Raw genomic sequence first — 144179 nt, 5'->3', positions numbered from 1 at the left:
AAGGCGGTCTGGCGGAAGCTAGATATTTTACTTCATAAATTGTTAAATATGGAATTTTTTTTTTTTTTTTTTTGCACGAACACATCGGTTCGCTTCAGAAGGCCTTTATTAACACCCCGGAGCCGTGTAGAGTACGTTTATGATGGGTGGATGGAGACACTTTCTTCAGCTCATACTCGTGACCCCTATTCACTGCCATTATAAAACTCGGATGCGTCAGGATATTTATTAAAATATCTCCGATTGTGTTCATCAGAAAGAAGAAAGTCATATAAACCTAGGATGGCTTGAGGGTGAGTAAAATCCTTAATCCATTAATCCTTTAATGACACTTTAAAAGTATATATGTCTGAATAATTTTAAGTTTTACTATATATATATATATATATAGATAAGAATTATATCAAAAGTCATTTATACATTATGTAAAAGTTTAGTCCGGGGGACTTCTTGCCCCAGGTTTTTTTTTTTTTTTTTTTTTTGTTTTTTTTTTTAAATATGAATCATTTTTGTAATTGAGGATGTTCCCAAAAGGAATTTTAACAAAATTGTCCCCAAATTATAGCCAACTAAACCCACACATGCACATTTACACACAGATAAATATTTACAAAAAAGCACATCAACATGAGAACAGTTCCATTTTATTTCTACAATATTTTCAACATCCACATCCTTCATCCACAACAGGCAGTTTGTGTGTGTCTGTGTGTTTATGGGTGTGTGCCAAGCAGAAGCCGATAAAGCGACAGCTGTCAGAATGATGGAGTGTCTGTCAGACAGGATGTGAGTAGCGAATGAGTTCAGTGCTGCTGCCTGCATCATTGACTCACATCTTTCAAGTCATTCAGAGACACATGCAGTCAAATGGAGATCCTCATAGAGCTCTCAGAATCTGTGTCTCTCATTTGCATAGAACACGTGTCATGTTTATAGCTACTGAGCCATGTCTTGTCATTTTCACTATTCGTTTTGTTTAAATTTAATTATTTACAAAAACAGTAACTGTCTTAAGCCCGCCAGCCTAGGGGAGAGGAGGCCTAATAAAAATACAAATTGTCCCTGCAGGTCCCCTGAATTGTTAGCAATAGCCCTGATGCAAAGACTAATTGTTTTCAAATAGTGTAGCTTCAGTAGCTATTGAGAATTACAGAATTGATATTCATGTAGTTTCACAGAAAGCCACACAATCTATTCTGTTTAATAGTATTTGTTACACTAAAAGACCAAATTCAGACCTAAGTAGATTAACTTTGAACATAAATTTAATTTGGCCATGGAATAAGTATTAATGTTTTGTTGTTTATCTTACCCACCTAAAGGCAAAAACATGGTTAAACCTGTTTCTAGTGAATTAGTCTCTAGCTCCTGATATAGTCCTCATCTTAATGCTGACAAATCTTCATAGTCCAATATAAGATCTCTAGTGCCACCTAATGGAAAATTGACAAAGGGCTGTGCACGTCAAAATCCAATCAACAAGAGTGCTTTTTTTGTCTACCCCGTTCGTATTCTGTTTCTATTGTATCTGGAATGTCATATATATATAGTAGTATCAAAACAGTATTAGCCTAGTTTTAATAAAGATATTTACATTTTAAAAAAGAATAGATTGAATAGAACTACCAAATATTAGTTTAAAAAAAAAAAAAAAAAAAAAACAATTACGGAGAGGGGGGTTGAAAAAAGAAAGAAAACATATTTTGAGAGAGAGAAAGAAAACATATTACATATTTTATAAAAAACATATTACATATTTTATAAATCACTTGATAAATATATAATAGAGTGCGCGCGAGAGAGATGTATGAAAATGATATAGACCAACCTCCAGAGAACTAAACAGACCTGCAAACAACACAAATGTCTGCAAAAAATATCATTATGATACTCAATAATAGATTTATCTTAAAAATTTATATCAAATTACTGTTGCAAACTATAGCGAAGAAATTCGTAACACTAATTCAAACGCATTCACTTTTCACCATGCATGATTTTCTTCCCTTTAACCACAAGGTGTCACACTACAACATTTAACGCAGACTATCTACGGGAAGGAAAAGGCTGGGGGCGCGCTGCTCGCTGCCAGGTGAAGAGTTCAGTGCGCGCCTCCGAGTGTGATGATGCGCGACCTCACATCAAACTATAATTCAATTTGCCACGAGGTAGTAAATGCATCGCTCTCGACATGTAGTATTGCGATCGTCTAAATAAGGTCCTTAAACTGAGGCATGCCAATAAACAAATGCTCCGGACTATTACGAACACTTAACCTTATGGACGGAATATGTTTTCCCCCATTAATTTCAGTGTTTCACAGCGCTTGCAGCCACGAAATGTCTAATGAGAATGTGCCGTTTATATTGGAGTAGCCTACTATAATTTTAAGATGATGCCATGATTGAAAAAAATGACAGGCTGTGTTCGACTCACTCCAGTGCCATGGAGAAATGATAACTCTCACACGGAGTGTGAAAACACCCTGGTGATGTTTTAAGATTATTATATAGATATGATCTTGAATGCTCCCTTTTTTCCTTTCTATATTTGTATAGTCTATATATGACATTATATACACACAGCCATAAATCAAACTTAGTTATTAATCACGTGTCATATTCCATAATAAAGGTATCCCACTGTATTTTGTAATGTTTTTTTTGTTGTTGTTGTTTTTTTAAAATTGGCTAATGTGCTATCAAAGTGAATGCCAATTTTTGATTAGCTAATCTTGGCGGTCAATTGCAGAGAGAGGGACATTCTCATTTGATTGGACCAGCCCATTTTCCTGGAATGGAAAGAATGTACATTTTAAATCCATAAATCTGCTAATAGACAATTTTGCACACTTTTAAGTATCATAAAGATGGCTTCAACGCTAATACCCAGGTAAAAAAAAGTACACTTCCATAATGTACTTAAAGTGCTCTATTTTCGCACACTAATTTTGTACATAATATACTAAAAATTCTTCTTTAGTACTTCTTAAGATAATCTTAAGAACATCTAAGTGTACTCAACTGCACTATTTTGAGACACCATGAATATGAACTAAACTGTGCTTTTCTGTGCCATCTTTCATACAGAGATGGGTTCAAGTGTACTACAAGTGGTAACTAAATACGTTTTTTAATACAGAGATAATATGTTAAAAGCACATTTTAGTTCATATTCATGGTATCTCAAAATAGTACAGTTGAGTACACTTAGATGTCCTAAAGATTATCTTAAGAAGTACTAAAGAAGAACTTTTAGTACATTAAGTACAAAATTAGTGCGTGAAAATAGAGCACTTTAAGTACATTATGGAAGTGTACTTTTTTCCACCTGGGTAGATATAAACCACCAAAATCTGATTTTTTTTTCTTTAACATAGATCAAAGTCAAAGTTCAACCCAGATATTTCCATGTGGGACAACAAAGCATGAAACCGTTTCCGTTTTTTAGGAATTCAATTTCTTATGCACACCACATAAAACACACACATCTGTGTTTTATATGTATTTGGAATTGCCAATCTGCACATTGTTTGATACTCAAGCCTTATGAAAATAGACCTACAAGTACATAAGTCCTGTTAATTGCCATAACTATGAAGTGACGACACTCTGATTAAATTATAGCAGCACCAGCTGCTCTGAACCAGTCACGTGAGATGTTCTGGGCATGTGTGTTTGTGTGTGTTCAATGCCATGACTGTAACCTTGACCTGCTATCATGAAGTTCATGATGTCATTTCCCCAAGACATAATTTATATGTATACAGAAAACCAAGAAACTAGGATGTATGTTCACACAGGCACATGCACGTCAACACTCCTGCTAAATTCTTCCTTTCATGCTGATAACAGAAGTTGACTGAAAATAATGCACACATGACTTTCGTCAGACTGACAGTAAGGGTCATACACCTTTGCCCTGCATGGAACATAAAGAGAAACGGTTTATCAGCCAGCTTTTCAAAATTATACACAGACACACATACACTGACAAAGGCAAAGGTGTGAGGACTGATAAAAGCAGAGTGGTGGTCTAGCTTCTTCCGTTGAACGCACAGGCTTCCTGTCAAAATAACCTCCTCCTTCTGCTGTCCACAAATTCTCCCCTTACACACTTAAAATGAACATATGGAGAGCACTAATCAGGAGAATAAACCGTGTTATCTTGAGATAACTTCTAGTTGAAATACCGTCTGTCTCAATCAGGACGTCTTTATTAGTTTCTGACCATCTGGTTATTCAGGTTTACACATGGAAATGGATCAATTAATCAGATTAATTTTCTTTTTTATGCTTAATTCTTCCTACTCCTTATTTCTCAGTTCTTTGTCATATCCATAAAGTACGTAACTGTTTCTTAATGATATGCACCGTGAAGATATTTGAGCTGGGCCAACATTTGTGCTGTGTATCTGAGGATCGATGAGTGGTCTTAAGTTTATCTGATTTTCCACTGGCCGGACGGGGGACAGGTCGATGAGAAGCTGCCTGTGTCAAGTTGACCTTTTCAGGGCATCGGCGACCGGCCGTCCCCTGGGCACCCCTCCCGTTCCTGTGTCACACTCTGAGTGACACCGGTCCGTTCAGCTCAAACACAAAGTCCGGCTGGACGTCTATATTGCACTGTTGCGGCAGTGACAGAGATTGGCTGCAGTATTTGTGAGCTGTCCTTTGCTACTGACACTTTGCCGATGAATGCAGGCTAATTTATGCGGCCAAATCTCCTCTGTGCAAAAATGAAAGCTAATTGAGTCATTACCTGCTAATTCAAGGCAGGATTGCTTGTGTAAATTGGCTTACTTTGTAAAGCCATGTCCCAATAATCTCTCTATCTTGTCTCTCTCTCTCTTTGTACCTAAACCTACAGGTTTTTAGACTCACTGGTATATAACTTTTCTCCATTTTGTGTTCAAACATTTTGTTTTCTTACTGTAGCTCATGACTATAACTCATCAGAATATTGCATTTCTTATAAGTGTATGTCAAAGTTCGTCTATAACTGTTTAAACAGTAAAATACCTTTTCATTTCCTTTACTACATTAAATGTGGTTGGATTATTGTGTCAGTTGCGATTATGATGTTAAATGTTCATTTTAGTTCACTTTAGTTCTGTTGCTGGAGGCTTTTCCTATCCATACTGAACAGAACTGATGACTGCATGATCTTACTGATGAATCAGTATGCCTCTGATACAGAAAGAGAAATCATAAAAAATAATGTAAGGAAACTTAGTTTAAAGTGATATCTAAGAAAATAAACATACTTTTAGGACGGAGAACATCATCTTATTTCACAATCTTACAAAATAATTAATTAATTATTCACAGTCTAATGTCTGCAGCACTGCATCATTCATTATGAAGCTCAATGGTTTGTTTATGAATCGATGTGGACTTTTCCGGAAGGACAGTCACACTGTCATCATCAAGATTAATTAAGATGTTTCTTGCATAGCTAATGCATCCTAAGCCATCACCATGACAACTGTTGAGCACCTCAAACTCGATGTGCGTGTGTGTGTGTGTGGATAGTAATGTTGGCAATAAACAGCTCTAACTGCATTTTTCAGACGGTTGTGGTTTCCAGTGGAATTGAATGTAATGATCTTTCCTCCTCCGTGAGCCTTGCAGAAATAAAACTGTCCATTTCTCTTCCTCTGTGGTTTCTTATGGGAATAAACACAGTAATTTGTCTTTCTTTTGTGGTTTTAGTGGAGTAAATGTGAAACTAACATCTGACACCCACCCCGACCCCACTGCCGCATAGGTAGTAAAAGGCCCCTACACTATACACTTTTGTTTGCCATTAATCAGTGATTGGATTTTAAAGCTCTCTCTCTCTCAAAAAAAAAAAAAAAATTCTGGCTTTCATACGATGTCCAAATGTAGTATAGTATATTTGAACATAGTTTGTATTTAATATTGTATCCCTAAAGAACAGTAAGCAACAAAATGATTAGTTTTGGTTTTGAATACATCATTTATTGGGGCATATAAATGTATTAGGGCATATTTTTAATATAATAAAAGGAGATTTGAAAGAAAAAAAAAACTGCAGAAAGAGACAATACAAAAGAGCTCAAAAGAATATAACTGGAATGAAGGGTTATGACTGGGCAAGATCTTTAGGACCCACGTTAATATTAGAAAAGCTTTCCAACGCTGGAGAGAGATAAGCGGGAAGGCCTGAAAACAGACACGGAGGCTGCTTTGATTCCGCTTCACATATGAGTAAAAATGGGTTTGTGTGTCATTGATTGTCTGGAGATGCTGTGCTGTTTGTATTTACTCTTGAGTACTGTACGTTCATTTTTTGTGCTTCCTTGTCATTCGTTCATCATCTGCGCTTTATTTTTCGTGAAGCATTTTGTTGCACGTCAGCTGTGATAAACAGACACCCACTCGCATTGTGTGTGTAACAGTGGCCAGATAGTGAGAGTTGTGCAGGTGAACCACTACGCACTTACGACCGCTAGAGAATGCAGTGTTTAGCGTCATTGTTAGTGCACTCGCCTCGCATGCCAGCAGCAATCGGGCTGGGTTTCGAGACCAACTCGGAGCAGGCCAGGGTGGTTAAGATTGGAGGGTTTTTTTTTTTTTGAGGTGGAGCAAAGAAGAGAGGGGTGGGTTTGTTTGGGTTGATTTCAAATATCAACAATGTCCAACAGTGTTTTTCAAAATCTACTTATCCCACCTTTAAATGGCAAATGCTTAAGTCTTGAGTCTGACTGGATCATTATTGCGGTGATTATCATTGCAACAGTTCTTCTAACATTTCTAACAAGATCTTGACCAAAAAATGATGCATCTCTTGATGGAAATAAATGTTGTGATGTTATTTGTATTGACATGTATTGACAATGCAAGAGTCGAGCACTCTGTAAAGTCTACTCCAGCACATCCAAAGACTTTCAATGAATTTAAGTTGTGGACGCAGAGGTGCCAATTCATGTTTGAATATATGTAACATGTTTATACAGTGGCAAGAAAAAGTATGTGAACCACTTGCAGAATCTGTGAAAATGTTAATAATTTTAACAAAATAAGGGAAATAATACAAAATGCATGTTATTTTTTATTTAGTGCTGTCCTGAGTAAGATATTTTACATAAAAGATGTTTACATATAGTCCACAAGACAAAAAAAAATAGCTGAATTTATTCAAATAACCCCATTCATAAGTATGTGAACCATTGATTCTTAATACTGTGTGTGGTTACCTGGATGATCAATGACTGTTTTTTTGTTTTGTGATGGTTGTTCATGAGTCTCTTGTTTGTTCTGAGCAGTTAAACTGAGCTCTGTTCTTCAGAAAAATCTCCAGGTCCTGCAGATTCGTCAGTTTTCCAGCATTTTTTGCATATTTGAACCCTTTACAGCAGTGACTGAATGATTTTGAGATCCGTCTTTTCACACTGAGGACAACTGAGGGACTCAAACACAACTTTTAAAAAAGGTTCAAACATTCACTGATGCTCCAGAAAAAAACATGATGCATTAATAGATGGGGGGTGAAAACATTTGGAATTTGAAGATCAAGGTAAATTGTATTTAATTTGTCTTCCGGGAAACATGCAAGTATTTTCTGTTGCTTCCGAAGGGCAGTACTAAATGAAAAAAAAAATGATATTCAAGCGAAATAAGAAAAATTTGGACCTCTTCATCCTGTTCAAAAGTTTTCACCCCCCGACTCTTAATGCATCGTGTTTCCTTCTGAAGCATCAGTGAATGTTTGAACCTTTTTTAATAGTTGTGTTTGAGTCCCTCAGTTGTCCTCCATGCGAAAAGACGGATCTCAAAATCATTCAGTCACTGTTGTAAAGGGTTCAAATATGCAAAAGATGGTGGAAAACTGAAGAATCTGCAGGACCTGGAGGATTTTTCTAAAGAACAGAGCTCAGTTTAACTGCTCAGAACAAACAAGGGACTCATGAACAACCATCACAAAACAAAAAAACAGCCGTAGATCATCCAGGTAACCACACACAGTATTAAGAATCAATGGTTCACAAACTTTTGAACTGGGTCATTTTAATAAATTCAGCTATTTTTTTGTCTTATGGATTACATGTAAACATCTTTTATGTAAAATATCTTACTCAGGACAGTACTAAATAAAATATAACATGCATTTTGTATTATCTCCCTTATTTTGTTAAAATTTTGCACATTTTCACAGATTCTGCAAGTGGTTCACATACTTTTTCTTGCCACTGTATATAACTGTGGTATTCTTCACTTGTGGGTCTTTAAATGTAGCCTAAACACTGAAAGAAACTGTTCTAGTGTTGAATTATACACATTATCATGAAACATATTGATTTGTATACATGTATACAAAATGGTTTATCATAAGAATAGGAGTGCATTAAATTGATCAAAAGTGACAGTAAGACATTTACAATGTTACAATGTTACACGATTCTTTTGAACTTTTTTATTCATTTTCATTTTTTATTCATCATGAAAAAAATACCTCGGTTTCCACAAAACTAAGCAGCAAAACTGATAATAATCAGAAATGTTTTTTGAGCATCAAATCAGCATATTAGAATGATTTCTGAAGGATCATGTGACACTGAAGACTAGAGTAACAATGGCTGCTTGAAATTCAGCTTTGCCATCACAGAAATAAATTACATTTTAAAGTATATTAAAATATACATTGAATGATAATGATTTTTTTGGTAACACTTTATTTTACAGTGCCGTAGTCACATGTTACTACATGTACTTACTATAGTAAAAACAGTAAATTATGCATAATTACAAGTAACTAACCCTAAACCAAACCCTAACTCTAACTGTAACTCTATAGTAAGTACATGTAGTTAATTAATACTCAGTACTTATTTGAGTAATTACAATGTAATTACAGCACTGTAAAATAAAGTAACCATTTTTTAAATTGTAATACTTTTTCACAGTATTGCTGTTTTCACTGTATTTTCGATCAAATAAATGCAGACTTGTACGGTATTGTAGGTATTTGCATCTATGGAAATAAGTTTGACCTTTTCTTTAATATTTTGACATTATAGTCTTAACATTTATATATGAAAAAGCAGAGAAATTGTTGGTTTAGAGAAAAAGACATTTCAAGCACTGATTGTCACTTTAAATCATTGTTATCGGAAAGCTTCTGTGTCCTGTGTGAACCCTGATCACCTGCTTCTGCTGGTAATGAACGGGTATGGCTGTGACCTGGTTTGCCTGGCTGCATCCTGATGAATTATTTTAAACCATGCTTAAAAATGGCCCAATAACGCCACTGAGATATTGGGTCATGTTCCATAGGGACAAAATGAGAAAGTTGAGGAGACAGAAAGAAAAAAATATCTCTTGTACATTCCAAAATGTGTTCACACATCTGACCTTGCTGAATATTCAATGTCAGATAAAAAAAAAGGTACAAAAGCTGTCACTGGGATGGTACCCTTTAAAAAAGTTCTAATATGTACCATTTAGGTAGTAATATGTACATGTTTGGTACAAATATGTACCTCTAAAGTACTAATATGCACTCTTTAGGTACAAAGGTGTACCTTTTGAAACAGTACCGTTCCAGTGACAGCTTTTGTACCCTTTTTCTTTCTGAGAGTGTATGATTAATTGTAGTGATAAAATTGTCAAATGTATTAGAATGATTTAAGATACTCTTCCAGTTTATAAGTAAACAGTTGATAATGATTCAGTATGAGAGGAAGTATTAGCTACTAAAGTACTGGACTAGATACAGTTGGTTGCATGTAATTTGCAGCTAGCCTCATAAGTTGTCCTTGCACTCTAGCATAATATTACATTAGTTAAGTACTTTAAAATTTTCAGAAGCTTATGTATAATATATCATATTAAGTTGAAGAATTTAACATTCACATATTGATGCATTAATGAAATCTTTCAATCATTGCTTGGCTAATATGACTATTGTGACATGTGCAATATGATGATTGTAATTTGAGATACCCTCTTGGCCTTGGTACCATCTAATGTCAAATAAATCCCTGGTTAAGTAGTTGGAGTGTCCTTTGTCCAAGATAAATGGGCTTATTGAACGTACATTGTATGAAATATAAGAGACCAAACTGGAAGAGAGAGGAAGACAGTGGCAGATTGATAGTGATCAACTCAGTAGCTCAATGAAGGTGGCAAAAGCTCATTGATCTCACACTATTTAAATTGACAGCATTTCTCTTTCCGGTACTTTTTGGACAAAAAAGATGAGGAAAAGAATTTGAATCAGGGACCATGCAGGAACTCTTTCTGTTTTTAATGTCAAGCTGTGAAACTGTCAAATTACCTTAGTGTATGATTCCATCTGTGCTGCTGACAAGTCTGCCAGAGATGGGATTTAATCTCTTAATAACTGTGCTAATGTTTTTCTGCATCCCTGACCACATCTGTCTATGCTCACTATAGTTAAACACACTTCAGAAGAAGAGAGAGAGAGGAGGAGAGACAAAAGTAAAAGTTTCACTCTTGCAGTACTGAGAAATGTGACTGATAAATAAGCAGCAATAAAAGCAAACTTTCCATTATGAACATAGAACAGAATTGTATTCATATAACAGTGCATTTTCTGATAATCTCTTAATCTTGCACCAGACTTTATATTATTGGTCACAAACAATCACAAAATTACCTTATAGTTGTTTGATGTTTGATTTGTTTTACATAAAGACATACTTGTGTCCTGAGTCATGCTGAGGTTCCTAGGTTCAAGGGCTCCAGCCTTTGAAATGTTTAGTCACTACAACCAAAAGACATTTTGTGTGTGTTTTCTCTGCGTAATATTTCCTGTTGAACAAGATGGTTGTTAGCTAATCAGCTAATTAGAACCCCTGGGTTTAATTAGGGCAATAGAACACATATACACTCACACGCACACATTTAGACCATCAACATCTCGCTGCTCTGTCAGAGTGCTTGTTAATTACCTCGGTGTTCATTAGTGACAGAGCCCCAGGCCTTAATTAGGGAACTGGATACAAAAGGCATAAACAAGAAGTATGGTTGTGATTACACACACACACGTGCACGCACATGCACACACTTTCACAGTCCCACCCTCCCACTATTCCGGCTTTGACCATGCATGTTGTATGTGTCACTAAAGTTCCTCAAACATGCTGGTTGAGATTTTCCTGTGCTTTGGTTCCTCACACCTTCTTTAGTATATTGACAAACAGATCAGGTGAATGACTGACCAGATGACCAAATGATCCATTGATTTGCAGTTGCCCTTGAATAGAAATGCAGTTCCAGGCATACAAATCATTGGGGGTAAAATGTATACCTTTGCTTTAGATAATGATTAAAATTTAAATAAAATATATAACAATTATAATAACTAAAAATAAATTGTGTTTTTAACTGATTTTATTTTTTAATTGTAAATCATTTCCTGCTTCTGCATAAATGTACATTTCTGCATTTGGCAGATACTTTAATCCAAAGCGACTTACATTGCATTGAAAGTATATATTTTATCAGTTTATGCATTCCCTGGGAATCGAATTAATGACCTTGGCATTGCTAGTGCCATTCTCTATTGTTTGAGCTTTAAATGCTGTAAATCCACAAATCCAGGCACAAGCTCAAAACATAATAGACCATAAAGGAAAGATGGGTTTTACAAATAAGGATAAATTAAAATAGTCCTTATATTGTTTTTCTCCTGGTTTATTCCTTTTCTAGTTGTGTTATTCACAGCTGTGAATGTGCTCATATGGACATGTATGCAAGCAAGCATCTGTGCTCAAACGCAACGAGGCCTTAATGTGAAAGATGGTCCACAGAGAAGCTGGACAGGTGGGTTCTGTATGTGGGAGGTTGGCTGAGTTAGAGTTTGGAGTCCTGGTCTGTGTGTGTGTGTGTGTCTGGAGCTTAGAATTCAAAGCCCAGTGATAAATCATTCAGAACCTCCCTCTGTAATCACACACACTCAAGAGTTGTGATGTATGAGCCATGTCAGAATCAGAGGCCCCATGACACACACACTTCACAAAGAACACAGGCGAACACACACACTCGCACATGGTATAAGAAGCAAGTGAATCCGCATTGGTGTTTGGGTCTCAACAGGCTTCAAGCTCATCCTCTGTCTCTCTCTCTCTCATCTGTGCCATTTTACGGTCTATGTCTCATTCTTTCTCCCCTTCCATAACTTTCCTCTCCTATCAAACAAATAAAAAAGCACCACAATCAGTCTATCTTTCTGATACATATGCAAGACAGATATAACTGCTTTTGCAAGCTATAAAAACTGGCATACTAACATACAGAAACTAAAAATGTATTTTAAATGAAGAATCATGGTTGACAAAATTATTTAGTCTAATAGTTTTAAGTTTAGTCTCAGATGAAGCTCCGTTTGCTTCCCCAAAACAAAGTAACTTTTTAAAATGGGTATAGGTATTGTAAAGGTAAGCTGCTGAAAAGAAAAAACAAACAAAACTGGTTTGCTCATTTTATCTGGTCTCTTGGCTGGTTTTAGGCACTTTTCACCTGCTCAGGCTTGGAAACCTGGTGACTGTCCAGATAAACCAGCTAAACAACAGCTTGACCAGACTGGGAAGCCAGTTTAAGATCAACAAACCAGCTTAGGCTGATTTAAGCAGGTTTTTATTTTCAACACTGAAGTATGATTTATGTTAAAAAGCAACAAGAGCTGATTCCAAATCGTCAGTTCTCATTCTGCTAGATCTATCTGCAGCTTTCAACACTGTTCACCATCAGATCCTTCTGTCCATCATTGGTCATCACTGGAGCTCCACTCTGCTAGTTTGAATCTTACCTCACAGGTAGGTCGTTCAAGGTTGACTTGGGAGGGGAAGTATCCAAAACACAGTATCTGGTTACCGGGGTACCCCAGGGATCAGTTCTTGGACCTCTTCTCCATATACATCCCTGTGACCCATTTTACAGGCACATGGTTTCTCCTACTATTGATATGCTGTTGATACACAGTTCTAATTTTCATTTCAACCAGACAATCCCACAGTAGCTGCACAGATCAGACTGCATGGCGGACATCTCAGTATGGATGAAAGAACATCACCTACAACTCAACCTGTCAAAGACAGAGCTTCTTGTCTTCTCAGTCAGAACAGCACAATTTTACCATTCAGCTAGGTTCATCAACAAAAATCCCATCAAGTTCAAGGCTAGGTATCTTGGGGTAATCTTTGATGACCAGCTGACCTCTAAAGACCGCATTGCTACTACAGCACGATCATGCAGGTTTGCAATGTACAGCATCAAGGCCTTTCCCAACTGCCTTGTTGAAAAAAACAGCATATGCTGGTTAGGTATGTTTTGAAGAATGGCAGCTGGTTTGAGCTGGTTTATGCTGGTCCTTAGTTGGTCATGAGCTGGTCCAAAACAACTAGCTCCAGCTCAGGACCAGCTTAAACCAGCTCCTGGCCAACTAAGAACCAGCATAAACCAGCTCAAACCAGCTGCCATGCTTCAAAATATCCCTGACCAGCATATGCTGGTTTTTTTAACAGGGTGAGCATGCAACACAACTTCTCTTCCAGGCCCTTGTTATTTCTAGGCTGGACTACTGCAATGCTCTTATTGCTGGACTTCTAACATTGGCAATCAAACCCATACAAATGATCCAAAATACAGCGACTTGACTGCATTCAACAAACCCAAGAGAGCCCATGCCACACCGCTGTTTATCTCTCTGCACTGGCTTCCGGGTGCAGTTCACATCAATTTCAAGACATTGGTGCTTGTCTGCAGGATGGCCACGGGCTCCGCACCCTTCTCCATGAGTTTACGTGCCCTCAGGAGCCTCCAGACTATAAGTGAGTGGTGACTGTGTATTAATAGCACTTCTTGTGTTTATTGCTTCTTTAGATTAATCATTTGATGTATTCATAGTGGATATAAGCAACTGCTAAATGCTCAATTTACGTTGAGCATATGTTATGGCACAGAACAACCTAAAACTCTACATTGGGTTTAATGTAAATGTAAATTAATAGTGTTGAATAAGAAAAAAAGAATATGTTCTTAATTCATGAACATCCAGCCACAAAAAAATCACAAATATGTGGAAATGTATAAAGGTTAGTGTGTCATAGGAACATAAGGCAGACGTGTTGACTCATCAGAGGAAGGGAGAAGGTATCCATGGGGACAGGTGAAAGTTCTTGGTCAGCAGTTTCCATAGTGATGCCTGGGAGAGGAGGAGAGTCTGACAGGATGAATAATTTAAGATTCATGCTGAATGCTGGACATCCACACAAACACACACACACACACACACACACACACACACACACACACACTAAAGGACAGGAGTGTATACTTGCTGACAACCAGAAAAACTATAGTGCACTCTGGGAGTGCACTCTAGCTACTTTCACACTAGCTATCTTCTGTTCACAGGCATTTCATGTGACTTATATCCTTATAAATTGTTTTAATATAAGATGTGGCTGGAGTATGAGGGAGTCTAAAATGTAAAAATGTCTGAATCAAATATAGGCATAAAATCTTTTTTACTGAGAAACCATCATATGGTCGATTTTTGCAAGCAGAGTAGATGTGTAGTTGGCTATCAATAATACTTACAATCCAGTGCATGTGGTTTAGTGGTTGATTAAAAGAATAAACAACATGCAATTTGACAAAATGGTTCATTTATAAATGTAACTTGCTTTATTATTAGGGACCAAGCACCGAAGGTGCATAGGCACCTATTGTAATTCTTTAGTGTTCTTCTTCGTCTTCTTCTTCTTTTTCTTCTTCCATTTGGGAAGTCTATAGCAGCCTATAAAACCACTTGCGGGATAGTTATGAAATTTGGTACACAGATGGAGGACAGTCTGAACATTAACCACAGTGATTTTGGAGCCTCTAACTCAATCCTTCTAGCACCACCAACTATCCAAATTTGCACTCACGTTAATAACTTTTGACCTTTTCCAAAAAACCTCCTAGGCCGTTGCTCTGATTTTCACAAAAATTTAACCCGATAATTTTCAGACCATGGGATAAAAAATTATGGAATTCATTTGTCAAACCATTTTCAAATAACGCATGAATGAATTTGACAAAGAGCATGCCAAAATTGATGTGAGGCTATATCTCCAAAATGTTTTACCATATTCAGACCAAACTTGGTGTGTGTTATGACAACCATGCCTTGATGGTACCTGCACAGTTTTGGCACAGTGCCACCTAATGGTCAGGAAATCTGAAAAAATGGCTATTTTTGCTTATAACTTCGGAACAGTTTGGCCAAAAATGGCCTCTTCAGATTCTGTGCAGCATGCCGAGTCAAATGATACCCAATTTATCATTAACAAGTCGAAAGATACCCCATATCGGCCATTTAGAATTTTGTTGTAAAATGCTATATTTTATGAACATCGTATCCTTATGAAACTGGGTTTGTGCCATAGTCACCATGCCCTGAAGGTACTCAAAAAGTTTCAAGACAGAGCTACTTTGTGTTCAAAAGTGATAATGACATTTTTAAAAAATGCTATAGCTTTTGATTGATTTTGCCTATTGTAATGAAATTCCTTGGGTTATGCCGAGAACATAGATACCAATTTTGCCATAGTTGTCTGAACTTCATGTCCGCCATTTTGATTTTCTTTAAAAACCTTTCGAACTCCACCTAGACCGTTTTTTTTATTTTCACCAAATTCGAGTCAGATCATCTCATGACTCTGAGGCTGTATATTTGGTCACAGTGCCACCTATTGGTCAAAAGTGATAAACCATTAAATAATATTACTATTGTGTATATGTCTTTAAAGGGGTCATGACTTGAATTTTTTTTTACAATTATATTATAATGTTTCCTGAGGTGCACTTATAATGTTAATATGATTTTTACATCAAAAAATGTCACCATTTAGATGGCTATTTTCTACCCTGATTATAGTCCTCTGATTTGAACGCTCTGTTTGAAGGGGAATGTCTACTGTGAGACTTCAGTGTAAACACCAACTGCTGTGATTGGCTGACATCTTTGCATATGAAATAAGTATTACACGTGGAACCCTCTCAAATCATGAAAAGTGTTGATTATTGCATTATATTTAGATCTATTCCCATCACATGGATGGTTGCAGTGATAAGCATTGAGCAGATGACAGACAGTCTGTTGATCGTGTGAATGCACTGATCTCATCATTCCAACGCAATTTCTGCACTCTCACGAAATGCGCTTTCACCATAACTAACAATACAAACACAATGTAAATACAGTATAAGAAATTCATTAGTGTAAGAGCACCACTGATTATAACTACAGATAAACTCACGCTACGTGATCGACAGCTTTAGCCATTATAAAGAGAGCGTTCTTGAAGTAAAAATACTAGGATTATTCATTATGAATATAACTGTCGTTACTGGTTTAAAAATGAAATACATTACATACAGTTTGCGGGGTCCTTGCTGATTCCAGAACAGTTGGCACAGCCTGATTTTTGAGCAAATGTTTTTGGGCAAAGCCAGTATCGTATTGCGACTTGTTCTTAAAACAGTCGCTGGTAAAATGTATGGTACAAACTGTCAAGTCAACACTGATGTGACTAGGACATTCGTTAAATATATATGAAGCATAAAGTTCTGATGCTTCATTTACAAAGCACACACTCAAGCACATTTAAAGGATCTTTGCTATTATGATGTATTGTCAACACAAGGGGCAGTATTGTTTTCTTTTTGTACTCTTTTCCATCCTGTAGTATTTTAGAATAAAATATGTGATGTTTTAGCAAATTTAGTATGTTCTGGTGGTACCATGCTATCATAGCCTAATTATTATCTGAGTTTCATAATAATCCTATTTTGCAACTTAAAGCCTACAGTTATTATGGCATGCTGTTAATGTTACAATATAGCAAAGACAACCAGTAATCTACAGCCCCTGAAAACATTTACACAAATTTGTATAGTTGGAATAATGTAGTGGAATAATGTAGTGGAATAATGTAGGGGTGAATTCACGTTGTTATACAATCTTGTTATTATCACAATTTTTTCATAAACAACTACTTTAGATCCACTCATTGCTCATCGACTGAACACAAGTGGGCAGGGACAACGATGAGATGATGTAAAAGTAGGAGTTGTTGTCTTGCTCCAGAGGCAGTCATATGCAAATGATTGTGCCCCTGTGACATCACATGCCAAACAAAGCATTTTGACGAGGACGTTTAAGTTATGGATTTTGCAGGATGCATTAATAATACAAAGACCTCTTACATACCAAAGATCAAGGAAAATTTTATTTCTCATGTCATGCTTTAATTGCTCATTGTTGCAGTTGGTCTGATGCTCCCAGCCATGCTGGAATGACTTATCGTGCCTTCTTTGTGCTTGGCACCTAAAATTGGTGCTTGCATCTATATTTATTATTGTTATTATTATTTTTATTATTATCAACTAGTCATCCAATGAATAGTCTTAGCCAGTGGTTCCCAACCACATTCCCGGAGACCCCCCAACACTGCACATTTTGCATGTCTCCTTTGTCTGACACACCCATTTCAGGTCTTGGAGTCTCTACTAATAAGCTGATGACTTGAATCAGGTGTGTTTGATTAGGGAGACATGCAAAACCACTGGTCTAAGCACTGAAATAAACATTGTAAGATAAAGGCAATAATTGTAAATTTAAACAGTGTAAGAGTATTCAGTGTTTCTCAAACTGGGTATATAATCACATTTTAGTTCATTCTTTTCAAACAGTTATTCATTTAGTTGACCATTGAATCATTCATGTAGCTACTACAAATGCCTATAGGGGTCAGCACTAGCAGCAATTTGCTTTACTTTCTGAAAAAGGTTTTGGAACCATTATTTCCCTCTGTCTAGTTGTGAAAAAGGCAAATTTGGCAAAGTTTAAAGTATAGTGTCCTGCCCTTTCTTTCCATTATGTATCCACAGAGCTGTATAATAGAGGTGAAACGGTTCAAATTAAAGCACCATCTGTTCTAATTCCAGCACAAATGAAAAAATAGACTTGTCAAAAATTGGTTGTCAAGGTAACGTGCAATCTGGTGGGACAGGTGTAAATGGGGCATTTTGACAGAGTGTTTTGGGTTTGTGTAACTGAGGCAGGTTGTTTTGTATCAGTGGCAATGTGAAGCCATTTTAAGTTGCTTTTACAGAATATACATTTACAGAGGTGATTTGTTATTTGCTTTGAGTTGAAAGAAATGATTAATGTTTTAAAGAGGTGTCTAGTGAAACATTGTGTTACATTGTTACACAATTTCAAGGTTATAGTCGTTAAAAAAATCAAACACATGCAAAAATACACACAGATACCAAATATACCAAACAGACTATATTTATAATGTTTTTTGTTTGCATGTTCTTATGTTTGTCTATTTGTGCAGAAGTGGCAGGTTGCCATAGCAATGCCCTGGTACCATTCCATCACAGCTGGGATGAGAGTGAAGACTGGGGCCTGACCCCTGTGTGAACCTGGTGGGGTGTGATGCCTTCAAAACACAAGCTGGTCACTTCACAGTGTGAGACAACATATGTGTTCCACAGACAAGCCCTTATACATGTGGGGGAGAGCTGGAATATAAACAGAGACCTTCATACTGGTCCTTTACAACCTCTCTATGTCCTTGGACTTAAGACATAGTTTTGTTATGTAGATGGTGTATATTTAAAACGTTTTTCAGTTTATTTTGTGGCTTTTTGACTTCAGTGTCACATTCTGGTTTTCATATATTATATATTACATTATATATACAAGATGTGTTATATTTTATTTCACATTATCATCTCTTAGGCACTTTCATTCCCTCTCTTACACACACATACACACCTTGAACTTACCTCTATTTACACACACACACACACACACACACACACACACACACACACACACACACACACACACACACACACACACACACACACACACACACACACACACACACAAAAGACAACATCATATTCATAAGATCAAGGTGTCTACCTCTATGAAGCCAATATCAATATGGCTTACAGAAACAACAAATAATATTATGGGTGAGAGGATGTGTTTGTTGATGAGATTGAACATGTAGACACATTTGACCAAAAAGTCTGTTACCATTTGCATCACTTCACCTGTGCAGTGTTTATATGAAGCATAAAGTACTTACAAAGCACACTCTTAGGCAAATTCAAAGGATCTTTGCTATTAATGATGTATTGTCAACACAAGGGGCAGTATTGCTCTCTTTCTGTACTCTCTTCCATTCTGTAGTATTTTAGATTAGTATTTGTGATGTTTTAGCAAATTTAGGATGTTCTGATGGTGTATTGATGGTATCATAATTATCTTAGGTTCATAATAATCCTACTTTGCAGTTATTATAACATGCTGTTAATGTTGGATATACAATATAGCAGAGTAATACCATAATAAAAACTCCAGAGTTCCCAGTAATACAGCCCATGATAACATTTACACAAAATTGTTTTTTATTTTTTTATTTTTATTTTTTTTATAGCAATTTGTTTGTATATCTGGAGCAGGCTGGAATAATATAGGGGTGAATTCAGACACTTTTTCCCAGTCATCTCAATGGCAAAAAAGTATCCCAATCAACCTCAGTTCACCCTAATATATGGAATAATATTTCTCTATATATTTAACATGATGTGATGTGTTATCTCTATCAACTGGAATTGTTAGAGGAAAGGAAATACAGAAAATATTTGTTCAGGTCATGACCCACTGGAGTGATGACCTCTCATGGTTCACTGAACGCAATGGATATCATCCTTACAAAACAATACCCTCATGGATACATGCACACACAAAAAACATCCTGGCAAAGCACAACAAAACATTTACATACACTCTGATCAAAAAAGGAAGTGGAAGAGCAACTGTAGCTCCGGGCTGGTTGGCAATAATTGATTTGCAGTCTCTCCATTTCAATTCATAAATAACTGTACTCACGAACTATAATGTGTCATACAAGCCTGTAGAACAAGAGAGAGTATGAGAGACTGACAGGTGATGGAATGTTCCAACAGATTACTGTTACATGTATACAGTGTATTAGTCTTAACGCTGAATACTGATATTAGTAAATGAAAATTAGTAGTATACAAAAATACTAGAAATGAAAATATTTGAAATACTGGACAATCCACCATCATGATGGTCGAGACAAGGGTCTGCAAAGTAAAGTACAGTAAAAAGATATTTTCTGCATGAAAACCACATCAGCGAATAATCATTCAAAAGACAAAGAGGGGTTGAAATGAGGCATTTCCCTAAGGCATCAGACATCACAGCTGCAAACTTCAACAAGAGTCACTGTGGGTCACCAAAATGTATGAAACGTATTACCTCCATCTCTGCATTACATGTGGCTGCAGGGCTTTGAAGAAATTCCCATTTGAAACTGTTTCAGAGGTGTGGTGTTGGTTGTACAGTGCATAGTTTAGGAGCATTCAATCATTAAGATGGTTCCTAGGAGAAAAAAAATGTAATTTAACTCTGTCTCGTGTTGGCCTGTCACACAATATCAGTCTTGAGAGCATGAGCTATTATGTCTTCCACTAGTATACATTAACAATGAAAACTGTGGAGCCAGCAGTAAAAACACCCAAAGCTAATTTAAGAATAAACAGATGTATACTTTTTGTTTTGTTCCTTTTTCCTTTATAACCCATGTGAGGACCTGTTTTCCCAACACAGACAATTGCCTTCAGCATCTTCTTAAATAGGGAAGGTTTTGGTTGTTTGAATGTGTTTTGTACATTAATGTTTATTAATGTGTATTTTACTTTTTTAAATGACTGATTTAGGTATATTATTGATAAGATTTGAATCCAGGATGTTGTAACTGTGGAGTGTGTGGGGAATATCACTGCCTAAACCCTCGTTTAACTACAAATTGATTGCTTTTCCAAAATAGCCCCTCTCAATCGTGATGTGAACCAGTGACCTAAGGATGATAAAAAATATCCTAACCTAATGAGATGTTGGTCATCTTGGTCAGCCCCCTGAGACATTGGGAAAAGATTAAACCGCTGTTTACGTCGCTAAGCTAACAGGCTAACACCATGCTAATCCCACTAAGCGGCTGTTTATGTAAAAGCTCGAGCCAAGGAATCCCTGATGAGGGTTTTATTGACCTAAGGCTCAGACATGTGCGCGCACACCTCCACGCATTTAGATCACTTCACAGTTCCATGGACGTGGGATGGACAGAAGGTCCCAAAGGTACTGAAATGGACACACACACCCTGTCCGTTTCTCCGACCCTTATCACCATACTAAAACAGAGAAAAAGAGACTAAGTTAAGCTAAGTTGATTTCTGAAAATGTGGGACATTTGTAGTTCAGGGGTCAGTATAACTTTCAATGTCATTGTGTATATATTAAAAAACAGAAAGAAAGGCAATTTAGGTTTTGTGTATTTTGACCATAGTAAATGCACTGTGATGAAGTATCATACATGTAAAACTGCAATTAGCCATCAATGCACACTGCTTCAAGAATGTTAGTTATGTATGATTATATTCCCTCTGTGTTCTTCTACCTATTTAGGCAGAAATCTAATCTCTTAAGTGATCTAAACTCTAGTGATTAATAGATTTATTAAACAAAAATAGTCTATTTTGAGCAATATGTATTTTTGTTTGAACTGACTTTTTTTTTTTTTTTTGACCTCCTTCACATAATTTGACTCTGAGCAGCCAGCTGCCATTTGGCTATTGGCGATTGTGTCTTCAGCCTCTCCCTGTCCTGTCTTAGTATTGCCGTGACTGCGTTAAGTTCCTGTCAGGATATTGGCTGACAGAGTGTTTAGCATGCAAGCTGGGGTCTGGTGTCTAAACGACCAAAATGCCAGTCTATAGATCATGAGGGGACTAAAGATCACATCACCGGCCACACAGACACATGGGTGACACGTCACGCTCCGATGGAATGATCCCTGCCAACGCCCGGCAGTGATGGTCAGGGTAAAGACAGCTCTGTCATTAAATGCTCGCTTGTACCGGGAATCACTTAGCCACTGTTGCACAAATTATAATGTGGGGAGATAATAGTGCACAGGTGTGAGCCTAAAAGCCCAAAGAGGTCAGGATCTGCAAATAGACATAGGCTGTCTATGCAAAGTATTTAAAAACGAGGAGCCTACTGAGGCTTTCTGGTCCAACACTAAACAAAACAGCAGAAGAGCATTTCTAGCTTGCTCATCTTCATGATGAGCTATTTGTCTGTAAGATTAAATGCCACTAGAATTTAGCTTATAACTAAGTGGCAAGAAAAGGGAAGGAATTGCCAGAAGGTTTCTATTAATCGCAAACCTCTCAACAGTTAATAACTTATAACATATTGTCATTAGGAATATATTCTGAGGATCATGGCGGTCAATGGCCAAAAATATCACAAGCTATATTTACTACACAAATACAGAGATTTTGAAAGACTTAAAAGGATAGTTCACCCAAAATTGAAATTTGTCATCATTTACTCATGCACCCTCATGTTGTCCCAAACCCATATGACTTTATTTCTTCTATCGAATGCAAGTAAGATTTTTAAAAATATCTTAGTGTTATTTTTCCATACAGTGAAAGTCATTGAGGTCCACTGATGTGTATAGACAAAACAGTTGAAACATTCATCAGAATATCTTCTTGTGTGTTATACAGAAAAACAAAAATCATACAGGTTTGGAATGACATGAGGGTCAGTAAATTATGAAAGAATTATAATTTATGGGGTGAACTATCCTTTTAAGAGTCCATCTATTAATCTTATCCACTTGTCTATCATAGCTGAACTTGTAAGATTTAACCAGTTTAATGTCTCTATGTCCTGTCTTTCAAATCTATATCAGCACCTGGTGATGATTCAGCTTAGTATCCTGTCCATCATATCCAAGCCATCCAGTCAGCTATGAACACCTATTGCCTTGTGGGAGATGTAGTTTGCATTTCATTCCGGTCTCATGCAGGTGTGTGTCATGTACGACTTGGCTTTGCCTAGAGGGGACAGACAATAATTACCCTTGCATAGCTTCACTGTAGATGTCTGACAGCTTGTCTATCTTTGCCTTTCTCTTTTTTGTAAATGACATTTAGTGTGAGAGTGAGTAGGCGTGTGAAAAGACATGATATTTCAGTTCATAAACATAGTTGAGTGTCATAGCCGCCCCGGGCTGCATTTCCATTCTTCTGAGTACAAGAATATCATTATAACTCAGACACTATCAGTGTGACTATTGTTGGCATTAACAGGGAGCAGAGAAACAGTTGTTGAAAACCATGATGTACAAATGATAACACTAACGTAGCTCGAGCCCTACAGTCATTCTTGTCATTGAAGACCATACCTTAAAATGAGCATAACTGACCATCATTTTACTGGTCTTCATATTTTTTTATATCACTTTATGGAACAAATGCATTTCCTGAAGCTTATCTAAGCCTATATACGGTATATATTTATTCATTAGTCCTTAATATATAAGGACTCTTGAAAAAGCATATGCTTGTAAATGGATTGATTACATTTATTCTTCTGATAGCTGAAATCTCCACATCCCTATACATGACAGCAAAAAAAGAAAAAGAAACCATCAATTTGTCACACAGAGGACAAATTGCACCCAATCCGCATAGACAATGTTTAAATGGTTGGCCTGTCAAAAGGCATGTGAGCGTCATTTTTCATTTTGATCTTGTGTATGCCTTGCGTATGTGTGTGAATGCTTTGCAAGGCAGGAAGACTGTTTCCTCAGGGCTAATTGGTGCAGGTGAGCTGAACTTGAAACAGAATCAGTATTATCTGATGAACCTCGGTTTTGCTTGTAGGGAAAAACTGACTATGGAAATTTTCCCCACATTTCATCACCTATCCTTTTTGTTTCCCTCTTTCTTGCACTGAAGTGCATTTTCACATGATGAGCATTAATAGAGCAATATATTATATTATATTATATTACATTATATCATATTATATTTTTTAAAGTTGTTTATCCATATGTGACAAACATGAACTCGCAGAAGCTCCTTCAAACACATTTCAAAGCTCTGTGGAATTTTGACTTCAAAAGTTGTATATAGTTTTGAAAATCAGGAGGCTGTAATTCAGATAATTGTGATAATTTTCAATTCACGATTACTCCTTTCAGCAACAGCCTCAGGCATATGACTCAAACTTTTGCCCTACAAATATTCTTGCCATACATAAAAAAATCATCAAACAAGTTTATTCCTAAAGTTATGATCAGTTTGAGCATAAACCTTTCAGATAAGAAATATTCTAAACTGAATATATATTAGTTTGCGCGTGAATGTGCGCATGCTTTTTTTCCTTATATGAATGGTTGTGTCCTTATATGGATATAATCTAAGATGCTTTGTGTATTTAAGTTATTGTGGATCCAGTCAATCAAGTAGTGGCACTCACATCAGTTAAGTTGTAGTGAGACGTTCTGGGAGGTGTTGACAGATCGCACAAAAAGAGCATGCTAAAACGTTCAGTCCATCTCCACGGTTACCCGATCTCCTGCACAGACGAGAGGTGCCTCATTGGCTGCCAGGCTGGGGTCACTCTGAGGTTAAGACAGTGTGATGGATGGACCTCTCTCTTTCTGTCCTTTTTACTCTGTCTGCCTCTCTCTACCCCCCATTTCTTCCTCTTTTTCTATCTGATTCTCGCTTGAACACCCCTCTGTAATGTTCTTCTGATATCAGCTTTGCTCTCATCAATTTTAGGCAAAATTATAGGCTACATGTATGACAATGAGAGTGAAATTTGATGTATATTCTGTTTGTGTTATCATTACAGTACAGTTTGTTTTACTGAAAGGACGGTTAACTACATAATCACAAGAACACAAAGAAAGACTGTGGATAAGTGAGCGTCTTTTTATAACCTGAGACAACATGTCTTGTACATTGCTTTCTACATGTGCGGTCCAGTTCCATTATCAGCTGGACATTTGGAGATGTTTTCGTATGCTTTTGAACTTTAAAAATATTTGAGAGATTTTTATATTTTTTTTAATATTTTATTTCAATTCCTTCCTTATCATGCCTGTTTTGGAAAAAGATGTCATTCTTTGTTAACATAATGAAAAGAACAGAGGGGCAAGAATATTCTTTTCATACATTGCAGTCCCAGTATTTCTTAGCTTTGTGTGAATAAAATAACAGTAACAGTAAGTGCATTTTAGCTATATGTGTGTGTTGCTAAGCATGTATTTTTTTGGAGTGTGTGTTATGCTTAATACGCTACCATTTAAATTAGGTTAGGATTAGGTTGTTTTGCTGGCTTGGGTATTTCTGACTCTTAAGGCTAAGTATGTTGCCTTAAGAGTCAGAAAGAGTCAGTCTAACCTCAGGAAAATGAAAGATTTCAGTCTTGATTATTCAATTTTGCCTTGTTTACACCAGTAACAGTCAAACAGTATAACAACTAAATGATTTAGAAATTTTGGCTTTCTCCATATGCAGGGGGTGTAAATTATTTCATATATATTTTACATTAAAAAAGAGAGAAAATAATAGAACTAAGTGAAGAAGTAACTTTTAATAAAACAAACATGCAAACAAAAACTATAGCACATTTTTGGTGTTTAGAACAATAGTTTTTAAATGAATGAATGAATTTTAGGATTAGTCCACTAGGATAAAATTAATTTATGTTAGACATTAGTTTTTACCGTCAAAACCGCAACAGCGTCCGACAATGCTAATTTGTTTCTCTTGCACTGTCTCTCTCACATGTATAATCAAAGTGACCAACAGGTGTTCCACCTTACTTCAGCAACATGCCCAAAGACAGACAAAGACTGTAACGTGTCATGATTTTTTGGAAAATTTGAGTTCCTTATATACCTACAAAGATATAAATCACGGCATCTAGAATATGAATATAATATGATATGGTATGATAGCACCCACTCAATGTGAAGTTATTATTAATTTTATCTCTCACTAAACAAAATATGTTAAATGACCCCCGGGGTTTTCTTTCGAGGGTCAGGTCATCATTTAATGCAACGCCGCAGAAAATATATAAATAAATAAAGAATACATTTTTACCACAATAATATATTTTTTACAAAACATAAGCATTATTATTATTGTTATTATTATTATTACAATTATTATGGGATAATGAATAGAGGTGAGTTCTAGTTTTATTTTTCATTTGTATTCTATTTTCACGACCGATCTGTTTCGTTTATTCGCTCTTGTTAGTTTTTTTTTTTTTTTTTTTTTTTTGTAGTTGTTGTTTGTTTAATAACGGAATGTATGCTAATTTAAAAGTTTCATTAGATCTTTAATTCCCTTATCATTCTTGCCGTAAATAACTCAATGAATAAATAAATATATCACTTTAATAATAATAATAATCGTCTCACTGTAATAAACATTTCATTAACGTATTTCAGTTTTTAATCCTTTGTTAATCCTTTATTTAAAAAAAAAAAAAAAAAATAACGTTTACATATCACAAAATATGAAGATATATATATAGGCTACGAAGACGTTTCTTACTTTTTTGGATCCCGTTTTTGTTATTTGCGTGGCTAAACGGCAAAGAATATAATCTCATTTATGTTTTCACAGTCACGAGCCTGCTTAAGTCTGGCAATTAGAGACGCGACAGGAAGACATTCAAATCACATCATGGAGACCACTTGACTTTAAATTGACTTGGTTTTATTTCCTCAAATTTTTGCTTTGTATGTTTACTTTTGTATTGTTGCTTTTTATTTTATATAATTATAAATTAGGCCTATTTGTCAAATGTTAATTTTTTATGGTTATTTTGATCCAATTATTTGGATAACTTTGTAACGTTATGAAATGTAACTCGATGTAACCATGCATATTTAATATATTACTATTGTTAAATGCATAAAAATGGCAAAGATAGCCATATTTTTGTTATATAATTGACTTTTCATCACTTCAGCATTAGGACAAATAAAATCGATAACAGCGCAAAGTATTTTTCAGCGCGGTCACAGGTGTGCCCAATGTCCCAAAATTTACAGAAAAACCGCGTTCATAAAGTTGAATGGAAAAGTTCTCTCTCATTTAATTATATTAAACTGAATACTAATACTTAGCAGTGTTTTTAGTCAAGAAAATACATATTGTTTTAAACATCTACAAACATACGTCGAGTCTTAGGAAGAAACTTACCCAACCGGACCAGAGGCTCCACACGGACTCACACGCAACCCTCATGTGCAGGTCGATTTAAGGTAAAGGTGAAGCTCAATCAAGACCGGTGTGTGCGTACTGAAAATAGCGAAAAATCTCTTTACTAAAGTAAGTAAATAAGTTAACTAAAATAAACATTTAGGGTGGTTTTATACAGACAGTTTGTCAATTCATCCGTGATATTTTCTGTGCACCGGGCAATTGTTTGTTCCTGTCTTTATAGTTATAGTTTATAGTCTGTGTGTGTGGTTCAGGTACACGTTATTTTATCACAAAGATGAAAGGAAAACAGCTTATAAATCATACAGAATTATGTTTATTGAGCATCTAAAAATGCAGAAAGTTTTCTGTGATAGGTAGGTTTAGGGATAGAATTTTTTTACAGTTTTTACAGTTACACTTATTATGTCTATGGAATGTCCCCATAAAACATGAAACCCCAACGTGTGTGTGTGTGTGTGATTTTGAAGACACAGATTTGTATAATAACATGGGTATTACACTGGTATTACGACCTAAACATGAAATATGAGGACATTTCATGAGTCCTCATATTTAAAATAGCTTTAAAAACATACTAAACAATGTTTTATTAAAAATGTAAAAATGCAGAATGTTTTCTGTGATGGGTAGGTTTAGGGGTAGGGGTAGTGTAGGGGGAGAGAATGTACAGTTTGTACAGTATAAAAACCATTACGCCTATGGAATGTCCTCACTTTGATATCAAAACAAACCTGTGTGTGTGTGTGTGTGTGTGTGTGTGTGTGTGTGTGTGTGTGTGTGTGTGTGTGTGTGTGTGTGTGTGAGTGTGTGTGTGTGTGTGTGTGTGAGTGTGTGTGAGAGAGAGAGAGAGAGAGAGAGAGAGAGGAAGGGGGGGGGGGGGCAACTTGAACATGTTTGGCCTTCAGATCTGTTGTTCAGACTTTTTACTCCTTATATTGCTCTGTTACTGCTTCACTCGACACTCTGTAAGCAAAACTGATATGTGTGATATGAGGAATAGCACGTCATCAACACGGATGGGGTCAGATCGACTCATTCTTGTCGATAGTTGAGATGATTTAATCGATGTTCATGCTTTTTTTTTTTTCTCTCTTGTCCTGCGTTTCCCTTCGATAAACTAACAGGTCAATAGGGTTGTCATCACGAATGACGGTGACAGCATTGCGCATCTTCTTTCGTGGATAAACATGCTTACCATGTGCCAATATTTTTTTTCCCCGAGGAAGAAACAACGCGCGGACGCATACATCAGTTACGGAGCCAGAGAGTGAGCTATTGGTAGATTAGGACTATGCAAAGCAATCGATGACTCAAACATAACAGTCCAGCCAAAAGAAAAAAGAAAAAAAACCCTCTATAATATAAACATTATACATGGCTCGGTTAAAATTTAAAGGTAGCTATCACATTGTCAGTAATGTTTTTGAGAGTTAAATGTGGCTGTGTGCAGGTTATAACAGGTATTAAGAGTAAAGGACAAGTGTTCAAATAAATTGTAGTTAAGAGCATTTTTAATTCACACATTTATTTCACCCGTATCTTGATCTTTTTCTAAAGCATGTTACTAACGGAGATTAGTGCTTTCATCTCCGACTGATAAAACTCAGTATGACCAACGTCAACATAAAAAACTGCGCATCATGTTGCAAAACTCACAACACATTCACAACATCAGGGTTAACACTATGCACGGTCCAGAAAAGTTGTCAGTATCTTCAAACAAGCCTTTGACGAGAGTAACAATTGATTAATCTCTCTTAATAATACATTACTTAAATATATTGCACTATTTCTTTTGGTTCTTGAGGTAGGCATTTGACAAGTGGTGTACAAGTCCGAACAAAGACGTGTGTAAAAGTGCAGCATTTGCTATTACTGTGTACGAAAATGCACAATCCACTTGTTCTATCTAGGTGCTTGACAAGGTGCCAAAACTATTAACAGTCATTTCACAATAACACAAAGTAGCACAAGTAAATACACTGAGTGGTCAAAATGGTCCAGGTCGAAGCAAAGTTGTGTAATGGTCTCTGTATGACACTGTATGTCACATGATGATTTTGACAATGACCTTGAAACGAGGTAACTAACAGTTCTGCGATAACAGGTTGGCAGAACAAACGTGAGAGCCGTTTAATTCGAGGAGTAGGCATCAACAGTCGGGGAAGTGGGAGAGGGCGTGGATGGAGTGGAGAGCGACTTTTCTGATGCATCCTCGGTTTTTTCGAGACCATCCTTCAGTTCGGATGGAGATTTGGGCAAAAGACCTTCCTTTTCGCGTTTCTTTTGCTTCATACGGCGATTTTGGAACCAAATCTTCACTTGAGTCTCATTCAATTGGAGCGCAGCCGCGATCTCCACACGCCTCGCGCGAGTCAAGTACTTATTGAAATGAAACTCCTTTTCAAGCTCTGTCAGCTGTTTTGTGGTAAAATTGGTGCGTACAGTGTTTGGCTGCCCACCAAATCCATACTCTCCAGCTTTCCCTGAAGAGAGACGATAAATAGATGAATAAATGAGTGCGCATGCATAATCTTGATTTATGTCATATCAGTCCCTCAGTCAAATTTACACAACCAGGGTAAAGTACTTTTCTTTTTAGATTGTAGCATGTATCAGGGGAAAAAAATGACATGTGAAAGTTCTCCAGCCACTCACCTGTTTTTGGCGGGTTTCGTTTAACCTTCATCCAGTCAAATGTCTGCCCTGTGGACACACCATCTGATAGAGGTGAACAACAAGCATCGTGATGAGTCACATGCAGAGGGGAGAGCGGATTTGAGCAGCCCGCCACAAATGTAAGGTTTGCCTGATCCGGACTATTACCATATGTGGCTGAGGCGTACTGGAACTGGCCATGTAGGTGAACGTTTCCGCTACTGTAACCATGGCGATGGTGACGGTGCTGCACAACCGTGGAGGAAATATTTCCAGAGTAAACTAAAGGGCCACACTGGGGAAAGCTTACAGACGAGTCCACATCCTGATTTAGGGCATAGTGACTGTATCCGGAGCAAAAACTCTGAGTCCCGTAACTTGGATGGGCGCTGTAGGTAATTGACAGAGTCCCTGGGGACTGGTACGAGCCGGCTTGATTTGGCTGAGGGTTAATTGCGTCTTGTGATGATCTATTGGACATGAACCGCTCGTCTCCACTGCAGCTATTTACCCTAACAGCACACGATGATTGGAATGTTGAAAGTCCGTGATCGCCATGGAACGCTCTGACTGAGCACGAGCCTCCGCCACCTCCGTCTCCACCACCACTTATGGCCGAGAAATCTAAGAATGTGCTCATTGTAGCATCTTCCTGGGCGTCTCTGCGCGTGGCTGCCACACTGACAGATCTTTGGGCCCGGGGACTGATTAACGTCTCACCACTCACCCGGGGTTGAGCCGAGCCACCCTTCTGCCTCCTTCAATCAGTCGTGGATTGGGGGGTGTCCGCGCACTAGTGATATGAATGACCAGTGACAGTCACGTGGGCTGGGTCAGCCAGTGATCAGTTGTTCTGTCTCATCTTGATCTTAAGTGGCCTTGCACTGACAGGTTGTCGTTAAAGACGAGACTTATGTAAATGCCGACCTCTTGTCGATCTACGTGACGTAGGCCCACCTTAACCCCCATTGAAAGGATGGATTCGCTGGCAGAGGAGCAAGTGTCTCACAGACAACGTCCGGGCAGCATCAACATACTGTTGTGGAGAAATATTTTGAAGAAATGCTTAAGGTAAGATGAGCTCCAAACCACAGGGAAATAATGTAAAGTGAATGTCTTTTTTCTTCTGGTTTATTATCTAGGTATATCGTGAGTCAATTGCGTCGCTTTGTGAGGCTATTATAGGCTGTGGGCATCATCTTTTGTCAGTTCGGCCTTGAGTATCAAAATGATAAACTGATTATATAACTGAGTGTATTATTTTTGTTTACAATCTTTTCATTAAAATGCTTTTATAATTTAATAAGGCTGAGTCTTATATAATAAAAAGCCATGTCCTAGCCAGCCCACTGTAGATTTATTACTGCTATAAGCGATTTATGTCAAAATCCGGCAGGCTATCCGATAAGATACAAACGAACTGGATTGCTTGTTTTGCTGAATGTGTTTTGTTATCAGTGGTCAAAAAGTTATCAGATATCATAAGCAAGAGAGAGTGTATTCATATCTCCTAGCCAAATGGAGCAGGGGAGACATGCGCCCCCTGTGGATGAAAATGGGAAATTTCTTACAGATGTCCAATGGGTTTTTTTTTTCTCCTCAAAATGGCGCTTTCCACAAGCTTCTGGCGGCCTAGTATTTCTCGTCCCCTCTTCATAACACTCTTTTCCCATCATGGTCCCTTACAAACAAGGGAAGCCATCTACATCTTTTTGTAGCAAGCCAGAGTATCTGCATCACCAATGCATTTAAGCAAAAATGTGACTAAGAATCCGTCATTAGAAGTAAAAAACAAAAAAACAAACAAAACAACAACAACAAGGGTAAAGTATTGCAGTAAATTCAAGGGACAATATTACGGGAAGATGTTAAGGAAGTGTAGGTAGAAATATGTGAACATAAAAATGCTGCTTTTATTATAATGATTATAATGCTATTTTATTAATATAAAAATATTGTTGAAAGTTTTTTAATATAACGGTTATGAACCATTCACAATATTTCAGTCAGGTTAGGAGGACAAGAAAAAAGCTTAAAAGAGACTAAGACAAACTGCGCATGGCACGCGCAATGAAATATGTAGTTTATGAGTGTTTTGTGTAATCCTAATGCGGGGTGTTAAAACGCCAATAAAAATGAATTATATATCCGTCCACGTGGGCTGTGCTTCAGGATCCAAAATCTTCTTAATGATAAACAGTGAGTGAAAACGCTTATTTGGGTAGACGTTTCACAGGCAGTGATTGTCTTGGTGCTGTCAGCTTGCCTGAAAGACTTTGATTTATGAGTTCGTTATGGAAAGAAACATCCTTGGCATTTCCCCACACGGAGCAGAGAAAAGAGCCTGAGACAAAGAGCCCACCTCTGGCAAAGAAGCCATATTTGAACACGGTTTTGCGACTTAAAATATAACATTTGAAAAGTTTATACTAGTATATTATCACATGTGGTGGGAATAATTATACAGTTTATATTTATTTGCATCGTGCAAAGTGAAAACAAAACTATAGGCCTATAATATTTATAAGTATACGCAGTGCCCTTTCATTCAGAAGTTTAAAGAAATATTTTCCCCCATTTTAGTGATCTCCAAAAAGTTTACTAGCGCTGATTCAATGGCCCCTAATAACACTGTTTCAGCATAATCTTAAAAGTGAGAAAAATAAAATGTAAAAATAGCCTATCAAATCGGTGTGCATTTCACACACATTTTGTGTGACTTTTCTTCACAAAGACTTTGTATTGAACATTCCAGCAGCACTTGAATCTAATTCTTCTTATTAATTTTAATTTGGTTTAAGGGTAACGATTATGTGTTTACATTTCATAGCGACTGAGCATGTATACTTATAAATAATAGTTGTTGCTGTTGCAACATAGCCTATGCGTGCGTGTGTTTTGATTTGATTTGGAAATAGAATATTGTCTTGAAAGTAATATTTACAAAGTATATTTATTCTTACAAAAATAAGCAACAGACAACATACAAAAATACAAGGAATCTAAACCCCTTCTGTTATGAATTAGGCCTATACTGTGTGTATTACTAAATACAGCGCCCAGGTCTTATCTTACCTTCGACATGTTATGATAGCCTAATCGTGTCAGTTTATCACACGCATCTTGCAAATAATAATAAAACCTTTTAAAAACTCCCGAATTATTCTTCCATTTGTTCATTGATCCACTTTGATAATCAGTAGTTTGCATTTTGTAAATCAGCTGTGGTAAATTAATCCGTTAAAAAATAAAAACCCGTTGGTATATCATCTGGGCTTTCCAGAGACTTGTAAAGTGTTGGCGAAGCTGCATCAGACAAACGTGAGTCGGTCGAAAAAATGTTGAGGTCCTGCACAGCCGCGTCCATAACATGCGGGGAACCGCAGTTGTCCAGTATGGCACATCGGTTGTGTATTATTGTCCCCTTGTCTAGAGGTGGCTGACTGGGAATATCTTTCAGATTTCTTTCCATAAAGCTGTTAGAAAACATTTCAAATGTTTGCATGTCGTTATCATTACAGGGCTGCCCGGAGACTGTTGACAGGTCGTTTTGAAAAGAATTCGACTCTCCTTCTACAACGCCCAGCCTACCATGAACCAGGCCACAAATAGAGGCGTCCTCGTCGCTCTGTGCACCGCTATCATCCACGACAGTTGTCTTGTTTAGCTCCCCATGGAAGTCCTTAGTATGGGTCTGGCGTTTATGTTTCATCCGTCGGTTCTGGAACCATACTTTGACTTGGCGTTCCGTAAGCTCGAGCAACGCGGCTATTTCCACACGGCGTGGTCGGCAAAGGTATTTGTTGTAGTGAAATTCCTTCTCCAGCTCCAAAAGCTGTGTGTTTGTGTATGCTGTTCTCAGGCGGCGCGAACCTCCTTCTCCACTAGACAAGCAGCCCTCGGGAAGCTCGGGTGAGCCTGGAAAAATTAGTCCAAAAAAGAACACAACACAGTCAAAAATATAGGCCTATAGGATAACAAACAACACATAACATGACATTGACAATACCTAGTATTTGTCTATCGCAATTTGAATGTAATGTTAACTGTAAAATGCAATAAAAAGCTGATTAACTAAATAGTATTGTGAAAAACACTGTAGACCGCAAACAGCATCGCCAGTGTGTGCGTGGTACCGACTAGCATCTTCTAATGTATGCCTGAGCGTCCCTTGCGCCACAACAGTAATCTATCATTCTTCATTACACGTCAGACATTAGAAAGACCTTATTGATTCGAATTAAACTAGTAAAGAATTTAACAGAATTTTCATCTATATGCTGTATACGGTAAACAGCGTGGAGAGAGGATAGTGCAAAGGACATGACGATGCTCATCTTTTCTCTCAGACCTTAAATGACCTTAGTTCTCCCCATCTCTTTTCGGTTAGGTTTTCCTAAACTCACCTTTTGGAGAGAAGCAAATGACTCCCGCTGTAGTCAAGCAGCCGGCTGGTGTAAGAGGACAGTTTCTTTTGTTGGTCTTCTTTTCGCGCATCCACGGGTATTCCGGTGTCAGAGAATTGGCGTACAGTGGGCTTCCCCCATCTAAGCTGTACCGGGGCCCTGCATTGCTTAGCTGACTCCTGAGGCTCAAGCTTGGGATGGTGTGTTCGAAAGGAGGTAGGATAAGAGGGTGAGGGTTCGTGAGCGCTGAGCTTTTGATTGATGACTTCTGAAATGAGTCGTCAACAGGGGGGAAAGAAGTAAGGCACTCCGCTAGCGATGGCCGACTATTGATGAAACCCGTCTCTCGCTCAAACTCGTAATTCATTGTAAACCTGTTGCTTCTTGCCCCGAAACCGCGGGTAGGGAAAGTTTGGTTTCGTTAAAATCTATGATTTTTCGCTCTCAAATAAGTTATGCAGAGTGTGAAGAAAACAAAATCATTTAAACCATTTATTTTAATAACTAATTGTGCCATATGTAGACCGCTTACTATTGACAATATTGAATTCAAAAGGAGACTGGACAGTCCAAAAAGTCATGTCACATGATTACCTCTACCCAATGGCAATTTGGGGTTTATTCAAAAGGATCCAGCTTGACAGATCGATCCGAAGAACCTCCTCGAGCAACTCCTCTCTCAAGAGCGAGGTCACTGCTGATATGTACATCGGTGTCATAGTGTTCGCTAAAAAAGGCAATGGCCCTGAAACTTTCTAGTCAGACTCAAAACCGGTCGCCGGTGCGTATAAGAATTAGAGTCTCCCTTCTGCCCCTGCTGCACGTGCATTCTGTCTGTGTATTCGTTACATAAATAAAGTAAGGGGATCAGTCTTGCTCCAATACATTAGCCAAATAAGTTACGCCTGCTACTGACAGAGGAGTTTTGTTTTCATCTCATGTGGCTTGAAAATGCATTGGAATCACATATACCCTTCCCCCACCCAAATCTATTTCCGCCAAATCTACGTTCCGCCTATCAATTCTTATGATAAACTGGTTAGACAAAAACCTACAGCTTCATAAAACAACCATACTTACAGAACATTGTGTAAGGTAGATGATCGCACTGAAATATATTCTAAAATACATTATTAATCTATAAAATTATTTATATAATACCGTGCAAGATAAAATGTTAATTCAAAGTCTGTATATTTAATTATGCTCTCTACGTCGTTCTCAGTAAATATTTGAAGTAAAACGCTTCCTGATACCAGATGTTTTCAGATACTACTAGAAGCTTTTTTACCGAGCATACCCGTAATGTTTGAACAGTGAGGATTAGAGTAAGTACTAAAACATTTAATATCACATACAACCTCTGTTCTAGCTTGTTTTAATCAATAGCTTCTACTAAACCTTACACTGTATTGTTTACTTTGAATGTTGTTGGCTCTGTGATAAATTACTTCATGGTATTCCTCATTTATAGTCGCTTTTTGATAAAAGCGTCTGCTAAATCAATGCATGTAAATTTAAACAAAACTTGGCCTATTTTAATAGCCTAAAGAATATTTTACGTTCAGTAGCCTATAGAACTTTTGGAATAAGATTCAGCTAAAAGTAATTTTGTTACTGATTTCATTTTACGCAGGGAGGAGACTTTCTGTGACGCAAAACTTTTTTTTTTTTTTTTTTTTGATGAATATATGCGAATTATGTTTAAACTTTAGGGAAACGAGTCGTTTGTAGTTTTAGTGCTTATATACTAAACAAAGAGTTCTAGAAGCCTGCACGCGATCAATCTTACTTGCCAAAAGGTCTGACAGCCATGCCCCCACAACACATTTAAACCTTCTAACTCTACATGCGAATCAAATCCTGGCGGAACGAGAGGCTCCATTAGGCTACAGAGTTTTGCCTCTGTTTGTCTCGCTCATAAACACAGACTTAAAGTCAGACATCCACTTTCAAGGAGCAGTAATTTGCTATCGAAGAGTAAGTAATTTTCTTTTATATTGCATAATTTGGTAAAAGGACTCGCTATTTTTGTTGTGATAAAGGCTTAGTGTTTCTGAAGTAATCGTTAGGATTCTGTGTAAGATTAGAAAAGAGGTTATATGTGGGAGTTGGCACTAACTCTGAGTCGGTGAAAACATGGCCCTGTTTTCCCCATGAAATCCATAACCACATCTTGAGTTAATGTCTTAAATCGATCAACTTTGTTTTACGTATGCCAGATAGATTTGGGACATTTTACAATGAACTACAAGCGTTGCAATGATTTATAACATTACATCGGACAGTCATGTCATTTGATAGGCTAAATATAGGCTAGTGAAAAAAATCTTTTTGCCTCATTGCCAACACTCATGTTTGTCTGGAAATTAAAGTTGGTATTATTTTTTTTACTAGCAATTGATTTGTGTTAACTATAGTCTATGGGACTTGTAGCAACACAACATCGAGGTTGATCAATCGCCCTTTCATGTAAAGTGAAATTACAAAACAACAATATTGATATTAAAGCACTCGTCACTATTTAGATTTAAATTTGTGAACAGGAATAATTATGTCTGTCTGTCTGTCTGTCTCGAATACTATGACCATGGCTGAACAAAATTTCAATTGACCAGTTATTTCAGAGACTTCTGCGTTCATTATTATCATTGTTATTAGCATTATTTAATAATAGCACTTAGCGATAATAGCATTATCTTTTATGCAGTATCTGTGTTTTCTTGCACTGTTGTTGGCCCAAAAGAGGGCTGGGCTTGAGCATTTCAGAGTTTTAAAGACTTTTTTTTTTTTCCCACAGGCACTGCTGGAGGCCTATAGGAGACTGTCACTACAATGGATGGAATTGCTTGCACTTTTCACATAATGCAAGACTGCAGGAAATGATGGTTCACCACTCATTAAATATATGCATATTAAGCTTGTTTGTGTCCTTTTTCCAAATGTCTTTTAGTCATCTTTTTAATAATTATATATATATATATATATATTTTTTTTTTTTTTTACAGTTTGCTCAATTTGAACCAAACAGTGAAGTCCACTGAGCAAATTATTTGCTGATTGTGATTCTTTTGATTGCTAATGTCTAACTGTTTGGTTTTTGTTGTGTAACCACTCTGCTACGAAGGCAAATACATAAGCTCGTCAGTTAGTTTCTTTTATTTCTTCAGAAGTGGAGCAGCATGGAATGTGTGACATCAAAAATATTCGAACAAATAAAAAGTATGAGTATCTGCTCGGATGTCTCTTTCGACTGTTTGAGCAAGACATGATTAACATTCGCACACATTGATTAATATACGAACACACTGATCTTTGATAAACAGTCTTGCCTGTTAGCACTTGACAATATGTTTAAGCTTTGACATGACTGGGAGAATCCCCTGATGCATTTTTCTTTTTACCCATTGCTTTATATCTAAAGGGTTTGGGCAACATAACACAAACAATCTACTGTCCATGGAAACAAATAAATACATTTGAAGGACTGAAAGACACGAGCTTACGCTGTATGATAAAACTGTTGAATAAGAAATCGTGTTCATATGCATCCTTCCTCAAGTGCAAAATGCAAAACAGAAAAGAAACCGTGGACTAGGGACAATTTAAAAACTTTAAAATCAAAATCAATTTAAAAACCTGTCACAAAACTGTTTTATACCCTGTTTCAGATTTTCTTAAAACAAATCAAATAGCCCTACATATCCATGACACTTATGCCATGACATAAGTTTTAAGGAATTTTAATTTATTTTCTACATATGTATAAAGTTGAACATAAAACAAGGGCGTTTCACCTGAGGCTACGTCAGGAAAACTATATGAACAAAATAGGTGGCAGAAAACGCCGTCAGAACGGGGACGCAAATGTGTGCCGTGGACGAGAAGAGAAATACACTGTATCGGCACTATAGATGCGTCAGTTTGGGCGCTTCCTGAATTCTTCCCTGAGAATAGTGCGGTGTAAGGTCTGTGAATGTGCATGGGTTTGGTTCGCAAGCTCCTTGCTGATGGTTGTTCCCCATGGTGATAGCGCCGCTGTAGTCTATATTGCCTTGAGGTGGATGCGGTAGATGTGTCAGGCCAAATACCGAGGCCCCCATACCTACCAAAGAATCCGAGTAGCCTCCACCGCCACTGACATAAACCGGGCTACCATGCACTTGCGTTCCGTAATTGTTGTTGCCTTGAAGATGATGCGTGTCGTATTCAGGCGTGGCTGTGCCAGTCCCCGGATACCGCTTCTGAGGAGGCGGGCAGTTATTCAGAGGAGGTGGATATGACGTAGGAAGGTTATAAGCATTAGGCTGGGGTTTGTTATACGATGCTGGAGCGGGTGAGTCGTAGGGCACGCTGTTAACCAGGGAATGCATTGAACTTAAATATGCACTCCCACCCCCTCCTCCGCCACCGGATGACAGAGCAACGGGACTGTGAGGAGACTGTGCTCCAGGAGAGGGCATCATTCCGAGCCCCTTCTGGTCCTTTTTGTACTTCATCCTGCGATTCTGGAACCATATTTTAATCTGCCTTTCCGTAAGGTTGAGCAGATTTGCCATTTCCACTCGTCGCGGACGGCAGAGGTAACGGTTGAAATGGAACTCCTTCTCCAGCTCTACGAGTTGAGCAGACGTGTATGCAGTACGAGCACGCTTAGAGGCGGCTGAACCTGGGGGACTCTTGTCTCCAGCGCAGCTCTCTACTGTATGATGACAAAAAAGTAAAACGAAAAACGTTATTGTGTATGTCCCAGTAAATTGACCTCACTGTACATTATTCATCATTTTAAATATTATAGGGTAATACTACCAGGATATCATCGATAAAGCAAACACATGATTACTGTATTGAAAACATAATTGCTTCATTCTTCAAATACAAATAGATATAAAAAAGTGGGATAGTATGCTCCGGAAGTGGGGCAGAGCAAGAGTGCAAATGTGTTATGACTGCATTATTAATTCATCTCCTCAGCAGTTTGCAATTCATTCAAAGTAGTAATTCCAAAATAAAATGTCTCCCTACCAAATGAAAGTATGAAGTATGAAAGTAAAACGGATTGGGAGAGGGGGTGTGTGTGTGTGTGTGTGTGTTATAGGTGTCATCTGTATGTATGACTGCTCAAAAGCCTTTGAAATAACCCTGAATTGTCAGCAAGGAGCCAAATAAGTGTAGAAAAGGCTACGTGGAATTTCCTTTAGATGCGTGTTTATAAGCTACATTTATGACATTTATTTTCTTAGCAGACTGTTTTTTTCCAAAGCGAAAACACATTGCACAAATCATGCTAGCAAAATAAATAAATAAAAAATCTGTGAGTACTCCATACCTAACAGCAGATGCATAATATGGCTCGTATGCGTTTCCATTTTATTTTATAACATTTTGTTTTATTTAGGCTAAACATAATCACCTGAAATGGTACTACAGGATTTCTGCTTTGTGTTCTGACGGGACTCCTTCATCCACGGAAAAATTTGTTTCCTTGTGGCTGACGTTGGAGATGAGTGCCCAGGATTCTTGGTGGTGGTATCATTGCTCGGAATTTGGTTCAGGGCACTGGGGGAAGATGGTCCGGAAGGGGCAGTAGGGGGCTGGTTGTTATCGGGGATGTCTGGTACTGGGGCTTGTGTCCCGTTACTCCGTTGGCAGCCCTCGGAGATTTCATTGGGTTTGTGCAGAGCTGCAGAACCACCAGGGGACTGCAGGGAGCAGGCCGGTCGTTGGTACTCACTTTCCACATGAAGGGCCTGGAGATATTGCTGCTGATTGGCATCATAACCTAAACCGTTTGCGCTTTGATAGGGGAAGCCACTGTAAATTGCCGAGCCGTCGCAGTAGGTCGCTTTTTGCATCTCGCCGTTTCCCAATGTTTATTTCACTTTCTGACAAGGTCCTGACACCTTTGTAGAAGAACATTGGCTCAATGTAGTCACGTGACACCTCTTCGCCAATGGGCTCTACGGGTGAACCTACGGTGAGAGAAGATACGTTGAGCGGGTGAAATAAGGCCTATCCATCTTACTTTTCAAAGCTCAGTTGACACTGTGGCGAGACTGGGAGAGCCGGTCACCACTTACCTTATGGCCAGCTGCAACAATAGCCAACATAACTGAAGAGAAGCGAGAACATGATAGCAGCTTAAAACATTTAATTTGATCACTGTCCAATCAAAATAAGCTATATATTAACATGTTAAAAAAAAAATAAAAAATAAAAACACCACTTAGCACATAAAACTAATATTTCCTGTAAAATAGGGCATTGCGTTAATGTAAATGTGTGAACCGAAAAAAAAGTATTAGGGCAATAAATAAGCAATAGCCATTACCGTGAATTTAATGCGACCTTTATTCTCTTCGTGTTGATTTTTCTAGCCTTTTAATTTGAATGTTGACTATACATTTTTTTTTTTAAATTCTAAACAAAGGTCATTAATACTTGCGTCTGATTTTTAGTTCTTAAGGTGTTTCATAACATTTTAGTCTACATAAATTCAAGCCCCTGCGTGTATTGTTTGGGTTCGAAAGTTGCAGGAAACCTGAAAAACCGGGCAGACGCGCGTCTCCATAACCACACTGAACTCTTCCTCGCCGACCAAAAATAATGGATAATGGTAACTGGCATCAGTGGATGCATGAGGGGTCATCAAGCCGGGAAAACGCTATCGCCACGGCCCAGATCTGAAGCAGATCGCGGAAGTAACCACTGAAACAAATTACATTTGCCTGGTACAATGCTCAACTCCGAAGTAACTTATTCAATTTTTGAAAGGTCAGTACCCTATTAAACATATCCCAGAACTCGACATGCTTTTATACAAGAAAGAAAACGAAGATAAAATCACAAAAAAGAAAACCAAAAGAATCATGAGCTAGAGCGCACAATAAAATATGTAAATCATGGACTATTTCAAGAATATAATCGTTAATAATAACAAACAATACCAGGACAATAACAGTAGTAGTAATAATAATAATAATAATAGGTAAATTATACCAATAAAATTCGGCTAAATAAAAAATACCATAAAACACGCGGGTTTTACAACCAGCGGTATAACTGTGCAGAAATCAGGCCTAAATGCCATACATGAGACCGCATAATTACATAAAACTAAACCAACAGGCCTCCTTATTTCCTAGATTAGCCATCCATGCTTGACTTCCAATAATTCACTCTCTGGCACTATCATACACATGGAAAGCTAAAAGAAAAGACACTAAAGCCACAAAGCAGGAGACCCAGCTGCTGCACGGGAGGAATCTGGCTTGACTGTGAGTGAGTGTGTGTATGTGCGAGTATGAACTCTTCCTGAACCGAGATTTCAGTCGCGCGGTCATAAATCACAAACTCGCCATTTAACAACCATGCGAGAACTCTGCCTCTGTCCCGCTTACCTTCCTCTCTGACGAGCAGCGCGCAGCACGGCGCGAGTTTCTCTCATTCAGCGGCAGAAATCGATCAAACAGCGGTCCAGGGTAAAGCTAAATCGGAAAGACAACAAAGCCAGAGCTGCACTTGCAGGAGTCATGGGACGGATCTGCAGTAAAGCTGCGACTCCGTCGCGCTCGAGGACTCAAATTCCTTCCTTCTGTCTTTTTCTCTTTTTGACGTAAATCAGTATAGCAGCCAGATAACGAAAGTTGTCTCGTGCGCCCTGGTCGTAAAGATTAAGCACCTTCACACATACACACATATTACATACTACTAAATGAACGCCTGTGTTCTCAGACCTATACTAAATGCCACCATGGGCTGCGCTCTAGTGAGTCTTTCGTGTACCGCTAACGTGCACAAACTAGCACGTTAACACATACTCATGCACACCCCAGTGAACTCCCTCGAAACAGAGCGTCACCGTAGACAAGAAAAATTATGCAAATGAAGCGCCTTCTCAAGCACAGAAAGCTGCTTCACTCCCCTGTGAACACAGTCAGGACGGAATATATACAACTTCATAAAAATCCAAAACTCTGTAATTACGCTCAGAACTAGACTAGTTGTTAGAAACTATGTCAAGCTTAATCGTAGCAACATTGTATTGGTTATTAAAGAATTAAAAACTGCAATACTATTAGACTGAAAAGGGCTGAATTACTAATTACTAATTACAGTAGGCTAATCACAAATTGTTTTAAGAGATTATAAATTGAAACAGCAATAAAAACACAATAATAGCCTAATAATAATAATAATGGTATAGTAGCTAGTAGTTAGTAGTAGTAGTAGTAGCAGTAGTAGTAGTAGTAATATAGGCTACTGCAACATTTCAGTAAACTCATCCATTTAAAAAAATAATTGGTCATGAAGACAAGTCAAGGAATATTGGCAACTACTATTTTTTTTTTTCTTCTTCTTCTTCTTTTTTTGCAAAATAGAAAAAGGTAATAAAACTCCCGGACCTCCAAAGTAGCAGGCAGAAAAAAGGGAGCCGCGAGCTGGGGACTGGAGGTTATGGATCAAACTCTTCTGCATACGAATGAATTACCAACATCAGCTTGTGTATTTTCTCGGTCAGACGCGAAGATTTATGTCTTTACGCAGCACGGCAGTAAACACAGAGGCAGATTTCTGTTCTCGCGCGGCCCACTGGATTAAAGATTGCCAAAGCTAAAGAGAAAAGAGCGGGCGGCGTGGGTTGGTGAGTGGGATTTGAAAATCCTTGTGTATGCTGTTTTCCTACAATTTCAGCATTTTGAACATTTACACCATTGTGTCCTTTTTTTCTTTCATCAAAACGATGACTAAGGGGTTTCATTAATGGCGCGGAAACTGCTAGACGAGAAATAGATTAAATTATTTTTGTCAAACAAATAACATAGATCTGAAATCACTGCAAATTAACTTCTTAGATGTGTGTTAAAGTAACATATGTAGCCTAACAATCCGTTTGTTAATCTGTAGCCTATTAAACCGTTTTCTCACGTTAGCTCCAGAGCATTGCAGCGGTCTCCTTCATAATGACAATTGCACCATAGAAACGTGGAAAGGAAGAAATTATGGGACTTCAGTTTACATGTAGCCTAGGTGTGTGTATGCGTGCATGTAGCATGTGTAAGCCTTTAAATAAATTGAATGACAGTAAATAATATAGCAAGACGTGGTAGTTGTGTAATGCAATTGAGAGCTCACCTTAAGCAAAACACAGTCTCTCGCAGGCTTAGTGATGGGACACATTCATTTATTTGGAGATCTACGACAAAAAATAAAAGTATTGTCATTTTTTCTTTTCTCAACAATACCTTTGTTTTGTGTTTTCTCATATCAACAACAGCCAGGAGAAATGTAAAAACTAATTAATGTCAATGACATTTAACTGAACAATTCAGTGGGTGCACTGTGATAAACTCTAAATAAAAATAAACTCGCTTCTGTATGTTTGTCACTCATTTATGTTATTTTTTATTTTAAAATGAGTATGTAATTTTAACAATAAATACTTTTTTTTTTTTTTTTTTTAAATTTCAGCTGGGTTGCACTATTTTCACTGTAGATCTATTTGCACTCATTAAGAATGGTCACTTGAACTCCAGCTTATATCTGACACAAATACATAATAAACTGATATCAATAAAATTGTATTACTACTGAAAACTATCTTGGTAACGTATCCTTAAGCTTTGTATAAACATGAACAACAGACAAAAGCTCAAAAATATTCAACTCAGGCTTTAGAGAAATAAATATTAAAAATCTTTATTAACGACTCTTCTCTGCTAATGCAATTAATTACACTACTAATAGATCAAATGCATATAATTTAAAAAAAGAAAAAAAAAAGGTGGGAACCTTAAGATTAACAGCACAAATAAATCAAATACATGAATGTATTTTTACAGTTAAAGGTAAATATTGATGCATGTGTGAAAATAAGAATGTATCATCAGGAATATCATATATAAATAATACAATAAAACACAGCAAAAGTATCGAGTTCTCCTCCTTTGTGTTTCCTTCCGAGAGAATTTAGATCGAATAGTCATTAGCTCTCAAGCAGCGGCTGCCCTTAGTCCCCCAGCCCATAAATCAAGACTCGAGCGTCGTGACCTCGTGCGGCAGCGTGCTTCTGGATGATACTCCTTATATTATATCCTCGTTTCCCATGCGAGCCTCCACAACAAACCGGCCGCCACTGCTCTGTTGAGTTTTATTCGCTGTCTGGTGATTTATTCTTTCTGGGAAAACCCAGTTTACACACCCTCACAACCTAGAGAGCTTTACAGCCACGCACAAGTGTTACCGATTTGAGTCCACGTGCAATACAAATATATTATCATTAATCATTCACACATTAATATATACATATATATATATATATATATATATATATATATATATATTATTCTACTCCGAAAAAAAAAAACAACGATATTGAATCATAATGGTGTGAGAGAAAATGTTTTTTGGGCTGCAGACAAACGTTTGAAATAGCCCATAAAGTCTGTGATTTTTTAATTACATTTATTTTACATTTATATTTTATTTAATATAGACTCTTGATAATAAACATTGTTTCATGAGGTTTTGTGAAATGAAGCAGACTCTTTCTGATTTATATGACTTTATTACATTTTATTTAATAAAAATTTAGTCTAATTTTCTTATTAGTAATAGTATAACAATATTAGTTTTGTAAACTGTTGCTTAAAGCAATGTAGCATTTATGTAGCCTATGTATGTAACAAATAGATGTACATTTACGAGTGTAATGTTTTTGTTTTTGTTTTTTTTTTTGAGTGCCGGTTAAGTGATGAATAAAAGTTGATTCTCCAATATGCTCTAAATTGAGTTTATTTTATAATATTGAGTCCTACTCTCTCCTGTGTTTATCCGCCATTGCGCGGTAACTGACCTTCTCTTTGAGGCGCAAAAACTCACTGGAGTAATGAACAATCAGCGGAAATACCTCAAAATAAAATCCATCCTCATGGTACGCAGGGCTTTCTGTCTTTTTCTGTGTGGAAAAACATATCCGTTCATGACAGCTGTATAACATCATCCGCAAAACGTACCAGTGTCTTTCGTTCTTTTAATTTTTTCTCTCTCTATCTCTCCAGCTTTCCAGCAAGTCCACAATGACCCAACCCCACTTTAGTAAAGTAGGCTAGCGCTATCAGCACAGCAGCAGACCGGGGTTCGCATGCCATCCACCCCCTTCATCATAATATCGCAACCATATTATGCGCCCCACTCACGTGACCCAGTGTCTATTAAAAAGGAAACCTTTTTTGATCTGTGAATCATTAATAGAGACTGTTGTTGGTCCCCTTTGAGTCAGATCACAAAGATGGAAAGGATGGAAGTAGTGTGCTTGGACTACTAAGCCGAAATGTAAATTCCAGTCTAATTTTTTAGTCATTTTTTAACAAGACAAAAAAATCAGATTAGCTGAAACGTTATAATGGGATTTGTTGAAGTTCGTTTTTGGGGTATATGTCCTAAAAGTAAAGTCACGGTAAAGGAAATAAATGGATTCGCAGACAACAACTGGAGTTCTTATTTCTTAATAATGAAATCAGATTTTTAATTTCCCCCCTCTGGCTATCTCTTAAATCCTACACCATCCTTTGCTACCAACTACATATGTTAAAATCTAATATACCACTGTTACTAAATAGCTTACCTGTAAAGAACTCGTGTGTGCAAGGTGGCCCTCTCTCGGTGATTACGGTGTAGCAGTCAAACAAGACTGTGAATGGAAGTTAACGTTATCAGCGGACTTATACCAAGCATCTGCTCTCTCTAAACTAGAGTTTACTCAACTCTGCAATACTAAAAATTACAAATGTGCATCTGCGATAGTGTATGTGTTAAAAGTTACTATTGTGGACATCCAAACCTTTAGTAACAGAGTCATAGTAGTTACATCTTTTTTTTTTTCTTCTTTTTTTTCTTTCTTTTTTTTTTTTTTTTTTTTTTTTTTTTATAGAGCAGTGATCTATCAAGTCTATACCTCAACAAACAAAAGAAAGAAGACCCGTCCCGAAAAGAGGCCTTCACTTTACACCATTTGGTGCTTGTTTTCCGGCAGCAGAGTGTTTACTGAAAGCTCATCCAACAGACGTGGTGAAGCCCTGTAGATAATTAATCACCTCAGCCAGGCAGGACCGCTTCTCCCCCTTGCACCAATGCTTTGTTCTCTCAAAAGCCATAACTTGAAGGAGTACAAACTTTTTTTTTCTTTCTTTCTTTTTTTTTTCAGATTTGAACATGAGCTGAACTATGTTATCATTTTAGCTCCACATTCATACAACAAGAACCTCTGGACAGAGGCCAGCGCTGTCCGCTTTTGAGTGAATAGTGCAAAGACGATGCATAATAGGCCTACATCTTCATTTTGATGTAGTTGAGTTACTGTGATGTGTGTGCTTTATCAAGTGTGACTTATGAAAGGCAGATATTTTAAAGGAGTAAACAATGTTTCAAAAAACCGCTTTAGTCGGACTTTTAGTCACCTGCCTGCTATATAACTAGACCCTGGGGTGTTGCGAGACGCAACGCGAACCTGCTGAAGACCCTGGTGCCTGTCTAGTTGCATTTATACATTTCAGCATGTCTCCATCCCACTTACCCGAGCACAAAGTGCATTACGAACGCTTTTAAACAAACCATTCGGGACCAGGACAAAGGGTGCAAATATTCTTCGTCTTTTAAAAGGCCTATTTTTTATATGACTTTATTATCATTAAATTATTAACTGCAGACCAGCATAAACATATTTCAACAATTTATTATTTATCCCTTTACAAAGTGGTTTAAGAAGCCAACAGCATGGCAGTATTTTCACTCTAAATGGATCGTGGAGTATCGCCAGGGGACAGAACAAATCTGTTCTCAATGCTGACATTTGGAGCTCTTAAAGCAAGCTAAGATTACTACCACACGCAGACGAAGATAATTCTTTTCCTTGGATTTACCGTGGTCATCATCAAAGCTAATAATGACGTACAGCTCAAAGTAGTTTGACCATGGTGCCAGTGAACACGGCAATGATCTTTGACTGCCAAATGGATGTATACTCATGAGTTTGGATAACGTTTGTTGAATGTAAATGAAATAAAAATATCTGTACTTACGTTTCTTGTAGCCTGTGTTTTGTTCTTGATAGAATCAAGACATTGACACATACACAGTGAAATGATTTTGTGGCTTATGAACAGCTAGTACACATTATTATTATTATTATTATTATTATTATACTTTACTGTCACTGTTTACAATTGCCTTGTAAATAAGTTGAAAAGTACTACAGCAACATTACATAGGCTACCACTAAAATGACAGTAATTCAATATTTAACGTTTGTAAATAAACTGGCCATCTATACTTAACCTCAAAAATCTCAATATTTCAGGAAAATTCGCTACGGTAAAATTGTTGGATAATGAAAAAACATCAGTTTAGTTCACATCAGTACAAACAGCATCTGCATATAACCTGTATGTGCATATATAACCATTAAAATACTATATTTCAAAATTTCAAAAAGCTTAGATTACTTACTCCAAAACCCCTTTTTGAAGACCGGAAGAGGAGCAGCTGGTCGGTTCTAAGAGGTCTCGCTAAGTCGACAGTCAACTGCAAAATGAAAAATCCTACCGAACCTCCTGTGTCTATTTCTAACCAAGATGTAGCCTATCTATTATTTAATAAGGTCATGTGAGCAAGTCAATTAAATTTTAAGCATGGTAGATTGAGAGGTGAGGTGCTAGTGTCATGATGGAAGTTTAAATTTCCTGTCTGTCAAGATCTGAATCAATGATGACGGACTGAGACTCTCATAGTGGCTGCAGTTTAAGGTTTTTCTTTCGAAATATTAATATTTACAAGCACGGCCATCCGTACTGATTTCCAAAGGTACAAACAGACCGTAAGATCATAAACAGATCGTAACCAGGCTAGATGCTGTTCAAATTCAAAATCCAAGTTTGCTGTTGTTGTCTTGGTGTAATAATTGCTATTCTGGTGTAATTATACACATAAAAAAATTAGATCCCTAAATTGATATTCTTAAATTATAGACCATTGCTTTAGTTTCTTCGATCTGTTTAAATAGTCTATTTCACAGCTTGTGTTATAATAAACCATTTAGATTATCTTTGAAGCGGGTTGTTCAAGTGCGAGTAATTTAGTAGATTTGAACATTTAAGTCATATTTTATGTCAAATAAGGCGCAAAATAAACAGTAGTACGGTTTTGGTCTCCCCTTGATGTTCAAACAGGCCATATTCAAGTTCCACTACTGCCCCATGCGTTCGAGAAATAAAAGGACCATGGTCTATGAGGGTGCTGAATATGGCGAGGTCAGAGGTTAAGGGGTCGTACACAGTGCTTCAGTTTGATGATTGGACAGCTCATTTGTGTCCTTTGCTTGACCCCAGCAGTAGTTTACACCGGTAAGTAGCCTACTGTCCGTCTCTAATTTATTTCAATATACTTCTGTGGGGGAAAGAGTTTATGATATTTGTTATTTAAATAGCCTACATTTTGATTTTAGAAAGCGACTGCAGAATTGGCTACAGTTAGGATCGAATTTTAAAATGGACGTCAAATTAACTCTAGGAGTAAATTGTCCTGACAAGTAAAAAACAAAGAGATTGGGTACGCAAATGAGGTCTGTTTGTATTGAAATTATCAGTGAAATGTTAAGTGCAATCACGAATTAGTCTAATTTCATAATATTAAAACAACAAATTTATGGGATTTGGTCACAATAGGCTAATAGTTTACATACTTAGAAAGAACTACTGCGAACTACTGCATTAATTCATATAATTCAACTAACAGCAATGCAAGCTTATCTACCCGGCATTTTGTAACGTTTTATCATATTACAAGTTAGCTTAAAGGAACATTAATATAGCCTATAACGTATGGCATTATGCGTATGGCATTTTAATAATAATAATAAAAAAATTAGCCTACTGGAATAAATAAAAACTATGTACGTCAGATGTTTGTTGGCGAAGTAATTCGATTTGTAAAGTGCACCATTTTCATATAATGTTATAATGTCTTGAAAATCAAATAAGCCAACCTAAACCGTTGGTCTAAACAGCATTGGTCTCGCAGTTTACGTAATACAAATTTCGGAGGCAAGCTTTCAGTCCAATACAAAAATTTGTTTTTAGTTTTATATAAAGTTTTGTTTTTGTTATGGATTATCAAGATACTTGGAATAAAACGGTATCACGCTTCAGGAAACAGCTAAATAACAAAGACCTCTTTAGTCCTTTCTATGGATTAACCTAAAGGGATAATGCACAATAAAGTCATATTTATTATTTCCACGGGTAGCCTACAATTGCATACAGGCTTACTAAAACAACTTGACATCATTCACCAATATACAAATAACCAAATACACGAATATTCACAGCTTCGATGACGTAAATACAGTTAACAATACACCAAAATATGGAACTAAGACAAATAAGATAACTATTCCAGGAAGATTGTTCCTATACTTGTGCCTTCATGTTAAAATGTCAGTTGGTACACGCATCACTATAGCGTTGATCTTCACAAACAAGACTCGGTATGCCTCGGTTAAAGACAGAAAACGTAACGGTCCATTGTCCAAGTTAAAGTACATTCTACTATTGTTCCTTTAAGGGAAAAAAAAACTATTTTTACAGGAAGGATGTGATTTCCAGCTCAAATTAGAGTGGAGGAAGAGGTTGGGAAGGCGAAGTTAGGTTGCCTCGTCGGACACTGAATAAAAAGTGACCCTGTGAAATTCCGATCCTAATACTGCAATGTGTTCTTCTTTCTTGTTCAGTTCCGTCTGTGTCGATTTGCTTCTAGCACTATAGGTTCGAGGAACACGGCGTGGGAAGCAGCGTTTGCTGCTGCTGAGTGGCATCCGTTTTCACGTGATGGTTGGAGGGCGCAGAGCTCGAGGAACGGATCTTTGTATTGGGCAGCTTGTGATCTTTCTTCCACTTCATGCGGCGGTTCTGAAACCAGATTTTCACCTGACGCTCAGAAAGGCACATTGTGTGCGCTATCTCCACTCTTCGACGTCGAGTCAGGTATCGGTTAAAGTGGAACTCTTTCTCAAGCTCAAGAGCCTGCTGGCGCGTGTAGGCGGTGCGAGACCTCTTGGGCACTCCTCCAGAGTAGCTGGCGGTCACTAAACACATAAACACACAACCAAGCAGGTGTTATTGACATTCTCAGGTATAAGTGAGATGCCGGATAATTAGTACACTTACTGAATGTTTTGAAGAGCACTAAACGAGTAGAGTATGAAACAATGGATACGCGTCGTTCTCCGACGACAGCATTCCATTCACACGCAGTCTTGATGTAACTAATTTGGTAGCATTGCAACATGAGTGAAAGCCTATGGGAAAATAGCTCAATTAAAAGGCCTGTTTGGTGTGAATATGGTCAACGATAAACTTTCTTTTGGTTCATAAGAAACAAAAGGCAAATGGCCCAGGCGGAACATCGAGGGAAATCAAATTTGCGAGAACTCCTAATCACCGGGATCTCGATGGCAGTAAATCCTCTAAATGAGCAATTACAACTGGGTATGTTCCCTACATGCCTTCCGACAAATGCCCTCCACAGGGCTCCTAGAGCTTTTATTGCCCGTGCACATTACTTACCGGTATTAACATGGACTTTTTTCATCCAGGGATACACGACCGGCTCTTTACCCTTCTGTGCGCCTGGGAGAGCCTCTGACACGAGGCTACAATCCTTGTTCGCAGTTGAACCAGCACAGCTCTCTGTGGTGAGGCGGGGTCCATGATTCTGCGGAAGGGATTGAGGTTGCGCGTGATGACGGTCGGTGAAATCGTTGAGGCCGTTGGTTGACACATTACCGTAATCATAGCTCGGCTCTTGGTAGTTTGATCGCGGGTATGATGTCTCCTCGTGATGGGGGAAGCCCGCGTCTTTCGGCCGCTCATAATAATCAGAGGACACGGGCATGTATCCGTTCTGCTGATATTCCTCGCAGGGTGGGAAAGAAGGTTCGATGTAATTTGAATTGATCAAGTAGGAACTCATGATCATTAATTTGAAAAGTGCAACAATTCTAATTTTTATCGTGCTGTCGTTTTTCTGATCTCTCCAAAACCCACCTACTCCTCTGTCAAATGTACAAAGTTGGTCGGTCACGTGAGAAATGCGACCAATCAGCGCCTCCTGTGGGCATCGTGTAAACAAGCACCAATAGCAGGCCAGGCATCAGCACAGCAAAAATGGGTTCGAGCGGTATATGCGTCTCTTTTTGTTATTGAATTAAAATATCAGAAATTAATTCGATATAGTTACCATACACATTGTATAGAAAACAAAACAGCTGGCTGAATATATACGATCTATGTTAAAATGCATGATATACAGTGATAAACAATTGAGTGCAACAGAGGACGTGATTTATCACGAAAGCATCCCCTTCCAGTGTTAATGCCCTTTCTGATGATAAATGTACAAAAGGAAATCTCGTTTGTTGTGTACCACGACCTACAGTTTTGTACCCTCCAGGGACGTTCCAATTTCTATAGGTTCCTCAAAAGAACCTTCAAGAAGGCCCACGACCACTTTTACAAAGTAACAATACTCACAGTGACTATGCACCTGTTAATGAATAGGACAAAGACTATTTTCAAGCCAGCAACAGCATCAACCAATAACTCCACATCTTTTGTAACAGTTTTTACAGACACAGTAAAACGACTTAGTTTTGGGGGTTCTACTATTGGCATCGTCAAATTATTACGAAATTTCATCAGTTAGACGATTTGCCCAATGTTAAAGCAACCCCAAACATGTGCAGTAAAGAAAAAATAAATCAAAGCTACACGAGCCTTTTAGTTGCACACATTTGCGTCTTTTGATGACTGTTACCGAATTAAGAAAAATCTCACTAAAAGCAAAAATAGTCTACATAAATATCTAAATAATCTATAATAATATACAATCTAAATAAATAAAAAAGCATTCCTTCACAGATGTCCCAAAATGAAATATGTTGGTCATATTTTATATTTTAAACTGTCCAGTTAAACTGAACTGGACATCTTGTAAAGAACTTTAGTGTTCCGCACAATGGTGATGCATTGTATTTCGTCTTCTACTCCAACACAAATGACAACAAACCCACACTGACTTTGTATTATGCAGCCACTTCTTATCAATTGTATTAATTGCATTTATTGCAGTTGGCTTTTAATTTACTGCGATGCAGTTATATTGGAGTTATATCTGTATGAACATTGCTTTAATGGTAATAAAAATAATTCAAAACCGTTATAACAATGGCTGCAATGTCACGTTTATATGGTCTTAAAATATCTCTAAACGCATCTCAATGTTAAAAAATGTTAAAACCTATGCTATTTTCTGTCTATTTCCCCTTTCCTGTGAAATACACTACAAAGACAGACTCTATTACATAACAATACCATATTCCTATTGGACTTGTTGAATTGCAATGTTTATATGAACACTAAAATATGAGAAGGCCTACCTTGTATAAATTTGTAAGCAAAATAATATCCCTGACCTTGAAGCTGATAAGACAGGTTCGCTGCCCAGATAAACGAAAATAATGACACATCCCTTTTGCGACAGGTAGTTCCCAAGTAATTTTTCTTTATCCTTAATAGTTCCATGTAGTGATTCAACAGCCACCATGAACTGAAATCTCCTGTTTAAGCATCCAAACTAGCTTCAGGTTAGTATTTAAACTATGTGAGCCACGTGAGGTTTCACAGCTTCAGAACCACTCTGGCTACTTTTCTGTAATAGCTACACAGAGATAACTTCGGTTTGACCTCTCAATGACTCAGTGTCCATTTCGCCCCTTATTAATCTTGTTCATTGACAGTCTTTGTTAAACAACAAGGCGTGCCCTCTGAAAAGGTGACATTTTCATATTTGTTAGACGCAGTGACCTTGCATTTACCCCGGCCTTGGACTTCATTTATCCCCATAGGGCACAGGGTCCTTCTGGAGATCGGCATATATATATATATATATATATATATAAATTTATTTTCAACTTCACTATAACCACATATTTAATAATAGGCTAATTATTATTATAAAAGTTATTGTAATGTTGTTGTATTATTTACTTTAACTTCTTGATAAATTAATATTGCTAACGTCTAAAGACTTTTAACCTTAAGGCTTAAAAAAAGGAGCAAAAAAGCCAAGTCTTTAGTTTTCTGAGGGCCACATAAAATGATAACGTGTCGTCTGTTATTCATTATATACTTCTCTCCTTTGTGTACAACACTGGAGGCCTAAAATCAAACACGCTGCAGTATTTACATATTTAAAGCAAGTAAAACAAACAATTTATCAGAGGACCAGAAGCAAGAAAACTCTGATTGTGCATATTTAAATGTTACAACTACAATAGTTCTTTATATGGATAAAATAAAAATAAGAGAGACCGGGGTTAGTCACATTTTTTTTACTCGAATTAATATATCTCTCAGGGTACTGAACGTCAATTTTAGAAACGGTGTATTACGAATGAGAAGTTGACAATAAATTGGCTATAAAGAGGCTTAAACATTAAACAAATTAACAGTTAATTAAACACGAAAAATGTAGGCTAAAAGGTAGGCTAACATACATTTCGCCAACAGATTGTAAAAAAAAAATGACACCACTTTAAACACTTAAAAATAGGCTACCCTTGTTCTGAAAACGTAGTTCAAATGTTCTGTTAAAACATCCTTTGATTAATTGTTTTAAAAGTTTTAATACGTTCAACTGACAACTGATTTTACAAAATATTATGGTATTGCAATTTCCGATTTGAGGACAGAATTCCAACATAAATATTCCGTTTTGTTGTTATTTTGAACTTAAGTTGGCTGTAACCAAAATATAATGGTAATTCAAAATCATTTCAATCGCGAGCATTTCTGTAATTGGACTTTTGACTCAAAACCTTATATTTAAAGAGGTAGTCCTCCATAGTGCTTTCCCATGTAACAACTAGCTCCGGTCTCCTATAAAAGGGAATATACGGCTATAGCAAGTGTCATCGGATCTTCTGTAAACCTGCTAAGACCCGTAAATTAAACTGTCTAACAACCTTGTACAAAATTATTCGAAATTACTTTCATTAAACATTTTTCCCGATAAATCTGTGTGATACAGCTTTAATTTATAATGCCATTTGTTGTTTAATTTTTCTGTAGGCTATTACAAAATTTGTATTTTTTTGGAAGGTCAGATATTTGTACAAAATATAGGCCTATACATTCTTTAAGAAATTCTTTTAAAAATTAACATTAAACAGATTCAAAGAGATCCAATAAAGATATCCAAATTTGAGGTTTTTTTATTCATGCTATATGAGGTTTGTATTCGCAATAACAGAAATATAGACAATTAAAACATATATATGGCGTCGATGCTTCTTCGCATGTCCAAAACGAGATGCGTTCAACGGGGTTAAATAAAATGATTTGTAAGACAATTCCAAGTCATTTTATTACAAATCTCAATACCGTCTTAGCCTCGTTTTACGGGTAAATGTTGCTAGACAGATTATTTTCCTTGTATTAATTTTCTTTTCTTTTTTTTTTTCTTTTCTTTTCTTGTATTCAATTAAACTTAACAAATGTTTGGTTTTCAAGAGTCCAGACAAAGAGAAATCAATGCTTCAGAACAAAGAAATGCGGAAAGTACGGAAATATTATCAATCCTAAATGCAAATGTCCAGTAGAACATTTGGTCATCAAGTGCGATTTATTCAAAGGAAATTCACCAATCAAACCCTTAATAAAACCTGAATACTCAATCTCTGGCATAGGCGGAGGAGGTAGTCTCTTGGGGATGCTAACCAAGGGTCACCCAGCTTGCAGAGTTCATCGCGAGGTTAGACCAGAACTCACGGGATTCACAGCTATTCCATCTTTTGTGCCATTATAAAAGTGGCACTGCGCTCTACAAGAACAGATGACAGCTACTTGTTCTGCAGTAAACTTTTGACCCCGGCCCTCCCCCTACCTTTACAATCTCACTCTCTCTCTCAGACAAACAAGCACAAATAAACAGATGGACACAAACAAGCCTTCGAGCTCATCAACTTTCTTTCTCCCTCTCTCTCTCTCTCTCTCTCTCTCTCTCTTTTCTATGCTATTGTTTTCCCCATACATCTTTTGGGCCTATATCTTCCATTTATCATGACCAGTAATATTAGGCCAAATCTATTAATACAGTATCAAACAACCTTTATGTTTGCAGACAGATTGGCCTGCTGTAGCCATAAATTTCGCCCTTCTGATACCCATGCTGCATCCAGATTTGTGAACCATTTCTATTCCCTGCAATTAAAGGTGCATGCGGGAGTTATTATTCTTTCTCTTTCTCTCGTTTCTATCCTTATAGGGATAAGGGGCGCCAATGCGGGTGACACTGAACTTGGCCAAAAGCGAGCTCTGCTGGTGGTTTACGGCGTGCGCACATTCATCTTCCTGCCGCCGCTGACCTCACGGTGAACCAGGAGCGAAGACATTTTTCTTCAGCCCCTCTCTCTCCTTCATTGTCTATCGAATTCTGTCTATCTCCCACTCATTCTCACACATCGCTTAAAGTAGGCTATGTGGATGTTATATGCGCATTTTCTCATCTCATCTGCGTTAACGTTTTTATTTATTTTTTTCTCCGACAATACTGCGTTTTACGTGCCGTTGAGATAAAATAAAACAGCACTGTTGATCATGATAACTGCAGTGTTGCTGAACAGCAGTGGTGGTGTAAGATGTTGTTGAATAATAATTACTCATTTTTAATCACAAGATTGCCAGTTGGTCAAAATATCCAGATTAACGAATCCATAGTGAGAGTATAAAATGATCCTGCTAACAAAGTAAACATTGCCTATGAAAATAAAAAGAGAGAGAGAAAGACAGGCAGGCAGACAGACAGAAAGACAGGCAGACTGAATAACTCCTTATCCTCGCTCTCAAAACTTTTAGGTAGGTCTGACAGGCGGTAAATTTGTGCATCAACATCTAAAAAAAAGTCCTGAAGGGTGTGGCTGCACAAGAAAAACGTCTTCAAAAACGTTTTAAAATCATTATTTTAAAGGGCAGAGAATGTTACAATAGGAATGAAGCAATTACAGTCAGAGAGCAATGCCCCCTACCACTCATCTGCCGGACAAGCAGGTCTTCACAGTACAAGCCCTCATTAACACAGTTGAAACTGAGTGCATTTATGTTCTGCTCATTGTTACACTGAGGGCCTAAAGAAAATTTTGTCTCTTAACAAAAGCGAAAAACCGAAACAAACCAACTTACCAAGAGCTGACCCTCGTCCACCCGAGTGAATCCGGTCGACGTGTTTCCAGTCCATAGCAATCTGGTGTGTCAATAGAAGTTGTGGTAAGCAGTCAATGAACACTTCTAAGGTCTGCAGAGAAAGGGAACGAAGCTCCACGTCAGTGCGATTAAACTTTATATGCGATATAGTGTCGACTCCCCAAAACCATAAAACTGACTTTAATTGCCACCACGTGACTGTTTTATGGCCAGTGAGCCTATCTGCCGTTTCACTCCGGGTGAATTTTACGATCTAATTCGTGGACCAAACCTCATTATTTATCTTACCCGCCAATGTCACGGATCCAGAATGGCAAAGGGTCTAGTAAAGTTTGCCGCTAAAAACCCTTTTCAGATTTCCAGGGAAGCGAAGAGTGCGAGACACTGGGCGTGGACGCACACTCATGTTGAGAAGTTGGCAAGGGGACCACAAGTGCCCTTTTCACATTGGGTGAGAAAAGTGATTAGTGTATCTCATACCTGTTGAACCACTCAAACTTTTAAAGAAATAAACAAATTGCTGTAAACAAACTAGAATTTAAAAATGTCATGCTAAACCTTTTATTTAAGTTTTGAAAGTGCAATGTGGTAGCCTATTTTTGCAGTTTTATCTCATTAACATTCACCCTCACATTAATAATCAAAGCAGTTTTGACTTTTATACGCCTGTCTCTTACACACACACACACACACACACACACAAACCCTTATGGGACAAACCTGAAAAAACAATGAGATTAATATTTTAGGTAAAAACTTTATTTTTATGAACATTGCATTTATCGTTGGCCACACTGTTTTCTGCACTTCCAGTTATCATTCAAATTTCACGAGAAGGTAAATTAAATAATTCGAGTTGAACATTTGAGTAAAACACACAAACATATTCAAGTATAAAAATGAGGACACGACAAATATACGGACAAGTCTGAACATAATGATTTTATCAACACTTACACAAAGATGACAGTACAACACGAAAAAAAAACAGGTCTTCTACTTCAGCTTTACAATGAATTAAATACAATCGATATTTGATATCGAATTAATATAAATACATAAAATATATCAATTCATATTTACAAACCAGGAAACATTAAAAAACAACAAAAACGTATTTAAGTTATGCTTCATTTAGCAAGAGTTAAATACTTTTACAGGTTGCCTTACCCATTGCACCTTAGAAACAAAGCATTTTTCGTCAAAACGTGTTATATTAACTGACACCTTCATGTGGCTTTTCTAAGACAATGCAAAGATGTATCCACATTAGCAACATTACATGAAAACACAGAGGGAAATTGTTTTTATTATCATTACTATTATTATTCTGACAAAGGCCGCACACAGGGCGCAAAACTCTCACGACCAGTGGAAAGTTCTTTGTGAAATGGGAAAAACCTTCATCCTCTTGTAAAGCACACTTTAAGGAAACAGACGCGCACCCGCGCATACATACATACACACACACATACACACACACACACACACACACACACACACACACACACACATTGAAACACTAACAGATTTAGTCTATATATGCACATTTACAATATAAACACATTTTCAGGGACGGTATCCGCTTCCTGCAGCCGCCATATTCATACTCTTCAATTTGTTGTCCTTTTTCCATTTCATTCTGCGGTTTTGAAACCATATTTTGATTTGTCTCTCTGAGAGACAGAGCGTGTGTGCAATCTCAATCCGTCGGCGACGTGTCAGGTACCGGTTGAAGTGGAACTCCTTCTCAAGCTCAAGTGTCTGGAAGCGTGTGTAGGCTGTCCTGGGCCTTTTCCCCTCCGGTCCGGCCAAACTGTCTGTTATACACAAAAGTGTGACATTTTCACATTTACAGGCTAATTTAATGTATACATATTATGTAATGCATGACACGCAAAACATGGTTGAAAGGACATGCATCAACTTACATGCGTGACATGCTCTCAAGGACAGAAAGCATAAAATTTAATTCGTCTCAATTCTTTAAATGATCTCAAATGAAATCAGTTTTATATAGCCTAATGAATTTAATAGCACAGTCAGTTCTTTAATGGATAATTGACAGGGCAATTAATAATACAATTAGGTTCTTTCTTTTTAAAAAAAAAAATCTATTTTAAATTATTTTTTCGAGACACGGAGCCATGTAAACAACATGACAGCATGCTGGAGGTGACATATTTCGATATAACTGTCCAAAACCAAAGTAAACTACTGTATTTGCATTTAACTGAAATTGTGTAATTTGACAGGGGGTCATTCACACTCTACTCCAACACTCAGAACACAAACATAAAAAAAGAACTTTGTTTTCCGTTTACCATGACTTATATGAAGTTTTCGCATCCATGGATAAATCTGCGGCGCCTCGGATACATTCTGTGAGGCTGTCTGCGCACTTCCCGGCGGCTTTTCTTCCTCCATAATGCTGGACGCTTTAGAGACGTCCTCGCGATTGAGAACCGTCCCGACGCTGTTGGTCGCAGAGCCAGCGGTGCTCGGTAGTGAGGTTTTCAGGGCGCGGTGTGACTGCTCGCTGACAGGAGAGTTGGCTAAGGATGAGCAGGGGAGAGGGTCAGAGGAAGTCTCAGCGCTGCTCGCGGTAACCGGTTGACTGTACCGGACAGGCGTCGCAGTTGGACTGTCTGTGTAGCTTTGAGTTCGCTCACCAGATGAGAGAAAGTGTCCGGTGGTAGAGCGCCCGGTGCTGAGATCCATTCCATTGTAGCCATAAGCATACCTGCCCGAATGCATGCCCGAAGAATCTCTGCATTGGCCACTAGAGCTGTGGTCTCCATAGTTATGTAAGGGATAGTCCGCGCCATTTGGATAGCGACCGCAAAATGAGTTCACAAAATAAGAGCTCATTGGTTGACAATTACCTTATAATTATTTTTAGTTACTTCAACTACCTTTATGTAGAGAACTATGCTGCCGTGTGTTTGATTTGTATCTCTTGATGGTTTTGAGCTTCTATTGCACCCTTGCACAATTTATGATGAATTATGGAAATGAGTGAGACACAGACTTAATGCTCCCTTACGTAGGCTCCCAAATATGGGGTACGGCTTAGAGTCACGTGTTTTTGTTGACCAGTCGTAAATCCTATTCCGTGACCTCCAGCGGTAAACTCACGCGTAAGCAGGAAATCAGGGTGGAATTGTTTGGACACGGGAGCGCGCAACAAGAGTTTCGCCGAACTAGCTGTTGTTTGCTCTGCCTAAGATTGTAGCCGCGCGCCACCCTCTGGTTAAAGGCGGGACTACCTAAACCATCAGACTGGAGGCGAGCACGCGATGGGGTCATTCAGAGGGTAACGACTCTGCGGTAGAAAAATTGTATCTGCTGAAACAATGCACCGTGACCTGCACACAAAACACGCTCCACAATGTCTAATGGATTCAGTAGATTCAAAGACAAATGCAACTAAAGGTTTGAAATAAACAACCAACAAGGAAATAAAATTATAACCTACCAAAGAATACCATCTGAATCTTGGGTCTATAGCGCCCAATTAAAATAATAAGGAATATAGGCCTAAGGAAAATAAACAAGGGTTTACGTTATTCGGTTATGTATGTACGCTCATTAGGCCTATCTAATTTTAACATATGGCGCATGATCATCGCTAATTATTATAGTATATTATATAACAAAATCATATGGAAATGGTAAGGTTAAATATGTTGATCTCTGTGTGTGTGTGTGTGTGTGTGTCTCTCTCTGTGTGTGTGTGTGTGTGTGTGTGTGTGCGTGCGTGTGTGTGTGTGTGTGTGTGTGTGTGTGTGTGTGAAGTTAGCCTGTTGAACTGTGCGCGTGAAGTCATTAAAATTAAATTTGTATCTTCTTCTTGTAATAGTGTTAATTTATGGTGAAATTAAATGCACTTACTTGTAAATGCACTTAATTTACTTGTTGTTTGTAGCTAATATGCCAACTATGATTCTTTGATTTCTGTGTGATTGTGCTACAAATACTTTCCCTACGGGAATAAATAAAACTGACTAACTGATGTGTCAAATATTCTGACTAATAAATATGGCTTCAGAGGGAAAATGTATCTATAGCCTAATATAACCTAGAATAGGGATTAAGCACATTCACTTGGAAATTACAGTTTCTTAGAGTATAAGAGAAAATGTCTCTGAATAGATACTAAACTATAAAATAAAATAAGAAACGAGACTAAATTTCATAGAACTTCCTGTGTTCTGTCTGTTTCCTTGACAAGCTGAGGTACCGCAGGAATAACAGCAGGAGCTTATGATGATGAAAAGGGCTAAGCGGAGACAAAGCTGGCCCTTGGTCAAGCACTTTTGAGTGAAAACGCTTTTTGTAACATTGTAACCTAATGGATAGAAACAATCATTTAGTAATGAAAACCTCGCAATTAACGAGTAGGCCTACACTGCGCTATATGTGCTATTGTAGCCTATTGTTAAAATTCGACTTAAAAACAACTTGTCTTCTCTCATTCTGCATAATATAAAACCTCGTTTAGGCCTACTTCGATAAGATGACAAACAACTAGGTGGAGTCCTTGAGATATTCGCTTAAGTTTCCGCTCTAGTTCAGCACCTTAAGATTAAGATGTCCGGTGCTCATCGAATAGGCTAACGCACGAAGATAGTTCCAATGATCTTGAGGTCGTGATTCGTTACAGAAAAGCTCATTATCTAGAAACCAGACATTGTTTTGTCTTTGGTTGAACTTCGGATTCATTTTGCTTAGCCTCTATAATTATGGAAATGTGGTAGAGATAAAGCAGCTATGGTTTAACTTTGAAATGTGGCGCGAAAACGTTGCTACCTAAAACTCAAACAGAAAAAAAACGATAATAATACCTAATAATAATGTATAATTTTGATATAATATGAAATAATAATTTCAAACATAGTCCTTTTTATATTTTATGTGTATTTTAGGCTATTTATTCTTCCGAAAGTCAACATGTAAGTTGTGACATGGCAACACAAGAAGCCTAAACATTCTGGTAGGCTATTAGATGTTTCCGACAACCTGACACAAGACTATTCTCTGCTGGCAATGCTGTGAAAATTAACGTTTTTGAGCTGTATCCTATAGGATCTAGATAGATTCCTTGCCGTTTTACTTCACATTTCAGTATGTTACAATAGCTTGAACAAGTGAACATAAATCCATGGAACCTTTCCATTTCACAAAAAGTTATTTATAGTAGGAAAAGGTTCTTTTTAAATTATTAAAATGTTTCTTCACTCAAGAAAAAAAAATTGTTCTATTAAGAAGTGTTCACTGAAAGGTTCTTTGGGGGGAAAAAAAAAGGCTCTTCTATGGCATCACTGCAAAAACTGGTTTGGAACCTTTGCTTGTGCAGCCATTAAAGTAGATCACCATCTAGTGGTGGTTTAGATGTACCTCTATTTACCTCGTCATTCATTCACAATAGAAGATTTAAATTATGCACATCTCTTATGAATTGTACTCGTTTATTTTCATAGATTATATATAATTTAAACACCACATAGATCCCCTTTCCCGATAATGATATATTAGCTCTTCAAAGCGTTTGGGAAGATTTCTACGCTGTGCTTGCATTAGGAGTCGTGTTTATAACGTGCTAAAATAAAATAAATAGATCAAATGAAATAAAATTAAATAAAAAAATCTGAATGATTTTAAAGTCAAATTGAATAGTCTACCGCATATTGTACGAAGGATATAACCTGTTTTAAGTTGTGGTGTAATTTTGCGGTTGTCCTGCAGGTGACGGCATGTATCTCATTATGCACTTTAGCAGTCATCCGACGATAATCGTCCTATAGATAAGAAGCTTTAAAATAAAGACTGTATTTCTAATTTATTATTCATGGTAGCGTTTCATTTATCTACTTAGACTTCTTTTTAAGAACATGACCTAACCTTATTGGAATTATTATTAGGCTAGGCTATATGTTAATGATTATTAGGCTACTTTTCTGAAACAAGGACCACACACCACAGTTCTTGTCTTGAAACAAAATGTTAACCATAACCAATTTTTGCAACGTTGAGGCTACATGCTGCAGTCATATGACATACCCTACAGTTTTCAAGAAACAGCAGTAGACATAATTTTGTGGACAACAAACAGCAATAACGACAGCAACAGGAACAACATCAGCATCATCCAGACAAACAACAATCCTACTTTTAAATGTTACATTTTTCACAAAACGTGTGCAATATTAGCTACATGACATCAGAGTCAGTTCGATAGTACAAAAACAACCAAGTCCTTACCGTTCAGTGTGTCTGTTGATCCACGAAGGCAAGAAACAAGAGCTGACGAAAAAGACTTCACAGATCTTCGGAAAGCTTCTCATGTCATAGTGTGCCAAACAGGATGAGCAGTTTTCTCTTTTCTGTCAGTCAATGCCCACTTCGATGGCAGCGAATGTAAAATATTACCTCAAAATTGAAAGACAAGAAATTAACAACTACGAAATTATGTGGAAAAGCGGAGGTAAAAGAATCCTAGACAAAGCAAGGTCAGAAGAAAAATGCTGCTCTATTTTGGGTAGGGATGCATACACATAAAGTTAACGTTCATGTGGCCTTAAGACACGTGACCAACTGGTAGCCAATAGGAGCTAGAGGCAGCTCATAAAGTTGTACGGCAAAGTAGTAAATTTTCATAAACAACAACAGATTTATAGCTTCCCTAGGGAAGAGGACAGAGGTGGGGGCTGGTAAAGCAATGTTTTCAGCCAGGCGCCATTTTACAGAGAGGAGGAGCTCACAAGAAAGTAACTCTATAGACTTATCCGCATTACAGTGAAATATTATAAACAATTATAACAACTTTTTTTTCATCAATTGCTGAAATTGTAATAATGCTATTAATTTAATCCTATAGACACAGATTTATTAAAATGAAATAAAAGTAAATAATAATAATAATAATAATAATAATAATAATAATAATAATAATTTAAATCATATAACGGAAACATAAGGATTTTAAATCATCCAAATATTGTGGAAGATAACTAGCCTAATCTATTTAGATGTTGTTGTTTTTATCAGAGAAAACAGATAGGACCACAATAATTACACAGTATGTTTTACTTTAACTCAGGCATAGCCTACGGTCTAATTCAATAGGTGTAGGGTTACAAGAGAAAATGTGAGAAGATTTTGTATTATTTAGTGGAAAATCTGATATACGATCAGTGTTCTTTGTGTCTACATTACCATTGTAGGTGTTAAGTTTAGCTTTAATGTTCCCAGATTTTAGAAATTTGATGTTAATAGCAATAAAGGCGCGGTGTGGCCATTTGACTTAGGCCTATGTGACCGACTAACTGAACATGTTTCGACAATAGCATCTAAATAGGATATGCGCAAATATTTGCATACGAGTTTTCACATTTGGTGTCCCTTCCTGAGTCTAAGGCTTTGTAAAATACCGCAGGCCGACAGTTGATGTCATGTTGGCCTGTCACCTTGTCAATACATGACGAAAAATGATCGAAATTTAAAGATAGGTTTATGCAATTCTTTTTAAACTGCCAGAGAGAGCCATAAACTACATTTCATTCATGCTTAGCCTATAGGGCGTTATCATCGCTCCTGGATAATTACAATTATTCTTGATTTTGTATCAATAGATTAATTATATTAGGCATACAGTTTAAAAATGTATTTGCCTGTGAGCTGTGATTAGTATATCCTGGTCAGTAGTTTATAATGTATTAGAGATTATAATGTAGCTCTCTGTTGCAGTATAGCCTAAGCCACATTAACATCGGAGATAGAATCCATGGTTTCTTTAACAGAGTATGCTATAAATCTTGCAAGCAGACACAAAGAGAGAAATCAAATATGCAACCAGATACGCATAGGAGATCCTCTAAATTAAGACACACTGAGTAATTAATTTATTACCACAGAGCCATGCAAGACATTAAAACCTTTACGACTTCACACATGCATGAACAGCTGCATTGGCGGCTTAATTGATGCAGTTACAGGACACGACTCTGTAACCTCTGACACAATAATAAAAGATACACACGACTATACAAGCTGTCTCAAACAAACGTGAAAGTCATACCTTGCGTTCTCATTTGAAGATACACATCCGACAGGTCCTGCCCGTGCATGTTATATGAATTTGGGGAGAGAGATGTCCAAGTCCTTTCTAAATCCCCGATGAGCTTGACCATGTCGTGTGTAAGTAACATTTAAGAAACAGTCATTTCCTCCTGAAGACGACAAATTGTTTTTTACATAAAAGCAACATTTCTGGCCAGTGCTGAAGGAGAAGAGTGAGTGCGCGCTGCCTGTGCCTGTGACTAACGTTCCAATTTAATTCTAATTCATATACTTTTTCATCTTGCAGAGTTGTTGAGCAGGAATCCTTGCTGTCGTTTTTACGAGCCAGGGTGATATACAATCCCATTATAGCCAGAGTTCATATTAAATACCACTTCACTGGCATTGGGCCCATGAAGTCACATGATTACTCCGCAAGCACTTAGACAGCCAATAAGTATTGCTTTTGCCTTTTCATCAGCTTGCAAGAATAGTAAATCTCAAAAATCATATGGATCATAATACTTCTGAAAATTAGTATTTCAAAATATAGAAATACTAAGCAGACTTAGAAGATTTTATGTTGTTTTTGACTGATTTAGAAAACTGTCTTTGAAGTGTATTTAAAAATGCATTGATGTGGCAAAACTCATATCTTTATACATTTTAATATTCATTATTTCTTTTTTTATTCTATTTCTTTTTTATTCTTTTATTCTTATTTTGTGTCTCTGAACTGGAACGTTTCAAGTATAACTGATTAGAAGTACAATTATTTTACAGGATCAAAACAATTAAAATTAAATTTTTGCAATTAAAATTCCATTGTTGCATTCGGTTTGTATTGACTACATGTACTATAGGCTACATGTCATTGTTGTGAAATAGAAAGGAAGAAAAATAAAGAGTACAGGATGTTTGCATAAAATGCGAACATTTTAGTCTAAAAGACGAGCTCTGAATACACGTAAAGTAAAAAAAAAAAAATGGTGTAAGGACCTTTTATGTAGCTAACTCTGCTAAAAGAAACCCGTTTTCGAATAAATCACAGGGTGTTTCAAATAATATACTAAGCTCTTAAATAAAGTACAAGTTAATCAGTTTTAAAGTGCTAAAAAGCTTAATGATGTTTAAATGTAAACCAAGTAATCTACACTCTAAAAACGCCGGGTCGAGCACGTTAGGTTTTTTTTCACAGGAGAGCACACAAAGTAACCCTGTATATTTTTCTTCGACGTCACTTTGCAAACGTGAATATTGGCATAGGATTTCATGTATGATCTTTTCCAGTCTGCACTACTAATACTATTTGTTTGTTCTTCAGAAGCCACTGCTTTTATTACACTTGAAATCTACTTAATAACTGGATTTCAATGACCAATTATTAAGTGTAATTTTGGGTATGCATAGTAGACCATTTAAGAGCAATGCTAATCTCAGAGGGAAAAGGACCTAATAATCCCAGAAGGTGCTCTTTGGTTTGAATATTAGTCATAAACATCTTAACACTTCTTCTAGTAGCATACAAAAGGTTTTAAAAAGCCTTTATTGTTGTTTTGGTTGGTCACATTTGGAATAAAAAAATATTTAAAAAATGCACACTGTTGTGAGATAGCGTTGTACTGTTGCATTTCGGCATGCAGCCTTCCTCAGTGCGTCAATACACACTGACACTGTCAATACACACTGACACACTCTGAGGAAGGCTGCTATGTCGATATGCATTTATACATTTTCTACATAATAAAATTAGGATAGTTTAATCCAACATGTGTTCTATACCAAATTTACCCGATTTTTTGCTGATTATTTTTTTTTAAAACAGAATGTCACGACAGAATAATAATAGATATGTTATATTACTAAAATACTTAAATGCAAAAAGAAATAAATCTCTTTAAGTACTTCAATACTGACTAATTAAGAATCGAGAATATTATAAACCAGGCTTGACTCATAAACCAGACAGGACTCAAATGATTTTGCGTCACTGTTCAAATGTAAGTTGTAATTATTGCCCTACACTTATAATGAAACAGAGATCACTAACAGACTTTTTGTTTGTAAATTCATCAAACAAAAATGAAACAAATGAAACCATTAAAAAAGAAACGGGAACATGGAAGCTATTGGAAATAGGCTACGTATGTAGGACCACTCAAAAACACTTTGCGTTTATGAGGTTTTACTGACATCAAGTGGTCAGACTGTATAACAACGCAGGCAACTACACATGACGATAGAGTAATCGTTTTTTTTGTTTGTTTGTTTTTTTACTTGGGCGATAACGACTACACATTGTGTTATGGTCAAAATAATTTCTGAAAGCAAGAATATGAAATATTTTAATTATTTTCATTTTATCAGTGAGTAGCCTATTGTTTTTGAATCTTCTTTCTGGAGACTTTGCACTGACGCCTCCATTTTACCGTGTATGGGTCTACACAAAGGGTGCCGTATAGGGCAAACTGCAATAAGAGGCCAATAAAGCTAGATTATTTCCGCTGGCTTTTTTTGTGCACAAAGTCGAGTCTCCCTGAAAGCGGAGGGTAACTGAAGAAAATAAAAACACCTCTCCAAATGGGTGTCGGGCCTCTGGAAACGGTCTAATTGTGTCTGGACGGCCATAAAGCCATTGAAAACGGAATGCCAATGTCTGTTGCCGCGTCTGCGATTCATTGCCTTGTCTCCGTGAGGAGGCCTTTGAAGTCAAAGTCCATCCGCTATATCTGTGCCACTTAAACCTCCAGGCTATAGCCTACAGTAGGCATTATACAATATATGTAACATTTTCACATTTTAAGGTTTAAATGTTTAAACAGACAGAATCTAAAATAACACCTCGAACTCAGTATCGTCAAGCACCTCATCTTGGAGGTTAAAACGACAGGTCTGTTTTTTTAATTCCACAGATTCAGGCACACATGGTGCGTTGTTCACTGGGCCCAGCTGTCGAGTCTCATAATATCTCTGTTGTGTTGCGTTCTCTCGCCTCACAGCGCTTTGCACACCATAAACGGTTATAGCAGTAATTGTCTTTTATGGCAGCATGCAGCTAACAACCTCATCTGCCAGACCGGTCTACGAGCCTCTCCCCGACTCCAAACTCGCCCAGCATAGCCTCGCCTCAGAACACATTCCTCAAGTGCTGATGGTCTGTGAAATACTCTTGGTTGGAGTAAAATATTTTAATGGAGTAAAATAACTTTAATGTTTGAACAAAATTCTTCTTCTTCTTTTCTTAAATCTACAAAAAATAAATTCAATGTATTTCCCGAATTCCCTTAATGCAAAATACAATTTAATGAAAAAGTCTGAAAAGCCCAAGACAATCTATCAAAAATTATATAATTAAAACTTTACAAGCAATTTATTACATCTTTCTCAACTTAATCGTTATTTAAAATGTCACGAAGACTACAAAATATAGGCTAAGGGAGACTTGTTTGGAGATATGAATTGCTTTTATTATTCAATAAATAAAATCACAAATTACATCTGAGAAATTAAAATAAAACAAACAAACAAACAAAAAAAAAAAACTAACAAAAATTATGACGGTCAACAGACCACGAGGTATTTGTAAAGTTGCCTACAGTGCTTTTATATCTACAACTCAGTATAATTTTACTTGTTCCCTGAAGTTCGCAGACTTCACCCAATATCACATCGGCTGATATGGCGTGAAAATTTTGGTCGATTCAAAACAAATAGGTAGTGAAGTGAATAGGTAGTGGTAATGTCATATTTAATTAAAAAAAAAAAAAAAAAAAAAAAAAAAAAAATCAAATCTACGGGCACATGATCTTAAGTGTATTACCTTTACATAAAACTAGGCCCAATGTTTCTAGTCAAAATTTAGGAAAAGTTACAGAACAAGAAAAACGTTAATTAGCGGTCTGAAATACACAATGATACATTATCCTACAATCGAAGAGGAATAGCACATATAGCTACATGTTCATTCATTCCTAATAAATTTGGTCTAAATTAAGTACAGATTATTTAGGCTGCATCAGCGAAAGTCTGAAAAATGGATTTGTGCCGTATTCATTAAGATGGAAACACATAGCCTATAATTCATTAAAACAACAGGATCCCTGCATGCTTTAATATGGTTTGCTTGAAAAGAATGACAGAAGACCTAATGTAAAATCCCACGAAAATCATTTCAGTAAACGAATGTATCATCTCTTCATTCTTGGTCGTCCTTCGTTCCATCCTTGTTTAATTTTTTCATCTTCATCCTGCGGTTTTGAAACCAAATTTTGACCTGTCTCTCCGTGAGGTTCAGTAGACGGGCGACCTCGTACCGCCGGTCGCGCGTGAGGTAAGTGTTAAATAAAAATTCTTTCTCCAGCTCGAGGATCTGGTGCTTAGTATAGGGGCAGCGTTTTTTACGCGTTGAGCTCGCGTGAAGCCAGTTGGATACAGGGTTGTCTGGGGAAAGGTATGGGAAGGAGGGTTTCGAAATCACAAGCGAGTAGTGAATAGTTTTCACACAATACTCCCTATCTAAAATCCAGACGATGGCATAAATCACAGTTATCCAAGCATAGCCTCTCAGAGCGTCGTAACAATCAGGTCTAAAACAAAGTAAAATATTTCGCTGTAAAATATTTTACAGAAGTTAACTACACGAGAATAATGTTAAATACATAAAAATTACCAATTTTCAATAGTGCTTAATATAAGTTTAATATCAATAGTACTCATATATCGCACCATCTGGTCAGCCTTACCTGGATGTGCGCCCGGTTTCTCCTCGATATCGCCTCCCTTCTCAGCAGTCCGGCCAGATACTTTCTCTGTGTCGGTAGAACATGCTCCATTAATGAAGTCTCCAGGAGGGATTACAGCATTTGAACTGGCCTCTGTGCCGTCATCATTCGTTCTATTTGTATCGGGTTTGGTATGATAGTGATGTACCGTCGGTAGCTCAGTGAAAGGCAGCCCACACGCAGAGTCCAAAAGCCAAGACTGCACGTAATCCCCAGCTACTGGAGGCTGTGTATGCGGCTGATACACTGACGGTACACCACTGGAGAAATGCGTTGGGATGTGGCCCCAACCTGAGCCACCATAAACGGGTTGCTTTGCCAGGAATGTGCAGGGACCGAGCTCTGTATGATCTGTGGGTAGAACGGAGGGCCTGTGCTGAATGAGCCCTGAACCTGAGGAGAAGCGATTCTCCTCGTTGTCCGGCATAACAAGAGAGTCAATATAGTATCCTGTCAGAGTTCCAGATGTCGACATGGCAGGGACGCACTCTCATGCATACACACACATAAAAACATTAACACACACACATACAGTAACACGCTCACAAAATAACAATCTGTGAAAATGGAGAGGCAACTTCCCCCTCACAAAGCCCCAGTCAGCTAATAAGTTGAGAGCAAACTGCCATTTGATTGGGTGAGGTACACACGTGACCACTGGAACAGCACAATAAAAAAAATCAATGGAATTTCTGTAAAAAAAAAAAAAAAAAAAGTAAAAAAAGATTGCATTGGTTCTAATTAAACTCTACTTTTTCTGTAAAAACATTAATCGAATAAGCTATGATAAGAAATAAATATCTACAAAATTTAAACACTTCTTTCTGCAGACAAAAGTCATGGGCAGGAGACATCGCCAGAAATGTAATCAAACTGACACTGCTGACCAAAAACATGTAGAGGGATTAGTTACACTGTTGTTAAAATAAAATTGTTACAGTGCTGATGTTTTGATGTATTGTTATGTAAATGACGACCTGAATTAGCTAACGCTGTTTATTTATATTTTCACTTGGTGGTTAGCAGCAAACTGTTACTGATACACTCCAAAAAAATGTAAGACTTTTTTTTTCTTTCTTTTTTTTTTTCTTTTTAAGATTTACGCAATTTAAAATTGAAATGAATATTCCTTACACTCTAAAAAATGGTTCTATACTAAAAGTGGTTCTTTGGCTCGTAATCATAGGGAAACCACATTAAGTGCTGTATAGCACCAAATCTTGGTGCTTCAGTGGTTCTTCAGCGGTTCTTCACTGGTTCTTTGGCGTGACTGAGGTGCTATATAGCACCGCTACCGTATACAGAACCTGTTAAGCCCCTGTATGGTTCTTCAGTGGTTTTTCGGTGGTTCTTTGGGGTGGTTAAGGTGCTATATAGCACCACTGCCGTACAAAGAACCTGTTAAACCCCTTTAAAGGTTCTTTACGAGCCAAAGAACCACTGTTGATGCTGTTTAGCACCATTTTTGTTAAAGAAATAAAATGCGATATGGCACCTCTTATGGGTTCTACATAACATCATTTGACAAAGGTGCTGTAGAGAACCTTTAAAGATATGGTGCTACATAGCAGAAAAAGTGGTTCCCCTATGATTACGAGCCAAGAACCACTTTTAGTGCTATATAGCACTTTTTTTTTTTTAGTGTGTACGCAATTTAATCGAATAATTGAATAATCCTTAATCAGTTATTCAATTAAATTGCGTAAGGATTATTCAATTCAATCTGATGGAATTTTAATATTAATTAAATTGCGTAAATCTTAAAAAGTAAATCTTTTTTGAGTGTACTATACTATCTAAATAAATGTGTGTCCTTTATGCATTAAAATATAATCTTCACATAGCCTAGTACATTATTCCAAAAGAACTTCTTATTGATTATCCAGAATCTTCTGTAGGCTATTTGTAAATTGCATATCAGACAAACTAAAAACAGAAAAAAAAAAAAAAAAAAAAAACACAAAATGCACGTTGTAACAGCCTTAAATGCCTCAAACAAGGTATTAAATCCTGAAGAATATGATGGATATGGAAAAATACAATTTGACAGTTAATATATAATATACATTATATTAACTATTAGCCTATATTAACGAATAACTCGATCGAATAGACTATAAAATCAAAATGGTCATTATAACATTCAAAGTGACTTGGTACAGAAAATGTGAGGATCACTTATGAAAAATGAAAGAGCTTTTATTAATTCTAATACTATAAATAATAGCATATAGTCAAGTAGTAACAATGTTATATTATTATCATTATGTTATTCAATATAATTTTATATGGTATTTAAACAATTATTATAAATGTTGTTGTTGTACGTTTTATTCGGCAATCATTGGCCATAAATGGGTTACATTTATGTATCGTTTATATATTGCCTAAATAATGGTAGCCTTAAAAAACAGAAATACACTTTTAACAGCCTATTTAACAGCAAATAAAACATTAAAAAAAAAAAAAAAAAAAAAACAACTGCGTAATACACAAGTTAAAACAAGTAGCCTAATTACTGTTTTTTCGACCTTTGTTTTTTTTTTTACTTTTTAATCAGGTGTATTTTTAACAGACATAACCCTAAGTACATATATACTTTTTAAAAATAATTAAATAATTGTTCACACGGTTTAGTGGTCCACCAGTGATTACCAGAAGGGCATTCAGAAGGATTTTACAGCAGGAAACGCCACTACTTCTCAAAAAAAAAAAGAGAGAGAAAAAGAGACGGAAGCAGCATGGCCCTTTGATGCCGTAAACTGAGATATGGTGTTTGTTACACAACCGAGTTTTACCATAGGCGCTATTCATGCATTTTAGGCCCTTTAGCTGTACTGAAGTGCCACCATAAAGCCAATTTTGCCTTTTGTGTTCAGCCACTTATACGGCGCTAGGCGGAAGACAGGAAGGCAATTTCTTTAGCTCAGTGGAACTCCACCGAGGTCGCTGTTGCTTACAGCAGACGTGGCCGATTACGGTGTATTGGACGTAACCGAGGCCTTGTCAAGTACTGTCTACATTGAGTTGAACAAATCCGTATCTGCCATCAGCGCGGTTCACCAACTGAGCGACAAAAAAACAAACAACTCATGGCAATTATGTTCAAAAGGCAGCTGCATTTCGTACAACTGAAAAAATAGGGCTGTAAAATTTAAAATCTAATGTAAAATTTAAAGGCTTTTCGGTAGCCTATCCACTAGATAAAAACGATTGTAGGTTACTGACGAATTAAACTGGGGCAATTAAGACAGTTTCGTGTTGCAGGGTTTAATTATACAATCCCAACAACATGAAACTACCTAAACCACTCGACAGTCTGGTTCAAATCATCAGACAAAAATCAAATAATGGTAGGCTATCTAAACAAATCATCGGCATTGTCTTTCATTTAATCTTTACTGCTTTTTCTATCAAACAACATGCATTTTTCCGTAACAGCCAAGACTAGTAATGTCAGAATAGCACCTACCTGTGTTAACTTGAAACGGCGTACCAAAAATGGACTGTTTTCCATCGCCTGAAATCCGAACGTCTTTATTCCTACCTCTATCCAGTCTCTACTGAGGGTAGTCACTCAGAAAAGTGACGAGCCTCATAAAGTAGCCAGCAATAAAATGTCACAAAAGCGGAGTAAACTCGCCATAATACTACGGTGTCCATGTTGTGGCCACTGGCTGTAGCAGCTATGTTTAAATAGGTTCCAGCAGAGAGAACGGGAAACTTCATAGCAAAACGAAATTTATGACTTAAAAATCTAGAATGTAGACTATTACATATTGAAAACACTATGTTCTCACAGCGAAACTCAACAAATGTCAAGTAAACACAAAGGCAAAAATATACACACAATGAAAAAGCAACATAGGCCTATGTGTAAGTTTGTACACAAACATAAGCACATTCATTATGTCAGAATAATATTTTTTCGCCTGTTTCATCGAGAATATATGTCGTTCATAATTCATTTCATAATTCAACGGCCTTGGTAGCCTATTTTCAAGATAGATACAAGCAGCCTATGCTGTAATAGCCAATGATAGGCCTATAATTTGTTTTTGTTTTTAAATATTATATATAATCTTAAATTAGGCCCTATATTTTTCACAATGCTCGGTGCTAACATAGGCTATGTCTATAGGCATATGGCGAGAACAAAGAGAAATCGTTTACTTTCCATACGTTGGTAAATGAACCACGATTATTGTTTCCCCCAAAATACATTGATTTCTTTCTCGAAAATCAGATAGGCTAACATAATCTCGAAGAAAAAAAAAATAAAGAAAACAATATAAAAAAAATGTTGATGGAATTCTCGTCATGAGGAAAACTCATAACCGTGCTAGAGTTCGAGGATTCTCGTTTCGTAGGTCATTTCTCCATTTTATATGGCGGTTCTGGGGAACTATATTTTGGCTTGCCTGTCGGTCAGGTGCACACAGCAGCCAATTTCTAGGCGGCGCTCTTGAGTCAAGTACATGCTCTAAAGTGTAGAGGAACCTCTTCTCCAGCTCTAAGGTTTGTTGTTTAGTATAAGGACAGCGCTTCTTCCGGGAAGTCTTCCGTTAACCAGTTTGTTGAACATTCCATGGTTTCCTGTACGAGATACAGAATAAGTAAAGCACAGCTGACAGCAGAATGGGGGAGCGTTTGTTTCATAGACAACATAAAATGTGCGTGTTGTTTCAGATATTCAGTTGTTTCAGAATTAAACACAGAGTAACAATAATTGAGATCAAGATTTTGAGAATCTTCAATATTGGCCTGAATTGATAGTAGCATTAATACAGTTGATGTTTATTTCTGTATAGATTTAGAATAATTTTAACCAAAAGTGACATTCTTTTTAAATATATTTTATTTTATTTTAGTAATCCATTAGGCTATAGTACGACATGATTTAAAATCGTATTTTTTCGACGCCGTTTAGTAGGCCCACCTTTTTTTCTTGAGCCATGCAGATAGCAATTTACCTATATGTTTATGACTATTTTTCTGAAACGAAATATCTGGAAATAGCCTATATTAATTAGATTCATTCATTTAGATTCTGCACCAGATTCATATATTAATGGCTTTAAGTTTAAAGTTAAAAGTGAGAGCAGACCAATAACAAACGGATTATCTTACCTTTGCCACATTACACCAAACACTCCCTATATCAAGTTCTGTAGACTTGACATATTTCCCGACCGTGCTTTGTTTCTTGTGCTTCTTCCTTCTCGTTGTCATCGGGCGTTCTGACAACACTATACCTTCACCATCTTATTCCCTGGATAATACTGTAGCCTATTAGCAGCCGCTGCAGTAGAGACAGTGTTCGACGTCTGATATGGCCTATCTGATCCCTGCAAGATACTATGATAAATTTATCGGTTCCTACCATAAACCTGACGCATCCCGTGAACTATAATCCTCACTCACTGTGGCTGGCTGCTTCTTTAGTGCACTTCCGCTACTCGAACAACATGCCCGTCTTCTTTGATGTCCTGAGGACAGAGGTAAAATCTATTTACGATGCGACACGAGCTGCTCCAAACCACTTGCTGGTCACAGTTATGGTTTGGGCAGCCCCATTTGTTTAGTTTTGTTGGGTTATAATGTCGCTCTTCCAAGTCAGATGCTAAATTCCAGCTGCTGATGCTAGTCAATCTGCCAGGTTCAGTCCGCTTATTAATTAAGGAATCCAAATTACGCTTAATCCCTTGTGCGCTAACTGGACGCGCCATTACCGGAAAGTGCATGTTTGGAGATGAGAAAGTATGACCGGTCATTTACTTCGTTTGACAAACTGGATGTAATAAGGTGCCCTCGTTCAATTCTGTGCGCACATTTCAACCACTGGAAGCCTAGAAACACAAAGCCACACCCCCTCCAGGCCTTCGTCACCTGTCTGTGTAGCAGCAACTTTTGGACTGCAGAGAAGACCATGTGGGGCGGCTAGATTCTCGAAGCTAAAACGTGTGTATGTGTGAAATTGCGGGTTGCCACAAACTTTTTTTTCACCCTCAGTGTTTAAAGAAATACACGGCTTAAAGCCGACCAAACAGCTAAGCCTATATTAGGAAACACAATAATTTTCGATGTTATTTAAAAACATATAGGCTATGCCTATAGCTTGAAATCGGGAGAGTAGCGTGCGTGTTAACAATAAAATATAAATGTTAATTATTTTCTTTAATTAATATTACGTATTTGTAGAGTTATGTTTGGGTCAAACTTTACACATTACAAAGTGGCGCCCTCAGACTCAGTTCTACTCTATTCTCGAAGAATAGGCCTATTAGGCCTGTTTGTTTTCCTTAAAACATCCACATGCTAAAACAAAATAAAAGAAACAAAACACTGACAATACTATGTTTCTTGGGTTGCAAAATACACGCAGTCCGATTGACGCTGACACTGCCTTGTTCAAATTCAAGTTTAAAAATAAACGTGAAAAGGGGATTTATGGTTTAAAGACAATCATATATCCCACCATATGACCCTTTATCTCTCTCTTATAATAATATAAATAATGACTATCTAGCCCTTATTATTAACCTTTATGTAGTTAATGTAACATCGTAAGGCATTACTATTTCAGTCCTAATCAAAATAACAGTTTGGACCTATTCCTTTTTTCTTTTTTTTTTTTTTTTTGTCTTTGCAGTAGGCCTACCTACCAAAGTTGAAATGTCAGATAAACTCAGCCCTTTCATTTGCACGTTTCTTTATTCCCAAGATCGAGTTCGCTGTAAGAGAAACCCAAGAACAAAAATCTAATTTTATTGCTATCAGCGGAAGCATTTATTTTGCACCAGAGACAAATAGTCCACACGCACTGTAACATTACCCGTTCGCCTCCTCTACCCTTTTCATGCTGTTACTGAATCCCTCTTACGGAAAGTCGCGATAATGTATCACAATTACAAACACCATTTTAAATTACATAAGGCAATTTGTCAGAGGGAGAGAAAAAAAGAGATGTGCAGACAGCATACTTACTTTTACATTCTCAATGTTCAATCGTCGCTGAAAGCTCGAATTAACGATATACGTAATTTCTGAGGCCACAATAAATCCTTGAATACAGCTGGCAATAAATTATCTTAGCCATTTTTGTAAATCTAATAATTGTGCTTAAAGATATGAGCGAAAACGCGTATCTTTCGTATATCCTTAATGGATTTCTTAAACGACGGAGCATAGTTCATTTGCCATAAACTTTTTGATTCAGTGGTAAAAGTGAAATTTTAATAGCCTTATATTTTACACTATCATATTTAATATAATAAGAAGAGTAGATATTCAGTGCGTGTTCTGGATCCAGGCAGTTAACGTTGTGGAATGTTTTAGTGACTTTCTGAATTTAAGGGAGTTCGGTTGGAACACCTGCAAATGTTTCACTGAACCAGTTGGACTCTGAATAGACCTAGCAAGTCTTGGAATATATAATAATAATAATATATATATATATATATATATATATATATAAGATTTTTCAAAGACGTTTTCGTTTTAAAGATTTGAATCTGCAAATCCTCCTGTTCAGTCGATGATCCACGGCCATGACATTGATCTCACGAGTGCCTCCCAATGGAGGCCGTTTGAACCTACTCATGGGACAGTTATCATTGCAAGTAAATATAAATATAGACAGGAAAACAAAGTTTCAAAAAAAAGAAAATAAAACAGATGAAACAGCACAACGCGCTTCAGGGGAAAAAAAAGATTAATACAACAGAAAGCGCAAGAGCACTTCTGAAAGCCGGCCCTCGGTATCTCTTTGCCTCTGTCCCCTTGGAATCGTGGCTAATAACCTTGGTTCTCAGACAGTTTATGGCACCACACTGCAATTGCCCAAATGCTCCAGACACAGACAGCTTTTATGGTCGTGTTGCTGAAGCAACAAGGAGGATGTCCCCGTAATTAGGCGGATATACCTCAGCGCCTCAAAGGATGCGCCAGCCAGGCCAAGTCGCTCTGCAGCAAGCAACCATAAAGCTCAGTCTTTCTCTCCCCCTCTCTTATACTTTCTACTTTCTTTCTCTTTCCCTCTGACTTAGTTTATTGCTCTTAGGCTGCCATATATGAATGCTACGAGTACGGCCATAAACATTCAGATGATAACTGCAAATACTGTAACCATTGTGACGGTAAAACTGTCAGGTAACAACTGCTTTATCCCATGGTCCGAGAGAGTTCCTGAGAAAAAAAAAAAAAAAAGAGGAAAAAAAAAACAAAAACAAAAAACAATGCGCATGTTTACGCTCACGCAAAATGTAGCCTATATGTACACACTATATATATATATATACACACACACACACACACACATACATATTATATATATTATATATATATATATATATAAGACAACGGTGAGCTGCAAATATACTTTTTACCTCTTTGGTTGTTTAATTTAGGAAATATATGTTATACAGATTGTTTTCTGGATTACAATCAGCCAAACCTTATTTTAACCCCAGGACAATGTTCATCTCGGTGTAGAGTATAATATGGGCAAATAAGTTTATTGTGAAAACAGTTGTGTTTTAAGCCTGAAAGAGTCCACTAAAGAAGGACCTTATCCAAGTCCGGATATGTTTGTTTATGACTGGGATGAGATTCAGTGAGTTTATTTTCCGTGCAGTCAATGAGCTTATAGTCTCTTTGTTCAGAGTTTGCACCAAATTAAAACTTTTGATGATCAGAATATAATCAGTACACAGTTGCTTGTAATGAGTTTAAATTTACAATCCCGAGACAGCAGTAGAAGAAAGTGTTATTGCTTAAAGAGTTCACTAACAACGACGGTGGAAACTCCATTTGCTGGCAAATCAAATAAATAATTCGAAAACTGGGAGCAGTCTGCTTCTAGCAGTTTTTCTTCTATTTGGTCACACCAAAGTCATTAGGCCAACCTGTACAACATTCCTCCACACAAATTAACATACCATAGGAATGGCCTGTCAAAGTCTTTCCTTGTTTAGACCCAAATATTTTAGCCATTTGCACTCAATCTTCGCGTGTCCATCACAACTGCAAGGGGAGAAACAGCCTACTTGTTTAGTGTGTATCACGAGATTATTATGAAATCATTTTTTTTTTTCACCACAAAATTATCTATTACCAGCATAAAACAATCCGTACTTAAATTATGTGAATTTAAATGTCATATATGCTCTCTGTAATTGTATACAAGTGAATGGTGACTTGTCACGAACTTGAAGTTAACCGCTGAGTCTCTATATGACGTCTCGTATGCGATCTCTTCACTGCAGCTGTTGTATATTTGTATCTGTTGTTATTTCCTTGTCCTAGAGCAGTGGGTTTGTACTGTAGTACTGTAACCGGTCCCGATTTAGTTTCTTTTCCTTCATGCGCCGGTTCTGGAACCATATTTTTACTTGGCGATCGGTGAGGTTAAGCATCCGTGAGAGCTGAAGTCGTTTCTCTTTGTTGATGTACACGCTAAAGAAGAATTCCCTCTCGAGCTCCCGAATTTGAAATTTGGTGTAGGGACATCTCTTCTTGCGAACCCTGGGTCCACCTAAGAGGCAATGAAAATAAAATTAAAAAAAATCGTCATTGCTCTAGGTTTACATTATGAAAGATAAGAATATTGTATATAAAATATTCTATATAAGATTATTGAGGTTAGTTAAATTATATCAATTTAAACGAATATTATATATTTATGATTACATATGTCTGTTATTATATAACATTATATTATTTATATATTATTATTATTATTATTATTATTAATATACATATGGTTGTCAGTAATAAGTCGAATCGTTTTAAGATACATATTGATACATATAGATACATATTTTCTATCAAAAACGATATATATATATATATATATATATATATATATATATATATATATATATATACATATATATATCTAGATATAGATATTTACACACCCACACACACATAGACTATAGCCTAATATAATAACTTATTCTTACTTTTTAAACCAGTGGGGGAGAAAACATGAATTACCAGAGACATACGAGAGGCTTGTTGCACTGATTGTTTTAAGCAATCGTGTGAAATCACTGCGGCCACTTAAACGCATTTTAAAGTTCAAGTTAAAATTGCGCTAGCTTTGAGTCTTTTCATGGCCAATTTCAATTCCAAGCACGTGATTCTCACAGTTTATAAGTAGCCTAGGTTTTGTTGGGAAAATCTCAGGCCCTCTATAAACCTTATACGCTTATAAAACAGCATATAAAAATTTAACAGGAGCGGCAAGATTGCAAACTTTCTCGCATGACTGTCTCGCTGAGCTCATACTTACTGCTCGCACCGCTAGTCTTTTCCTCATTGTTTCCGGAAGAAGATTCGGGGCTACTGGTCTCCTGTCGCTCCTTTCCTTCGGAGTCCTGCTCTGGCGCTGGCGCTGGCGTTGGCTGTTTGCTGCAGTGCATTTTATCCCTAGCTGCATAGTCGCTGTTCGCTACACTGTCCGAGCCGCCGTAAGCGGTGTCGAAAAACTGGTCAAAAGCTTGAGGAAGCACCCCGTTTCTTCCAACACTGCCGTAGAAATTGTGCGCGGAGGTCGAGTTCGATGTAGAGTGATAATACGCAGATGCAGTATTCTTGGGGAACATTTCAGCAACTGTCGTTGCCGCTGGTAAACACTCCCTGTGTCCCTCCGACGGATAACACTGAGCCAGTGGACCCCGATGAGGCCATTTACCGGACGCGTCAATAGCATAGTCACGGAATGTAACCTCCCTGACATGCTGTACCTGAGGCAGGTTAGAGGAGTAAGAGTAGGTGACGGGACGAGAAGACGGACTTTGAGATAGGAAAGAGGGCAGCGTGGAGAAATCAGCACCCGGAACGTAATAAGTGCAGCTGGGGAGATACATGTTGGAGCCAACGGAAACCCTCTCGTCAAAATCCATCATTGTACCCGCGCAGCTTCAAGCTTGGGCTAGCGAGACCTATACGCAACGCCCACAACATGCTCTCATGTGCGCGTGCCTCTTACCCGCGTTGTAGGGGTATCCGAGAGGCAGAAATTTTGAGACGTAAGATGACGTGGAAATCCATCTCTGTCCAGTCCAACTGAGGCCAGGGTCACGTGATCTAAAAAAGAAATTGATAGATCCTCGCCCACTGTTTGTATATTGACGAGAAAGCTATCTGTTTCGACTGAATTACGAATGAATTTCTAATGTCTTTGCGAAAATTAGTTTGTGAAGATTAAAAAAAGATCTATGTTGAGGCGGCAGAACACACACACACACACACACACAAAAAAAATCAGGATTGTGTTACATTGACAGGGATGTTTGAATATATTTAAAAATAAAAAATAGTCTTTATGATGTATTGGTTTCTAAATGAAATTCTAAAAAAAAATATATATATATATATATATATATATATAAAGTCTAGGCTATATTCTTATAAGTTTATAAGTCAAGAACACATTGTTTGTGACTTAAAGAATGCGAGTGAGCAATACTGTATTAGGCCTACCACAAACGACATCAAAACGAATTAAAGCAAACGAGTCTTTTGATATAAAAAGGCTGTTGAGAAAAGTGTATGGTATTCCTATAAAACAAAACATTTAGAAATATATTCACTATACCTTACAATCTTTCAATCATATTTCTTATTTTATTGTCATTATGTTTTGACACAACAAAAAGCGAGCAGTGATAGCCAGACATTTGAGCGTTAATGATTACGCATGGAAATCAGAGCACATTATTCGTAATAATTAGATCGTTCAGTTTTTGTAATACTCATTCCAAGTCAAACTAATGTATAAAGGACTAACAAACTACCTTCAGATGCGTATCACCGCGGCCACTTTGTGCGTTAACGCGATATAAAGACTTGACTTATAGGTCTACTAAATAAATGATACATAATGTAAACTTCAATTCAAGAATTCAACAGTATACTGGTACCTTATTTTATATAGGCCTAACATAATTCTGGCAACTATCTCAATTTTCAGAACATTTTAATTGTTTTTTAAATATCATGTGTGTGTCAGTTTGTTTCGGCAACTCCCAAGTATGCTTCTTCTTCTTCTTCTTCTTCTACTTTTGAAAGGCCTGAGAATAAACGAGTTTAACCGTATAGTTTTTAAACCTGGATTAGGCCGGCAAAGGCCTCGCTTTTCCACAACGCATTACCCTTAATCCCCTTGTACCATACATGCCTCAGAGGAACGCAGAGGGAGGTGAGTAACATGATCCTCATTTAGTACAACGTTCATAATGTTTGCACGGTGTAATTGTCGGGCTTCTTAAGATATTCTGATTATACGATTCTATTACCACCAGTAATAGGTTCTTCATGATAAACTGCAAAATGACTCAAACACAAAATTGGTGGCCCAGAGACCAGACGCTCCGCCTCTTCGTCAACTCATGACAAATTCCGCGCCGTGTGCTGGAAAGCTTTCAGCAGTAATTTGGGGCCCGAGTGCAGCGGAAACCTGCGATGGAGAAGCAGAGATTTGAATGCAATTGTAGGATCCATATAGTGTGACACCTTTTTACATCTTTTTTTTAACACAACAGAACAATGCTGCTCAACCAAGATGAATGGGTAGCACCTCAGCTAAAGACAACAATTTCTTGGTCTAAAAAGTAAGTAACAACTCTATAGTGACGCGCTACAGTTTCAGAGCCAGGTAAGATTAGTTTAAACAAAAGAATAGCCTATTTATAATAACAAGAACATGGACTGAAATAATATGAATATATGAATAACAGGATATAATATGGACATTAATATCCAACAATCCTTGGTTTGGCCTAAATTTTACAAATTAAGAGATTGTATCAACTTGTTATTATATAACGTTATGACAGTGTCATTCTGCTGCTCTTTTGGCTTTCTATTCCCCAGTGTATCTATGTCTAGTAGTCTGATGTTGCGGCCCGCACCCCCTCCCTCAGGGTCGACTTCAAGTTCGGGGAGGGGGACGGGCTACCGCCCACCGCGCAAGTCTGAAAAAAAGAATGAACAACAAACGCCACGCAAGCCACTCTATGCCCCGGATGGAGTTTCACAAACGTCGCTTTCACATAAGGGAACGACAGAAAGCAATATAACGTGACAAGTAGGGAAAAACAGGCACTTAGGGGAAAAAAAGAACGAAACATCCCAATAAAATTTCTCTCTCACACACATGCCACAAATTAGCTAATTTATAATAATAGGCCTATATCACACACATCAACACACAAACTGTAACCGTAAATATACCCGAAGAATAATCAGTGTGAAGCTAAATAATATTTAAACTAATCAAAAATCATGTTTTTGCAGCCAAATTGGATATGGAACTGGATGGAGTGGCCGAACCCCTAATGAAAGTCACTAAATACAACTATGTCAGTTGTATTCTAGAAATCCCCGTTAGAACCTCCGCAAAACATTGCAGGAGCAAGCCCATCACAAATTTGTTGCTCAAGCACAGCAGAACAGTTAATGAGCCCTTTACTTTTTTTTTTTTTTTTTTTTTTTTGCTTGGACATGCGGGCGGAGAATTAGGTCTGCAATTAGCCACAAATTAGATTACAAATTTGTAAAAATGTACCTATTTGTTAAAATGCATGCAGCATATTATGACAATTTCTATTAAAATTACATTGCCAATTTTTTAAACGATGAATAAAAACAACAGTGTAATGTACACAATAATTAACAACAACAATGATAAAAAAGAAATAATTTTTATTGTTGTTAAACAATTGCAAATAACGCTAAATAATGTCATTTAGCGTTTCTTTTCTTTGTAAATTTCAATTTACAAAGACGAAAAACGAATACCAAGATAATAATAATTCTAAAAGATTTTGACCCTGTTTGGAACTAAGCTACAAAGACTTTTGAAATTGGCATGCAACATGCGCTACCCAAACATCCTAAAAACTACAACGGATTTATACTGATTAATAACTCCTTTGTTATCTACGTTTGAAGTCGATGCGTAATTGCAGGCTAAAGTGACCGCTTAAAACCTGTATTTTTTATTTTTTTTTTTTTTTTTTTTTTTAATTTATTTATTTATTTATTTATTTTTTTGACACTTAAATAAATCTAGGCCTATTGTCTAGGAAAATTGTTTGAAAGTGCACGACTATTCAGGGACTGACTAAAAATGCAATAAACTTTTACATGCACAATAAACTATTTGTTTAAAAGGGTTAAAGCAAAAAAACATATATATGGGATTTTAATATATATGGGAGTCGCGCGCATTATAAATGGTTTTTAAAGTTTAATACTTTAAAGTTTAATAGTTATAACTTTTGTTACATAATTTATTTTGGATATTCAGCCATGTTGTTTTTGACTGGAACAAAATCAATTAAATAGCTTAACGTTTTACCATGAAGCGCATTTTAGTGTTTTTTTTTCGTTTGGAATAAAGGCATAGTGTTGGGGTAATTTATGTTTGAATTTAGAGCTTATAGTTATGACTTCTATTTATACCTCTACCATCTCCTTCACCATTAAAAGTTTAATTCATTTAATAGGCCTTATAGCCTATTATTTGATCGAGTCGTATTTTGAAAAGGAGCGCGACAAATGAGCAGGCATCTTACAAATATCACTGTATCTGACAAAAACTTTGCGTCATGAATTTCTACATCAAACACATTGTTAAAAGAGTAGTAAGGAACAGTTATCAAATAAAAAAATACACAGACCTATATATATATATATATATATATATATATATATATTATATATAAACTTATATATATATATAATAATCCAGGATAAACCAGACGTAGGCCTACGCTTGAGATATTGTCTGTGGCCTTGGCTTTCATCATTGTCTAGACGACCACCCCGAGCTTTAACCCCTTCTAATGGCTCAAAGAATGAAACCTGAGAGAAAGCCCGCGCTATTTTACCAGTCATTCACAAATCTCTAATCTGTCTCACAAAACATTCCGACATTCTTTCATTTGCCAAACGTTATAAACAAATATCAAACTTTATAAACAAGTATCGCCTAATTAGCTATAAACTAAATAACTAAACTAAATAAAATATAGGCTACAATGCATTTTTTTTTAGAATTAAAACTTCTTTGATCAATTGTCTATATTTAAATGATCTTCATCTTTAATTAGAAGTTTTAAAATACACAATTTTCCATCTTTCAGTTTTCTTGTTTTTCTATCAATACGGACATGTCAAAGGGTTTGAACAAATCACATTAAAATTATTTAAACAAATAACTGTTTCTAGTTTTCTAGGTCTTATTAAGACGTAGACTACAATACAATAGAATTCAGACTGTTTGTTCACTAACGGACAACTACAAAATCCAGAGAGAAAAAAAAAAAGCGAAATCCAGAGAGAAAATGATTTTCCCCAAAAAAAGATTTTCAGGTGCGGTTCGATTATTGTTCTGTAGATGGCGCCAGAAACCAGATTTACAAATCAGCAAAAAGATTCGTGAATGGTTCAAATGCATTCACTCTCCTGAGACTACGTGCGCGCACTTGAGACAGTACGTCAACACAACAGATCTTACACACACAGACACGCTGACGCAGAAAACGGAAACGTGATTATGGAAGACATAAGCATCTTTTCATCACCAGCGTCAAGTCTTTTTGCAATCGAAACAATCCGAGCAGTTACTAATAATGAAAATGATCTAATATAAATATCAATGTGAGTGTGTTGGCTATACAATAAAGAACCTGGAAGCTTTGTAGCCTGTATTTATTTGTTTACATGGAATAATAATAGGCTAGTTAAAAAACTCTTTTGGAAATTCAATATATATATATATATATATATAAATGAGGTACCAGCAAATATAATTACATATGCTACCATGGAGGTTGTAAGCTAATGTAAACTGGACTGAAAGCTTCAGCTGCAAAATAGGAAAATGGTTGTCTATACACCAGTGTGTTAGCCTTTTTTTTTCTTTTTTTTTTTGGAAACGTTGAAAATTACTTTTATAAATGTGCCAATCACGCGTAAAAATTAAGGTTTAAATCTTTTAGCCAATATTTTGGCCTATGTAGTCTATTTAGACTAACTGATTGAGTATGTGATAACGATTCAGCAGTCAGCAGAATTCAAAGTTTACCGCTGCATTACCATCTTGATAAAAATTATTATAAAATATATATATATATCCTGTTAAATATAGTTTATAATAATACTTCATTTATTTTTTTAACGTAAAGTAAAATACACTTTTTGCTAAGGATAGCTAAAATAAATAAATGAAAAACCATTTTACATGCATTTGTTTGCGTGTGGCTTCTATTTGCCAAACAAACAAAACAAAAAATAATAATAAAATGTAACACCTCATGAAACCTGATCTAAAAATTACTCATGACATCACTATAAAAAGTGCTACTTCAAAGACTGCTATACTCCAAAACTAAAATGAAAAGCCAGATCATAACAAAATTCGAGAGGATTCAGCAGCAGCTGTAGAAGACGTTCTGTTATATAAAACAAAATTTATTCCAAATTCTATTCTAAGCTTTCGAAAATAAATCTTCTTTTTTTTTAATTCCGTAGAATGTATAGAACATCAAGTCATTACACTTTCTGCTTTGTATGTCATTAGAAATCAAGCCTGAGCAGAACATCGCGCAGTGCAGATGAACAGTTTTAGCTTCAAGTTGCCCTAAATGATAGGCTCGCCAACTCGCCAGAGGCTCGATAAACACACGATATTCTTAGAATTAGTCTTGTATGAAATCGGCATGTGTAATTTGTACAAATATATATTATTCCCAATTTCTGTCTCAATTAAATCAAATAGTCTGCATCTTAAATGTTTCATATATGTAAAATAAATACGCAATCGTACATGAAATTAGCACTAAATTGTCTTGACCGAGAAGCAACGTAAACCGATCCAAGCGATCTCAACAACATAAAATAAGATGGCAACAATTTATTCTAATTTTAATGATACAGTTGTTAAAACAATATTGTTCTCGTGATCGCTTTTTTGTATATATTTTATAGTTTATTTTTTTTAGTTCATATTTGTTTTCTTGTTTTGTTTTTTTTATATTAGCTTATACATACGCTCTGTGGAAATTAACCTCTAAGACAGCCAAAAGTAAACTGAATGAGTAATACATTAATACATAACAGATCTTTGGATTCAACTTGTACAAATGTTTCTTTTTACGCTTTAATAATTTCAATAATTAAAATGACCAAGGCCGACTGCTTCACTTACAAATGTACATCAGAAGATGGCGCAATTGCTCTATTATACGTCTGAAGTACGCACCCACCTAGATTTACATCACTCAAGAGCAAATCTGAATGCATCACTTTTTGTTACAGCCAACGGACAGGGGAAAAAATCATAGTATATTCAAGAAGACATACGTCTTTTACAATCAATAGCCAAAGTTTTGGATACCATCCAACAGGTCATTTACTTGCTTGTATCAACTGCTGCATTTACAAAGATCCCAGTGAGCGTGTTAAGTGCAATTCAAGTTCAAGTTTTGTATTTTTGCCATTTTAATGGTTAATTTTGTCATGTGGTTTGATGTTGCAATACAAAGGTATAAATTATTACGTCGCCATACATATTTTTCTTAAGAATGGTTTATTAGGACGGATTTTTCGCAACACTATACAACGACAAAACACACATAAGGTACTCTTTAACACACACAGTAAGTTTATAGTGTAGCCTATATTATTTTGGCACAAATATGACCACAGATTGTACATGACCCTGATAAACTACAGGCTCCATACCTCATATTCTCCAGCATGATACGAAATTTCATGAACTTGAGATTTCAAGCAAAGTATAATTTCGATTATAATCGACACTGGGGCGATGAAAGAAAACTCGTACCACACTGTAAAGAGTTACAATATCACAATTTAAATATCCAATGTATTTCTCTTCATTAGATATTTTGGTGAGCAGTAAATAATCTCAACAAACAAACTTATCTTTTGGCCCTCTTTGTCCTGAGTTGGGAATATGGCCATACACCGTTTGCAGCGCAAAAATGACGCACCGCGTCACTATCATCCCTGTCGGATCCAAAGTGGTCACTTCAAAGCAGTAGTCCAAGGAAAACAAATATTCGTTAAAACGTCTACAATTTTATAGCTTTGAGTGTGTGTGGGCCATCACTGTTTAAAATTGTTCGCTTACATTTACACAGAACAAAGCTAACTGCTGCTTTTTAATTTGTTGACGACTTTTTTCTCTTTCACCCTTCGGTTCTGGAACCAGATAGTGACCTGTCGTTCAGACAGGTTGGTCTGAGCGGATATCCGCCTGCGTTTGTCCTTGGTAATAAACTTGTTGGCGGCATACTCCCGTTCAAGCTCCTTAAGCTGCACCTTGGTGTATGGAACACGTTTCTTCCTACCGCGGCGGAAGGAGCTGCCGTCTGTCCCTCCATGAGACACTGCCTCTGATAAGAAAATTGCAATAAGAGTATTAAAATGTGTTTAAGGATGAATGCACAGAACTGTACGCTTTGTTATAGGTGCAAAATGACACCGTTTTGATACGCTGGAAGAAATGTAATACTACTGTGTAAGACTGTAATTGTCCTTTTTTTTCTTTTCTTTTTTTTTTCTTTCTTTTTTTTTTGCGCTATTCTGACAATAGCCTTACCTGGTATAGACGACTTCCACACGTTTCCCGTCTGTGGCTGCTCTTTGGTGCAATAGACCTGCCCGTTCCAGCCAGTGGCTGTGATAGCCCACGGTTGGTAGCTCTCCATTGGTAATAAGGGCTCATGCCGGGGCTCTGCAGGCCCGCTCACTGCCTGGACTACAGGCACATCCAGATAACTCGGAACTGGCTGATATGGGCTCGAGGCGTAGCTCGAGTAGAAGGCAAACTCCTTGGCGCGCGAAGTGGTATAATCTTCGCCTGTAGAAGCGGACGTGTCCATGTATTTTTCCCCGTAAGGTGAGGAAGAGACGGGGGATTGGGCACATGTCTTCACACCTCCACCGCCCCCGTGGTGGTGGGACATTCGGCAAGGATAGTATCCACCGCCACCGAAATATCCGTATGTAATTGAAGCGCTGGCTGAACCCTGGACGGCTGAGCAGGGGCTGCATTGCTTACCAGGCTCACCCGCTCCAGCGGCAGCCACTTCGCTTGACGGATAAGCAGCGCTGGGCGCAAGAGAGGCAGGGTGAGCCATCAAATTCCTGCACGGACTCGGCGAGAAGTTACCTCCCGTGAACCCTTCCATATTCTTGCCGGTGTCGTCCAAGCCAACACCGTTATCATAGAGAAACATGACCGGGTCAATCCAGCGCGGGCGGAGAAGCAGTGACGTTGTCATAGCCCGTCGGACATTTAGACGTGTGGCTCTTTTTTGAGAAGCCCCGAGACTGAAAAAGAGGAGACAGTCGATTCCGCGAGAGTCAAGCGACTCTGACGCACCCTGCGCATATCCAGAATCACGTCTCGATTGGCTCAAAACTGGTCATGTGATATGTAAACTAGGACGATAATCACCTCAAGTGCTAACAATTAAACCGAACACAAATGCCTTGATGTGAGATGACTATCTGTCAAAGGATTTTACCCGTTTAAAGATGTTAAAAAAAGGTGACGTGAGTAGACAAACGGAAATGGCGAATCCAGCTGTGGTCTTTCATGAGATTTCATCTCTGTATCCACTTTACTAGAACTCTAGAAAAAAAGGTTCATTATTACTGTTTTGTTATTTAAGATAGTCATGGGCGCTGGGGTAAACATTAAAAGAATATTGTGTAATTGTAAGCGCACTATAGATGATTCCAGTCAATTTTGCAAACACCTACAGCCATTCGTGAGCTGCTGCTACTGTTCAGCCCTTGTTGGCCCTGCAATCAATTTGAAGATTAAAATTTCAACAGAAGACACACTGAATAATAATTACTGTGCCCCGTGTTAACTGCTTAATAAAAACGTTAGAAAAGTAAGCCTACATCATCGTCCAAAAATTGTTACTCTCTAAATTTTCGAACAATTCTACATCCTCAAACAACAGGCTATATTCATTCATCAAATTGTAAGCGCTGCACGTCTTATGATGCAATACAAGTGTGTACTAAAGCAAGCCAGGTGTGCCCTTTAACGTTTAACAACAAAATCTACAGGTTATTTTCACGATACTTAGAAAATTGGTTGCAAGTGATGGCAGTTAAAGAAAAAGGTCCAATTTTTGAACGTGGCACGAAGTCCTGCTGCGACGGCTTCCGTTTTGTTTACAAGATGCGGAGACAGAGAACACCCCCTGTATTCGTCTGTGCATTTTACGTGCGGGGCTGACGCGTCTGCAGGCCAAGGTCAAGTTGAAAGTTGCCGTCTAGCCGCGACACTGTGCCTGTTGGCCTATTCAGACTTTGATGGCCAGTCTCAAAGCTTACAAAAGAGAAGAGTCGAATGGTGAGAAATCTTTGGTGAATGAGATATGTCACAGAAGCCTTTTACTTTTACTGGCCTGCCACTTTGTATCACAAATGTTAGCGAATCTGTGGAGAATGAATACAGCCTACAATTTAATACGATTTACTTTCGATTTTGTATTTTAACCAACTAGACGTGGGTTAGAATGCAGCTAGCTGTTTTTGGAAGAAAACCGTGTTTTTTTAGGTAAGAAGGTTGAAAACTGTCAAACTAAATATTGGGTCGCCTATACAACCATGTTGTCTGACTGCTCGAATGCAGGAACAAATTAGTATTTAGTTCTGATGTTGCATGAAAATGATTCTTCAGAAATTTAGAATAATAACCCTATGAATTTGCAAAAAATTTTCTTGAATATAATTCTACATATTTAAATTAATCTGATTCTTAAAACAACATTTTTTTAAGTGTAATTCCTTCCTGATGTGTAAACTAAGCTACTTTTTGTTTTCTTAGTAGCTCGAACACAGACTGATGCTAGAAAACGGCACAATCGCGTGATCCGAAACATTTTCTATGTGCTTTTTTCGCAGACAAAATAAGAATATATGTAAGTAACTATTATGGTGAGCAAATACTATTATATATATAATATATATATATATATATATATATGTGTGTGTGTGTGTGTGTGTGTGTGTGTGTGTATGTATTCAATATGTACATAGTTATACATATAGTTATGTATATAGAATACATATTTTATATGTAATTACTTTATTTTCCTGATTATTCCACATGTTCAACGTGCTGAATGTAATGAACTAGAATGTATTAATATGATGGCAATGCGATGATTTAAAAGTGAACGCATCTATTGTCTTTATCGGACGACATTTGAACCTCAACAACACTACAAGAGCCTGCAGAATATCATTCAGTCTTTTGTTCAGAGAAACACACAGCACGGGTAACATTATTATTATTATTATTATTATTACAGAGTGGTAGTAGTAGTAGTAGTAGTAGTAGTAGTAGTATTTCACGATTATTTCACGATGTAGTGAACTGAAACTTATGTTTAAAAATATTTTTTTTTAGAAAATTAGGTTAAATAATATTGGGATGTTAGGAAGGGTAGCACTGGGTGCGTATAGCTCGTGTTGTGATCTGTGGTAGCAAGACTGTGAACTTGAATAACAATAATGTAGGTCTTGTTTGTGATTCTGAGCACAGAGTCTGCAAGAAGAGTAAGAGTAATAATATAGCATTTATATCACATAATGAATTCTATGTGTTTTGGGATATTTCTTGTTTAGTCAACAAAATGCATCGAAAGAATGATTTGTAATGCAACACCAAAATAATATTTTAATTAAATATTTTGTTTAACGTGCATTTCAACTTGTTGGCCTCGACATCTACTGCAAGGAATATTTAAAAACAGTACACGTTTTTATAATGATTATTACGAAATAACCGCAAGCAACATATATAACTATAAGAATATGGGAATAAGACTATGCGTTTTTCATCAATTCTACTAGGGAATTAAAAAAAAAAAAAATTATAGGAGCCAAAATTGATTTTAATATTTGGCTGTGGATGCACGACGCATGAAGTCAAACACGTTGAGAAGTGCACTGCATAGTACAAAGCATTGGACATTGCTCAATCATCAAACATTATCGGTAGTTTAATATTTCTTTTTGTGTGTTAATTTTCAGTAAAGAAACAAAAAGTTATAATGGTTCACGCGCAGACATAAGGCAAAAAGGGTATTTTCTCGATTAGAAAGTCTGAAGATTTTCCCTTTACTTTTACAAGTTGTATTTCAGTTGCTTTGTTGCCCATGTACAAATGGTGTTTTTAACGAATGCCTTAAACGAAATAATCGATGATGCACAACATAAATTCATCCATATATTTATCTGATTTATGAATGAACTACAAATTTAAAATTTGCAAATAAGTTTTATTTATATATATTGTTAAATACAGTGACACTGTGAGAAATTAAGATTCTGCATTTGTATGCAGCCAACATATTAAATAATGACAGTATTTAAAGATGACACCTTATGACGACATTTCAGTTTAACACTCGTTCGTCGAGTTAACCGTTGTCGTTGTCTGTAAGGCCCAAATTCAAGGAAGGCCTTAAAAATTAACCTTATTGATAACACATTGTGTAATATAATAAACATTTATATCACATTGTTTATATTGCATCTATATCGTTTGTTTATATCAAATTTTTGTGATAAAAGATCTATTATTACTCGTACTCTCCTCAGCATTTAATTTACTTCAATGTTTTCAATAAAATTAGAGACGACATTGGATTATTTATCCATTCATATAGGCCTACACATAGCGTTTAAGTTAAAGACAAATTCAAAGCATTTTTCAAATACAACGTTCATAACACAAAGTGATACATAAATATCATAGACCGTCGATGTAGGGCCTACGTCTTAAAATTAATTTCACGCACATAAAAAGCCAGTGAGATTTCGGATACGCTTTAAATTTGGACAGCCTCCCAAAGCAAATGATATTATGATAAATGGAAACCAATGTGCACGTGTTTTGACATTCGTCTCTTCTGGTAAGCGTCCTTTAGTTGTCCAGTGGATCACCGCAAATGTGTGGTAAAGGGTGTTTTTTTTTTTTTTAAATATGTACTTTTTGTGCAATAGTTCTTCTTAAAAAGTATTTAATTACTACATATTTATGTTAACAATGAATACCTACTTAAAGAACATTTTTAAAGTGAGAAAGTGGAGTTGTAGTGAAGACTATTCTGTGTGCGTCATGGTCAAGTTCAAGTTGGGCACAGTTGTTAAACTTTTAGCGGAAGTTTGGTAAGCACTATGGGCGGATCTGGTCCAGTCGACGCGCGACAAGGCCTAAAATTCCCCTCTGATCTGCGCTCACACCGGAATTGCAGAAACCGCAACATCTTATGAGTCCATTATGCTGCTTAATCCTATACTTAACCTGACAAGGAAAGAGACTTGTCAAGAAGAAACCACGAAACTAGAGAGCAAGTTAAGTGATCTCATTCTACTAGATCACTTAAATCAACCTTGTTAATCAACCATAGAAAGGAAACACTGCGATGGGGGCCAGCGAGTGATGACAATGAAAGGGAAGTCATTTGTCGTCTAATCAATAAAACAGCCAACCGATAACAGTTTAAATATTGGGCTACTTATTTATTACTTACTGGGCCTATAGCTACAGGTGATGATACATCAGTTTCACACGTGTAGCTGAAAGTGAATGCAAACGATTAAAACAGATATTGTTAAGTAAGCTTGGTCGCCAAAAAAAAAAGAAAAAAAAAGAAAAGAAAGTGGAATTGGGAATACACTACAAAAATAAAAATAAAAATATGTAGGCTATATAAACTTAAGATACGATTTCTATTGAGGAAACTTTGTGTTAAAAATTTATCGTTCGAGAGAAAAAAAAGGAAGGAAGGAGTCTTAATTTAAGAATGTCAGCATCATTATTAACGGGATAAAATGTCAAAATATATTGAACCGCAGGGTACAGTGTATGAGGAATTTATGCAATGATATGTAAACAGGCTTAGCCTCAAACTCATCGATAGACTGAATCAATAATTTGCGCATTTGTCCACTGAATTTAAAGACTTGGTTGTACAAAAATGTTCAAGATGCAGCCTGTGCTTTCCAGGAGAGAATTACAAATATATGATTGTTTAAAGTTCAAGGACGCTTTCATGGACCGCCCACAAAAAGGTTTATTGGTGGTGTAGGAATGTACACAAAATGAGACACAAGGAATGTGAATCAGGGTCCATGTTTGTGAGCCATATTCAGGCCAAACGTATACATTTAGTCAAATAAAATTGGTTTGTTAACATAATTTTATGCGATTTAGGTTTGATTTGAAATCTACATTTTATGACCTTGAAGATCGGAAGGCACCTCTTGTTAAGAGATTTGATTGTCCCAAAGTAGCCTATCAGCACGGCCAAAAGACAAATTTATGCATTAATACTTCATTATCTTTATAAGCTATAAAAAAGGGTCCATGTTGGAGAAAAACATGACAACAAAAGAAGAAATGAAAGGGAGACATAAAGCAAAAGTCTACCGATTATTAAGGAATTAAAAACAGCCAATCACATCTAAAACTCATTATAAACCTCTGCAATATACCAAGAGAGAGAATGCAATAGGCTACCATAGTTTAACTAACATCCATAACCCTAATCATGGCACTCTGGACTAAAACAATAACGTCAAACAAATGAGATTAAACAAATTACAACAAAAATTAAACATAAATATAAATATGTCACCCATTGGGAAACACAACAACAAAGTAAAATACTATGTGGCTCTAGAAATAGAAAGTACATCATGGCAGACTATATCTGTAATCGGTGACCAATCAAACGGAGCCCCGTTTTCTGCCAAAATTCACAAATTACAGAATCATCCAATAAATGTTTAAACAGATACACTGCACATTAGACAATCTTACAGTGAAAACCCTCTAGGGAAACACAAGTACTGCTGTGTGATAGTATGTGTCTGCCAAAATATGGGACAGTATGTGATCTACCTTGAATCTGACTCCATTAAACCTATGCTCATTACAATGCAATTATTCTTTTTAAGTTTGTATTGCATAATTACTTGTGCAATTAATATCTCTTCTTTAAATTATTCTTTTTTTAAAAAAAGTTCACATTTATGCATTTAGCAGAATTGAAACCAGGACCTTAGGGTTGCTAGTGCTATCTAATATTACTTTTATTTATACCATTATTTTGTATATTTCACAGGTTCTCACTGAAAGCAGCTATAGAGTTTTTCCTTGTCAATAAAGAACACTAAAACTGGAGAGAGAGAGAGAGAGAGAGAGAGAGAGAGAATTCTGCAGTGCTCTTATCTTTCCTAACAGGCGAGGGCGCACGAGGACAGCTTTGATGATTCAGAGAACTGTCGCCGCGGGCACACAAATAGAGCGTCTGACGTCACTCCACTACATGAGCGTCCCATCCACTCAAGGCGGTTGTGTCCAAGTGCTTGTAAAACATCCCCGGATTTCCCATACGAGGAGGAGAGAACGTGGAAGAATACTGATGAGAAATGAGAAGACGGAAGCGTTGAACTGCATACAAGATAATAATCACTAAGACAATAATCACTGTTGTCAACAAAGCCTTTGAAACGCAAAACATTGCAAACTTCATAAAATACTCTAGTAACCACCTCTTAACCTGTTATATTGTCATTAGGTCTACTCTCTGGGTATTTTAATAAACTCGTGAATTATTTTAATTAATTTAATTAAAGTGAAATAATGTATTTTAATAAAAAACATTTGGGCATTTTTTGGAAATTGTCATACATGTTTTCTTTTAGAGAGATGGGTGGTTTGTATGCAATTAAGATACAGAAGTCGAGCTAATTACATCCCAGTAGGTTATGATCCTATTGCTGCCTCTGTGGTATATCAACGGTGTTGTTAAGTGCGGTTATAAGGAAAAGCCACAGTTGTAGCAGGCTATATTATGCCACCAAAAACGATGAAAGCCATTTGGTTTTGAGAAGTAATATCAAGTTTAAAACTACTGAGGTCATATTCTTTAAAGCAATAGAACTTCATCACAGCTTTGTTGCGAATTTTTACTGCCCGAACTCCGACATCAAAGCGGAGGAGGGAGCGGCCTCCTCCCTGAAAGCAAGCAGTGCGCTAGGTTATCTTTGCAGCCTATATAATATACTCCACAGACTCGTCTCCTGGATCCCGAAACTCATAAGCCTCACTATCATTAAAGTGCTGGTTTTGTCAATGACCAAGAGACAGAACGTGATTTTGAACTTTGTCCATTTCAGTCTGCTAGCCTATGCTTTCAATGTGATACATGCAGATAAAAATAAATCAAAATAAGTCAATGGAATGGAAGACAATTGAATCTAAGATTTATAAAGAAAACGATTTGAAGAATACCATAAACAAGATGCAACATAAAATGTAATCATACAGGGGGAAAATAACTCATTTGTATTTTGTAATGATGGACAGGATTTGAAAGACCAGTATTTTATATATTCCTTCTTTGTTTACCTTTATTGTGGTTAATTTGATATTTAAATAAGTGAAATGATTATACTATTGTGGAATAATTAACGTGAAATCGAGTCTGATCATCTGAAACCTAAAGAGTTCAAATTTAAACATTCCAGAAATAAAACTGGACAGCTGCCTCCCGCCAGTAGGCGGTGAGGGTATATGTATTGTTGGCGCGGCTCAAACAAATCTAATTAAATGTCAAATAACCTGTTATTCTTACTCCTGGTCACGGGGACCTGACCTTTATGCACTTTACTTGACACCACTTTGGAAGATCGAGTTAGGGCGGGAGAAAGAGCGAAGGGAATAGAGCGTGACTGAGATGGTGCGCTGAAGAAATGATGGAACTTGTACACTTCAAATTACGCCGCTGGCGGTAAGACAGCCCTCCTCATCTTTGGAATATTCTCATTCAGTCTGACGTCTTCCAACGCGCACTGACTGTGTTGATCGGCGAAGAACATGTGCTAATATATTCCGAAAGGCTGCCATTATGACTCCTTCCTACCCAAGTGGGCTCAAGACAGGGAGATAATAGATAGGGTTTTACCATATTTGCGTTCTATCACACAATTCAAACCTTGACTATCCTCGTTAATGGACATTAGTTTTTTTTAATCCATCGAAAAGCCCTCAACCACTCTTTCTTCTCATTTATGAGAACTTTATTTAACCAAATAAAGTTCGGTGAAACAAAAATGGCATTGACATTCTGGTTACTCTATTGGGTCAACTATGAGAATTTCAATTAAAATCATAGCCTACGCAAACATTAAATTAAATTATGACATTTCTAAGCGAGAAAACATATGAACAATGTCAAACACTTCATTATTATGACTCACATCACATCAAAAAGTTAAAGTTGGTGCATTTTTTTTTGCTTCTATAGCCTAGTGTTTAACTGGTGATGTAGCCTTGAATTCACCTCTGTCTCTCCTAGACTACTCTCCCGCTCTGTTTATTCACTCTAAATCGACGCGTGGCGTCACTGAGCCTTCTATTATGACGACTGCCCTATTAACAATGACAGCGCGTGAGGAGAGAGAGAGCAATGGTGATCCCTCCCAGATATCGTGCAGCACTCTCGAGCGCTCGCATCGCACAGCTCCTCGTCTGCGTTTGCTGCTCCCAGACTGTCTTACCAAGCTCCGGGAGATCTGGCCCTCTGCTCTCGTCTAACGGTTATGGACAGCGCTAAGGACATGCTGATGCGCACCGAGGGTGGTCAGATTGGCACACTGTCTGCCAAAACTGGCTCTATTTTGACGGAAGCTACTGGAGACCCCATGCGCAAGTTACCGGACAAACCGGTTAACCAGAACAGACTGAGCCCAGTGCCTTATTCGCAAAACCTAGTGGATGACGCCACAAAGGGACACCGTAGCGCAAAGTACGGAGATGTGACACTTACTAGCAAGCCCTCCGCGCCGGACAGAGACCTGTCAGACATTCCCAACAAAGAGGCCAGCAGCTCAGATGCGGAATCAGACCTCTATGAGGAAATAGATGTCAGCTGTACCCCAGAGAGCATGGATTACCCGAGTGGACAAGGTAAAAAAAAAAAAAAAAAAAACTACGGCTCATAGTATTCTTGTTTTATTTGTATTCATTTATCCACATTTTCTTCTCCCGTTTGTGAATTCTCGTTGAGTGAGAATACACGCGACCACATAACCACGCTTAATCGATCTGCCGCGTAGCTCATTGCTTGTGAGCGCGTTCGATTGTCAGCTCCTGATACGTTATTGCAAGCTTTTTGAATTAACGAGTCAATTATAAGGCCACTTTGTATCTGCGGTGTTGTCTAGGCTTTATCAAGTTGTCAAGTCATCTTAGACCAATTTCCAGCATCTCATTAATTGTTTTTATTTTCTGTTTAAGAATGTCCATTGTAAATACGGTTGCATTTAACTATTCATTTAAATATATATCATAATGTGTAGGCTACGCTAAAATTCGTATGACGAGTCTCTCAATTCATACTATTTCATACTATTAAACATTATTTAAAGAAATAATGTAAAAATATATGAAGGGCATTGCTGTTTTTTAAGTATGCAAAATCAACACATGGATGATTCAAATAATTTTCCTTGAAAGTGCACATTAATTCAAATTAAATGCAATATCAAAGCCGGGCATTTGTTTAGTCTATATTTTGAAAATAAATCTGTTCAGAGATTGAGAGTGCATGTTTTATTAGCTTTTCTCCACTGGACATTGATATAGAAAAGCATGCAGTCTTAATCTCCGAACCTGTTATGATTTTGTTTGTTTTGCGCGATTATTTATCTATTTGACCGAAATCATTCAGTAATATTAAAAATATGGAACTGAATTCAAACGCATCTTATATTTTTTCTGTGTAATAGGCATCCTAAAAGCATTATTAAGCGATTACGTATGACTTATCTATTAATAAATCGGAAAGCAGAAACCTTGCAAAGGATGTAAGTCCTAAAATCACTAATGTTTATTTTCTGTAAGGACTGGCGATGGGCTCGCCGAACCACGGTAAAGAAGTCGGTGTGGACAACAAGATGGGCTCAGGCCCCGGTTCTCTCAACTACGGTTCTGACCAGATGCGAAGGTATCGAACAGCATTCACGAGAGAGCAGATAGCACGACTGGAGAAAGAATTTTACCGGGAAAATTACGTGTCCAGGCCACGTAGGTGCGAGTTGGCGGCTGCCTTAAATTTACCGGAAACAACAATAAAGGTATTGCATTGCGCCTACGTCTATTAGGATATAATATATATAAACCCTGCCAAGATTGCTCCAATCAATCAAGAAATAAAAAGATCACAATTCTATGAAATATGCATCATAACTGTTATTTGCTTAATTATAGGAGCATTCCTCATTGTTTGCTGCTTATCCAAATTGGATTGACTGACATGCACTAGGCCTCAGTCATTACTATTATTTTATGCCTACTTTGCTGCTTTTGGTTACAGGTTTGGTTTCAGAACCGTCGCATGAAGGACAAGAGACAGCGGCTGGCTATGACTTGGCCGCATCCTGCCGACCCCGCCTTTTACACTTATATGATGAGCCATGCTGCAGCCACGGGCAGCCTGCCCTATCCATTTCAATCTCACCTTCCTCTACCTTACTACTCACCACTCAGCGGAGTGACTGCAGGTTCAGGCTCTGCTACCGGGGGTCCATTCTCCAATCCTCTGCGCTCGCTGGATAGTTTTCGGGTGCTTTCGCATCCATACCCGCGTCCTGAGCTACTGTGCGCCTTCAGACACCCATCACTGTATCCCAGCCCGGGTCATGGGCTTGGTCCTGGTGGAAGCCCATGCTCCTGCCTTGCCTGTCACGCTGCCAGTCAGTCAAACGGGCTTCCACACAGGTCCAACAACGCAGACTTCTCGTGTTCGCCCACGACCAGGACTGAGGCCTTCCTCACGTTCTCGCCAGCAGTCATCAGCAAATCATCTTCAGTGTCTTTGGACCAGAGGGAGGAAGTGCCACTAACCAGATAAAACGACAGCAAGAGGCCACCTATTCTTCGGGTACTATATCCGGATCAGCTTTGGGCACTTTGGCAGTATTTAATAAGTCAACGCATGAACTTCTCAAAGCAGCTTGCACAACACAAAAGCAATCTGCTTTCGTTAAGGTTTCGAAACTGTGGATGTTTTCCAGTTAAGAAGCTATATGTTGTGCAGACGGAGTCTTATTTTAACACTGTCAGGCCACGGACTTTTAAATAATCTTTGGAGAAATTAGATACTGATAACAGAGATATCATATTAACTCAAATACATTATAAATAGGCTACATCCTATAAACAAAAATGTGACAAAGGAGATAAAGAAAAGTGACTGGAGGATAGCGCAAAAATCTATCATAATTTATACTTTCATAACCATACAAATTGACCCACATGCAGTTTCTTTCACATTAAAACGATGTTTTTCATCTAGCTTTTTAACAAGGGGATTTGTTAACCGAGCACGGTTGGCTCATTATTCCTTCTCCACGAACACCCGGTCCCGGTAGCACACCGAAATGTGCAGATGCGAGGGAAATTAAGGAGTGATGTATTCGGAAGGGAGAATTTTTGAATGTTGAATTAATGATAATGCTGCACGCTCAGAGACTTGTCTGCCAAACCGGTAACAAGGCGCCAGGGGAGCGGATTAAGAAGCTCCATGCGAGGCTTGCTGGCTTGACGGGAGAACATGCGCTAGAGATCCATTGGACAATCACATGCGGCAAATTGGGGCAAGCCAGAGATGCCTGTCTTACCCGCATCAGCTGAATACCATCCCATACTGTCTCCTCCCGGCCTTGCTGTCGGCTTCATCTTCAATCTGAGACACACAATACAATAAAAATACACACAAGTAAAATGGTAAATCACGCATAAATAACGCTAATATTTATGGACATCATCAGATGTGGGATTATTTATTGATTTATTGACCATATTGTTTTTACATTTATGTATTTTGAATTCAACTCTTGCATCAAGTTTTCTTTAATGTATAGTTACATATTCCTATTCTGCTCAGTTAGATTGATTTCGGGTTGTGGAAAATGCGCGAAAAATGGGTCAGTAGTGTTCTGATTAATTGAATTTCATAATAAACTATTTCAAACTAAAAATGACGAGTGACTAATGTTTATTCTTAAAACGCCAAATGTATAATTTAAAAGATTTTATGCTTTTAGTGATGGACAGTGTAAGTAATAAGCTACTATCTTCAAATATTTGTAAATGAATTTATTTTATTCACAAATGTATCTTTCTGAAAGACAAAACAAGAGCCAAATCAGTCGGATGCGAAGAATCTGAGAAAGAAAATGAAAACCGACAAGTATATGACATCATCGTTCTTAAATATGACACAAAGCAGGCCTTTTGCTTTCAAATTACAGTTTGTTGTCACCTTTATCTCTTATATGGCCTCTATTACTTTCATCTGAAACACTGAAATGATCTAATAGCTTGGACATAACTGGACCTCTTGATCTGAACGAGCTGTTAAGTAGTCCCCGGGCACCGTTAGTACAAGCCATATTCCGGCGCTGTTAATAGAAAGATTGGAAAGGAATGTCTGGTGGAGATATTGGAATGCAAAGATCGATGATGCCTCCACCTCACCAATCAACTCACGTTAATTAGCTGGGTTGTCCGCGTAATTGTGGCACCTGGAGCGGCAAATTGAAGCTTTCTGGACATAATTGATAAGGTTGGATATTGTGTCTAACCATCACATGTCGAACTGCCAAAGCAAAAACCAGAATATTAAAAATACAGATCAAAAGTGACTGCCCTCTACTAGTATGCAGAACGAAAAACAAATAGACAAACTAAAATACGTTACAATTTTCAGAATTACAGTTATTGCATAGAAAGCTATTAGAGCTAATCATTTTAATAACAGAAAATAATCTTGTTTTTTGTTTGTTTTTCAGAGCTAATCATTTTAATTTAATTTTGTTTTTCAATTAACCGTGCATTGGCTATAGCATGTTTTGTCACTTTTAACTATATGTTTGAAAAGAATTATCGAAAAGAGGTGTTTTAATTTTTAATTGTTCTTTTCATCTGCTACGTTTCAAACAAAATGTCAACAATTGCTAGTGATCGCTTGCCCAAACAATTTACCTCCTCCCACACACGAGCCCTCACCAGAAGGTCCTGGTTGCGCACGTGATTGATGGCCTTATTAGAAGCAGTTCTTGTAAGTGTGACCAAGTTGATTAAAATGCATATGTTTGGAATAATACGCCATTTAAACCAGAGCACTTAACTCAAAAGTCGGATTTATGTCCGCTTGTTACATTAAATTAGCCTACCAAAGGTGAAGGTATGGCCAACGACTAAATTGACAATTAATAATAAAAGAAAAAAATATATACATATAAATACCACATGGGGCTGATAGTTCACCACCGTCTAATAAATTTCAGCTTGTTCGATACTTAAAATGTGACATTTTATGCACGTACCCAAAGCCGGTTTACCTGCACCAATGAATATGTGGAATAAAAAATAAAACTATGACAGTTCATAGTTTTTTTTTTTTTTTTTTTTTTTTTTTTTTTTTGCAGTCCTTATAGGCTACAAGTAGAATTATCTTACTTTCAGCCCTCGGACTAATTAATATATTCTTTGATGTAACCTCTGCGTATCCATCATCTTAAAAATGTAATAATGAATAAAAACAGATTATCACATTACACACCAACAGTACTAAATCTATGAAGAAAAGGGTGTTAAAGATATGGATGACTGTATTGTGAGAATAAGATCTGACATCTCGTTTCCTATTTTTCTGGAGCGACAATACTCCATAGGCAGGGGCGGTACCGCGCATCTGTCCGTTAGAGCGAATCTCAAGGCGGCGACTGTTTAAAAGCCTGTTTACGTTCTAATTTACAGCAGACAGAGCGAGGCGTGAATGGACCACTCACTGCCTAATGATGATGAATGAGGAATTAATGCACAAGTGTACGGGACAATCTGAGCCTTCATCTGGTTAAATAGGCATCCAGTTGTATTAAGAAAGTAGAGGTCACATTAAATCAATCGGGTGTGTGAAAGTCATATTCCTCTGGCATCTATCAGCGTTATTTACGGTGCATCGGAGACAGTGCGTCCAGGCTGAAGAAATAAAGTACCGTCAGAGAGAGCAAGCATGATGCATTCTGTTTTATTGTTATAGAACTGGTCTGGCTATTTAGCGATGTTATTGAAGTGCATGTCTTTATTTATAGCATTTCGTTCAGCACAGATTATTCTGTACAATTTTTTTTTTTTTTTTTTTTTACTAAAGCAGCCAAGTTAGGCCTGAGATATGCTTCTACTTCAGGTTTCTAGTGTTGCTTAGCCTATTAAGCTCTCCTCCCATGTATTACAGGTGAAGAGGGAAGTTCCTGTCCAGGCTTGATCAGGGCTAACTCAAGAAACAGATATTGTTGATCATACTACTAAGGCAAATTTGCAACCTCCTTATATAGCTGAGAATATCTTACAAAAACGAATCCTATCTTTTACAGCATGGTCATTTTCATAAGATTTGTTTAAAAACAAATCATTTAAAGGATGTCTCTTCTAGCCTTATTTGAAATGAGGGCTATCTTGCAAGGAGATGATAGCAAAAACCCAACTGAAATTTGGGTTTTTGCTATCATCTCGTAAATATCACTGAATATCACTGAATTTTAAGCATTCAGTATACTGGTTATTCAGTCCTTCAAAAAACCCACTTTTTTGGATCTGTTATATTGGTAACAAAGCACTCAATTACCTAAGTTCACATCATTAGTCACTTTTGAGAGCTCAAGGAAAACATAGAAACACAAAGGGCAGAAGGAGTTAAACATTCTGATTATTAATAACTGAATAAATAACATGATTTCAAACAATAGTGCTGTGGTATATGTTCACTATAGGGAAAAATATTTGTGCAATTTTATTAAATATTTTAGGTAATCATTAACCGTTAATATCCCAAGCATTTATTTGTACTTTGCTTTTGCTCTACAAGGGAATGTAATTGCATGTTCTCTCAAGCATACATTGATCTACTGAGAAAATCATGTTGCTGAGGTGTTTTCTTAACCACAAAAATTAGCATAATCACATGTTCAATCTTATTCCTGGAGATACCTTCCTGTAAAATGTAGATCAAAAACTTACTGAGCACCCAAATGATAATTTAGTTGAGGCTCCAAGACCTGAACTGGATGTGCCAGATAGGTGGAGATATCCAAAATGTGCTGTGCCATGTGCCAAGATACTCCAGAACCAGAAGCAAAAACCTAGAATCAGGCAGGTAAACATTGTTTAAAAAATTATGTTGTAGGATACTCCATGAAACAGGTCCAAACGAGAAAAGGCTCCAAATACCACATAATATCAATCAGTGAGCAATATTTTTTAGGGCTAAAAACTAAATGTAGTTTGTTTTTTGTTTTGTTTTTTGAGAAGGAGACCGTAAATCCCAATGATGACTATAATCTTAGACTGCTGTATGCTTTTTGGGGATCTTTAAAGCTTGGAGCAAAATCATATTGGTGTAATATACACAGTCACTTAAATTATATGTATTAGAACACTATTGTTCAGTGATTTGTCCATGGCTATCAATGCACACTTAAGGACGTATGGTCAATTTACCACAGAGAGTCATAAATATTTTCTAGCTATAATCCCCGGTAGAGTTATTCTCTCTCTCTCTTTCTGTCTTGTTCTATATAGATCTACCATGTCCATCTCCAGTAGCTGCAGTAGTAATAGTGGCTCTGTCCAGCTCTTCATTGCCTATACTGATGGATTCCCATATCAGAAGAGCGGCCGGTCGATGCCCCCACATTCTTCATTTACCAGTGAGTGAGAGAGAGACAGAGGCCAAGCAATGTGTTTAACCTGGTCAATGCTCAGAGCTGAGATGAAACCAGAATTTCTCCTGATGGTTAGGGTGCAACATGGACCACTGGATTATTGGTTCTTGCTTAGAAGGTTGTTATTTAAATTGATCAAAGTGTATATTCCATGTGTATCTTAATAACAAACCTTGATGTATAGCTTCTGAGAACAAAATCCACAAAAATCTAATTATGAGCATACGGTACCTTAATTTTGGCTCAGGATGTAGGAGATACAAATTTGGTGCTTCCACTGTGACAGTGTGATGGTTAATTTCACCTTCCAAGCAGCTTATGGGCTGTTCTGAATGTACTTCTGGATCCAGAGGCATACCTGAGATATGAGAAAATATTTTATATTTATCAAATGCCAAAACAATCAAAACATTAGATAATAGATGGAATCCAAATGTAATTATTAATACAGATATTTTTAAGCCATGCCAATATTTAATTTCAATCTTTATTTTTTAAAAGAAAGCATACACATAAAGAGCACATTTATATTTTTTTTATTCACCTTGGTGACTACAGAGTTGAGAAAATCTGCTTTTAGTCCAAATACACTGTACAAGGGGAATGTGATTAAGATGCTTTAAAAACTGTTATTTGGATAAGTTGGACTTGTAAGTGCACACTGGTTAGGTCATTAATAATTATGAAGACAGAAATAGTAAAACATTTCCATTTGAAAATAAACCCATTTTATTTGAGGCTAAGGACATATTTAAAACAACCACGAAAATCATTTAGTGCCATCAACAATATAAAATCAATAGTCAAGGTCATGGTTGTCTGTTTTTTCATATAGCAACTCCACCCCTTTCTTACGTCTCTGCACTAGTCGGCTAACACAAATAAATTGCATGGTGTGAACCCAAATGTCTATTGTAACAATAGTACATTGCAAACATTCATCTGACCAGTTTTGTGTTCTTTTTTAAGTTATAATTAGGTTTTGTTAAGGATGGTAAATCTATTCAGGTACGTCAATTCAGTTTATTATATTCTATTTATAAAATTACATGTGAAATTCCTGTTTTTAACTCAAATTTTTCATTACGGTTCAAAAAGGTTAGGCTATTCCTACAACAATTGTATTGTGATCACAATTAAGAATGCTGCTGAAGTTACTCTTTGATTTATTTTCTCATGCAGCTGTAAGAGTGAAGCTCAGCTGAAGTGTGCCCAAATCATGCGATATTGTCTAAAATAATTTAATAAGCACTTTGTTTTATGGGAGTGAGTTATTGTTTTATGATGACTCAGGGAGCCAATGGCTTTGCAGTGCTCTCCAGCTCTCTCCACACCTCGTTTTATTTTACAGCACTATGCTTTATTACTCGGCAACCATGCCGCCGAGCTGCACGGCAACCGTGCCAAACCCTGAGTTTTCCCATCCTTTCCCAGTCCTCTATCAGAGAAATCTATAGCATTGTGAAATATCAAAATAACTTCATGCATGCTGAAGAATATCAATGTACGTATTGTAAAAATTTACAGTTCAATGAATGTTCTCAAAAACAAATCTTGAGAGTATTTATACTCTACTGGCAATTGCTAAAAAAGAGGATTATTTTATCTAAACTTTTAGAAAGTATGATGAGAGGTGAAAGTAGCTGGTGAATGTAGAGAAGTGTGTAAGCAAGTACTGTATGCGTGTGATGGTATAACCCTGGGAACAAGTGATGTGTTTTCATTACAGCTCTCTGGCCCTTTTACTTGTGTCCGATATGCTCCAACCCCCAACCCCCAGAAGGCAACAGGACAAGGCGCACACTGACAGGAGAATCATTGGCGCATGACAGGGGTGTCCTGGTTTTCCCCCACTACACGCTAGCTGCTGTTAAAGATTCAAGACATGAGCTATGTGCACTGGCTAAGCTGCTTGCTCAAGCTTTCATTAGATTGTATTACGCTATACTTATTATAGAGTCTTTGTTCTTGTCACCATAATTAGATGGAATCAAGCAAGAATAACAGATTTCAACAAGCAGCACTGAGTCACATTGAAAACATAAGAACTATATTGAATTGAATTCAACTGGCCACACTCCACATGAAGTTTCACATGAAGTTCAAATTTGAATTGGAATGAAAGGAAGAGGAATTCAAATTCAACACAGGTAATGCATTCTGGTAATGTAATCTAATGCACCCCATTGTCAAAAAATTAAATAAATATGATGAAATATATAAACTAAATGCAAATTTCTGTAGGTGACATTTTGAATCTATCTACACAGATGCTTATCACCTTTTTTCAAAGTTTGTCTGGACAATCTTCAGTTTTCTATTAAAAAAATAGTTCTGAATTTCTTTAGAATTCATTTTAATTCTACTCATCATTGAAAGCTCATAGCATTGAAAGCATCACAAGAGACGGCATTAAACTACCTCATAGGCCACGTTCACACAGCAGCAGAATACGGTTGTCAGTCCTGTATTTGAGTCCTTAATACAGTTACGTTCACACACAGTACGGTTATTTACGGGAGTGACAACAGCATTCTATAACCGGACTCACGGTCTGTAAATTTTCAGGACTCACAACCGCATTCTCGAAATATTCGCGCCGTGTGAACGGAACAGGACTGGACAAATAGTTGTCTGTCACGTCATATAGTGCGAGAGAGCCTCTCTGCTAAGGTGTTCTGTGTGTGGTTTCGCTTTCGGCAACTTACTGCGACAGAGATATGATCTGTGTGTCATCTGAAGGTGTTAGATCCAGTCACTGTTCTCCACCGGAGCGGCTCCCATCAGTTTTGTGTTTCTTTTCCAAATTCAAATGCCGTGTCATGCGCGAGACGTCGCAAAGGACGTGACACGCAAGTGCAACGGTTAAAGACTCTGGCTAGCGTGTGTTTACATGCTGCTGTTGGTTAATGAAGTTTTGATGGATGAACTCATGGTTCAATTAGTCTCTTGTCATGTCAAAAGTGATAATACTTTTCAGTTTTATGGGCGTCGCCATCTTTAATATTACGTTGGTAACTGTTGTTATGGTTACTAGTAAGAGAATACAGGCTTGACAACTCATTGCACGTTCATACAGGCAGTGTTCCAGACGCTACTGTAAGTTGCTGTGTGAACGAGACATTTCAAGACTCACACCTGTAAGTAAATGCGGTTGTCAATCCCAAAAACTGACAGTGTGAACTTGGCCATAGAGTTGTCAAAAGTACCGACTTCAGTATCACATCGGTTCTGAAATTTTAAAAATGTGACGCTTTGAACACTGTTGATTCGTAAACACCTCTGATTGGCCACTGTGTTGACACACTCATCGGATATGTCTGTGATTGGCTTCAATGATCAATGCTTCAAAAACATTGTAAATAGTCATCAATGATGCTCTTTACCGAGCGCTTACACCGATACACACGGGAGCGTTAGAAAGCAGGCATCTATCGCAGACCAGCCCGCTGATAAGACGCCTGCTTTCCAAATGCTCCCGCTCCCACTTTCAAAACGCTTTCAAATTCAAACAATTCCGTGCGTTGATCACTGTAGCCAATCACAGACATATCCGATGAGCACGTCAACACAATGGCCAATCAGAGGTGTTTATGAATTCACTCAACAGTACTCAAAGCATCACATTTTTTAAATTTCAGTACCGACTGAAGTCGGTACTTTTGACAACTCTACTACCTAAAGTCTCAAAGCACATAACATTACAATAATAATGAACATAAACAACTTAGAGAGCTTGTACGTGACTGCTGCAGATTCATTTCGGAGTTGATACTGTTGACATGCAAAAGCATAATTCTGAATCTGAGGACGTGAACAGCTCCAGTTAGAACGTCACGGGTTGCCATCTCTTAGTTACGCTAGTTATGGCGTGCTGTGAATGCAGCATAAGTTCGTTGTTTTGATTCAGTAGGAACTGTAAAAGGTGGCTGCTGTTTGCTTGCGGTGCTCGTGACTGAGGTCTGTCTGTATAAACTCTGTATAAATGCATAGCATGAAACGCGCTGACGATGTATGATGTCTGCGTGAACAGGGTGCGTGAAGGTATGTAAAAACAGTCTATGTTGACAGGCAGGTAGGACATCATATTGTTTCATTCAGACTAACTATAAAGATTGGATGAACATTTTAGGGTCCTACACCTTCCACAGACAATATATATTTCTAAAAATACATTTAGACCGTTTAACATAGTGATTGCTATCAGGATATTAGGATACTTTCAACCAGTAGGCTATAACAAAAAATGTTTCTAGAGAATCACATATTGCACCTTTAATGATACAAATAGTTTTAGCAGCATTCATTCTATAGCAGCATGTTGGTAACTTTCTAGGTTAAATCTTTGCCATTATGGGGGTGACATGTCATTCTTTCAGTGACACTATGAAAGAATGTTCTTAATGGCAGCCATTGTAAGTCCATGAGACCGCAAGTGCACAAGAAGTGTGCCATTTGGGACTTAAGTTCGAATGGAATAAGAATAGATTTTTGAAAAGAAGAATAGGAAAGAAAGTATGAAAGAAAAAGGGATGGAAGCACAGAAGTTGGATCTGAGTTTCAATCTTTAATTGACAACTTTAAAGATAACTCATTGTTTGTGTGTGAGCCACTCACTTTGAGTGTAGGAGTCAAGCACATTAAATCATGCACATACAAACTTCAACACACACTCTGGCGTCTCTGTGTTGTGACTCATTCAGAGGAAATGCACGGCTTTAAGTCCGACCAGATAAAGTATGTTGAAGATAGCAGGGCTTTGTGTGTAACCTGTATGCGTGTTTGGTTTTTATGGTGATGTTCTGTTTGTGCTAGTTGTCTGTAGCTAAGCTCTTAACTCTGAACAGGTTAATGGAACTTTTATGGGTCTCTCTTACAATCAGTTGACCTCTTGAATTTCTCTCTGTCTATTTTACTCTCTCTCTCTATTCTGTCTCTCTTTCACCTACTGGAAAATGTTGTTTCAAAAACTGCAAGATCATCCTCTTTTCAAATTGTACATCCAGGGTCAGTTTTAGAGACAAGTACACACAACATACCGCAAGCAGATTTACAGTTCCCTTACATGCACAAAATTCATAAATGACAGCATGTAATACTTTGAACAATAAGGTGGGTATTAATGGCTGACCTCCACTTTGATGGATTTTGCAGATTTTGAAAGTGTCAACTGTGTCAGATTTATCAGCGACAATTGGAAAAAAAAAAAAAAAAAACTACTGAATATGAACTCCCATCTCTTTCTCTTACCATTTCACTCTATTCTCATTCCCTGTTTTCTGAATGCCCTGTCCAGTACTCAGACACACACATACACACAGGTGATAAAGGTGGGTGAGAGATAGCCTTGTAAAAGTCTTATCTCATCACAGTCACTTTTATTCATGTCCATCATCAGAGTGTCAATAGTAATCATGGACCAGTCAGAAACAGTGTGATGGAGCTCCAACCATGAAAGGACACACACACACACACACACACACACACACACACACACATTCAAGTTAACACACAAATTCAAAGTACACGTTCTCTGAAAAACATTTAATATATATTAAGATTATGCTTGTCATGCATTTTAAAATGAGAATGCAATAAGGCTAAAATGGTAACTTAGCATATAAAGTTGCTGTGTGATTTGAACATACACACACCTTTCCTGTCCTCACTTCATAAAAGAAATCAATATGGGCTGCCTATAGGTTGTGTGTCTTCCTTTCTCTCCTCCTCCTCATTCTCATTTCCCTCGCATCCCTCTTTTCTCCTCTCCTCTTGCAATTTATGCTCACTGATAAGTAGTAACTCCTGCACAGTAGAAATGATGATGATGATGATGTGAAATAAAATACAGCTATGCTGCCTCCCTTCTCTCTATGCTGCAGACTAGACATGACTCTTAAAAGATAATAATCAATATTGATTTTTAGTGAGTGAGAGGGAATGAATGGGGGAATAATAGAGGAGAGCGATGGAGAAGGAATGGATGCATGAAGAGGTAGAAAAGGAAAAAAGTGTGTATGTTGGGGTGGTAAAGGCGGGGGGGGGGGGGGGGGGGGGGGGGGGGGGGGTTGAATGGACTCCTCTCCATTTGAAGCTTGACAGAATCGATGAGCTTTAGAGAATAGATAGAGCCTCAATGTGCTCTGTTATAGAAGAGAGAGAGAGAGAGAGAGTGTGAGTGAGTGAGTGAGTGAGTGAGTGAGTGAGTGAGTGAGTGAGTGTGAGTGTGTGTGTGTGTGTGTGTGTGTGTATGTGTGTGTGTGTGTGTGTGTGTGTGTGTGTGTGTGTGTGTGTGTGTGTGTGAGTCCGCTTTGCACCATAAGCAGACAGCCATAGTTACATGAAAGTCATGCTGTAGGCTCAAAGTAGAAGCCTTATTTGTGTGCACACACATCTAATCCTTATTATTATTTTATTTTATGTAAATTTATGTATGTTATTTACATAAAATTAAGTTGCTTGTTTACTTTTGCAAGACCTGGCAACACTGGAGTGTATTATGATTAGCCATTCACACTAACAGCAGTTTGCTCCCTATAGCTGGTCACATGAGCCACCGTGGACTAATCATAAGGGAGTGCAGACAGTGACTCAATGCCTGAATGCGATTTGATACAGCGGCAAAGTATGACCTCCTAAAAACCAACAGGCTGAATTCAGAATGTACAGATTTCGGAATGTAAAGATTTCTGCCATTGTGGTGTATTTCCAATTACAGTGTTATACAAGATTTTTTTAAGGTGCTTTTCGCATTTAAAATGAGTAACAGCATAATCACTCACTTTAGGTTTACTGGCAAGTTCAGAATAGTTGACACTGCCCCAAGTCCTTCTATAAATACTCTTTTGCAAATGACAGGATCGGGGAGAGTTTAAAAATTATTTTATTAACCTTATGAAGAGCTGCATGTTCTTAGTACTCAGAAACACTGCCGCGGCGGGCTTCTAACTCAACTTTCTCAGAGTTCTTTGTCAGATTGACACATATTAACCAGCTTGACAATATTACATTTCTGGTGTAGTAAAGAGTGTCAATTCTACAGCCTTCTTACCTTTGTCTGGGCAGGGCAGGTTTCTGTATACCGAACAAGCATCGTTGAGGTGCGGACGGCCATTTTTCGAGTGTCCTGTGCCCCGGGACATAACCACCATAAGATATTATGCTGTCCCAATAATTAGAAATGACCAAATTGTTACCCCCTGTAGCCTATTTCATTTTCGCTGCTCTGCTGCACTCTATTATGCACCAATCTGTTTGTTGTTAGGATGACAAAAAGTTTTAAAAGTTAGGCTACACTTTTAGGCTGCTCTGACTCAACGGTCTAACAGCTCTTGTCAATGTCAAAATGATTGAGATAGCCAATCAAATCAAAGAAGGCGGGCCTTAGTGTTCACAGAAGATGAGTGAGAATTCCAATGAGATGCTTTAGTTTTAACGGTGGAAGAGTGCATGGTAAGGTGTAAAAAGCTTATCTATTAAAGTGTTAGTTCACACAAAAATTAAATTTCTGTCATTAATTACTCACCCGATCCAAACCTGCAAGACCTTTGTTCATCTTCGGAACACAAATTAGTATTTTTTTGATGAAATCTGAGAGGTTTTTTATCTCCCATAGAAAGCATGAAATTACCACATTCAAGGTCCAGAGAAGTAGTAAAGACATCGTTAAAATAGTCAACGTGACTACAGTGGTTCAACCTTAATGTTATGAAGCAACAAGAATACTTTTTGTGTGCAAAAACAAAACAAAAATAATGACTTTATTCAACAGTTTTTCCTCATCCCTGTCAGTTAACGCAATGAACGCAGTGCAGAGCTTCCGTGTTTACAGGTGCTGGTCATATAATTAGAATATCATCAAAAAGTTGATTTATTTCACTAATTCCATTAAAAAAGTGAAACTTGTATATTATATTCATTCATTACACCCAGACTGATATATTTCAAATGTTTATTTCTTTTAATTTTGATTATAACTGACAACTAAGGAAAATCCCAAATTCAGTATCTCAGAAAATTAGAATGTTGTGAAAAGGTTCAATATTGAAGACACCTGGTGCCACACTCTAATCAGTTAATTAACTCAAAACACCTGCAAAGGCCTTTAAATGGTCTCTCAGTCTAGTTCTGTAGGCTACACAATCATAGGGAAGACTGCTGATATGACAGTTGTCCAAAAGATGACCATTGACACCTTGCACAAGGAGGGCAAGACACAAAAGGTCATTGCAAAAGAGGCTGGCTGTTCACAGAGCTCTGTGTTCAAGCACATTAATAGAGAGGCGAAGGGAAGGAAAAGATGTGGTAGAAAAAAGTGTACAAGCAATAGGGATAACCGCACCCTGGAGAGGATTGTGAAACAAAACCCATTCAAAAATGTGGGGGAGATTCACAAAGAGTGGACTGCAGCTGGAGTCAGTGCTTCAAGAACCACTACGCACAGATGTATGCAAGACATGGGTTTCAGCTGTCGCATTCCTTGTGTCAAGCCACTCTTGAACAACAGACAGCGTCAGAAGCGTCTCGCCTGGGCTAAAGACAAAAAGGACTGGACTGCTGCTGAGTGGTCCAAAGTTATGTTCTCTGATGAAAGTAAATTTTGCATTTCCTTTGGAAATCAGGGTCCCAGAGTCTGGAGGAAGAGAGGAGAGGCACACAATCCATGTTGCTTGAGGTCCAGTGTAAAGTTTCCACAGTCAGTGATGGTTTGGGGTGCCATGTCATCTGCTGGTGTTGGTCCTCTGTGTTTTCTGAGGTCCAAGGTCAACACAGCCGTATACCAGGAAGTTTTAGAGCACTTCATGCTTCCTGCTGCTGACCAACTTTATGGAGATGCAGATTTCATTTTCCAACAGGACTTGGCCCCTGCACACAGTGCCAAAGCTACCAGTACCTGGTTTAAGGACCATGGTATCCCTGTTCTTAATTGGCCAGCAAACTCGCCTGACCTTAACCCCATAGAAAATCTATGGGGTATTGTGAAGAGGAAGATGCGATATGCCAGACCCAACAATGCAGAAGAGCTGAAGGCCACTATCAGAGCAACCTGGGCTCTTATAACACCTGAGCAGTACCACAGACTGATCGACTCCATGCCACGCCGCATTGCTGCAGTAATTCAGGCAAAAGGAGCCCCAATTAAGTATTGAGTGCTGTACATGCTCATACTTTTCATGTTCATACTTTTCAGTTGGCCAAGATTTCTAAAAATCCTTTCTTTGTATTGGTCTTAAGTAATATTCTAATTTTCTGAGATACTGAATTTGGGATTTTCCTTAGTTGTCAGTTATAATCATCAAAATTAAAAGAAATAAACATTTGAAATATATCAGTCTGTGTGTAATGAATGAATATAATATACAAGTTTCACTTTTTGAATGGAATTAGTGAAATAAATCAACTTTTTGATGATATTCTAATTATATGACCAGCACCTGTATGTCCGAACGCCGGCTCAGTATTGGCCGACGCTGTTCACGTGAGCACCACGACGCATGCATGTGATGCCGACGCAGGATTCGGCCAATACAGAGCAGAGGCGTAAATTCCAGTGGTCAGAAGTCCTGCCATATGTCTATTCCATCCATGAACTCAGCCAGATGATTTCATTAATTAGTTCTACCTCATGGCTGAAAAACTGCTAATTAGCAAATCCAGGTGATTGGAACAAAATACTGAGGAGGACTTTTACTTTCTAAACCTGGACTTACACCTCTAATACAGAGTCGGTGTTCGGACGTAGAACATGGAAGCTCTGCACTGCGTCAGTATTAATTTGTGTTCTGAAGATGAACGAAGGTCTTGCGGGTTTGGAATGACATGAGTGAGTACTTAATGTGAAAGGCTCTCTCTATGAATGCGATTTGATACAGCGGCAAAGTATGACCTCCTAAAAACCAACAGGCTGAATTCAGAATGTACAGATTTCGGAATGTAAAGATTTCTGCCATTGTGGTGTATTTCCAATTACAGTGTTATACAAGATTTTTTTTTAAGGTACTGTGCCTTTAAAACCACTACGTAAATATGCTTTTCGCATTTAAAATGAGTAACAGCATAAACACTCACTGTGGGTTTACTGGCAAGTTCAGAATAGCTGACACTGCCCCAAATCCTTATATAAATACTATTTTGCAAACGACAGGATCGGGGAGAGTTTAAAAATTATTTTATTAACCTTATGAAGAGCTGCATGTGCTTAGTACTCAGAAACACTGCCGCGGCGGGCTTCTAACTCAACTTTCTCAGAGTTCTTTGTCAGATTGACACATATTAACCAGCTTGACAATATTACATTTCTGGTGTAGTAAAGAGTGTCAATTCTACAGCCTTCTTACCTTTGTCTGGGCAGGGCAGGTTTCTGTATACCGAATAAGCATCATTGAGGTGCGGACGGCCATTTTTCGAGTGTCCTGTGCCCTGGGACATAACCACCATAAGATATTATGCTGTCCCAATAATTAGAAATGACCAAATTGTTACCCCCCGTAGCCTATTTCATTTTCGCTGCTCTGCTGCTTATATCTCTGCTTATATTCAGCCAGCTGATTCCATTAATTAGTTCTACCTCATGGCTGAAAAACTGCTAATTAGCAAATCCAGGAACAAAATACTGAGGAGGACTTTTACTTTCTAAACCTGGACTTTACACCTCTGATACAGAGTCGGCGTTCTGACGTAGAACATGGAAGCTCTGCACTGCGTCAGTATTAATTTGTGTTCTGAAGATGAACAAAGGTCTTGCGGGTTTGGAATGACATGAGTGAGTACTTAATGTGAAAGGCTCTCTCTATGAATGCAATAATACATTCTGGGTTCAATGACATGACATTATTCTACTCACCCTTCAACCATCGAACATTAAAAGGACATGTAAAAGTGAAAAAACATCAACAAGGTATACTTTCAACAGACCATGAATAACCCCAAAAGCGTTATTCTTTCCACAGCAATAATGAACGGGTTAAATATCACTGTAGTAATATATATGTCTGTAATATGTAACATACTTTGCCTTAATCAAAAATGTTCATTAACTTCAGCATGGCGTGATAATATTTCAAAGTGATTTCCGTCATTTTGACAGATAATAAATTTACCTGTAAAAAAAAAAAAACCCTGAAAAAAGACGGGAGGCTTTGAGGAGAAAAACGAGAGATTCTTCGTGCATTCCAGTGAATTATTAATGGGATATATCGTAAATTAAATCGGGAGAACAGACCACAAATGTGCCGTATATGTTGACCTTTTTCATACTATTACAGTGAAATGCAAAGGGAAAAAAGAAAATAATCATGAGGAAAAGAATGCAGCGACTGAAAAGAGCTCTTGCCATAGATATTCTTGTTATAACATGTCACGTTAAAATACCAAGCGTTACATTATTCTCATGATGTCTGAAAATAAAACATGAAGGAAAATTTACAGATCATTCAGTCAAACTGATGGATAAGCTTTATTTGTAGAGCAACCTTATGATTTAAAATGATTAGTTTCAGTCTTTTTGAATGGAAGTTCCCCAAATCGGAAGTGCCACCCATAATTCAAAACACAGTAGGCTCGTCAGGAATAAGGTGGATACAGATTACAGACAGACCTCAGTCACGGAGCACCGCAAACAAACAGCAGCCACCTTTTACAGTTCCTACTGAATCAAAACAACAAGCTTATGCTGCATTCACGTCATAACTACCGTAAGTAAGAGATGGCAACCCATGACGTTCTATCCGGAGCTGTTCAGAATTATGCGTTTCCATGTTAACAGTATCAACACCGAAATTAATCTGCAGCAGTCAGAGAACTCTGCAATTCGCTGTGGCATGCTGGATATCAGCTTCTGGGCCAAATCCTGACTGATGGCTATCCATTCTTGCCTTATTAGTGCTTGTGGTTGATCACAATTTGTGGGCTTCTGCTTGTCCACTTGCCTTTTGAGGACTGACCACGGGTTCTCTATGGGATTAAGATCTGGGGAGTTGCCTGACCACAGATCCAAAATTTCAATGCAATGATCTCCGAGCCACTTCATTTTTACTCTTACCTTGTGATATGGTGCTCCATCATGCTGGAAAAATGCATGGATCATCACTAAAGTGCTCTTGGTGGAAGAAGTTGCTTTTGCAGGACGTTTTAATAACATTCTCAAATCATTGTGGTGGTTTTGGACAGAATTGTGAGAGAGCCCATTCCCTTGGATGAAAAGCAACCCCACACATGGATGGGCTCAAAATGCTTCTCTGTTGGCATGACAAATGACTCATGGTAGTGTTCACTCAAACAGTCCAAGAAAATCAGAGAAATAACTTCATAGTCTTCTGCTGTCCAATCTTTATGCTCCCTGCAGATTTTCAGTCTGTCCTTGAAGTTTTTCTTGGAGAGAAGTGGCTTCTTTGCTGCCTTGCTTGACACCAGGCTGTTGTCCGAAAGTCTTCGCCCTGTCTGTGCATGCAGATGCACTCACACCCACCTGCTACCAATACTGAGCAAACTGTGCACTGGTGGTGACACAATTTCGTAGCTGACTCTTCAGGAGGAGATGGTCCTGGAGCTTGCTGGACACTCTGGGATGTCCTGAAGCCTTTTTTACTGCACCTGAACCTCTCCTTGAAGTTCTTGATGATCAAGTAAATGGTTTGCAATTTCCTTGCACATGTAGCCCCTCCAGTTTGAACCGCCCGCTCTAAGCAGGACTCGAACTCCGGTCCGCTGGCATGGGAGTCGGGCTCTCTAATAAGGAGGCTAAAAACTACAGTCTTTAGCATCAGTGGCTAGAGCGCCTCTTGAGTTCAGGGGAGTGAGGTTTACATGCACAGCTCTTACTAGACTATGTCTGTTACACATATGAGGCCATTTTGATGCAAAACAATGCTGGCTGCATGGCTTTCTTTGGTGGTTACTATCGCTAACATATGAGCACAATGATTGGAAGCACTTCTTCTCTCCTTTTATAACAATCAGTCTGCTCTTATAATCCAATCAGAATGATGTTGGTCATTTGGTTCAAGGGCCAGAAAACAGTGAAATTTGGGTTTTTGTGATAAAGTTCATATTTTTGGCCAATTAAGCTTTTTGCAATTATTTAAAATGCATCTGATCAATGTAGATATTGAAGAAATATCTTTAATTGTAGGTCTTCAATGTAGATATTGAAGAAAATTTTCTGATCATAAGCCTATCAATATAGTTTTTTCTAGTCCTCTATTAGACCGTGTGTCTGTAGGCCGGCACGTTCGCTCTTTTAACTCACTTGCAGCTGGAAAATTCTCAGATGCTTATATTACTTCCCCAATCACTTATGTTATAGAGTCATCCTATTTTACAGTTTTTTTTTTTTTATTCACTTTGGTACTATTTTCACAAGTAAGGTGTACATTTTCAAAACTCTTAGTACAAAACTCCAAACTAATCAGACTTGTAACACAGCTCTTTATTGTTTCGAAACACAAGAGCATTGTGATATGTAATGAGAACATTTGGTTTAATCACCGAAACACAACAGTATGTTCTTCTTTTAATTTAGTCCTTTTAACAATCAGTTCATTCAATAGCAAACAATGCAAGATACATGTTTCAAATCACCCTTGATGCTGAAATATTTAAAGTAATACAGGCTACAGATGCCACATTAGAAAATAGAAAAAACCACTTACATTATCTAACTTATATAACATAAAATCCATAATGTTTGTAATAGTATCTATTCAGTGTGTTATCAAAAGGTGTGAAGGATGACAGCCATGAGGTTTTGTGCTAGAACAGTTTGCTGCCAATACAGTAAATGTTCTCACTGTGCCATATGAATGAATCTGTACTGTACTTGACCTTTACAGATGAAGGGTGAGTTACAGTGGCATACTGTAATGTAAAATGTTGTATTTGATACCATCTGTCTCTCTTCTTATGATGCATCTCTGATCAATCTGATGTTACACAGTCTAAGAGCATTATGAAAGGCAGTTACTGTGAATGAAATGTTTGTATAGATAAAACACTTATTCTGTGTAGTGAAAAGGATACTTTGTGATTTGGTGTATTGTACTAACACAACTGAAAATATGTTGAAATGTTAGAAAAAAGAGCACTTTTGAAGATCTGTTATGATATTACAGTTTTTTCAATTGCTAACAAGCATTGTTCAATACTGAAGCCACATTTTCAAAACTCTTTACACATTCAGTGAAACAGAAGTCTATGCGGACCAGTGAATCATTTTTCATTGCTTTCACACAAAATGCATTCAATGACCACAGTCTCTCTTACAGTAGTAATTTACTTCAGTCATCTTTTAATAAATCTTCATAATAATTTTGAAAAATTTGAAATATCATTCAAACTTCAAAAATCAAAGCTCATAACTTATGTAATGTATACCCTGTTGTTAGTGTTTTTAGGTTAGTGTGTTATGAATGGCATGTATGTTATCTGAATGAGAACTGTTGCCAGTGTATGGTGGAAGAAGCTCAGTTTGAGGGATATATGAAGTGTTTTGTTGGTCTGAGTGAGTTTTGGAGGTGAGATTAATTGTTTGGCCGAGATTCATGTTGGTAATGCAGACTGTATGAAGAGTTTTGAAAATGTGGCTTCAGTATTGAACAATGCTTGTTAGCAAGTAAGATGTAAGATTTTTGAAATTTTAGCATTTGCTTGTGAAAATTGTGACAAAGCAATTAATAAAAAAAAACTGTTATCCATTACTCTTCAATAATTATTGCCCCATCTCCAAATTTCTGTCAAAAGTTTTGGAGAAGAATGTTTTTAACCAGCTTTTTTAAATTTTAAAGGACAATGGTATTTTGGATAAATATCAGTCTGGCTTTAGACCACAGCACAGAGTCTTAAACAACTTATTCCTGTTGATTCAGATAACTGTGATGTTCTAATTTTGCCTGACCTCAGTGCGACATTGGACACTCTTGATTTTCATATTATTTTTAATCAGCTTTGACTTGACAAACAAATCAATGCAGTGGTCAGAAGCTGTTTCCGTCAACTCAAGAGTATTTCATGTTCAGTTAGTCAGTCAGTCAGTCAGTCAGTCACATAGCCTAAGTCAAACAGCCACAACACATCTTTATTGCTCTATAGCATCAATATGAAGTTTCTGAAATCTGGGAACATAAAGGCTAAACTTAACACCTAGCTAAAATTACATAATTTCTGTCATTCAGAGATTCTGAGTCTATAGTAGAAGCTTTTATTTCATCCAGACTTGTGTACCTGAGTGACATGTACCAAACAGTGTTTCCAAAAGTCTTCACTGTCACATCTCCAGCTTGTTCAAAAACCAAACAGTTGATAGACCAATGACTTCCATAGTATTTTTTTTTTTTTTTTTTCATACTATGGAAGTCAATAGGGCCCATCAACTGTTTGGTTACCCATATTCTTCAAAATATCTTTTTTTGTGTTCAGCAGAAAAAAAGAAATTTATACAGGTTTGGAACAACTTGAGGATGAGTAAATGATGACAGAATTTTCATTTTTGGGTGAACTATCCCTTTAATTCCAGGTTCTGTTGTGATAACTTGCGCCACTAGTGTGACAACTTTTCTGGATATTTGGCCTTTTTTGTTTTCTGTTGGACACTTATTTTGACTATTTTGATTTCACTGTCTGGTCCATCTCACCCTTCTCAACCTTACTTTCATTTAAGTGTTTTACTCATATTGTATTTACTCTTCATGCATCATAAATTGCAGATATAGAAATTCTGCATCAGATATTACAAATGCAATACAGAAGCACAGAATTTCCAGTGTGTGTGAATGTGAACAGTTTGTTAAAAATGAACTGTTAGCCAATAATCATGAGAGACAGGATATTTCCTATTTGGCTTTAAAATGTTTAGCAAGGAAATAGTTTTGCGTGTATTTGTGTACGTTGTGTGTGTGTGTGCGTTAGAAAGGCATGAGAGGGCACCCCCAATGTCCATTTATTCTCTTTACCCTCTGACAGCCACACAGGAACTCACTGGCCTTTTCTATTCCAATCAAACCAATTCTATCTATATTTACTCCATCTGCCCAGCCCAATGCTTCACTGAGCTGTATATGTGTGTGTGTAAGTGTGTGCAGCAGCTTTAATGGCACAGGGTCTCGCTGATAGATGAAGATTTAGCTCAGTGGATGAGAGCGCCGGATTAGTGATGACATCGCGACTATGCTATCCCATCATTCCCTGTCCAGCACCGTATCCCAGAAGCCCCCGGCCAGTTCCACCCCATCGAGAGGGCATGATGGGGTGATGAATGATTGGAGCTGTGGGAGAAGGGAGAGAAAACGACAGATACACTGTGACCACCTTTGTCCTCCGCATCTTTTCTCTCCGTTATTCAAAACACGCACACTCGCTATTGCTTTTGTATAGATGCAAACAAACATGCACAGAGCTAAAAGCTTTTCATTGGCTATCCCTGCTGAAGAACACTGGCTAATTCCTGGGTCCATTATCCATAGGCTCCTCCCATCTCTAAATGAGCCAATTATGGGTGTTTATGTGTTTGTGTTGCTGTGATGAGGTTGAGTTGGCCGAGAAACACTGCAAAGCTGAACAGCTAATCAATGGAGCTTTAGTGCTAAATCACTTTCTCTCTCTTGCACACATTTTTCTACCATCTTTTCTACACCAACTCCCTCTCTCAGTCTTTCTATCTCTTGCCTTCTTACCTCGTTCAATTAACAGAGGCATGGATGAACTGCCAAGTCAATTGACCATGAAGCAAACATCAAGTGCAGCAGCAGTGATATTGGAAACAGTTGTTCTTTCATTACGACATGATGGCTTTAAGAGCTTTATCTCCATAATGTGAATTCCGCTGTTAAAGTGACATGCTTAGGTGTATTGATTACGCTGTTATATTGCCTAATTTATACAACTTGATTGCCCTGGTTCATCCAACCCAATTAGTGTCGCCAAACAAGCCCTGAAGCAGTGTTTAGAGGCTGTCAAAGTAAATTTTGAAACATAAAGAGGAGAAAAATGAAGCAAATGTTGTCAGAAAGAAAGCCCACTAGGGTACTACAACTGACATGAGTTATGATGTGGAACAAGAAAGCATTTGTGAGAGCATTTTAGTGTCAGACATGCTTGCTTCTGAAGGTCCAGGTACCACATTAATGTACACACAGCTGCACACAATTAAAAAAAATTGGATATTTCCACACAAAAGCACAGGGAAATTTTAATAAACCTGTCAGAGTAATAAGTTGCACTATAAAATTTGTCTGGGAAGTACTGGCTAGCAGCAGACTGCTGTTAGCCTAGCTTGTGCTAACATAAATAAATGTACCATATCCACCCCGTGGGGTACAGTGTGCCATAAGCCCTTACACAACTGTCATCATTTACCAGGCCAATCGTCATGGGAACCGGCTGGCGATGGATTCTGATCACCACGGGAACCAACATGTGATGGATTCTGATTGGGTCGATGATCACTCTTCCAATAAGAGTAATTAATATAATGAAGACCCTCCGAACACGTGCAAGAGCGGGTGATGAATATCAGTGCCCGTCGCTCATTACTCATATATGACATCATACAGAGAGAGAGGAAGGGAAAAACATTCATACAATACACAAAACAAGCAGAGGTGCAGAAAAAAAATGCTCAGGAAAGGCACAGTATATTTATAATACAGCAAATTAAAAGAAAATTCTCCCTGTAAATTTGAGAACCATATTATATTATATTATATTATATTATATTATATTATATTATATTATATTATATACACTTCTTTGGAGATACCAACGCTGTGTTCCAAAACACAAGACACATTGGGAAGCACCAAATGATGCAGTGTCTGATATTACAGATTGCCCTTTCAAGACACTGGAAATGAATCAAGGGCCCTTGATATACTAGCTTGAACATCCCTCCCCACCTCCTACCCCTAGGGCACTTATGCATGCATCTCTCTATCTGTAAAAGCCGCAGTTCCAGTTATTAGAGTATGATAATGAACACAGTGGAATGAACTGAGGGCTCACCACAGAGGAATCTAAATGAGTCTACATACATATACACTCACTGGGGAAAGGGCAATTAGTGTAGGCCTTTCTACCTGACCCCCATAACACACAAACACACACACACACAAGAAGACAGAGAGGGACCTCCCACTGCACAACATGAGTACATATGCAGATATGTCGTGGGATGTGACTAATTGGCTAATCTAGTGCCTCTCACACACTTAATCATCTTAAGCACTTTTAAAGGGCTGGGCAACAGGAATGTAATGAGAGAAAACCGCAGACTCCCAGTGGTGCAGAATGTCTCATCCTCTTTCGTTCTGCACTCTCTCTATTTTTCATCCCTTTTTTTTTTCCACCATTAATCAGCGATTCTTAAATGCAATCTTTAATCCGCAATTGTTTCTCATCTGTACATTTATGACAGGCTTCCTGTTGTATACTGTTTAAGTACTACCCTTGTACATTTTTTAAAAGGGTATCCATCCTCAGAAGATGATTCTAAAATGATTCATTTCAAACTATTCTTACTGATGCTTCCAAGACTAAGTGATTCTCGCAATTGTCGCTATACAGCAGGTTAATGATATTTGTGACATAAAGTGCTTACATTAGCCTAATTTGCAAAACAACAGTGTTCAATGTTTATTACATAACAGATAAACCAAATGATTAGGTGTGCAAGTAAAAAAAAAGTAACACAAAATTGACTCTTAAAACTGTTCTGAAACCCTAACCCTAACTTAAACAATACTTGTGTAAGTGTATCTTTAAAGAGCCAGCAACTGTACATGACATGTATAGGCGTTCAGTTCAAATGTTTGAATCAGTAAAAGTTTTGTGCTCACCAATAAATTACTGTTTTCATTTTTAAAACATTTACAAATGTTATTTATTCCTTTGATGGCAAAGCTTTTCATCAGACATGACTCCAGTCTTCAGTGTCACATGACCCTTCTGAAGTCATTTTAATCTACAGATTTGCTGCTCAAGAAACATTTCTTGCTAGAATCAATGATGAAAACAGTTGTACTGTAACACTCATGGAGATGCAAAAAACACCGCAAAAAAACTGTTTGAAAATGTATTTCTACACCCGCTGTAAATGTTTCTCTTTGTGAGGTTTGGTTAGGGCTGGCTGAAATGCAATTTTACACATAACTGCCAGTCTGCATGGAGAGGTTCTTGAGACTCCAAAGACACCAGGAGCTTCAAATACCTGCTGCTCAACACTGGCTTTTTTTTTTTTTTTTTTTTTTTTTTTACAGCTGTCCTTTTAATACAATTAACTTGTTTGACAGAAACTTTAAGCCTTTATCTGACCGAGTTCTGCTGTGCTCTAAATCACTCACAAATCTTATGATAGTTTGATAATTTGCATTTAGTTTTCACACAATATTAGTTGTTTTCATGCCTTTTGCATAACATCGCACCATTTCATGCTGTTCATCTTCAGAAAGATCTTTCTTCCTCCCCATATTGCATGAGAACTGTGACTTGCTTTATAATGTGGAACAACATCTTTAAGTAGGCCTGGCAAACTATTTAACAAACCTGTCTGAGATTGATACCAGTTATCTAAAAAGATACGGAGAAATAAAACAAACAAACACTTTCTTTGAAAAACTAAAATCTGAATGTTTATTGTACTGAAATCCGACTGATAAGTCACTTGCATAATAATGTGGAACACAATGTATACTCTAATAAGAGTTAGTTGATATATGTAGTTGCAAAGTTACTTAAAGGCTTAGTTCACCCAAAAATTTAATTTCTATCATTAAGTACTCACCCTCATGTCGTCCCAAACCCGTAAGACCTTCGTTTGTCTTCGAAACACAAATTAAGATATTTTTGATGAAATCCGAGGGTATTTGATCCACACATAGGCAGAGTTGCAGAGCTTCAGTGTTTATGTCCGAACGGCGGCTCAGTATTGGCCGGATCTGGTCACGTGAGCAGCATGACGAATGCGTGTGATGCTGACGCAGAAGCTAGCCAATACGGAGCCCGCGTTCAGACGTAAACACTGAAGCTCTGCAATGAAAATAGTGTAGCAGTATTTTCGACTGCTACACTATTTCGACACTAATTCGACAGACGAATTTGTTGAATAAAGTCATTATTTTTGTTTTATTTTTGCGCACAAAAAGTATTCTCGTCGCTTCATAATATTAAGGTTGAACCACTGTAGTCACGTCGCTGGTTTTAACGATGTCTTTAGTACGTTTCTGGACCTCAAAAGGTGCAATGTCGTTGCTGCCTATGTGTGGATCAGATACCCTCGGATTTCATAAAAAAATCTTAATTTGTGATCTGAAGACAAACAAAGGTCTTACGGGTTTGGGACGACATGAGGGTGAGTACTTAATGACAGAAATTTCATTTTTGGGTGAACTAACCCTTTAAGATTTTTGAGGATGAACCATTTTTCATCTTTGATGCATATGAACAGCATTTTTTGAAAGAAAAATCTTTACTGTCATTTTTGATCAATTTAATGCATCGTTGTGGAATAAAAGTGATTTTTCTTTAATAAAAGGCAAAAAAACAAACAAACAAACTTTTGAAGAGTTCATATCAGCAGACCCTTTAAATTTGCATGTCTAAAACTGGCTGAGTGGGTTGGGATGCTTAAGATAGTTATGACCTCTGCAGTGGATGTGAGACCAGGCTCGTCTAAAGAGTCTGCATGTCCATGTGTGTGTGAATGCACAGACGTCAGTGTGGGCCGGTTTCACCGCTGCTCTCTTTACAGCTCCTTTCATGTCCTGTTAATGAGAAAACCACAGCACCCAGCATTCCCCTTGTAAACGAGGTCAAATTAAAACCCAAATATGAATCACACTCAACATGGCTGACACTCAAAAGTTGTAGATTTTCACCGAGGTCAGACTGGACAGCACATCGTCTGGGCGGCTAATGACACCCATTCATGGCATGTCTGAATTATTGGTGCTTACCAACTTACCAAAGGTCTCTTTCTCAGTTCAGTTATATCTTTTACATAAGTATAACATAAAAAAACTTTGTCTTTAAGATAAATACAATTTATATGGTTCTATTTGAAACTATTCCTGGTGATTTTAGATAGTGTTTTAAAAGTAGATGACATAAAATGAAATGCACTACCATTCAAATGTTCAAACGAATGAATTGCTAATCAACTAGAGATGTTTCTTTTGTATTAGTATACATCAGTGACGCGAGATGTTTCAAAAAGTGGTGGGGACAATATCGACCTCTGCAAAAAGTGGTGGGGACATGTGTAACCCCTCTACCCAGATCCTACTCACCCCGCTCTGCGTGGGCCTCGAACCTGGGTCTCCGGCATGGGAGTCGGATGCTCTAACAAGGAGGCTAAAGGCTGCAACCTCTGACTAAAGGCTGCAACCTTTAGCATCAGTCGCTAGAGCATCTCTTGAGATCAGAGGAGTGAGGTTTACTCGCACAGCGACTACTAGCTGGCCTCCGTTACACTCACCCCCCTAAACCTCACTCCCTTCCGGGTCACGGCACCAATGTAACCCCTCACCCAGTTCGCCCCGCTCTGCGCGGGCCTCGAACCTGGGTCTCCGACGTGGGAGTTGGACGCTCTAACAAGGAAGCTAAAGGCTGCAACCTCTAACGTCAGTCGCTAGAGCATCTCTTGACATCAGAGGAGTGAGGTTTACTCGCACAGCAACTACTAGCTGGCCTCCGTTACACTCACCCCCCTAAACCTCACTCCCATCCATGTCACGGCACTAATGTGACCCCTCACCCAGGGGGCCACCTCGCCCCACTCTGTGCGGGTCTCGAACCTGGGTCTCTGGCGTGGGAGTCGGACGCTCTAACAAGGAGGCTAAAGGCGACTACTAGCTGGCCTCCGTTACACATGTCCCACCCGCAAATTACGCCTATGGTTGGAGCTAAACTTTGGAGGACAGTGGCCCTCCAGGAGCAGGATTGGACACCCCTGCTATAGATTATTTAGATCTGGCTATGTGAGACTATAGAGTAGTTTGAATTGCTTTTCTTTGCATGACACATTAACATTACAGTACAGAATAGCTCTTTCAGCATTCTCCTGAACATTGTATAAGCATTCATTTCATGTGTCATAGAACGGTAGAGAACATAACTGTCATATCCTTTGGATTTTCCTGGAAAAACCGGCCCGAGTCCTTCCATTAAAAATCAGTCTAGGCTTTTATACACAAGGAAGTCGGGGACAGTATTGTTTTTTAAGTTTCGTTACAAGCTGTTCATACGTTGGCAATGCAAAAACAATTAATGCATGAACATTTTTACATATAGCCCCTTTAATTTGTACAGAATTTCTCAACAGCATGGACTAGATGTTTACACATTACTGATAAGTTTAAAAAAAAAAATGGTGTGGACTATGAACTTTGTGATCTATATTTAGATCATGCATACCAGAGGTCTATTGCTCCTATTTAAACTAAAAGAATAATAATATTTTTTAAAAGCATATAGTAAAGCTATAATGTCTGTATTTTCAGTTTAACACGCTCTTATCCAGCTACAGTCTTTAAGCTCCCAGTTAACAACCGACAGTCTCAGTTAAACAATTAGTGCACTTATAGTGTGTAGGACTGTCTGAGACTACAGCCACATAACTGCACATCACGAGCATTGGTCATAAAATTAAGTCCTACAATTAAAAGTGGAGGATAAGAGCGGTTTTAACGACCTCTGCGCTAGTTCAGACTGGGCTGGCCTGTCTGAGGCTGTCTACAGACACAAACAGCACTGCCGAAATAATAAAAACACAAGAACGAAAGACCAAAAACACCATTAAAGAAAGAGCCCATGGGTGATGCCTTGTTTTGTTGGCTTTCTGATTGTGATGATGGAAATAAGGGCATCATTTGTAGAGCATGAGTGCATGCGGGCACGTGGGCAGAACAATGGAAAAGTCATGCAGGCCGCAGACATCGGAGGACCAACATCAGGACAGGAAGTCAGAGGGCAGTGAGGGGACTAATTCATTTGTACTGTTACTTCAAACATTACTTCTCCTTTTGTAAACATCATAAGCTATAAACAGTCATATTTCTTACATGTACACCTGTAAATCTTTAATTTTCTCGTTATAGCTAACTTGTGCTATCATCTAAACCTGAAAGTGATGTTAAGTCCCTTGTCCTTACCTAACCCGATACACCCTACACCCTTACCCTTCAGTTAAACAGACATCAAACACAAACGCAGCCTTATTAAATGCTCATATACAGGAGAAAGTTATAAATAGCATTATATCAGAGAGACGGCATAAAGGTAATGTTTGAATGTTAAAATACTCTGATTTTCATTTGACCATTCCGACCAGCCCAACAAAGCCACGTTAGTGCAACCAATAGTGTGAGTTTGGGGCGGGACGATGTGTTTTCCAGACCAATGGCAGAAAAAGTTTAATTCATTATTGTTGAAAATCTGTTTGATGATGCAGATATAATAACCTTCATCTTAAAGAGATGGCAGCTAATAACTCAATTAGCTTCTTTATTGAGGACAAAATATGAACAAGAACATTTTTGCATAGAGGACATGAGCGAGTGTATGTGCCTAGCACAGATGGCATCTGTCTCTTCTTAGTGCGAGTCTCAACAGGACCTCTATAAATCAGAGAGAATTAACACTGCTCATTCTCAATACGGCACCTTTACAGATAGGCTATACATATGTACATACACACCAGGGTGGCTTAAAGCCTTTTGTTTAGTGGAAAAGAAATGAGAGAAATGATGGTCATGCAAAAATAATATAGAGATGTAAATTTATTAACTATTTGTGTAAAACAGCAGTCAGTTGTAATATGTAGTGTGCAAACTCCAGAAAAAATGAGAGACTTCCTACTTTTCTGTAACATTTTTCACAGTTTAGATTCAGTTTAAGCAAAACTGGCATGGATGAGGTATGTCGGATCCTTAAGCATTTTAGCAGCATCTGATCAGGACCTAAAATCAATTTTGGCTCAAAACTGGGTCGAAGTACAATGAAATGAAAACAAATGATTGTAAACAAACGCAGGTAAATGTGTGATTTGTATAGTAATTTGTGTAACAGTTTGAACCGGTCATACAGAACTATTTAAAAATGGTTCTGCAAAGTTTTAAATGTCAACATCAGGCTACAACCTAACAGAGTTATCAGACTCTCAGTGCCACACTCATTAACTTCAACATACAACATCACTTTCAAAACAGACACACATGCATATCAACACTTAACTGGCTTATCATAATGTCCGTTTTAACCCACACAGAGTCTGGGTCACATCCACTTGAACCGGATTACACAGACTGTCCCCCCTCCTCTCGTAAGAACTGGAAGACGGAGGAAAAGTCTTTGTTAGAGTAGCCACCAGCGCACATGGCGCGGTAGATCTGGTGTGCCAAAGAACCAAGAGGAATTGGGGTCCGGGTACTGGTCGCGGTGTTCTGAGCAAAACCAAGATCCTGTGAACATAACATTGTTATTTTCGTTTGTATGTATATATATATATATATATATATATATATTATATACATATATATACACACACACACACACACATATATATATATACAGGGCCTAAAATTAACAATAGCCAAGCGCCAAATGCGAGGAAAAATCAGTGTTGGCGAGTATATGAAATGGTGTCAATCGCCAGTTGGCCGGTAGCATTTTTATAAATTGTAACAATTCAAAATTGTGAGAACATGAACGTGAACAAACATGAACAATGCTCGGGACAGAGTTATCAGACTCAAGTGCAAGAAGACGCAAAAGGGAACTCAATTCGTTACTCGCACGCTGTGCGGGAAGGTTAGCGTGTGTGCACACATCCGAAGTGTGCACCCAGAGAGCAGCATCTCAGACAGCGTGCAAATACTGAAACAAGCTCTGTCTCACGTCGTCTTGCACTTGTACGGACATATTCATACAAAAATTGTGTCAAAAAAAAAAGCCGTCTCGGTGAGCATCCTAGTAAACATGGTCGGTTATGGCTTGAATTAATGTAAACAGTCGAGAAAGACAACGCATGTGTACAGTATCAGTATACTGGATCCATGCATCAGGTCTCAAAGTGACAGCAGCCTAATATTTCTCCTACTGTCTGTTTTTAATGTTAATCAAACAAAAAAGGACAAAGAAAAAAAAAAATCTCTCACTGCTCATAACTTAACTTTTGTAACTTTAATAAGGATTAATTTATGTTTAATTCATACAGTAAAGACTATCTAGTGTTATTTTACACTTGATTTTTTTTATTCAATGTCTCTATCTGAAAACTACTGTTACTTGTCTTTAATGATGTTTTAAATTTATATTAGTTAGGCTAGTAGTTTTAGCTGTGGTCTTGAAATTGGAATAGAGAATTGTGAATTTTCACTGGTATCTAAAATTTTGGTGTCATAACAGTTTAATGGCTGGTAAAAAAAATATTTATGGCCGGTAAAATTTAAAAGTCACCGGCCTTTGGCAGGTGTGGCAAAAAGTTAGTTTTAGGCCCTGTAAATTATGTTTATAATGAACGCCACTATAAATTATTTATGTTTTATACTTGTATTTTTTATTCCTGTTCTGCTCTGAATTTTGTTAAATGTAAAGTATGTGTTATATATTAATATGTTATATATATGTTACATATAAAGAAAAAAAAAGCCTCCACTTACTTTAGCCATTAACGTTGTGCCAAAGCCTCCCTGGTAGTTGTTTGCGGAAGGCACTCCTTCCATGACACCTGGGACGGGGTTATATGTGTCACTGGACCAACATCGCCCTGAGCTCATGTTCAGAATCTTTGCCAGCAGCTTCGGATCCAAACCCAGTCTGATCGAGAGAGAGAGAGAGAGAGAGAGAGAGAGAGAAAGGTCAAAGGACAGGGGTCAGACAGACCGCTGACCTTTAGGCTCAGGACCAGATCATCCTTAAGTGGAAAGTGGGCCTGGATAATACAGTATTGATATTTAACAGGAGCTGCAGTTCATCATTTTCCACTCTCTCGCTTGTTGTCCCCCACACAAATGCAGGGGTAATAAAACTCTGACACAAGCAGCTGTCTTATTAACTCACCCCCACCAATCTGTCCCCCTATAAGAGTAACCGGGGTGATTTCAGTCCTGCATTTAAAGTAGATCTGAGTGAAATGGGTCTTGCTGCTTTACAGATGATTGTGCACCTAAATAACATTGTATAATAAAGAAAGAAACAGACAGACAGCAAACACAACTATTTGTGACATTTCCTAAAGAAAGCGGTTGTCATGATGATAAGTGTGTGGTTGCCAGGGCTTAGTATGTGGTTTCTAGGGCATTGTTAGGTGCTTGTTTACTGGATATGTCAAAAGAGTTCCCCCTTAAGTCTTTATGATATTAAGAAAAAAGCTGTAAGATTCAAGAAAAATACATGTGCCAAGTTCTTAGAAATATACTCTTTGTATTCATATTGGTTTCATGTGTTTTATTTTTTAACTTTTAAACCATTTAAAATATAGATTTGATCTAATCACAAATATTATACAAATATTACATACATTACAAATATTATATTAAAACCATCAATTAAAAAATAATAGCATATTTACCTAACACTTAGTATAATATAAATATATTATGAAATATGATTATGCTTTTTTGAATATTTGAATTTTATACAAAATAAATAATATAAACACACACACACACACACACACACACACACACACTGTGTGTATTATATATATATATATATATATATATATATATATATATATATATATATATATATATATATATTATATAAAATAGAATACTAGTATATATACACTATAGTTCATTTATATAAGTGAGGATAGCAAAATAAAGTAAACTGTGACATTTTATACCCAAAAATTCTTCATACAGCGGACTACCAATAAAATTGATAAAAATTTGGAACCAAAAATTATTCAGACACTTTGACCTGACCACATTTTGTAGTGTTATCTGACATAATTAAGATTAATTTTTTCTGACACAGTTTAACTCTGAGATTTTGTCATAAATTTTGGTTTAACTGTGTGTGTGTATATATATATATATATATTCAAATAATAATAATAATAATAATAATCAGTTAATATATTTTAAAATGTTAAAAATATATATATATATATATTTTTAAGAAATAATCAAAATATTTTGTCAAAATATTCCTTATCAAGATAGGAACAATGAGGACAGATTAGGTCTCACAGTGACATTTTCGACTTTATATATATATATATAAAAATACATTTTAACACAGAAAAACTATAGTACATGAAACTAACTTTTCATGTACTTTTCAATAAATTAATAGATAGAAAAAAGTAGTATCACAATATTGACCCAAACCTGTTAACCCGCAGACGGTTTACTGAGACAATAAAATGGGTGTCAGTTGACAAAAAGCCATTTTGAAAGAAAAGGATGATGAAGAGACGAGGAAAAAAAGAGGGAAATCTGCGGATGATGTGTAACTGGGCAAAGAGCTGCCGTCTCTTGCTTTAACAAGAACATAAATATGACCACATCAAGAGCAACTCGACACACACGCGTGTGCGTGCACACTCACGCCGGAGCGGCAGCGGTGGTGAGACAGTAAAGTGCGCTTTTTAGCTTTCTTATGTCTATTAAACTATGATGAGTGTTTAAGGGCAGTTATACAGTAACTCCACCTGTCTCTCATTCAGGGGGCCGCGCCTTCATATACACACTCACACGCACCAAGGCTTTTATAAGTCTATGCAATAATTAAGATACAAGGATGCACAGCTGTACATAAAAAGTCTATTTCTTTCCCCTTTCTATTATTCTGTCCGTCCGTCCCACACTGTCTGTTTTTACAGACTGTTTTGGAAATTTTAATCTCAAAAATGTGTGTGTGCCTGTGAGCTATGTTGTCATTTGACAGTTGTTTTTGGGGGTTTTAATGTCTGTGAACAGCTCACTGACTGACCTCGTATCAATCTCCTGTTCTCTCTCTCTTTCCCTTTATGTCTGTGTCTCTCAGTCTCTTGGGGACAACCGGTGACATATGTTCAACATCGTCCCCCTCCTTCCCCCAGCTCACACTCATACACACACACGCTCACACACACACACACACACACACGTACGTTCTGGGTCAGTGACTGAAAAGGTTACCGCCTCAACTGCAACCTGGCTTCTCTGCTACAACACAAATCACTCTCTCTGCACGAGAAACGAGTGTGTGCGCGTGAAGGGGAAGCGCCTTCACAGTTAAAATGCTAAACGTCACATTGTATAGCACTCATTCTGCTCCTATGGATATTATCCAAACCATTTACACATCTAATTTACATGAAAGAGACACTTTCAAAAGACACTTGTGAAAATTTGGCAGATGAAACTGAGTGTGAAGTGTGTGCAGGTTAATACCATGGCAGCGAGGGAAAGGAAAACAGATGTGAGAGCCTGGTTAAACAGGATGAGTAAATTACAGTTTAAGAATACGGAAAGGAGGAAATAAACTAGAGGCGTTTGATGTTTGATCACTGCATTAGAAGGGGGCCCCATTTTGTTAAAGACTTATGTTTATACACTATGCTTCTTGTTCTCATTTCATCTTCATCAAACCCTGATGCTCTCAAGATTATAAACACATAGTCTTATAAGCAAACACACACAGGCCACAATTTTATTAATGTCTTTAAGAGGCAACAAACGAGTTTATTACCAAATGTCAATTATCTTTTTAAACATCTGTACACAGGCTGTGTGTGTGTGAGGGTGTTTGTGTAGTGGATGAACTTTCAAAGCCTCTCAATTCAGTGTGTATGTGGCATCATTAAAAAAAAATAGGGCTCATTCTCAGTTGTAGCTACTGTTCTTAAAGTGTAGACAACAGCATATGCATGCATAAGTGAAGATAGATTGAGAGAGAGCGAGCGAGAGGGGAGATAACGGTCGTTTGGGGACACTTCTTTTCCAAACGAAACATCATGCATGACTAGAGACATCCAGCACTCGAAGGGGAAAAAAATTAAGTAAAAGGCCTTACAAAGAAGGTACAATTTGGTGTCCCATTACTCTTTTAAAGCATTAAAGGCAAATCACATGTTTTTGGAGGGATTTATGACATAATCTGAATTTAATATTGATTTAATTGCAGTATGCACTTTTCAATTATTGATCAAATTGGGTAACATTTTACAATAAGGTTCCATGTGTTAACATTAATTATAAGTTAACAAACTATCAATGAAAAATACTTCTAATGCATTTATTAATCTTAGCAATGTTAATTTCAACATTTACTAATACATTGAAATCAAAAGATTATTTGCAAAATGTTAATGGATCTGAGCTAACTTGAACTAACAATGAACAGTTGTATTTCTATTATGGACAAAGATTAACAAATACTGTAACAAATGTATGATCTGAAAACAAGCAAATAATCTAATTTCATTTTATATATAATTTTTTTTTTTTTTTTTTTTTTTTTTTTTTTTTTTACACAAATTGTAGTGTTGACTGCATTCAGCCAAAGTTATTGCAAAATAAATATTTAAAACAAAACAAATATATTTTCTTTCATTTAATACTTTAATTTATTGCTTTAATTTTATTTAAAATTAATACTTAAATTTAGACATCCTCCATTTTGGCAACGGGGCAGCAAAAATGAAAATGAAAATAAAAGGAAGGTAAAAACAGAAAGAACGAAAGGGGGAAAAAATATTAATAATTCTCCATAGTGAGAGATTAATTATTCCTCCAGTGCATCCCTTTGCTTTCCGGTGGAAAAACAAAATCATAATATCTCAGTCAAGCATTTATCATCTTTACATTCTCTATGTGCAGTTTGCTGCATGAGAAGACAGGCTGCAGTGCAGCATGGGAGATTTATGACAGCCAGGAACCCAAGGCATCTAAATGAGTCTGCATAAGTGCATATGAGTGTGCAGATGCCTACACCCTCCTGATATCCCTAAGAAGAGGGATAACATCTCTTGGTGTGTGCTAGATTTTAAGACTGCACTCAAGTGAATATGACTAGATATCTCAGATACAAGTGAATTTGTTGAGTCCAACCTATTGAGCTGTATATACCAAAATCTTCTGATATAATTTTACCCTCTTCTCACTATATATTTTATTAAATCATGTTCTGCACTAGTCAGTACTAATAAAAAGAAAGATATTGCCTACACATTGTTACAGGATGTCTTTTTAAATGCAATATTCTGAGAACAAACTCTTTTAAGCTTAATACAACATGCATGGCGATCTGTTACGACAATGGTGTCTGTTATCAATGTTGACAAACATGGCAAACCGAATTTAAATGAAAGCAAATGAGATTTGAGAGCGGATGGCAAGAAGCCTTAAAGGAGCCGCAGATCTAAAATGGAGCAATTCAGACAGAGGGTCAAAATAAAAAAAAAGAAAAGAAAATGATTTTTGCGTAAATATATTTTTCTGCAAAAAAACTTTACTAACATTATAAGTGAACATCATGGTAAAAGGTTCCTTATTTAAAAAAAAATCATGGCATGACCCCTTTCATTCATTCAAATTTCATTCTGTTTCTTATACAAAGGTATCATGTGGCAGTTTAAAGCAGCTTAAAACTAAAGCAGAGACTACTTTGAACTACTTTTAAAACTTTTTTCTCATTTTTTGAGCTAGACAGCACCCTCATTCTCTCTCTCTCTCTCTCTCTCTCTCACACACACACAGGTTTGTTTTGCTATCAAAGTGAGGACATTCCATAGGTGTAATGGTTTTTATACTGTACAAACTGTACATTCTCTCCCCCTACACTACCCCTACCCCTAAACCTACCCATCGCAGAAAACATTCTGCATTTTTACATTTTTAATAAAACATTGTTTAGTATGTTTTTAAAGCTATTTTAAATATGAGGACTCATGAAATGTCCTCATATTTCATGTTGACGTCGTAATACCAGTGTAATACCCATATCATTATACAAATTTGTGTCCTCATAAATCACAAAAACACGCACACACACACACACACACGTATATGTGGTTTACGGGGACTCTCCATAGGTGTAATGGTTTTTATACTGTACAAACTGTACATTCTAACCCCCTACACTACCCCTACCCCTAAACCTAAACCCCTACCCATCACAGAAAACTTTCTGCATTTTTTGAAGTTCAAAAAACACTGTTTAGTATGTTTTTTAAGCCAGGAAGTGTCCTCATAAATCATGTTTACGTTGTAATACCCTTGTTATTATACACATTTGTGTCCTCATAAACCATATATACAAGAACACACACACACAAATCTTCACCTAATTCCGAGGTTCATGGTCTCTGCTGTACCAATCATGCCAATTGCTAACAGCATGTTGTTGCATATTTTTGCTGCCTGAAAGAGAAAATTGCAAAACATCAGTTCAGCCACAGAAGTCATTTATTTTAAAGGCTTTGTAGTAACCTTTGGTCTTTTAATGACATTATATTAGAAATCTGTTATGCACCAATTAACACATGGGGAGTCTAATACTATGTATCTCCACATAGTTTTTTTTATTGCATTCATTAAATAGGTTATATAATATCATATCAAGATACTATGAATACATACTGTAACTTTTAGAATTTAGTGGATTAAAAATTATCATTTATTGAAACAAAGCTGCAACATAACACAGATCAACACAAACCATTTACATGTCTAACACTCCTAATGGGCAGTGTTGGGGAAAGTTACTTTTAAAAGTAATGCATTACAATATTGCATTACTCCCTAAAAAGTAACTAATTGCAATACTTAGTTACTTTTAATGGAAAGAAATGTGTTACGTTAGTTTTGCGTTACTTTTTCCTTACCTGGGCTGGGCTTGCTTGTTTGTTTGCTTGTTTGAATAAGACTTAGGCTTAAGGAAATGCATATTTACGGCCGTACAGTAAAGACATTGGTTAATAAAGTGAGATTAAATGCATAAAAGTAAATTTGTATTATTTAACATTTAATTATTGCATTTCACTGTTTTTATTCATTTTGAAGAATAGTAAACCTGTTTTTGTGCAAGTGAAATGAGTAAATGCCCGATCACATTTAGTCTAGAACTACAATAACCATCATGTTTACACAGCGTACACAAGTAATGCATCACTTTACCAGTTACTTGAAAAAGTAATCGGATTAGTGATTACGTAACTAACTTGTGTTACTTGTAATGCATTACTCCCAACACTGCTAATGGATGTTCATAAACTTGACACGGGATAGAGTAGATGCTTTCATTAATTACTCACCCTCATGTCGTTCCACACCCTTAAAACCTTCGTTCATCTTCAGAACACAAATTAAGATATTTTTGATGAAATCTGAGAGGTACATGACTCGTCCACAGACAGCAATATAATCGACACTTTCAAGGTCCAGAAAGGTACTAAAGACATTGTTAAAACTGTCGACATGACTACAGTGGTTCAACTTTAATTATATGAAGCGACAAGAATACTTTTTGTGCGCAAAAAAACAAAACAAAAATAACTACTTTTTTTCAACAATATCAACTCTTCTGTGTCATTCCCACACATTGTTTACTTTCCAGGTTCTACATCAGAACACAGACTCATTATTGGCCGGCTCCTGCGTCAGCATCACATGCATGCGTCGTGCTGCTCACGTGTGCAGCTTTGGCCAATACTGAGCTAACATTCGGACATAGCTTTCTGGACCTTGAAAGTGTTGATGAGTCACATACCTCTCGAATTTCATCAAAAATATCTTAATTTGTGTTCCGAAGATGAACAAAGGTCTTACGGGTGTGGAACGACATGAGGGTGAGTAATTAATGACAGAATTTTCATTTTTTGGTGAACTAACACTTTAATCTTAACTGATTGTTTCATTATCTAGTGGCAAAGGGTAGTAAAAATGGACATAAAAAGACAGAATATGTTTTTGTATGCATAAAAAAAGTGGATCTTTTGGGGGAGAATTCACCCCATTCAGGTGCAGTACATCAATGTAGTACAGCAATCAATGTAGTACATCACTGTACTACATTACCTAATTGATTTCAGGCTAAAGGACGCTAATGTTTGCGTATATTTACCTGTCCACTTCCCACTTGGCCACAGTACACTACTTTTGCTCCCATACAGGTGAGAAGTTCCTGGGCAGCATTATATTCCTCCTCGACTCCGCCCACCATGAAGGTGAGTTTAGCCAGACTAGCTGCACCAACACCTGAACAGAACACAGTCATGCTTTTGAAAATCATTACAAAATGTGCTCAAAATGAAATGCTCAAAATCAATGATTGTCATTTAATACAGTGCTGTGGTGGTACCATTATAATGATGGCATCAAGATGGTTATGTCAAGGTACTAAAATAAAATAAAATAAATACAAAATAATAAATAAATAAATATCCTATTCATATGAAATGGTATTTACATGGTACTACAAAGTACTTCTAAGAAAATCATGGCACACGTCAACATGCTACAAAAAAAGAAAAACAACAACAAAAAACAATAGTACTGACAAGTTTTTTTTTTAATGATGTAATCATTTACTTTGTACACTTATATAACTTAGGAGCATTATAAAAATCAAATGTAACCTGCTAATATAACTTAAGCAGGTCAGGATTCAGTCAACATTGTGTGTGTGTGTGTGTTTTGGGGCAGAGGAGGGTATTAATAAGCTGTCTGGCACCAGCGGGACAACATTTGAGTGTTTGCCTTTAAAAGCCGATTGTCCAAATCATCCTTCACAACTCTCTGAGGACAAGGACCCATTGTCCTTCTCCCCACAAACACATACACTTGCATACGACAGCTGTGCCTAAAGCGACACTCCTCCCCCTAAGTGAACACGCCCCCTGGGGTATGAGTGACAGCTCTAAGGGGTAATTAACTTTACACTTTATCATGTTCAATTAAGCGCCACGCCTTAAGAAGACCAAGCGTGGCCAATCACGTTAAAGCGTGCCATGTTCTACATGGGAGGGGTGCTTTTAATGCTGCTGACATAGATATGTGTGTCCAGGGATTTGCCCGATTAGAATGCAATTAAAGCAATAAAATTGGCCACTTTTTTTTTTTTTTTTTTTTTTTACACTACAACCTCATCTGCTGCACTAAAATCCCTAAATACCCACATAAATACACACACAAAACAATCCAATTTATTCTAATTTATATATCAAACACTGGATACAATGTGATCTGGGAAAAAAGAATGCAGTGCTTTGAGATGATTGGTCTGGTTGTGTGTGTGTCAACACTAATGAATAGGCTGTTTATACTGAGAAGCTAATAATGTTGAAGTTAATTATTAAAGACCAAGAGAAAAGAGCTGATGCCAGATATATAGAGTGAAATGGAGAGAAAGAAAGAGAGTGAGAAAGAAAGGAAAAGAGAGACTTTATGACTTCCCCTGTATTGATTTTTGCCGTACTTATCCGTCATCAATAATTCTCTCATTAGCTCAGCGTGTCTGTCATTTCCCTTACGCTACATAGCATCTCAAAGAGTAAATGTGTGCGTACTTATGTACTTTGTTTATCTATAAACAAGCATTAATATGCAGTTTTACCTTTTTAAAAATTTGCACATTATTGAAATTAAACTGGTTTATCACATAAAATAAAGACATTACATTAGGATATTTACAATGCTAATGATAATACACGAAAAAGTCAATGCAAAAACAATACGCAAATGCAGACAGAGGAGTACAAAAATACAAACATCACACCAAAGGAGGCAAGTATTGTAGTTTATTACATGGCTCTTTGAAATACTTTATTCTAATTGGTCAACTGCAGCATTCTGCTGTCAATTATTTTTGTATAATGTCCTCTAAACTATGTAATTAAAACTATGCATTTGTCTCAGACAATGCTAGTTTCATATTGAGACTTTAAGCCACATAGTACAATGTCAATTAAAATCTATATTTAATTTGATGACATTTTTATTGCATTTGTGTATTTATCCAGCCCTTTAATAAGAGAAAAAAAAAGCATAATTAGCTTTGCATTGCAAAATAAACGCTTAAAATGGTAAAATGTATTAAAATGACTGACTGAGTATTTCTTATTAGTAGCAGTTAGCCAAAATACTCAAACAAGTGTTAAGTCAAATCTACATTAGACTTTAAAAGACTAAGTCTATAACAGCAAATATATAATGAAAAAAAAACCCCACATGAACGTGAACGCTGACGGAGACGTACGCAGTTGTTTGTGGTTTTAGGTACCACAAACTCTCTTTTCAGCATTTTAAATGTTCAAAAAAGGCCACTTAATGCTTTAAGTACTTTTTAAATCACCAAAACATTTCATTAGTGGCATAGTTACATTAAACTACATTTGTGGATATGAGCCTCTTTTCCCAGGCAGAGCGAGACGCTGAAATACCTCAATGAAACTGTAGATCTCGGAGCCGTTTATTGTGTGTAAATAAAAACCCTGTGCAACCTCTTGTCGTCTTTCAACAAACCTCCAGAACTGCTGAAAGTAATAAAGACTCTAAATTACGAAATCATTTCTTTTTCCAGCCCACCCCACCAGACGCATACATACACAAACACACTTGTCCTTTTTTTCCGATCTATCAGCTAGCCTCCTAAGCTGATCAATAACTTTTTCTTTTTGACTGTAAAAAGACCAGCATTGATCACAAACAGACAATAGGGATTCGAAAGTGATTGTCTCTCTAAACGACTGCGCTGGCAGGGCATTAAAGAGATCTCGAGAGAACATTCTAGGAACCGTTCTTATTGTGTTTCCAATACCAGAAACCCTGCTGTAAAAACATTAGGCAAACCTCGATAAAATAGACGCTATATCAGAGGATGTCAATGATTCATTCAGTTTTACGATCAAAGCTGTATTTGTCCATATTGGATAATCAGGCCTATAAATGCATACAGTCCTCATGCTAACTGAGGAGTTTTGATAAGCCAGTTTAGTTTTTCCTCATGCTGCACTGTTTAAAATTAAAAATCAGTTTAGTAAAAAATTGATAAGTAAAAAGTCTTTTACTCTCCCTCATGTTGTTCTAAAACTATATGACTTTCTTTCTTGGATGGAACAAAAATGAAGATATTTTGAAGAATGTTTCAGCTGTTTGTCCATATAATGAAAGCCAATGGGGTCCAAAACAATACTGTAAAATAAATAAATGAATAAATAAATAAAATAAAACACTGACATAAAGGGTTTGGGAAAAATAACTAATAAAAATTGGGATTGCGATTTAAAATCGACTAAAAATTTCAGGTTTGCTGTGTTTGTTTGTAAGGCTGTACAATTCAGCCCAAAATGTTGTGATTATAAATCTCAGTATCATTTTGTCATTATATATCACAATATAATAATTATATTCAATATATTATATATCATCACTCACCCTCATGTCGTTTCAAACTCGTAAGACTTTCTTTCATCTTCAGAACACAAATGAAGATATATTTAATGAAATCTGAGAGATATCTGTCCCTCCATTGACGATTGACGCAACTACTACTTTGATGCTTCAAAAAGTTTATCGTAAAACTAATCCATAAGAATTGAGAGGTTTAGTCCCAAATTTCTGAAGAGACACAATTGCTTTATATGATGAACAGATTGAATTTAAGCTTTTATTTACAAATAAACATTGATCAGCAAACATAAACAGAAGCTCAATCATACTGGCTTGACAGGCGAGTACAAACCTTATTGGTTCTTGTGAAAGCTCAAAAATGCTGAGTAAAACAAGCGAATGAACCTCAGTCGTTCTTTGATGTCAAGCAAACATGCTGGAGCTTCCATTTACTATAACTGATGTGTGATGTGTTGATGAATATTTATATGTGAATAAAAGTCTAAATTCAATCTGTTCATCATATAAAGTGATTGTGTCTCTTCAGTAAATTTGTACTATAAATCGTTCAATTCATATGGATTAGTTTTACGATCTCTTTGTGAACTTTTTGAAGCATCAAAGTGGTAATTGCATAGACTGTCAGTGGAGGGTTGATTAGATGCTATTAACACTAAGTGAAAATAGCAATATATTCTATTTACACTAAGTGACAACAGCAGCATTTTCTTAGCGATATGCTATTTACACTAGGTGAAAATAGTGATAGAGTCTATTTACACGTAAAAGTGTCAGTTCTTTGCAATAAGAGTAAATAGTAATTAGATGCTATCTATACTTTATATTGGCAGATACTATTTGCACCTCATTATTTTTGTACATTAACAGGATGCAATAATATCATAGAGTGTAAATGACTATATTTATTAATATTATTAAATGGATGCTGCCTTATTAGGAGAATAAAAACCCTCCCTACACCTTCCCCTAACCCACCACAATAAACACTTAATATTATTAAACACTCGTTCACAGTTTATTTCCACTTTTAGAACATTATTTTTATTTTTATTGAAAATAAATGCGAGCTCGGAAAAAGGCGGATTCCTGCTTCGATTGCGTTAAAAGCCAGGTCTGCGAGCCTTACTCGCTATTGCTGTGCCACTGAAGACTTGAATTCCGTGTGTCTTTTTTAAAACTTGAGTGGCCCAACCAAACATTGGTGGGTGGAGCTACTGTAAATAGCGTTTGTCAACAAGGGAAGCTATTTGCACTCAGTGTAAACAGACACTCCGTTAAAACAAAGTCCCTTTCAAGGAAAGTCTGTTTACGAAGCGGCCTTATTTAAAACACCTCCAGGTAGCTATTTCGACCAAGACTGATCTGTTTAAATGGGGAAATCCTAAAATATCTCAAAAATTGCTTGCCAAACTCACATTTAAATAACATATTTCAAAGTCATATAACAAATTCATAAGTAATGTAAGTGCTCCGTCTTTGTATGTGTATGTGTCTGTGTATATTATATATATATATATATATATATATATATATATATATATATATATATATATATATATACACACACACATACAAACACACACACACACACACACACACACACACACACAAATATAGTACACTAATGTAAAGAGATATATACTATATATCAATCAAATCTCAACATCCTGATTTATTTTTTGGTTGAAAAATGTAGCTATATTATTGCCTAGCTCTATATATAGAGTTCAATATATAAGTATGTCCAATTTTTCAGCATACATACAGTTACTCACATAGGACGATACATACTATACAGATTATCTCAACAGCTTGCTCGCTTTTTAATATTATTGTCCAGCTCTAATCTGCTGAACGTGACTATAAGGCATGAAGTTAAGATATTAACATTAACATCTTGAATTTCTGTACAAATAAAATTGACCTGACTTGGTCTTCTGTTGTGTTTCACAGAAGAAAGAAAAAAAGTCATACACGCAAGAAACTTTTTTTTGTATTTTTTGGCTTTTTATGCAGTGGGAACACTACTAGCGTAACAGGAACAAACATATTTACTAGCTTCATGTGGCTAAACCTTATAATTACAACCAAGAGGAGATATTTTCTCAGACAAATTAAAGCACCAAGAAAACTTAATACACTACTTTTGTATATATATAAAAAAAAAAAAAAAAAAAAACACACAAGAACTTCACATGGATTAATAGTTTCTACGCCAGCAGCCCTTATGTGGCATACTGACAGGATCACAGAGGCAAAAGAGTTTACAAGCCACCACACAAAAACGTAAACCTTCACACGGTCACAAGAGAGAGTCTTGCACATACAGAGGGAGCTATTGGATTATCTTCATCATTCAGATAAGCAGGACTTTAATCACCGTCATCGTCACCCACATCCTCTGCACGCGAACGCACGGTCCCTTTGAGTGTGTGGACAACAAGTGAAGAATGATCTGGAATCAATGCTCTCCCAGGCCAGGACCCATCAGTTTATCGGCTAAGGATGCTGATTAGCGGCCATTCGCACATGCACACATGCACCTCTAATAGTACCATCATCAGCATTTTAAAAATATCTATAATTGAGGACTTAAAAGCTGCTTAATAACACTCATCTTTTACACACACACACACACTTCTGTGATCCACAGTGACTGTTTAAAGTGGGAGAGGGGGGGTTTTGAATGACAGTTCCTCGACAGGGGGCATAAGTGCATACCAGATGACACCAGAAAATGACAGACAGCTTTTAATTCACTTCTTAGCATAGCTATCAAAATATACAGACATTAAAAGACTTAAAGTTTTAAAATCGCTTGATATTGTATTATCTGACCGTTCTTTCTGGCTCAATCAGACTCAACAATATAACACAAACATACACAGAGCTATAAAAGTCCTGGTTAGACAGCTGCTATGGGTCTGTTTCCATCTGGAGTTCAGGACAGACAACGACCACCCCCTTCACACACGTCTCCCAGTCCCTGGCCTTCCCAGCGAGGATCTTGTTATGCTAATTCCTCTGTCACTCACCTATCTATCAGCCAGTCTCTTCCTCCCCCTTCTGCTCCGGCCGACAGAGGGCAGAGATATTAATGAGTGCGCTCACAGCGCAAAAAAAAAAAATGGCACGGGGAAAGCTGATCTACATTAGGACATATCTGGGGTCCCACCTCTCCATGAGTGATCTTGTTTCTGGTCAATCTAAAAACCAGATTTTTATTGTGAAGGGGCATCTGCTGTCCCATCAGGATAGCGAAGCTACCGTTATGAGTGAGTAATGTTAATACTATCAGCTAACAGCATAACAGACTTCAATTAACACTGAATGCTATGAAACATGAAAACTCTAACTCATATATATAATATATATATATATATAAAAATTTAAAAAAAAAATCTATAATAAAAATCAATTCAAATATATATATTTTACTTATAATAATAATAATAACAACAACAATAATAATAATAGGGACTGCCAAAAATTTATTTTTGAATTAACTATGTAATGAATTAGCAAACTATTAAAAAAAAATTTA

At 37.2% G+C, this 144179-nt stretch overlaps 9 protein-coding genes and 1 long non-coding RNA gene across 15 annotated transcripts in view; 2 read left to right on the top strand and 8 right to left on the bottom strand.

Annotated features, from left to right (window-relative positions):
- Positions 1 to 28702: 28702 nt before the first annotated feature.
- On the bottom strand, positions 28703 to 32651 carry hoxa1a (homeobox A1a). Of its 2 annotated transcripts, XM_051872025.1 has the most exons (3): positions 30036 to 32651; positions 29868 to 29930; positions 28703 to 29695 (listed from the first exon to the last, which is right to left on the bottom strand). In XM_051872025.1, exons 1-3 carry the CDS (start codon positions 30505 to 30507, stop codon positions 29343 to 29345), a joined length of 888 nt encoding a protein of 295 aa, XP_051727985.1. In that variant the 5' UTR covers positions 30508 to 32651; the 3' UTR covers positions 28703 to 29342. The 2 variants fall into 2 exon arrangements, with proteins under 2 accessions (XP_051727985.1, XP_051727984.1); XM_051872024.1 differs by having other exon boundaries at positions 29868 to 32651.
- A 150-nt stretch (positions 32652 to 32801) lies between these two features.
- On the bottom strand, positions 32802 to 75249 carry LOC127500676 (homeobox protein Hox-A9a). Of its 3 annotated transcripts, none has more exons than XM_051872022.1 (3): positions 69390 to 69529; positions 56566 to 56677; positions 32802 to 33785 (listed from the first exon to the last, which is right to left on the bottom strand). In XM_051872022.1, exons 1-3 carry the CDS (start codon positions 69477 to 69479, stop codon positions 33100 to 33102), a joined length of 888 nt encoding a protein of 295 aa, XP_051727982.1. In that variant the 5' UTR covers positions 69480 to 69529; the 3' UTR covers positions 32802 to 33099. The 3 variants fall into 3 exon arrangements, with proteins under 3 accessions (XP_051727982.1, XP_051727981.1, XP_051727983.1); XM_051872023.1 differs by lacking the exons at positions 32802 to 33785; positions 56566 to 56677 and adding exons at positions 68392 to 69087; positions 74559 to 75249 and having other exon boundaries at positions 69390 to 74024; XM_051872021.1 differs by lacking the exons at positions 56566 to 56677; positions 69390 to 69529 and adding an exon at positions 34274 to 34656.
- Positions 36023 to 37192, top strand: LOC127500682 (uncharacterized). The gene is made up of 2 exons (XR_007926378.1): positions 36023 to 36253; positions 37074 to 37192. It is a non-coding gene; the product is annotated as an uncharacterized LOC127500682 (long non-coding RNA).
- Positions 37418 to 56683, bottom strand: hoxa3a (homeobox A3a). 3 transcript variants are annotated; one of them, XM_051872018.1, is made up of 4 exons: positions 56566 to 56683; positions 43409 to 43469; positions 39687 to 40245; positions 37418 to 38975 (listed from the first exon to the last, which is right to left on the bottom strand). In XM_051872018.1, exons 3-4 carry the CDS (start codon positions 40126 to 40128, stop codon positions 38182 to 38184), a joined length of 1236 nt encoding a protein of 411 aa, XP_051727978.1. In that variant the 5' UTR covers positions 40129 to 40245; positions 43409 to 43469; positions 56566 to 56683; the 3' UTR covers positions 37418 to 38181. The 3 variants fall into 3 exon arrangements, with proteins under 3 accessions (XP_051727978.1, XP_051727980.1, XP_051727979.1); XM_051872020.1 differs by lacking the exons at positions 43409 to 43469; positions 56566 to 56683 and adding exons at positions 40354 to 40385; positions 41674 to 43387; XM_051872019.1 differs by lacking the exons at positions 43409 to 43469; positions 56566 to 56683 and adding an exon at positions 41674 to 43387.
- LOC127500681 (homeobox protein Hox-A4a) lies at positions 49534 to 53218 on the bottom strand. Its single transcript, XM_051872028.1, has 2 exons — positions 50893 to 53218; positions 49534 to 50411 (listed from the first exon to the last, which is right to left on the bottom strand). The coding sequence occupies exons 1-2, from the start codon at positions 51302 to 51304 to the stop codon at positions 50086 to 50088; spliced, it is 738 nt and encodes a 245-aa protein (XP_051727988.1). The 5' UTR covers positions 51305 to 53218; the 3' UTR covers positions 49534 to 50085.
- Positions 57324 to 62832, bottom strand: hoxa5a (homeobox A5a). Its single transcript, XM_051872027.1, has 2 exons — positions 58911 to 62832; positions 57324 to 58406 (listed from the first exon to the last, which is right to left on the bottom strand). The coding sequence occupies exons 1-2, from the start codon at positions 59455 to 59457 to the stop codon at positions 58156 to 58158; spliced, it is 798 nt and encodes a 265-aa protein (XP_051727987.1). The 5' UTR covers positions 59458 to 62832; the 3' UTR covers positions 57324 to 58155.
- Positions 75250 to 77805: 2556 nt separating the features above from the next.
- hoxa11a (homeobox A11a) lies at positions 77806 to 80696 on the bottom strand. Its single transcript, XM_051872817.1, has 2 exons — positions 79726 to 80696; positions 77806 to 78963 (listed from the first exon to the last, which is right to left on the bottom strand). The coding sequence occupies exons 1-2, from the start codon at positions 80339 to 80341 to the stop codon at positions 78731 to 78733; spliced, it is 849 nt and encodes a 282-aa protein (XP_051728777.1). The 5' UTR covers positions 80342 to 80696; the 3' UTR covers positions 77806 to 78730.
- A 6318-nt stretch (positions 80697 to 87014) lies between these two features.
- Positions 87015 to 88848, bottom strand: hoxa13a (homeobox A13a). Its single transcript, XM_051872818.1, has 2 exons — positions 88072 to 88848; positions 87015 to 87865 (listed from the first exon to the last, which is right to left on the bottom strand). Exons 1-2 carry the CDS (start codon positions 88754 to 88756, stop codon positions 87618 to 87620), a joined length of 933 nt encoding a protein of 310 aa, XP_051728778.1. The 5' UTR covers positions 88757 to 88848; the 3' UTR covers positions 87015 to 87617.
- An 8157-nt stretch (positions 88849 to 97005) lies between these two features.
- Positions 97006 to 100562, top strand: evx1 (even-skipped homeobox 1). Its single transcript, XM_051872978.1, has 3 exons — positions 97006 to 97485; positions 98422 to 98654; positions 98894 to 100562. Exons 1-3 carry the CDS (start codon positions 97119 to 97121, stop codon positions 99428 to 99430), a joined length of 1137 nt encoding a protein of 378 aa, XP_051728938.1. The 5' UTR covers positions 97006 to 97118; the 3' UTR covers positions 99431 to 100562.
- A 27488-nt stretch (positions 100563 to 128050) lies between these two features.
- Positions 128051 to 144179, bottom strand: part of hibadha (3-hydroxyisobutyrate dehydrogenase a) — a 22764-nt gene continuing 6635 nt past the window's right edge. Inside the window, exons 5-8 of the mRNA XM_051872318.1 lie at positions 137349 to 137482; positions 135570 to 135646; positions 129950 to 130106; positions 128051 to 128749 (exon numbers count right to left, since the gene is read on the bottom strand). Of these exons, the coding sequence (XP_051728278.1) occupies positions 128585 to 128749; positions 129950 to 130106; positions 135570 to 135646; positions 137349 to 137482 (533 nt within the window). The 3' untranslated portion in view covers positions 128051 to 128584. The remainder of the gene's footprint in view (positions 128750 to 129949; positions 130107 to 135569; positions 135647 to 137348; positions 137483 to 144179) is intronic.

Source organism: Ctenopharyngodon idella, chromosome 19, assembly GCF_019924925.1.
Source record: "Ctenopharyngodon idella isolate HZGC_01 chromosome 19, HZGC01, whole genome shotgun sequence".
NCBI classification, from domain to species: Eukaryota; Metazoa; Chordata; class Actinopteri; order Cypriniformes; family Xenocyprididae; genus Ctenopharyngodon; species Ctenopharyngodon idella.
This window is presented reverse-complemented; position numbering and strand designations above follow the sequence as displayed.

Excerpts from the sequence above, each read along its gene's own strand:
- hoxa5a (XM_051872027.1), bottom strand. The coding sequence starts at position 59,457 with ATGAGCTCTTATTTTGTGAACTCATTTTGCGGTCGCTATCCAAATGGC. Across the intron at positions 58,407-58,910 it reads AAAACTTCATATAAGTCATG|ACAGTTTGGCCGGACCGGAG; the intron begins GTAAACGGAAAA and ends TGTGTATAACAG.
- LOC127500681 (XM_051872028.1), bottom strand. The coding sequence starts at position 51,304 with ATGATCATGAGTTCCTACTTGATCAATTCAAATTACATCGAACCTTCT. Across the intron at positions 50,412-50,892 it reads AAAAGTCCATGTTAATACCG|TGACCGCCAGCTACTCTGGA; the intron begins GTAAGTAATGTG and ends TTATGTGTTTAG.
- hoxa1a (XM_051872024.1), bottom strand. The coding sequence starts at position 30,507 with ATGAGCACATTCTTAGATTTCTCGGCCATAAGTGGTGGTGGAGACGGA. Across the intron at positions 29,696-29,867 it reads ACGAAACCCGCCAAAAACAG|GGAAAGCTGGAGAGTATGGA; the intron begins GTGAGTGGCTGG and ends GTCTCTCTTCAG.
- evx1 (XM_051872978.1), top strand. The coding sequence starts at position 97,119 with ATGGACAGCGCTAAGGACATGCTGATGCGCACCGAGGGTGGTCAGATT. Across the intron at positions 97,486-98,421 it reads GGATTACCCGAGTGGACAAG|GACTGGCGATGGGCTCGCCG; the intron begins GTAAAAAAAAAA and ends ATTTTCTGTAAG. Across the intron at positions 98,655-98,893 it reads TACCGGAAACAACAATAAAG|GTTTGGTTTCAGAACCGTCG; the intron begins GTATTGCATTGC and ends TTTTGGTTACAG.
- hoxa3a (XM_051872018.1), bottom strand. The coding sequence starts at position 40,128 with ATGCAAAAAGCGACCTACTGCGACGGCTCGGCAATTTACAGTGGCTTC. Across the intron at positions 38,976-39,686 it reads ATCCTGTAGTACCATTTCAG|TAGAGAGCTGCGCTGGAGAC; the intron begins GTGATTATGTTT and ends GTCATCATACAG.
- hoxa13a (XM_051872818.1), bottom strand. The coding sequence starts at position 88,756 with ATGACAACGTCACTGCTTCTCCGCCCGCGCTGGATTGACCCGGTCATG. Across the intron at positions 87,866-88,071 it reads GTGGAAGTCGTCTATACCAG|AGGCAGTGTCTCATGGAGGG; the intron begins GTAAGGCTATTG and ends TTTTCTTATCAG.
- hoxa11a (XM_051872817.1), bottom strand. The coding sequence starts at position 80,341 with ATGATGGATTTTGACGAGAGGGTTTCCGTTGGCTCCAACATGTATCTC. Across the intron at positions 78,964-79,725 it reads AAAGACTAGCGGTGCGAGCA|GTGGACCCAGGGTTCGCAAG; the intron begins GTAAGTATGAGC and ends ATTGCCTCTTAG.
- LOC127500676 (XM_051872021.1), bottom strand. The coding sequence starts at position 34,640 with ATGAATTACGAGTTTGAGCGAGAGACGGGTTTCATCAATAGTCGGCCA. Across the intron at positions 33,786-34,273 it reads CATTTGCTTCTCTCCAAAAG|GCTCACCCGAGCTTCCCGAG; the intron begins GTGAGTTTAGGA and ends TAATTTTTCCAG.